This window comes from Cryptomeria japonica, chromosome 7 (assembly GCF_030272615.1).
Source record: "Cryptomeria japonica chromosome 7, Sugi_1.0, whole genome shotgun sequence".
NCBI lineage: Eukaryota > Viridiplantae > Streptophyta > Pinopsida > Cupressales > Cupressaceae > Cryptomeria > Cryptomeria japonica.
This window is the reverse complement of record NC_081411.1, coordinates 396,566,651-396,710,829: the sequence shown is the minus strand read 5'-3', so window position 1 is coordinate 396,710,829 and position 144,179 is coordinate 396,566,651. Positions and strand designations below refer to the sequence as shown.

At 38.3% G+C, this 144,179-nt stretch overlaps 2 protein-coding genes across 2 annotated transcripts; both read right to left on the bottom strand.

Moving 5' to 3' along the window:
• Positions 1-13,217: 13,217 nt before the first annotated feature.
• Positions 13,218-13,646, bottom strand: LOC131033984 (uncharacterized). Its single transcript, XM_057965306.2, has one exon. The coding sequence runs from the start codon at positions 13,644-13,646 to the stop codon at positions 13,218-13,220; it is 429 nt and encodes a 142-aa protein (XP_057821289.2).
• Positions 13,647-68,134: 54,488 nt separating this feature from the next.
• On the bottom strand, positions 68,135-117,586 carry LOC131033992 (probable splicing factor 3A subunit 1). Its single transcript, XM_057965316.2, has 2 exons — positions 114,944-117,586; positions 68,135-68,699 (listed from the first exon to the last, which is right to left on the bottom strand). The coding sequence occupies exons 1-2, from the start codon at positions 117,119-117,121 to the stop codon at positions 68,430-68,432; spliced, it is 2,448 nt and encodes an 815-aa protein (XP_057821299.2). The 5' UTR covers positions 117,122-117,586; the 3' UTR covers positions 68,135-68,429.
• Between the last annotated feature and the right edge of the window lie 26,593 nt (positions 117,587-144,179).

Here is a 144,179-nt window from a genome sequence, read left to right as displayed (position 1 = left end):
CCATGTAAAGTTGATCTGATGCTTTTGAAAGAACTCTACAAATTGAGGCTATTCTTCTAGAGTTAGAAGAGATGCCAAATGTATGTGGTGAGGAGTTTCAGGAGTCCCCATGTTGTATTCTTTTGTTTCCTCGATGATAATCATTGATTGTTCCTGTGTACTAGCAGGGAGAATGTCAAACCTTTCATCCATCGGTGCCTTAGAGAGGTTTTCACCATTGGATACGCTCTTTCTTTTTACTTTTGTTGGATCAAACAGTGCCACGGTGTGGTTTTCACTAGAAGATCCATGTTTTATTGTTATATTTTTGCAGCTGAAAGGTTTGGCATCTGCCCCGAAGTATGTTGTGCTATTAAGTTCAATGGCGAATCCGGCTTTGTGATCCCCGCTTGGTATGTTATCTCGTAGTTCCAAAAAGTCAATGAGTGCCTCATCATTTTGGAAAAGGTCAAGACATGGGGGATTAGGTTGGTTCCATTCAATGAGTTTAGGATGGATAATGGGCATTATCTCATCGATTAGGTTAAGTTCATTAGATGTGTCAGTGAGGGTTAAGACATTATGGTGAAGGTCGTTGATGGTACTCTCCCTATCAGAATCAGGCATAGGATGTGACGTAGGGTCTGTTGAAGAAGTTTCCAGCTCAGGAACCTAAGAGGTCTTTATCTGTGCTTCTCCATAAATAGGGATGTCTTTGCAAGGTGGAGGTAGTGATGTGTCTTCCTCATCTAAAGTATTAAGCTAGATGGAATCAAATTCCCATTCATGTGAATCGATCTCTGAGTCACTTTCTAGTATTCGATTACTATACCATACTGGAATGTCCTTTGAGTTAAACACTGCGGGTGTGACCGGTTGATGTACCATTGTAGATAAAATAATCAGTGTTGTAGGAAGGATGATGGGGATCAACAAATCTGATACAAGGAATATCGATAGTGTTGACTTTGTTGCTTCTGCTGGAACTGCTGATGTTGTAGATACTGTTATGGGTTCTGATATAGTTGTTGCTGCTAATGGTGCTATTGATGTTATTGCCACTGCTGATGGTGTTGCTAGTTCAATTAACGGGAGGATGTGTTTCGTAGGTGGTTGTGCTAGGATTTGTAGCCTCATTGGGGTAGTTGCGATGGTGTTTGATGCTACTTTTATAATCAAAGGTGACCTCTTTGCAATAGGATGATATAGTGGTTTACTGGGTTTTCCTTTGAATCTGAGCTTAGGAAGGATCTCCTTTTGAAATCCTAAGCCTATATTATCCTTGGGCTTTAATTCTGGCTGCAGTGGTTCATTTCTTCCTTCTTTGCAAGGTCCCAAAGCACTCTGACCATCGTAACCCATTCTTTGCATAATGAGGAGGCCTTTGCCATACTGATCTGTGGGAAGCTTAGCTTGCAGCATATCGGTGGTGATGGGATCTTTATAGATCCATTCTGCTAAGTCCTCATCGCTAGTTTCTTCTTCTTGACTCTTCCCCTGGATGAAAGGCATCAAAGGACATGCTGGCTTGATCAGTGGTTGTTGAAGTAACCGCTGAGGTTTTCCATGTGTTCTAGGAGAAGTGGGAATTTGTCCCACACAAAAGAGTTGACTCAAATTGTATTCCCTAGGACCTTCCTCTGCTATTTTCATCTTAAGATTTTCTTGCTTGGGTATAGTGGTGTTTGAACTGGCAAGAGAGGCTAGACTTATGTACGATGTGGAGGAGATGGCTTCTTTATTGTTAGGAACGGTAATCTCTAGTTGATGACTGATATTATGATAATATGAAAAGGGATCTGCATCGCCCAGGATTGTGATCTCTACACCATTATGCAGGAACTTGATACATTGATGTAAGGTGGATGGAATGGCTTGCATGGCATGTATCCAAGGTCTTCCTAACAATAGATTGTATGGTAGAGGAAGGTCCAAAACTTGACAGATGATGTGCTTCATCATAGGGCCCACTCGGATTGGTAGTACCATAGCTCCTTTGGATGAACTCTCTGCATCATCATAGGCTTTGATTGTGATCTTCTTGCGGGGATCCACTAATTCTATTGCATATCCCAAAGCTGTGACCAACTGTAGTGTACAAATATTCAGGTCGGCTCCATTATCAATCAAGACTCGCTTGATCCTATGCTGGTTGATAAATCCTTCAATGTGTAGTAAAGCGTTATGAGGTTACTGGAATGAAGAGTTGTCACTTTCAAAAAAAGTGAGACAAGGTGATGACTTTAGATTTCCAACCATGGTTTGGAATTGATCTGTATTTAGGTTTGCAGGGACTGACGCCTCTTGGAGAGTGTGATCCAAGATGGTTTTATGAGATGGAGATAGGCACAATAGCTCTAAGATAGATATTAGTGCAAGCATTTTGTTTAACTATTCCACAAGATTATACTGCTTTGGGATAGATGGGGTGCCTTGTGGAGTTGCTTTTATGGTAATCTTGTTGTGATGTGTAACAACATTGCAAGTGGAGCTGGGATTTTTGATGGTTATAGTTGCAATTTGTTCACTGGCATTGTATAGGTGATTCACAGTATAATTATACACGGCTTGCGTATAATTGGTGGTATCTGTGTTTCTCCCTGAAGTAGAAGGACCCCTTTGATCTTGTGATGGAAGTGGATTTTTAAACATAAGATGATCATTGTTCGTTGTCTTCGGGTCATGTCCTTCGATTTTGATTTCACCTCAGTCAATAAGATCTTAAATACGATCTTTCAATCTGTGACAATTGCTTGTCTTATGTCCTCTCCCTTGATGGAAATCACAATGTTCAGTATCCCTCCACCATGAAGGTTTGACTTGAGGTTCATAGTTTGATGTTTTGGGTACGGTTACTAGATTTTGAGAAACCAATTGTCGTAATACTATTTCAATGGGTTCCCCCAAGGGAGTGTATGTTCACTTTGGTTTTTGTTGATGCAGTCTAGGTTCATCGTGAGATGTGATGTGGCCTTGATTTGGAGGAGCAACTATGTTAGTCTGAGCTGGGGGATTCTATCCTGCAAATTGAACTACAGGTTGTGCACTTTTGATAGTTCTTGCATCCACAACCCCATCATTGACAACATTTTTGTTTTTGTTCTAGAAGCTTGGTTTGTCACTATTGAAGCGTGGGTGAGGACCATACTTTGGCTCATTGTAGATTTTGATAAGTCCTTTCTTGATGAGAGCCCGCTCACATTTTAAGCCTTTCGTGATCATGTCATTGAAAGAGTCTATGTCTTTGACATCCAGGTGAAACTCCATTTCTTCATTTAAGTTGGAAATAAATATTTCCAATATTTCTTGTTCAGGCAACTGAAGAGAACGTCTGCCAGACATTTGATGCCATCGTTGTAGAAAGACTAAGAATAGTTCACCTGGTTTTTGTTTAGTGTTACACAGATCAGCCATGATGATATCACGTTTAATGTTGTGTGAGTAATGCGCCAAGAACTTCTGAACTAGCTCTTCAAAGATCCTAATGCCACCTGGTAATCGGGAAAACCACGATGTGGTTGTTCCTCCCAAGCTTTGGGAAAAAAATTGCATTAGGTATGTGTCCTCGTATGCCACTTCGAGGCAAGCTAAATGGAATTCTTTGACATGATCACGAGGATCTCCTTTTCCTTGATACTTTTCAAACTTGGGTGTTTCAAACCCTCATGGAAAAGGTGGCATATAAAGATTCCTATCAAAGGGATGGGGACAAATGTCATTGAGTGAAAATTGATTAGTATTCACACCACTACAAAGTTTTTGGGCGATATTTTCAACTTGTTGCCACAACATCTCTATGTCATTTGGAGGAGGAGGTGGTGGTGGATTACTTTGAGGAATGTTATATATGATGTGATCTTGACCTCTTTCTTCCTCATTGTGACTCTGACGTTCTGATGCTTGTCTTAGTTGTGCAAGATCAAAGTCAAAGGGGATTTTGGCTCCTTCTTGAGCAAGCTTTAAAAAGTGAGCATCCGCATTGCTCTTGAGTATTTCATCAAAAAGTCTGTTAAAGAGAGGGTTGTGTTGAGCCCTTTCTATTATTGCAGGAGAAGGAGTGCTCGGGTTTTCATCATTCGCATTTCCTCTAAGTGCTTCTTGAAATTCATTGATATTTTCCTCCTCTTCTTCTTCAATTTCTATTTCTTGTTGCCTTGACTATGATAGGGTATGAGCCATTTTGTTTATAAGTTTTTGTTGGAGTTGGGTGAAAATGATGTTGAGTTGTTGATGAAATGAAAGATTGATGTTAGGTGAATTGTTTTGCATGTGGATCTCTAGCACTTAAAGGTGGATGTGACCAAAATTCTTTCTTTGAATTTGCTTGTTGTGTTTTGATAAGTTTTGATGTGATAAGGTGTAGAGAAATCTAAGATTTGTTACAGACTTAACTACCTAGTAATGAGAGGATTCACTCATAAACTAGTTTTAACCTGCGTAGATATGTCTCTTAGGATGAGCTTATCCTAGATGTAGAAAAAATCTAAAAGGTGATTTGTTGTGTTTGATTTCAAGCAATATCCAAAAGAGAATTTAGGACAAGAACCTCTTAATTTTTTGAGAGTTGAAATGAAGTGATGACGTGAACGTGAGAAATGGATGAAATGTTTAACTTCAATAAAAGCTTTGTGTCACAAATGGAACAAATTATACCTCTTCTCTTTTGGGCGTTGGTGGTATTTCTTGAGCTACTTTGTATGTGATACAAATGTCTGGGAAGAAGTTGGGATTGATCTTACCTCCTTGGTTTTTGTGATAACTCAAAGCTCTATATTGCATAAAAGCTCTGTGGTTTAATGACTCTGGATCAAATTCGTTTGATTTGCCTTGAAGGTATAGACGCATGTGCCATAGAAAAGCTCTATGAGAGACAAAGATTTGTCTATTTAGATAGAAGAATTTCCTCCTTTTAATCAAATCCTTTGAGCTCAATGGTCTTCTTTTCAAGTTGATGTTTTGATGAAGATTCTTCTTTCTCAAGATGTGAAGAATGGTCATATAGTTTGATACTTTTTTCTTTGTTTTTGATCTGTTGGTTGTTTTGAAAAAATGTTTGGTTGGATGAATACTTGTTCTGATTTTTGGATTTTATGATGTTTCTTTGACAAGAAAACAAAGCAAGCACACAAACACAAGAATGTTGCCTTAAAGGAAAAAAATGAGTATGGGTCTATATCAACCCAATCCTTGTACTTTTTATGACCCTTCCCTTTAAGTGTATTTTAGGTGTTTTCTTTCCAAAACCTGAAGTCGGCTCAATTTGCACTTGGTCTTGACTAAAACAAAAACACTTCAAACACTTTGTATCCCTAAGGTCAAATGGCCAGTTGCGATAAATTCAGCCCACATCTTGATATTTCTTCGACTTTGGTACTACATACCTTATAAATCCCGTCGTGGCAGGTAAGGATGTGATATACTAAGTCTTGCACGAGCATAACAAATAGATGATCCCTATGATGGGGGAGTCACCACTTTCATCAAGCCACAAGTGACTTTTCAAAAAGCTATGTTTCTACTCAAGGAAATATGTATGGTGAGTATCTTGGGAGAAAAACCATCTATGCTCTTGCACTGAATTATATCACAAATATCCTCAATCAATAGAACGGGTGGGCTACTACTTAAAGGTGTTTAGTAATTTTTGATATCTTTGGACATAAGTTCATTCTGCAGTGACTCACTTAAGAGCTTTGTAACTTGTAGTGGGGCCCATTTATCCTTTTAGCAAGTTACACTGTAGGAACAGCTATACCCAAGGCTACAGCTTTCGCTCTCACCTGATTTTTATAGCGGCTCAAAGGATTTACCGCGCGAGGTCGTTCCCAAGAGTGATGTGTCTCTTGGCAGGACTCTCTTAAAAAGATAAAAATTTGAGTGTTACTAACACTTTTCTCTTGCACCTAGGACCACGAAAGCCAAGGGAGAGGATAGTGTGTGCTAGAAGTAGGACTATTCGACCAACTCTTTTGCACAAGTGTGCCAAACACGAAATTCACTTGTTCATTTTTAACTTGTCATTGCAATGTGATCTAACTATTTGGAGATTTTGCTACAACAATCAAGGTGTTCTTTTTAACTTTCAAAGGCAAAATGTGTTGTAAACTAGGAACTTTGAAATCCTGGTCAACTGAATTGAAAAACACGTTTTTGCTTGAAGTAAAATCACTTGCAAAATGAGACAAGTGCATTGTGAATTTTTATTTACACCAAAATGGAAGTGTTGATTGTGAATTTTTAGTTTGATGCAAGAAATAAATTTGCCTTGTTGATTTTAAGCACCAAAAGAAAAATTAAGCCTAACTTGCAAGAAACAAAGTTTGTTTTTTTTTTGTGAATTTTAGAGCACCAAAAACAAGTGATCCTAGCTTGCAAAAAATGAAAAATTGCCTTTGTTCATTTTTAGAGCACCAAAAACAAAATTTTGCTTTTTAAAGGAGTTAGTTTAGACCTACACAAGAAACAAATAGTTAGTAAAATCCAAACCTAGGGGGGCTTCCACAAGCCTAAGAAAAAATCACTTTTTCGGTTACAAGGTCTTTTTTACAACAGTCTATTACAATAGCGCTAGTCTATGTGAAAACAGAAGCGCTATTTAACAAAAATGAGTTAATACAGAGACAAAAGCGCTAAAAGAAAAAATTTGACAGCACATGCAAAAGCACCAGAACAAGCACAAAAGTGCTATTTAAGCTACAAAAGCGCTAAATAAAGGTCAATAGCGCCAAACTTGAGACAATAGCGCAATTGTAAAAACAATAGCGCTACAATGCGATCAAAAGCGCTAAAGCGCGACTTGTGTGTCAAGTTCAACATTCAAACATGGTAGTTGGTTTTTAAAAAAATTGTTTTGGGTGCTTGGATTCACGTCAGGTTCACCAAATGATGCTCTGCAAAAGAGGGTTAGAAAATCTGTTCGAAGACAACACACACACAAGAGCAAAAAATGTTAGTGTTAGCAACAAAAGATTATTCTAAACAGGCATATCAAAAGAGATAAACAAAAGCATGAGACAATATTTAACTAGGAAAGTAAATATGATGACCCATCTCCAAATGCCTCCTAACATGCTCTTAGCTCTTTCTCCTTTGTTCCTCTCCTCTCCAGGTTCCAAACTAATGTAGCTCTCAACAGCTTTTTGCACTATGGATGCTTATGGAGGTTTGAGATTGAAGTATTTGCTCTAAATGTGAATAAAAAGCTAATACTAGATGCTATGATCCTAAAATGATTTATTTTAAACCAAAGTGACAAGATATTAGTGATTTATGCTAAATGCTCTCTAAAATTCTCTATAACTTAGATGCATACAAGTTTTCAGGATCTGGATTATGAAGAAATGGGCTCTATTTATAGGAAAAATGGAGCAATGGATGGTTGAGATTAAGTAATCTCAACAAGGGTCAGGATTGAATGGTTTGAGATCCATGTGAAGGCTTTCAACCCAATCCCAGGATGACAAGTGTCAATGTGAGATAAGTTGAGAGGAGAGGGAATAAGCATTAAATGCTTGACATGACCTGAGGGTTAACTTGGGGGTTAAGGTCAAGGTTAGGTTGAATGAATAAAGCTTTTATTCAATGAATAAACTTTTATGCAAAAGCAAAAGGGATAACCATGGTCAAAGCAATAAATGCTTGAGACACATGATTGCAAGTTGAAATAACCATAAATGGTTATGTAAGAGCCATAAATGGTCATGTAAGAGCCATTAGTGGTCTTGGAAGACTTTGGAGGTTAAATTGTTGAACACACAAAGCATTTAATGCTTTTCAAAGACTTTGAAGTCTTTCAGAAGTGACTCCAAATTGCTTAGGAATGTGACAATAATTAGGGGATGGATTAGGCTAATTAGGAAGGGGTAAGAAGAATCTAGAAGGGTTTTTAGGAATGCAAGTGGATTTGGTGGGTGAGGGAAAATATGATTTTTATTTAAAATAAATTAATTTATTTCAATAAAAGTGTGCAAGTTGCATTTGTAGGAAAATGCAAGTGGGGGGGATAAATGATTTAAATAAATGTTTGATTTAATTTATTTAAAAGAGGAAAGAGGATTAAATGAAATAAATATGATTTATTCATTTAATTGATTGTGAATTTGGTTGAATGAATTAATTAAAATAAATTGAATAATTTATTTAATTAATAGGAAAATGTTTGAAGATGAATTAATTAATTTAATTAATTGATGGCTTAGTGGATTTTTAATCAAATAAATACCAAATATTAATTAAAATGGACAGATTTATGTGACTACACAATGTATTTTGTAAATGCATAATGGTTCACAACATCTACCTCATATTTTGGTTTCTTGGTTTCCTTTTCGACCATCACATTGCTTTAATGGTTTAAGGGTATTCAATTTCACCAACATATTTTGAGGGTTGAAAGGGTTCAATGGTTTCAAACCCTTTCAATGTAACTAGTTGAGGGTTTATTTTTCATTCTTCCTATAATTTTATACATTGTTCATGTTTAATGGTTTCCACATCCACAATATATCTACACGCGTCGTTTAAATTGGATTGTTCATTTAGGTTTTTCTTGTTCCCATCCTTGCATTTAAACATAAACCCCACCATGTAGAAGGCAATCAAGGTTTCAAATGAAAATTATTTTGTAAATGTATAATGGTTTACAATTTCACCCTCGTATTCATACATTCTTCGTTTCTATTTTGAGAATCACATTGCATTTGTAAATGTGTAATGGTTTTCAATTTCGCCTACATTGTTTGGTTTAAAGGGTTCAATAGTTTCAAACCATTTCAATGTAACTTGTTTAGATTCACTGTATTTACTTATTTATTTCTTTACTAAATAGGTGCCATGTTCCTTTATGTATTGTTAAGTCAATGAATGGCCAATTTCCTTTAATGTCTTGAAAAATGATATATATAATACTTGGTTTCATTGTTGAACTTGTTCCTTTCTTTAATACTTGTGAACTTCCATAGTTGTCATATTTCTTTATAAATAGTTGCCATGTTCCTTTATAAATAGTTCCATGTTTTTTAATACTTGTGAACTTCCATACTTAAATAGTTGTCATGTATTGTGAAGGGTCCAATTCATATTTATTTTCATTGATGAACTTCTTTGTAAATAGAGTTGTAAATAGTTTCCCACACATGTCAAATGGAAAACCTTCAAATGAAAGTAAACTGTGAAATTGAATACATTAACTATGAAATAGAAACCCCTAAACATTAACAATGACATTGAAACCCTTTAACACATTTCAGTATGCCATTCCTTGCATTGGTTTAAGGGTAAAAAGTACACCCTTCCTTGTAGTGGCATTAACTACGGATCCTTTCTCCTTAACTATCACTCCTCCATATATATATATATATAGCGAAATTGATCCTATAATGCACCATGAGCCTAGTTTCAACAAACTTGAATGAATGGAATAAAGGAGAGTAAGCAAGAAAACACTAAGTGACAAGTTTCAATCCACTTCAGGTGCACCACTTTTGGAGCAAACTTCAGGTGCACCCCTTGTGGAGTGAACTTCATGTGCTCAAGTCTCAGAGCGAAATTCCTCCTAAGACCTCATGTTGAGCATGGTATGACGCATTGGAGTTGAAAAAGTGAGTGTGAGTGAGCAAAGAAGAGTTAAAGTGTTAACTTGAAAGTAACTTCAAGTGCTCCTCTTTTGGAGCGAATTTCACTTCAAGTGCTTTTTGATAGGAGTGAACCTTCCTTCCATGATATATATATACATACATATTTATATGTATGTATATATATACATATATATGTATCTATATATGTATGTATAAATTTATGTATATGTATTTATATGTATTTATATATATACATATATATGTATGTAAATGTATGTATATGTATATGAATGAGATTGAGTCCCTTAAACTATGAAACTGAAACCCTTCAACCCAAGTTTGACATATCATGCATATATGTATGTACATGTATGTATGCACATGTCTATATGTACATGTATGTTTATACATAGCTTACAACTGAAAATGAAACCCTTCAATATGTGTACATTTTTATATGTATGTATCTACATGTATGTATATATATATATATATAGATATGTACATGTATACACATTTATGTGTACATGTGTATACATATATGTATATACATGTATTTCCATATATGTATGTACATGTATTTCACTATATGTATGTACATATAGAGATGTACATGTGTGTATCTACATGTCTGAATGTACATATTTATATGTGCATAGGGTGGAGGAATCATAACGTGCACACCCTAACTTTGGGGGAACACGTGGTAGGCCACGTGGACCCGGAGACCAACTTTGACCGTTGGCCATGTGGACCACTAAGTTGGCTACCCCAAATCAAAATTTTGTATGTGTACATATATCAAGAGGGCAGGACTTGAAAAAATCAAAATACATTAAGAGGCGGGTGGAAGAACTAGAAAGGTCCACAAACTAATCTCTCAGAAAGTCCTTGTGCGCTATCCAATCCATTCACATGTAATGTGATGATTGGGTAAAGATGTCAACAATTGGAACAAGAACCCATAGATCTTGCACAAATTGAACAAGTACCCAGGCAAATTGAACAATAAAGTACAATTTGCACAATCAACCATGTGTTCCATGCACAAAATCTCCTTCATCTTCTCATTGCAATGGTCGAAGTCCTAAACTATAAGAACATGTCATCATTTGAAACCTTTGTACTCTTGAATTATGTCACACCGAAATATTCAAATTGAATGGTATGTGCATCACCATTCACAAGTATTAAGGTCTTCAAATGGTTGTGTGTTCTCATTGCAGTTGATCATGGACATCAATTCTTGTAAGATAAAAACCATGTGTTCGAGGCAGGCATATTGAATGTTGTTGTGGTCAAAACATGGGAAGAGATAGGTGCATGTAAGGTGAGGTGACACGTAGTTAATGCCAATGCAAGGAAATTTTGAAGGTGGTAGCGAAAACTTTGGATGGAGGAGTTGGTGGATGGGGTGGGCATGTACACGAATTCCACATTGCAACCCCATTCAAAACTGACGGAAAAATTAAAATGTTAATGGTGTGGGCCTAGCTACATTCCAGTCGACACACCAAAGTGGCATAATTTTGATCACTCCAATGAATGGGTATAGCACACATGGCATTATGTCAAGTCAGCATGCAAGAATTTGATTTGGGGTACCCAACTCAATTGTGTGAAAATGATAACTGCAAAGCAATGAAAGCTTGAACCCTTCTAATTGATGAAAACCAAAGCATGTTGTTGTTGAAACCTTTTCTTAATCATCCCATTACATGTTTTGAATCACAACAACATATAAAACATATGAAATGCACATAATTGGAAACAAATAAATAGGCATTTGTTGACAAATTGATCAATCATCCTATTACTTGTAAATCAAAAATCTATATTAAAAGATAGCAGAATCCATGTCGAATCAATGTCTTAATTACATATATTTGTAGTTCCTATGTGTAACTATAAATCAGAAAGCCAAAAAATAGTATCAGATATGTCTTTTTAGAAGTAAATTGAAATAACGAGGCAAATAAGTTATTGGCCCTACAATTGATGCCCTTGATGTTGCAATAGGTACCGTGTTCTTGTCAACTTCTAATGCTTCACTAGAACTCGGTTCAGTTAGCATTGGGATGCAATATCTGGGGTTGGCACCATATGGTGGCACCCCTGTAATATAGTTTGAAGGAGCAGAAAAGGGAGGGGATGGGGAAGTAGGTAGACAATTTAACCTTGTTGGAAAGTTTAGCAAGATTGTGTTCATCAGATCCTGCATTATGGGATGTTGTTCAGGAAAAGGCATGGATGGACTGGATTCACTTTTTAATATCCTCTTTCTTGCCAAAATAGACCTCTTCTCCTTGATTGCCCTTTCCTCAAGCTTGTGTTCCATCCTTTCCTTCTCGCGTTGTTGTCTTTCATCCTTTTCCTTCTTCTCTAGTTCTTTCAGCCTCTCCTTTTCCTTACTCAGAATTGCCTTCTCCTTTCTCTCTTGTGCCTTCTTTTCCTTCCGCAATAAAATTATTTCCTTGTTTGCTTTGGTCTGCTCTTTCTTTTTTTTGTCTCTAAGGCCTCTATCTTCTTCATCTCCTGCACCATGAAAGCTTCTATGTACTCATTAGAAGTCAACAACTACCCTTCTCGGCTCAAGTGGATGTCATTACCAGCCCCCCTACCATGTTTCTTGTTCACAATGTGAACTGGAAGCTTTAAGAATCGTGTAAGTGAGTTCTCCTGTTAGGAGGAAGGCATCTCTCTTACTTGTGACAGCAAGATTTCATCTTCCACATTACTAGCTTTTGATGTTTCTTGTGTCAAACCTGCATCATTTATGTTGTCAGATTGACCAGAAACTGCATAGTAGTGCAACACTTCTAGCATGACACATGTTGGTGTTGAAGGGAAGGTGAATGTTCCATGTTCTTCTTGCCCTTGCAATTCAACACCTAGATCCATTTCCCCTTCTACCACCGATGATGGTACAATTCGCTCGGATGCAAGGCCAAGACTATCATCCACACTGTCAATTGTAGCTGCACCAATGTTTTTGGTTGGCTGTTCACTGTCCACTTGTACATTTGAATCTGATTGATGGATAAGAGCAATGTTTTCTACAACCACTTCTGGTGACACATGAACACCTGAAAGGCTGAGCATGTTATGCACTACAGATGCATCTTTGCCATCATTAATCTTGAATGTGTTGTTGGGTTGCATGTCATCCATGAGCGCATCGGTATTGAGGGGCCATAAATCGGTCCTTCTGAATCGTGCTACAATGTTAGAAATAGTCAATGCCTTGGCCAGAGACTTGCTGCCTATTTTTGCTAGTTCTGCCCTCCTGATTTCTACATTTGGGAACCTTGGTATCCACACAGCTCTTTTTTATTTGAAGCACATCTTGAATGGAAAGAACACACTCACATCAAGTGGATACAGCTTGTGAGAGGTGTGAGTCAGAAATGTGAGCAAATCTATAACTAGCATCCTTTCCTCCTATATGGTTGGCAATGCAACATGGTTGTCATGGTCATCAAATATCAGCAAGTGCCTATTGGTGGGTGATACACCCCCTGGAACAGAGCGCTTGAAGTGGTGCAACCAATTAAGGAATAATTCCTTGGTCATCTAGGCATGTCATAGTGCTATCATGAAAGCACTCGGCTCGCATTTTGAGATGTAATTTTGTAACTGCCTCTTGCCTTTGAACAAATAGAATCATAGAATGCTTTGCTCGGAAGCATTAATGCAACAAATAATGGTAATCCATTCATGACTCTTCAGAAGTATATAAGATGATTTTTGGCTTCCTTTCCTCTCAAGCACCCTCATAGCCCCATTTATGCCATCCATAACACCAGTTTCATCATAGTTCCATATATCAGTAGGGCCATATGGATTAGCGGCATAGGCTTTTGACAAAGTTTCATAGAAAGTAGACACAACTATTGGTCTCAGACTTGGTGCCCTATCTTTGTCGAGGCCTTCAACTATTTGTGAGCTGAGCTCTAGATGTCGGGACTTGAAACCAAACCAGCATGACTTCCCAAGCATGCCATCCTTGAAAGGGGTTGGTCTACTCTCACAAATATGAGAGACGGCTTCCTTCAAGTTGATGATCTCAAGGCCATGACCAATTGCAGCCATCTCTTGGCACCTCTAAACAATCCCTTCTTCTTCTTCAGTGGTGAGGATTGTTGGTGGACCTTTCTTGGACATGGTTGTGAGACCACCCAACCATTTCAACAGTGTTGTAGTTGGGATGCCCCATTTCTTTGATGCATCTCGTACGAACATCTCATTATCCTCAACATCGTGGAGTGCACCTTCCATGTCATTTGTCAACCACAGCTTTTGTTGCATAGTAACTCTTACTGAATTTGAAGGTGGAGTACGATCCTCCACCATGGGTGGGATAGGTTGTTGATTGGGATCCTCTACTATTGGGGGTATAGGGTCTGGATTATTCTCAACATGAGGTGGGGCTTCTACTTCTACAGGGAGCATGACTCCTCTTTTATGTGAATGCACCCTCATGCATATTTATCTCTTCTTTATACGATGAGGAGCCATCTTGTCTACCTTCCATGTCTACACACAACAACAAGAACATGTATGTTAGTTGTCCAAACATTTAAATTATGTGGATTAATAGCAACTATACACTATTATGATTGATATGTTTAAATTTAAATGTCACAAGACAACTGGTATATTGTTTGAAATTTGGTACTATGAGATGGAACCAACTAACCATGTGATGTTGTAGATCGATGTTTGATGATCAATACTAACAGTGATGCTTGTTATGGAAGGAAGGTGCATTTTCAGATTGAATGACAACATAGTGCAAGATGTCAGTAATGCTTGAATAGTAGGACTATGGTTCCATTTTACGAAACATAACATTTTGTCTAAAGTTAGGCCTGCAACTATTTATTTGTTTAGTGTATTGAACACTTGTATAGTAGGATTTTAAAATGGTTACTGTTGTAAACCCAAAATACTTATTTTGGTATGAATTCATGGTCGACACCTTCGAGGTCTGGTAGATGTGGTGGTGTAGCTACAATGGGTTCTTTTCAAAGAATTACTTGATTGTATAGTTGGGAAGGGGTATTAGGCTTACAATTTGGTTGAGTGTATACTTTGGTAAAAATTCATGATGGGATTTGTTCATTGACTATTGTACGAAGAAGTTGTTGCCATGACTGGTTTTCAAAGCATTGTCAAACTTCAAGACCATAGTTTTCTAAGAAAAATCTATTTATATAGTTGGTTTGCCATGATTCAAGCCTGAGCTTGAATAATTTTGAATAGAAACAAGATCTTGTGGGGAAGACAAGATCATCATAGGGGTATGGACAGATAAAGAGTTGGTGAACATGATGAGCATGCTTCGCAATCAACTCTTGTTGTGCTCGAACGCATGGAAATGGGATGTGAACAAGTCATTCTTTGGCTGGAATAGCTGAATGGGACGTGCGGAAATATTTGCAGAGATATCTGAGGATTTTGTAATCTGCATCATTTGGAGGCGGGGTTGCAATAAGACCTTGAATTGATAGTGTGTAATGGACCTTCAAATAGTTTTTCCTATCATTTTCATAGATTTTTACAATCTGATAGTGTTGATCTGTGTTTGACATTTCCACGCTTTGATGTGTCCATGTGCATTGTCTGGAATGTATCATTTTGATTTCTCCATAGTCATCGACATCATGTTTTAGATTAAAAAAATATATCATGTGAACCCAAAACATTATTTTACAGTACAACAATGAGTGGTCATTCACAAACATGGATATGACAGTAAGCATGAGGGTGACGATGAAAGGATAAAGAGGATTAAATATTTTGAGTAACTCAAAAAGAAATGCACATCTGTATAAACATATATAATCAGAAACAAAATGAAATATATCATATGAAATTATGAATTTATATACATATATGTATATACAGATATGCACGTTTGTGTGTGTGTGTGTGTATATATATATATATATATATATATATATATATATATATGTACATGATTTTATATGCAATTGTATTTCATCATTTTAAACATATTCATTTTCACATATGTATATACAAAATAAAATGACTTTCGGTTCACTATTTGTTTCATTGTATGAATTGACCTGAAGGGTCTCATTGTAAACCACTTCAAGGGATTCAATTGAAGAGTTACAGTGTATATACATTTAGGTGTGTTTTGAATCATGGTTTTATGCACGTTTTCATTTCATTGTTACAAATGTAGGTGTGTTTTAAATCATGATTTTATGCATGGTTTTGAATTGAAGAGTTTCAATGTATATACATGTAGGTGTATATATAATACTTGGTTTCATTGTTGAACTTGTTCCTTTCTTTAATACTTGTTTGGATTACAAGATTGATTCAGTGTTTGATTAAATGTTTCAAATTCCTTGGTGAATGCTTGAATAATTAGTGTTAGACGGATCATGAATTTAAGATTTAAGGCACTATACAAGTTTATGTGAATCTATATATACATATATAGATGTGTAAATAAGGCATACATTTATGTAAATAAACATATATGTATAAATACATATAATACACATATATGTAAATATACATTTACCCCATATATATATATATATATATATATATATATATATATATGTATGTATGTATGTATGTATGTATGTATGTATGTATGTATGTACAATTAAATGTAAAGAGAAGTATGTACATATGTATGCACATACATGTATGTAAATAAGTTGCTATACGTACACATATTCATATATGTATATTCATACATGTGAGTATATGTGTGTGTACACAAACATATATGTGTGTGTGTGTATTCATACATGTGAGCATATATATAAATATGTATATATATAGATATATATATATATACATATATATATACATATATAGATACATATAGATATATATATACATATATACATATATACATATTGTAGACACTCAAAATTGTCATGTCTAATTAAATAAATATTTTATTTATTTAATTATCTAAGCCTAATTCTTCTATTAATTAAATAAATTTTTATTTATTTAATTAATTCATTTATCCTCTTCTAGCCTTATTTCTCATTTAAATAAATACATTTATTTATTTAAATTATCCCTTTCCTAAATTAAATAAATATTTTATTTATTTAATTGTCCTACTTCTTCTATTAATTAAATAAATCTTTATTTATTTAATTAATTCATTATCTTTTTTCTACACATGACACATGTCATTCATCTCTTATTTCCTACACTACCTACCTCTTTCATTATTTTACTATTTCTTTTAACTACCCTCTAATCCTAGCCGACCTCTCTTTTTACACCTCTCAATCTTAACCCTCCATTTCTTATTGTGTCTTCTATTTAAGGAGATGCTTTCTTCATTGTCAAACCCTAATGACTAATGACTGATTTTGGAGTACTTGGCTACACTACAATTCCACTTGCAACCACATTCCGTTCTTTGTTGAGCTCTTGTGCATATAAAAATCTGAGAGCAAGCATATCAAACAAGATCAATGGAGATAGGAAGAATGGAGATCAAAACCCTATTGGACATGTGATGGTATAATCTTTATGATTTTGAGTTATTTTGCATTGTCTTAGGTTATCTTCATATGTTATGGTGGATCTTTGTTCATTGTTAGGCTAGGGTTTAGTGGTTGAATCTATTTTAGTCTTTCAATATTGTTATTATTGTTATCCATTTTCACCATATACATTTTGGCACGCCCGGTGGGACCCTTGTCCCTTTGCATTTAACATTTTGTTGCAGATTTTGCATTTTTGAAGTTGCAGATCGGACGATTTCGACGACATTTTAGGTTTTTTTCCACGTCTGCGAGTGTTCGGATCGCGTTTTTGTGTTTCAGAAGCGTCTATGATATCGTGAATCGCGCCTGTGTTTTTGCCAGATTTTTATTTTTGCAGGTTTCTGAAATCGCGTCTGAGAATTTTAATCGCGTCTGTGACTGATCTTATCGCGTCTGCGTTCGGGAGTCGCGTCTGTGAACTTTGATCGCGTCTGTGAACTACAGAACCGCGTCTGTGTAGTTCAGACGCGTCTGTGTCTGGTATAAAGGCGTCTGTGCTTTCTGTTTTGCAAATTTTTCAAGTTTCTTTGATTCGGGTTTTCGGATTTTGTACTTAGGGTTTCAGATCTGGTTTATTTTCGGCTAACCTTTGCAAATCTAGCTAACCTAGTTTGTGCAGCTTGCTTTGGAGGCAAATACGTTTTTGTTGAAGGCCCCTTTTCACAAAGTCTTTTTGGGTTTTCTAAAAATTTACCTAACTTGTGTGCTTGCAGGAAGGGGTTATCATTTGAAACAACCCAAACTACTAACAATTTTTTTGCAGGGCCTTAGCTAGGGTTTTATAATTTTTATTGTGTGCCTTGTTTCATAGCTTAGCAAACACTTCAATTGGTGCACTAAAATTGAATCATTGTCTTTTGTGTCTTGAGCAATAGGCTCTTTTTGTTTAATCTTTAGAGGGCCTGTCTTCCCGTGTGGTCATTAGGACTACTAGTGAGAAGAGAACGACCCAAGTGGTAGCGAGGAAAACCCACCTCTTCCGAACCACTATAATCAAATGTATTCATGGTGAAAACTATGAATAACGTGTGCTGATTAGTTCATACCGACACTATGTCTCCCCATAAACCCGTTTGATCAAATTTATTTGATCATTTGTAGGGCATAACCCCTACCGGCTGGGAGCCTTCTGTATTTACAGAGCTGAAAGTGCCGCATGTATGGCCACACGAGCGGATGCCCTTACTAGCACCTCTTTGTTTTAGATGCCCAAATCCTTCTAGTTGTTGAGGCAGGAGGTCGGACCTCTGGTAGCGGCCCACACACATACGGTTCTTAGTAGAGATACAAAGTTCGCCATGGGGAGTTTTCATGGGGACTGATGCTTGGTTGACCCAAGAAGTGAGTGCCGAGGGTGGAGCCAGTGAGGTCAAGCATCTAAGTATCCGCTCTAAATAGCGTAGCCTCGGGGGTAAAACCCTATGTGGGATCAACAACTATTGTCTTGGCCAGCCCTAAGATTTGCGCTTGTCTTATGCTAAACACTCAAACATTCAAGACAAAACAGCAAAACATTGTGTCTTTTGTGTCTTCAAGTGTATGCAAAAACTTTTTACATCAAACAACACACTTTTTGGAGTCTAAACAGTCTGCAAACATTGAGTCATCAACATTGTGTCCTCTTGTCACGAAAAACAGTCGAAAAATCAGATTTGGTCACAGCAAAACAAATTCACAGATAGGAAAAATTGCACTAAGGTTACAGAAACACGTCTGTGTCTGTTCAAACCACGTCTGCGTCGGATAAACGCGTCTGTGAAGTACAGAATAGCGTCTGTGTTTTTGTCCGCGTCTGCGTAAAACAGAGTAGCGTCTGTGTCTTAAAACCGCGTCTGTGAAGTATACAGAGGCGTCTGTGTCAGGATTTGAAAATTTTAACAGTCAAGCAAACAAAGAAAATTAGTTTCGGCATACTTGAGCTTCCTAGGTTGTCTCTTCAGGTTTAATCTAGCATTCAGCCTGTTCTAAGGTCTTACACAGTCCATCATTGCTTCATACCTCATTTTACATTCATACTTGTCTAAACTTGAGTCAAAAGGTCACTTGCTTGTCCTCATCATACGTGGTCAACACACTACATACTACTACACTTTGCTAAGTGGTCCCTCATCAAGGTTTCTTACCTTTGGGTCTCATTTGGTCTTATTTAGAGTCGAGGTCAGCTTACCTCATCAAGAGAAACTATCCTCTCTTTGAAAGTCACACCTGCTCTACTACTTACATACTTGGTCTTACACTTTGGACATTGCAAGTACACCTCAAGATTCATTTACACTCCATACAACTCTTGGTCTTCCATACTCTTGTCATTTTTGTCTAGTTTCTCACATATTGGTCTAACACCTAGTTCATGGTTGAAACCCGCCTTCAAAAATCTAAGAGAATAGCTAAAGAAGCTCAAGAATCCGTAAACATGAGTTCTTATGAGTATGACAATGATGTATTCTACAATCCTGAGCACACTACATTACCAGACATGAATGTTTATAGACACAATCCAAATGTGGAAAGCGCAAATACTATAAACAATGCTACACACAATGACACCGTGGACAATTCTTCAATACTATCAGCAGACATACAAGAATCTATAATGGACCCACAATTCAATAGATTGGTTGAAGAGATAATGAGGAGAGATCGTCAATATTTTCTAAACATGATGGCACAAAGTGGAGCCAAAATACCGCATGATTTTGACTTATCTCAACTTATGGAAAGTAGACCTTCACAACAAACTCAACATAACATGGATCAAAGGAGACCAAATAGTGGAGGACCAAATAATATGATGCCGGAGTCACCATCAGTTTTGCTTCAAAAACCAGCAATCCCACATACACAAGCTCAAATATATGATACTTACACTCAAAGACCATCATGGAGGCCTTATGCTCAAACACATGCTCAAGATATGGGTCAATTAAGACAAGTGGATACACAAGGACATCCTCAAAATTTTGACACAAGGAGACCTCATGTCAAAATTGGGGGCAACACAATGGAAAATGAAAGGCCTATTGAGTATGGTTTATATACGCAAAACAGATATGGGGTCCCTCAACAAGAAATTATACCAAGTGCTCCATATATGTCGCAACAATATAGACCTCCATATGGACATGTCTACGATCAGTATCATCCATATATGCAACAAGTTCCTCATCAAATGGGTGTTTCAAACATGGGATATACTACAAGAAATCCATCTCCTCCCAAAAATAATTTGGAGCAACAAATTAGAGATCTACAAAAGAAAGTGGAAGACATGGGCACATCAAAACCCACATATACTATGAGAGATATATGCCCCTATCCCTTCGATAAGAGCATTCCAATGCCTCCGTTTCCTCCGCACTTTTTAACACCAAAATTTGACAAATATAGAGGGAGAGGAGACCCCAAGGCACATATAAGACAATTCTTCACAGCTTGCATTGAGGTAGCCGCAGAAGAAACATACTTAATGAGGTTGTTCCCACAGAGCTTAGGAGATCAAGCGATGGAATGGTTTTCTCATATAAGACAATTCTTCACAGCTTGCATTGAGGTAGCCACAGAAGAAACATACTTAATGAGGTTGTTCCCACAGAGCTTAGGAGATCAAGCGATGGAATGGTTTTCTCAATTACCTCCCGGTATTAAGTCATGGGGCGACTTGGCAAAGGCATTCATTCAACATTTCTCTTACAACATTGAAACAGATGTCTCAGTTACTACCTTGTGCAATACGAAACAAAAGGAAGGAGAATCTTTCGCAACATTTTTACAGAGATGGAGAAACTTAGCTAGCAGATGCTCTTGTGAGATCCCGCAAAAACAAATGGTGGAGATGTTCACACAAAACGTTAATAAAGCTATTGGCTATGATCTTAGAAAAGCTTGTTTGTCTACATTCAAGGATGTCATTGAAAGGGGCCTAGCAACAGAAAAGGTCTTAATTGAACAAGGAGTTATCAAGCTATTCAAAGAAAACAAAGAGGACTTCAAAGGAAAGGACAAACCAAAATTTTGGAACAAGAACAAAAATACAGTTAATGATGGTGTTGTTGATGCCAACACAGTGAGACCAAAGTTCGTCTTTTCTGGTTCAAATTCTACCAACAATCAAGTGAACAATCAAACGGCTGCTAAACCACGAAGGAAGTATACTCCATTGGGAGAACCACTTGAATCAGTATTCAAAAAGCTTGTAGCAAACAAAGTGATCACGGTCCCAGATTTTCCTCCATATGAACCAAAGGTAAAACCGAATTGGTGGAATGATGATGAATTTTGCGAATTTCATAAGAGCAAGGGTCATAAGACAAGTAATTGCCATCGATTAAAAAACATTGTACAAGATCTCATTGACAGAGGAGATATTGAGATTGAGGGACATTCATCTAACCAAGAGCATGAGGTGTTTAAGGAACCATTCCCAAAACATGACAAGGGAAAAGGCAAAGTCACAGATGATCAAGCCAATTACACTAGAGCATCTTACAATTATGATTCCACTATTAATCACATCTCAATGGACAATCATATTTCTACCATTACTATCAAAAACAAAAATCCTGAGAATCCTTCTCAAAGACCCAAAATTGTCCTAAAAGGTGTGGGATCTTCGTCCGCATCTACCTCTGAATGTCATGTTACAACCCGTCGAGGTAAGATCACATTGCCAGGTGCCTCTACTAAGAATACCAATCTTTCATCAACCAAACCTGAGTACGACCTTGTAGAACAACTAGGGAAGACACCTGAGCTCATCTCTATTCTTGAGCTCTTACGTATATCTCCTGCACATAAAGCTATCCTTGACAAAACCTTGAGAGATACTGCCGTCCCTACTGATCTAAACGTGGACCAGTTTCAAGCCATGGTGGGATACTTATCTGTTCCACACTCCCTCACATTCACAGAAGCCGATGATGCCTCCATAAGTCAACCACATAATGCACCTCTACATATTGAAGCCTTCATACATAAACATCGAATAAAGCGAGTCCTGATAGATGGAGGAGCAGGTCTTAATATTTGTACATTGAGCACCATCAGACAATTGGGATATTCTGACAAGGATGTGAATTCTACAAACCAAATCACCATTAAGGCTTATGATGATGAAGAGCGCTCGTCCAAGGGTACAGTCACCTTACCACTAAGAATAGGGCCAGTCACAAAGGATGTGGTTTGTCAAGTCCTAGATCTAGATCTCACGTATAACATATTGCTAGGACGTCCGTGGATTCATGAAATGAGGGCAGTCCCGTCAACATACCATCAATGCATAAAGTTCCCTCACAATGGAGTCGAGGTAACGGTCAATGGTGATCCAAATCCATTCATATATTGTAATAACTTGAGATCACATACTGAGACTATCATTCCCAGCAATCGTGAGGCTACTCCTTCTTCAGCATATATTGATCCTGAGTCATTAAAGCCCTCGACATCCAAACAAGGTGAACTTAGAGCCAAGTTTCAAGACAAAGGCATGGGAGAATACACTCTGAATCAAACAATGTTCTTACGACAAGTCATGAACTCCCCCAAGGAATATGGGAGGCCACATCCTAATAAGCAAATCTCCCTCATGCTACTCAAATGGGATCCTACCGTCTTTCAAAAATGGGGCGAACTAGAGGAAGAAAATTTATATAAAATGCTATATAAGGACGCTGAAGAGGATACACATGATCAAATTATAATACCCTGTGAAGACTATGGCAAAGGTTTCAAAATTCTGCAAAGATTCAGGTATGATGGAAAAAGTCCTCTCGGACTACGCAAAGAAGGTGTCATGGAGCCTTTACAACCTGAGCTAACTACAAGAAGGGAACGCTCCAAGGGGCTTGGTTTTCTAAATCCCAAGATTCACAATAAAAGAACTAAACAGATATGGCAAGTCAAAGTGGCTGAAGTTCAACAAGAAGATGACTATTCTACAGATTCCAACGAATGGGAATGGGGTTCAGACAAATCCTCCAGCGACTATGAGCTCAACGAGACATTTAGAGAGCCAGAGGAACCTACAGAGGAGGAGGAGTTTTACAAGAAATTCAGAGTTGGTCAAGAACCGACCCATAAGGATCCCGCAGAGTCGTCGTTTCAAGGCCCTAGGTCAAGATCACATAGGATGAGGACACCTGTCCCTGAGGGTGCTACTAGTGATGATAATTTGGACTCACTCACGATCAAAACTGATGAGGAGAGTGCCATTGACGACCTCGATGACTATCTGGACATACCTGAATATAACCACATCTTCACTATTAGCCTTGCGAACTCTGAAAACACTAAAGACCTTCCCCTCGTTCACCCCCAACTCATTGACTGGGATCAGGATGGACCAGCACAGCTTGATACATTTCAAAATGATGAAGCTATTGTCGATTATCTTGGCATTCACGATGATCTTCCTCTTGGAGACCATAAAGCAGGATACGCCATAGAGCTTAATAACATGGCATACTTTGGTGAGGGTGTCGGGCCTTCTAGTCGCAAAAATGTGAAAATAAAAACAAAACAAGGGTATTATGGCGAAAACCACACTGTGGCGCTATCTGACTCTAAAAAAGTAAAAAGAAAGGACGTATCTGAGGGTGAAAACCTCTCTGAGGTGTCCGAAGATGGAAGGCTTGACATTCTCCCAGCATCATACGAGGAAAAATCATCCATGTTGGTAGAGGAGACTATAAAGACAAACATTGGTACAGCAGAGGTTCCACACAACATATTTTTGGCTCAATCATTGACAGAGGCTGAGAAAGCAAGATTCATAAGCTTCTTTAAGGAATGACAAATCAACTTCGCATGGTCTTATGCTGATATGCCTGGACTAGACCCGGATTTAGTAATGCATCATTTAACAGTCAAACCGGGGGCAAAACCAGTAAAATAGAAATTGAGGAAAATGCATCCACAAGTGGCATTATTAGTCAAGGCAGAGCTGGAGAAATTACTGGATGTCGGATTCATACACCCAATTGATTATCCCGAATGGATTTCCAACTTAGTACCTGTTAGCAAACCAGATCGCAGCATCCGAATATGTACAGACTTCAGAGATATCAACAAGGCTTGTCCAAAGGACGATTTCCCATTACCAAACATTGATTTGATCGTTGATCTCACAGCAGGTCATGAAATGTTATCTTTAATGGACAGATTTTCTGGATATAATCAAATCAGGATAGCACCCGAAGATCAACATAAAACATCATTTACTTGTCCATGGGGAACCTTCTGCTGGAATGTCATGCCCTTTGGGCTGAAAAATGCAGGTGCCACGTATCAACGAGCTATGACTACTATCTTCCATGATCTCATGCACATAACCGTGGAAGATTATGTTGACGATCTTTTGGTTAAATCAATAGACAGAAATACACACTTGGACATACTTTCAGTCGCTTTTGATCGGTTGGAAAAGTACAAGGTAAGACTAAATCCTAAGAAATGTGTCTTTGGAGTAACCTCCGGGAAGCTCCTAGGATTCATTGTGTCTAAAAGAGGAATAGAGGCTGATCCAGCAAAGGTCAAAGCTATTTTGGACATGCCGCCACCCAAGAATATCAGTCAACTTTGGTCTTTACAAGGGAGACTCCAGTCCATACGAAGATTCATAGCACAACTTGCAGATAAGTGCAATCCTTTCCAGCACCTGCTACACAAAAACATCAAGTTCAAATGGGATGAGAACTGTCAACAGGCTTTTCAGGCACTTAAAGACTATCTTTTGAACCCGCCAGTTTTGATGCCACCAATTCCAGATCAACCATTGCTACTTTACATATCAGCTACTCCAACAGCACTGGGGGCACTCCTAGCACAGCAAATACCTGACGGCAAGGAAAAAGCGGTCTACTATATCAGTCGCACATTGGTGGGATATGAGCTGAACTATACACCAATTGAGCGTGCATGTCTCGCTGTGGTCTTCGCTTCACAAAAATTACGACATTATATGCTCACTCACAAGACTAGGTTGATCGCCAGAATTGATCCACTAAAATATCTTCTCAACAAAGCTACACTTACTGGGCGGCTAGCCAAGTGGGTAATGATTTTGAGTGAATTCGACATTGAATACGTGGACAGAAAAGCCATAAAAGGACAAGCCATCGCAGATCAACTGGCAGATGCTCCCATGATAGATGATGTTCCTCTACAGTCAGAATTTCCAGATGAGTCCATTCTAACAATATCGCCTGCAAAGCCATGGCAACTGTACTTTGATGGCTCATACACACAGCACGGGGCAGGAGTGGGTATACTCTTTATAACTCCCCAAGGTGATTCTATACCAAAGTCATACTGCTTATCATTTCCTTGCACCAACAATATAGCGGAATACGAGGCATTAACAACTGGGCTAAGAATTGCAGTTCAGTGGAAGATCCAAGAGCTTCGTGTTTTTGGAGATTCTCAACTGGTCATCCGTCAAGTAACTGATGATTATCAAACAAAAGATGAAAAGCTAATGCCTTACAAACAACTGGTAGATGATCTAAAACAGCACTTTGCAAAGATAGAGTTTGAGCAGATACCAAGAGAACAGAATTGTGCTGCTGATGCCATGGCTACAATTGCTTCGCTCATTGATCTACCGCAAAATGAGACCTGCTATGAGTTCCTGGTAGACAACCTACTGATTCCGTCATATGAGATCACTCCTACGGAAATGATATGTGTTGTTGGTCCTGAATCCCAGTTATATGGTTCCATATTCACATACCTTCGCGACAATATCTTACCTCTCGATCTATCGAACAACCAACGTCGCACTTTCATTCGCCAATCCTCCCGATACGTCATCCTAGCTGATATCCTATACCAACGAGGTCTAGATGGCACCCTCCTTATATGTTTAGAGAGTGATGAAGCTCAGATTGCGTTACGAGAAGTGCACGAAGGGATATGTGGTCCACATACTAGTGGTCCTACCTTGGCCAAGAAACTCATCAGGACTGGATACTACTGGCCTACTATGGAAAAATATGCATATCAGTTTGTCAAAAAGTGTAAGCAGTGTCAAATTCATGGAGACCTCATACATGCACCAGCACAGGAACTACAGCCACTTGCATCTCCTTGGCCCTTTTGTCAGTGGGGACTCGATCCCATAGGCAAGATTCACCCTCCTTCTTCCAATGGACATAAATTCATTATCACAGCCACAGAGTATTTCACAAAGTGGATTGAAGCCGTGCCTCTCACACAAGTTACTGGGAAACAAATTGCTACTTTCATTCTGAACTACATCATTTGCCGATACGGGATCCCTACTTCCATTATTACCGATAACGGGCGTCCTTTCAAGAATCAGGATGTTCGTGAACTCTGTGAGCGCTTCCATATCTCTCATCATTTCTCCACACCATATTACCCCCAAGGTAATGGCCAAGCTAAGGCGTCTAATAAAACAATTCTCAAAATCCTTAAAAAGACAGTCGACGATGCTGGCCGTAACTGGCATGTCCAACTCAATCCCGCACTTTGGGCCTATCGTACCAGTGTCCGCACACCTACAGGAGCTACACCCTACTCACTTGTCTACGGCGCTGAAGACATCTTGCCTATTGAGGTCGAGCTACCCTCTTTACGGGTCTCCTTGAGAAACATAATCAACGATGAAGACTACAGGGTCTCTCGCTTACAAGAACTAGAACTGTTGGAGGAACGAAGGCACACTGCTTTTAATCATCTCAAGGCTTACCAACAAAGAATGAGTCGCAGTTACAATCACAAGGTCAAGCCTCGCACATTTGAGGTAGGTGACTTAGTCCTCAGAGAGAACCCCAAGAATCAGCAAGACAGAGATAAGAAGGGCAAATTTGAACCCAATTGGCTTGGTCCTTACATCATCACAGCAGTATATGGATCTGGGGCATATCAGCTCTCAACTACAGAAGGTGAACCCTTGGAGGATCCTATCAACAGCATGCATCTTCGCAGGTTCTACACATAAGCTCTTCGGAACATCCTAATTCAAAAATACAAAAAAAATTATAAAACAAAAAAATCGTTACATGGTGAAAACCTGGCAAACAGGCGCCTTGTGACAACAAAAAAATTGAAAAATCAAAAAAGTAAAGAGAAATAATTTCGTCCAACGGTGAAAACCACTTCAGTGGCGCCCTGGGCAAGTACCATGGTGAAAACTGGGTCACCAGCGCCATGCATAGAGACATTGCTCCTCCCTCCTTCAGGATTCTCTTTCATCCTTTCACTTCGCACACACTCACAACCTATTCACGCACAATAAACTTACCCATTCCCATCATGGCTTGTTATTGATCTACCTAAGATTGGTTAGCCATCCATAACCCCTCCCTTTTCACTCCCTTTCCATCCATAATAAATCAGATCCTATCTGTGACTACGACCAATTCCTATGTCTAGTGATGGGTGTGGAACTGAGAATATCACATGTTTCGAGGAGTACAGTTTCTTCCAGTTTCCTTCAAGTCTATCCGCGCACAATCCGCAATAAAGCAGCATCTGCATCAAAGATCCGCAATAAAGTTCCATCTTCTCCACAATAAAGTATCAGTTTCATGGATTCAGTTAGTTTCAAATGAGACACAGCAGCAACAATGAGCTTCAACAAAATCAAATCTTTCAACAGACTCAGACAACATATGGTTCAGTGCTATCTATCCTTTTTGTGAAAGTGAACATTGTGACCATAATCAAATAAGACTTATACAAGTGACAAGAGACACTAAACTTGAGGACTACAGTGGATGTTGGTGTCGAGTCTTGGTTTTCTTTTGATTTTATCTTTTTGGTGACATGTCTTTTAGCTTTTCCAGGATGTCTTTGACTAGAGATTCTATCTCCAGGATGTCTTTGACTAGAAAGGCGAGGATGGGGTATCGTCACCTATTTGCATTTGCTGTCTGTGGATTGTCTTTTAGTAATGCTATGACTTGTCCAAGGATATGAGGACACTGTGAGTCTAGTATGAACTGGGGCATTCCTTGTTTGTGACTGTCTTATCTCCATGCAAACAGGTACAATGACTTTCTGGGCCGAACAAATGCCTCGATTGTCATAACCTATTCAGCCATAATAAGCTCAATGATGATAATGCACAAGAAGCTCTTTCACGTTCATATCTTCTGTCTTCCATCCCCCTTTCTTGATTGACTTCATTGTCCTTCTCGAGTCCACGTAGCCCGCTATCACATGACTGAGTATAATGACACCAAAAACATTTGCATTTCATATAGTTACACCTGCATTATCACATATAAGCATTTCATACATACATATAGATATCACAATTGCATCACATCCTGCATACAACACATGTTAGCACATCTCACATTTTCATTATGTAAATAATCATTTGCATTATCATATTCATTTGCATTACATACATTCACATTTGCATCATGCATCTCATATGCAACATAAAAGAACAAAAATATATTGCATTGCATCATATAAGCATCCATATCATAAAACATGCATCACATAAGAACATTTCATCACATAAGGTACACATGCATATAGCTGCCGCAAAATGAATCATCTCATATATAATCAAAATGTGTCATGATACAATGATGTCAAAAGAATCATATGGCTACAAAAGAATCACCCGCAGGTGTCTACAATATAACAATGGTACATATACTGATACAATGGGGAGCCCTCTAAGGCTATGATGAACTCCCTCCCTCGGAGCCGCCTGGCCTCGACGGAGTCTGAGCTGTAGATGGTCCCGCCCCAGGATCCCCCTGTCTCTCTGGTGGTGGTGGAGGCCCCATGACCCCACCGCTGGATGCCTGTCTCCTGCGACTCCCTCCCGTAGCCGTCGCTGTGCGCGACGATCTATGGAAGCTCCTAGCCCGCTGATCTGCTGGCACGGCTGCATAGTATAGATCCCTCCAGTAGGCGATCTCCTCTCCGGCTCGCAAGACATATGCGTAGCCTACCCCTGCATCCTCTGCTGCCCGCCTCCCTGCCCTCAGAGCTGTCTCGGCCTCTGTGTATCTCTGGATGGCCTGATCCCTCTCCCGCTCTGTGTCTCTGACCCTGATCCTGAGGTGATCTCTCTCCCACACCAAATCCTCAATCTCATCTGCCTGGCCCTGGCAGATCTCTCGTAGCCTCAACACCTCATCCTCCTCAGAATCTCTGCTCTCAGCCTCTGCCTGTGGCTCCTCCCCTGCAGGTGCCTGTCCCTGTGCCTCTGCCTGCATCTGTCCCTGTTCCTGTCTAGGTACCTGTGGCTGTGCCTGTCTCTGTCCCTCTGCCTGCACCTGTCTAGGTCCCTGTGCTCTAGGACCCTGTGTTGCTGGCACCTGTAGGGGCAGTCCACCCCGACCCCTCACCACCGGAGCTACTCTCTCCTGTCCTCCCTCCCTCCGAGGTGCCACCCGCCTCTCTCCCACCACTCCCCTCCACCTCCACCGGCCCCCACCTCCATCCCCTCCACCATCATCATCATCTCCTCCACCCTCTCCCTCCAGTGGCTCTGCCGGATCTGTCAACCTGAGAAACGGATGCTCTGCCCAATACGCAGAGTACTCTGCGTCCATCCCTGCATCATCTACCTCTGGCCACATGTCCCAAGGCATCGGCATCATCTCTGCTAGCTGTGTCACCGCCTGATCATATGATAATAGCGGCCCAAACTGCACCTGATCTCTGACCGTACGGGCATACATGCCCGAGCCCCGTGGCATCCGCTGGATCCGCCCAAACTGCCTACATACCCTGTCAACAAGCTGCCTCTCCAGAATATAGGGTGTCTGCCCCATCAGATACCTGCTCCTAAAAACATATGGTAGCTCCAATGCGTCGTCATCCCACTCCTCGCACCCCAAGTACGGCCTCCAGATGACCATGTCTATGTCATCTATGACGCGCCTCCAATGCTCCAATCTACCAATCCGAGGCTGGGAAGTAATCATGTCGTACAAGTGCACGAAGCTCCATCCCTATCCTCTGCCTTTGAAATGAATGGGTCGTGTGATGGGAAGGTGCTCATAAGCCCACACCTGCAACAGAGTCACGCCGCAGCCCAAACCCACTGATCCGTGGTACACAAACTGATGCAGCTCATAATATAAATGTGTCAGGACACATGGCCCCCATGCATACCTAGTGTGCTCTGTCATCAGCGTCTCCAATGCCCCTCCCCAACCCACTGCCAATCCTCGTGTAGCCCTGTCTGGACACAAATACCCACTGATGGCTCCCCCAATAACTGTCGGCAATGCTAAACCTGTGGCAGTCATGGTATCCCAGGCTACATGACCTGCTCGCATCTCCAAACCGGGATCCTGAAACAGCCGTCTCAATGCCTCCCTGTCACCGTCACGGTCATAGGGAATCAACTCTCCATCAATAGGGATATGCAGTATCCTGTAGACATCCTCTAATGTAATTGTCATCTCACCCATCGGCAGGTGAAACGTGCACGTCTCCGAGTGCCATCTCTCAGCTAACGCAGTCAGCAACCCCATGTTTGCCCGAAACTCAGGCACATAGAGCACATGTGTGAGACCCATCTCCTCAATAGAAATCATGTCCTGAATCGACAACTTTGGTCGCAATCTCTGAGTCGACGGGAATCTCTCCCGTGACTCTAACATCGGCAAATACTCCTGCAGTCACACAATCAATCTTGTCAGTTATCGTGGCATTCACTGTTTATCACAAAATGCTACTTGCTACCTAAATGCATCTGGTTATCTATCCTAGTGACACTCACTGTTCATCACAAAGTGTTGCTATCTACCCTAGTAGTGCTCCCTGTTCATCACAAAGTACTACGTGTGTGACATTCCCTGTTCATCACAAAGTGTTACTCACATTCGCACTCCCTGTTCATCACAAAGTGTTGCCTATCTTGGTGCTCCCTGTTCATCACAAAGTGCCTTGGTCTATCCTACTCTTCCTAGAGGACCTGCTTGAGTGTATCCTCTCAGCAGCTTATCCAATTGACAGCGTATGTTCCTCACAGAACTGCCGATTTGACCTAAAAGACTAAAACTATGCATTTAAACACACAAACGCACTTTTAACACACAAACGCACTTTTAACACACAAACGCGCTTATAGACTGCATAAACGCGCTTCTAAAACACAGACGCGTTTTATGAACACAAACGTGCCTATGCCATGCACAAATGCGACCAGGGAACACAGACGTCCCTACATGACATAAACGCTCATACAAAGCACAGACGCTTCTACATTTCACAAACGCGTCCGCATTCAGCACAAACGCGGTTCCAGGCACAGACGCGCCTGGACCCGACACAGACGCGCCTGTTGGACACAGACGTGCCTGGAACTGACACAGACGCGGTTGCGCATTTTTGCATATTTCAACTATCCTATTCCTAGCGCATTTATTGCTACTAAACATGCATTTATGACAAAACTCGAAATGCGTGAAAGTACAAGGAGGTTTGGTGGTACTTACTGGCTCTCCTGCCTCTGCTGGCCTCTAGAATCGACGAACGCGGTCGAATCTATGAATGAATGCCATCGCTGCTGACTGCTGCTGCTCTTTTCTCGCTCTGCACTGTGATCTTCTAAGGGTGTGGATGACAATGAGGATGTCTTTTGCCCGTGGCCTATCTTATAGCCTACCCTAGCCCTCGTCTTCATTTCCCGGGTCAGTATTCTTCATCCTGTGACTTTGTCACTTTATTCGCTCAATCCATTCTAGCCTTTCTTTCTTATCGAGAGATTGTCTGCAATCTTTTCAGACATTTTTCATCCAATCTCTCGAGGGGGCATATAATTCCCATCTTGGGGCAACTTTGTATCAGTTCATCTTATTTTCTTTGAAACAACGCGACAAGCCGCATTGTCTCAAAGAGGGGCAAAATGTAGACACTCAAAATTGTCATGTCTAATTAAATAAATATTTTATTTATTTAATTATCTAAGCCTAATTCTTCTATTAATTAAATAAATTTTTATTTATTTAATTAAATCATTTATCCTCTTCTAGCCTTATTTCTCATTTAAATAAATACATTTATTTATTTAAATTATCCCTTTCCTAAATTAAATAAATATTTTATTTATTTAATTGTCCTACTTCTTCTATTAATTAAATAAATCTTTATTTATTTAATTAATTCATTATCTTTTTTCTACACATGACACATGTCATTCATCTCTTATTTCCTACACTACCTACCTCTTTCATTATTTTACTATTTCTTTTAACTACCCTCTAATCCTAGCCGACCTCTCTTTTTACACCTCTCAATCTTAACCCTCCATTTCTTATTGTGTCTTCTATTTAAGGAGATGCTTTCTTCATTGTCAAACCCTAATGACTAATGACTGATTTTGGAGTACTTGGCTACACTACAATTCCACTTGCAACCACATTCCGTTCTTTGTTGAGCTCTTGTGCATATAAAAATCTGAGAGCAGGCATATCAAACAAGATCAATGGAGATAGGAAGAATGGAGATCAAAACCCTATTGGACATGCGATGGTATAATCTTTATGATTTTGAGTTATTTTGCATTGTCTTAGGTTATCTTCATATGTTATGGTGGATCTTTGTTCATTGTTACGCTAGGGTTTAGTGGTTGAATCCATTTTAGTCTTTCAATATTGTTATTATTGTTATCCATTTTCACCATATACACATATATATACATATATACATACATACACACACACACACATATATATATAAACATGTGTGTGTGTTTATTTAGTATATGCATATAATATGTATACACCCAATATTGATATGGGGTAGCCAACTGAGCTGTCTACCTGGCCAGCAGTCAAATGTAGTATCCACGTGGATCCTGAAGGTAGGGTGTGCACGTACTGGCTCCTCTCCCCTACATGAATGGAAAGTAGTGTGTTCGCATGGGTATTAATTGTGTACACATGGGAATTGCAAAGGTACACTATTAATTAGTTCATTAACGACAAGATCGAGTGAGGGAATAATAATCCAATAAATGATAAATATTACAAAGTACTTTGTAGATTACAATGTGTATGACAATTAATATGCCATGCGATAATGGGATGAGGTGGTGTTTGGAAAAATTAAATGGTAAGTGTGCATTGAGTTTGAAGAGATACGATATAATTTGGACGCCACCATATGAGTGAAAGCAGTAAAGTTGCCATTAAATAATTGTGTCAGTAGAGTTTAAAAGAGTGAAGAAGGCATTTCGTGGATAGTTTTGGCAGGTTTCTTCTTCTATGTAGTGGACGGGTGGTTGTTGGGAAGTTGCAAAAAAAATGAAAGCTACATTCACCCTTTACACAATGAAGCAGCAGTTGGCTTTTGTCAGCAACATATCCGAGAAAAGGTTGAAATCCATATTGAAGTACAATGATGAGGAATTTGTGATTGCTTTGAAGATGTTTCTTGTGGATTGCTTTGTGAAAACATGGCACGTGTATTGCACAAATGTGGATATCGTTATCATGGTGGTTGCATGGGCGCTGGAGATTGGGAACAGCTCAGACAAGATAGACTGGTTGATGAAGGCATGCATGGGGGAGGAATGGCTTTATGGCCTCTAGGGTTTTCTCCACATGGAAATCCCAAGTATTGGTTTCGATCTTCAGAATGGGGCCAACGACAGTAGATTTAGTACCATCTTCCCCTTTATTAGATGGAAATTTGGGGAGAACCGGCACGCAGGGAGGGAAGAAGCGGCCCTAGGGTCGATATTATTGGAGTTCTTTTTGCTTGAGGAAGAGTCAGAGGGAGGTACAAGTGTGGAGGGAGGTGCAGGTGTGGAGAGAGGTGAAGAGCATAGCCCACCCTATCCAAAAAATAGTATGCGAGACTCCTGGGTGAAGAAGAATTGAAGGTTTTATCGATGATTTTTTGGTAAGCTTTGTAATAGTTTTTGTTTTAAAACTAAATGTAACAGTTCATACAAAATCAATATAGGCAATGGACAAAATGACACAGTAAAGGATTGTGAACATATAAAGGACTGTGAATATGTAGGGTAACAAGAATAATACCTCTGTCTTTTTGTTCAAGCTCCTCTACTCAGTGTGCTTGTTTGGTCCTCTTCGATGCTTGCCATGTCTTTCTCTTGCTTCAATGCGTGTTGTGTCTTTGTCTATGACTACAATGAGATGAGACCTTGTGTTTTTTATACAAACATTTTTTAGTTTCCCTCTTTTAATGTATTTTTTCGAATTTGAAATTTGAATGTCTATTGAATTTGTAGAGGCAATTCATTTAAGCCTGATTTGATTGATTTTCTGTGGAATATGGTGGCCTTAAACGATTTTTTCTATGGTTGCAGGTGGGAGTAGTTGTGACATGACCAATAAGTGCATAATGAAGAGACCACAAGGTTATTGATTGAGCTAGACAGATGGGATGGAGGGTTGGTGATTGTGGCAAGGTTGTCACGTTTCATGGCACACATGTGGACATAAATGTTTCTTTAGGTTCTATTCGATGGGTCAGTTTTGGGTCCATGTGTGCATCGATGGCAATATGAACTTATTATTTATATTCATAATTTTGGTGTCTGAGTCTGTAAACCTAACATATTTTCCTTTTTAATGGTTTTATAAAGACACTTATTTTTTGTTATTTGGGGCCACTTTTTGGCACAGTGGCTTGTGGACGTGGCCAGACTCGACATGTTTTTTGTTGTCATATGTTTTTGATTGATTGCATGTTACACACAATGAATATATATTTAAATATAATGGATACAGTTTGTTACTAGTAATTGTTATGTTTGTATGTGGAAGTTTATTGATTCAATTATGTGTATATTTTCTGGTTGGGATGCGCATGTTTTGGTAGGTTAGGCGGTCAACTATGGGGCCCAGACAATGCACGAATTATATCACATTCTGGACCTCACGCACATTTTGACTTCTCTCCCCTAATGGGTGGAGAATCAAAAAAAAATTGAAACCTATGTATGGACCCAACATGGCTTCATAAACTACTTCATATCATAGCCAACAAGCACAAAGTGGCAAGGGTTTCGAAACCTATGACTTTTACCAAAAGGTTCTCAATTTGGATTTGATCCCCATTTTCCTCTTGCCTTATCCAAGGTGAACCTCAATAATAAGAAGATCGACATAAAGTAGTTATCTAACAGAGTTGTTGTCAACCCAAATGAAATTAATGTTGTATTAGAAGTACGAAGGTGAATTAAATGCACCTCGAAAGTATAATTTATGCAATTTAAGGGTGTAATTGACATCCAAAATTAAAGAACGATCGAGACTCAAATACTAGTGTGATTAGCAAGGAAGGAGATTCTCAACAATAGTCATTCAAAGATTGCAATACTTGAAATCCTCTACAATAATAAAAAATTCAAATTTCTCAAGCTAAAAATTAAGTTATTGGTATCCAATTAGTGTTTAATCAACTAAACATCTATTAAGACTTCCTAATTTTGCAAAGTTTGTTTCTATAACTCATCTATCTGAGATAAAATGAGAATTTAATTGGGGTATGAGAATTTCGTTGATTGTTGCAGAGAAGACAAATGAGCTTAACTGAAACTATCATCAGGCATTAGCAGATGCTATTTTTGTAGTTCATGTAATCCAGATTGTAGCCTGATCATTATTGTAAGGTAGTGAACCTTCCCTGAGCGTTGGAGCCTTATGGATCATTATATCTTGAGAAGTGTGCCTGAATCCTTGTGTGTTCCCCATTGTAATATTTACACATACTATTGCAGAGTATCATCTTATTGTGGGTGGGTTCCCACCGTGGTTTTTCCCTTAACTAGGTTTTCCACGTTAAAAATCTTGGTGTTATGTGTGTTGTTGTTATTGTCTTTGTCTTTATTCTTGTTGCAGTTGATCAAATATGAGATTCTACTTAATTGGTTTAATTCGGTGAAAACTGATTCACCCCCCCCCCCCCTCTCAGGTTTCCTTCATTATTGTTTTATTGTTGCCAACAATAGCTCCCACACACACACACACACACATAGAAATACATACATACATACACACATATGTGTGCACATATTTTTATATAGAGGTATATATATGTATATATATGTATGTGCACATGTGTGTGTGCGTGTGTGTGCATGCATGCATGCTTTTAATCAGAAAGCAATAAAGGTACTATAACTTTCACATGCCCATGTAACAAGTGCAAAAAATTGTAACTTCCATAAAAAAACAATTTAAATTACAAACTTCAAATTCATAAACATCATATAGTGAATCATTTTTGTGGGCAGGTGCTCACCGTGGTTTTTCCCCGTTTGGGTTTTCCATGTATAAAATCCTGGTGTTGATGTGTTCATTTTGTGTTTCTATTTAAGTGTTTATGTGTTGCATTAATTTTTGGTTTAGACTGATTCACCCCCCCCCCCTCTCAGTCATATCTTGGGTTCAACACTTATATCTCCTATTTTGGGGATTGAGCTTGAAAGGTGCTCAATACACCATATCGAAGGATAAATTTGCTTATGCACACATACACCACTCTCTAATAATTCAGACACCACATCAACACCCAAATTTCATGATTCTAATACCTATTTATACAATTCATCAACCTTGACTAAAAGGTCGGCCAAACCCTCACCCCTTAATTACAAAATTACATCACACGATACATAAATATACCACTAGACCAATATAATGCCATAGATGACATAGCATGTACCTAAATAAAATCCTCGATCTTGCATCACCACCGAAAATATCGCCAAGAACAACCGCAACACGCTATACCAGCAAAAATACTGCATAACACGAAGAATATCACCGAATCAACAAAATCACCAATATTGCACACAAGGATCAATGCGGACCACCAAAACAAATAGGACATGATCAAGAAACACAAACAAGCATGTTAGAACCATCTGCAATAGTTGCACCAACACCACTTATTCAAATTTTCATCGATCAACACGTTAACCCTCAAGAACACTTAATAGCAGCAATTCAAACTATAAAGAACTTGCGGAGCACCAAATCATGAACCACCTAAAATGTAGATACACATGAACATCCAAAATATTCTCCCAAATCAGCAACCAAAGATATGATCATACCGGAGCACATCAGATCAAATACCAAAATCTGCTAACTACTAAGCACAAAAGAACGGTCTTCATACCGGAATCCACAACTCAACCAAATCACCACATAGCATCATGGAATCAATAAAGAATAAGATATTGCTATAGTTTTTCCAAAAAAAATTCCCTTTTATAAGTAATTCATTGAGATCATGCAAAAACCAACTTCTTTCCCAAAAAGAAAGCTCCACCAGCCCATCAACATCAGTATAAGCACATAGCAGGTACTCATCATTTTTTAGATACCACAAACCATAGTCAACAGTCCCTTTCAAGTATCTAAAAATCCTCTTCACATCAGTAACATGAGTCTCTTTAGGATCAGCTTGAAATCACAAAGACAAACAGCATGCATCATGTCTGATCTAGTATGAGTTTAGTACAACAATCCACCAACCATAGATCTATACAAAGTTTGATTAACTTTCTAAGATTCATCATTCTTAGACAACTTGCACCCAGTCACCATAGGAGTTCCAACAGGTTTAGAATAAGTTAACCCAAACTTCTTCAGTAATCCCTTCACATACTTGGATTGAGAAATGAAAATACCTTTACCGGTTTGAGTAATCTACAATCCTAGTAAGAATTTCATTTCACCTATCATAGACATCTCAAATTCTTTTTGCATATCATCAGCAAACTTCGTACTCAAATCATCATCTCCTCCAAAAATGATATCATCAACAAAGACTTAAACAATCAAAATGTTATCAATATCAACCTTAAAGTATAAATTACTATCAGCGGAACCTTTACAAAATCCCAAATTCAACAAATACTTATCTAATATGTCATACCAAGTTCTAGGGGCTTGTTTAAGTCCATACAGTGATTTCTTCAATTTGCATACCATATCTCCTTCATCTGATAAATAAAATCCATTTGGTTTCTCAATGTAGACTTGCTCTTCAAGATCACCGTTCAAAAAGGCTGACTTAACATCCATCTGATACACCTTGAAATTCTTGTAAGCAGCATATGCAAGCAAAAATATCACAACTTCAATTATAGCTACAGGAGCAAAGGTCTCCTCATAATCAATTCCATCCATTTGAGAGCACCCTTTACATACCAGTCTTGCTTTGTTTCTGACAACTTCACCGGCTTCATTCAGTTTATTCTGGAACACCCATTTAGTACCAATTACATTTTTGTCTTTAGGTCTTGGAACAAGTTCTCAAGTGTTATTCTTTTCAATCTGATTCAACTCTTCTTCCATTGCTTTTATCCAATTCTCATCTTTGCATGCTTCTACAACATCTTTAGGCTCAATCTTTGAAATCAAACATATCTCTTCAGCAGCAATCTTTCTCCTAGTCATCACACCTTTATTCTTATCACCAATAATTTGATTTTTGAATGATTCAAACTTACATACCTTGGAGTCTTCTAATTATTTTGGTTCTCGGGTCCTTTCACTCCTTCATCGATAGCAACAATATCCGGATTACTTGTCTCCATCAAATCATTCTACTTTAGGATCTCATTCTACACAGGCTTTGAAACAACATCCTCATCATCAAAATCATAATCGCATGCTCTGATCTACTTTCTAAGACATTCATCCACTTTCACATTTGCACTTTCTACTATCTTTCTCAATCTCTTGTTGTAACATCAGTAGGACTTACTCTTAGTAGAATATCCCAAGAAGATTCTTTCATCACATCTTGCATCAAACTTCCCTATATCCTCATCTCTTTTGATATAACATTTGCTTCCAAAAACTTTGAAATGTCTAACTGTAGGAACATGATCAAACCATAACTCATAAGGAGTCTTACTGGAATCACCTTTTATATGCACTCGGTTGAATATGTAAACAGAAGTGCTAATATTTTCTCTCCAAAAGGTTTGTGCAACATTCCCTTCTATCAACAGAGACTTGGCAGCATCTAAAATGGTTATGTTCTTCCTTTCAACAACTCAATTTTGTAAAGGGGTTCTAGGAGAAGATAATTGTCTTCTAATTCCATTCCTCTCATAGGATATATCAAACTCTCCTGATGTAAATTATCCTCCTTTGTCAGATCTTAGGCACTTCAGCTTCAATCATGTCTCAGTCTCCACTCTAGCTTTGAATATCTTGAATTTCTCCAGTGCTTCTGATTTCTCCCTCAGAACAGTAACCCACGTCATCCTAGAATAATCATCAATCAGCAACATGAAATATATGTCACCCTGCATGCTTCTTACTCTAGTAGGACCACATAAGTCAGTATGCACTATATCTAACAATCCATTAGATGAATACAACTTACTCTTAAATGAAGTTCTTCTTTGCTTTCCCAATTGACATTCCTTACATACTGGATTTGCAGCCTTCAAAATCTTAGGCAAATCTCTAATAGCTTGAGTAGAACTTATCCTTATCATGCAGTCAAAATTAACATGACACATTCTCCTATGCCACAACCAACTTTCATCAATCTGAGCAATCAAACAACTTATCTCACCAGCATTCAAATGAAAGATATTGCACTTAGTCTTAGTTCCTGATGCAATCTCTACACCAAAGGCATTTAAGATCTTGCATTACCATTCTTGAATTGCAAATCATATCCTCATCAACCATCTGTCCAACACTCAAAATATTATGCTTCAAACCTTCAACATACAAGACATCATCAATATTATGCTTAACATTAAAAGATATAGAACCTCTACCACGGATCACACAAGCTTTATCATATCCAAATCTCACTATACTGCCATCATATCTTTCCATACTCACAAATTTACTTTGATCACCTATCATATAATATGAACAACCATTATCTATCACTCATTTATCCTTCTCTTCAATCTTAGCAGCCAAAGCTTTCTCAACAACAATGCAGCTTGTAGGATTCATTGGTACTGGATCATCTTCCTTGATAGCAATAAAGACAAAATCATCTTTTAAATTATCATTCTTTGATTCTTCATTTGTCACACTTTCATTAGAAGCATAATAACATCTCTTCTAATTTCTGAACTTTTGATAGGGCTTATAGGCTTATAATTATTATCATGCTTCTCATATCTATCATACTTATTAGATCTATCATGCCTTTCAAATTTATCATTCTTATCATATCTAGACATTCTTTCAGGGCATCTAGAATCAAAATATCCTATCTTATTACAAGAGAAACATTTCAAAGGTAACTTTCCATCATACTTATTGGCTCCCTTAGGCAATCTTCGAGCAATAAGGGATTCAACCTCATCCAATTCTCTTTCTTTCTTTTCCATTTCTCTGTTCTCTCTTTCATATATGGATACCCAACATGAACTTTCTCCTGAATCATAAATCTTCTTCCCAGATAAAGAGGCTCTAAACGCAGTCTCAGATTTTCCATGTGATTCTCCAAATTCACTCAACTCAAATGTAGCAAGATTTCCAACCAACATGTCTCTAGTCACTATAGTCACACTCTGGATTTCATCAATATCAACTACTTTATGTTTGTAAACAAGAGGCAATGATCTCAACACTTTTGCAACAATCTCATCTTCTTCAAGAGTTTCACTGACACATCTGATGTTCATGACAATCTCATTCACCTTATCCATAAAGGATGTGATATTTTCATCTTCTCCCATCTTTAATTCTTCATACTTTCCTTTCAAACTTTGCAACTTAGCTACTTTGACTTGAGAATCTCCTTCATACAAGGTTTCCAACTTCTTCCAGATCTCATGTGCAGTATTCAAACCCATCACATTAGTCACCTCTGAATCAGTCAAGGCACTCAGCAATGCTTCCTTATCTCTTATATCATGTTCAGCATCCTTGATCTCCGCAGCAGTAACCGGTCCATTTTGAGGAACATCGTAGGCATTCTTCGTAGTCTTCCAATACTCATCTCCAAGACACTTCAAATGTACTTCCATCCGGTCCTTCCAAACAATATAATTGCTTCCATCAAATCTTGGACTTTCCTTATTGAACACATAAGTTGTCATCCCGGATCTCCTCATGTGGTCAAGCTTCTTCTGGAGGATCTAGCTCTGATACCAATTGTTGCTAACAATAATGATCAAAAACTAAGAGGGGGGGGTGAATCAGTTTTCACCAGATTAAACCAATTAAGCACAATCTCATATTTGATCAACTGCAGTAAGAATAAAGATGAAGAAACTAATAGCAACACACATAACACCAAGATTTTTTACGTGGAAAACCCAATTAAGGGAAAAACCACGATGGGAACCTACTCACAATAAGATGATACTATGCAGTAGCATGTGTAAATATTATAGTGGAGAATGCACATGCATTCAGACACACTGCTCAAGATATAATGACCCAACAGGATCCAACTCTCAAGGAAGGTTCACTACCTTACAATAATGATCGGACTACAATCCAAATTACATGAACTACAAAAATAGCATTTGCTAATGCCTAATGACAATTCTGGTTAAGCTCATTTGTCTGCTCTGCAACAATCACTGTTCAATACACCATACCGAAGGATAAATTCTCTTATGTGCATATACACCACTCTTTAATAATGCAAACACCACATCGACATCCAAATTACATGAGTATAACACCTATTTATATAATTCATCAACCTTGACTACAAGGTTGGCCAAACCCTCAACCCTTAATTAAAAAATTACATCACGCGATACATAAATATACCACCAGAACAATATAATGTCATAAATGACATAGCATGGACCTAAATCAAATCCTCGAACACGCATCACCACCAAAAATCTCACCAAGAACAACCACAACATGCTACACCAAAAATATCGCATAACACAAAAAATATCAACGGATCAACAAAATCACCAATACCGTGCACAAGGATCAATGTGGACCACCAAAACAAACAAGACATGATCAGGAAACACCAACAAGCACATTAGAACCATCTGCAATAGCTGCACCAACATCACATTCAAATCTTCATCGATCAACACGTTAACCCTCACGAACACTTAATAGCAACAAATTGGGCTCGAAAGATAACTTGCAAAGAACCAAATCACAAACCATTTGAAATGTAGATACACATGAACATCCAAAACATTCTCCCAAATCCACAACCAAAGATATGATCATATTGGAACACATCAGATCAAATACCAGAATCTGCCAACTACTAAACACAGAAGAATGGTCTTCATATCGGAATCCACAACTCGACCAAATCACCACATAGCATCATGGAATCAATAGAGAATAAGATATCTCTAGTTGATTTATCATCCCAAATAGATAAACCAACCAGATCAACTTAATGCAATCACCAAAACACCAAACACAGGAATATGTTGACATCAATGACAACAAAATATCCTAGCAGTAGCAATATCCAACAGCTATACCATTAAAAAATTTAGAGGGACATTACCCTATAATCTGTCCAATCGTTAGTTACAAGTTTGTCCTTTAATCCAGTATATAGAGTCGATTTGGGAATCAATTTAGAATGACAAATCTCTTAACCCATAGCAAATAAAAAGGGATTTATTCTTATTAAGTCTTGCAATAAGAGGAAAGGATAGAAGAGAACCCACAAGGACAATCAAATGGATGGGACCTTTAACTGGTTTGATGCTTTGGAGGATATGGTACTAGAAGAGGGGGTTCTTGTTGTGATTCCCTTTGGTGTCAATCCCTTGGGTGATCCCGTGTCTGAAGAAAGAGAGACCATCAATTAGAACTTCTCTTAGGTAGATGTGCAAAATACTCAAATGGATACAAATGTTCCCTCCTAGGTTCCTAATGTGTCTAAACATATTGGGACTTTTAGTTTTGAAGGATGTTGCAGCTCTGGTTGATTCAACTCCTCCCTAGGTGATGGGGGTTTTGGATCTAAGAAAAGTAGTTGGATTCTACATGTTTTGGGTCTGCAACAAAAGCCACTTAAAAAGGTACCTTTGGAGAAACCTTCCAAGCTAAGATGCAAGAAAGATCAAGAGAAGGTGAAACTAATTAGTGAGAGATTGGTGGAATCTAGGTTAGTGAAGACCATTGACTCCCACTTCTCTCAATCTTATAAATGATTGTTATTTCACAGAATGTGAGAGGCATGAATAGCATCCCTGACAAAAGGATATTCGAGAGATGATTGGTATTCATTTGTTTGATATTCTCTTTATTCAAGAAACTAAATTAATAGTGGAGGGTATGTTAGATAGATCTCCTAGAATCTAGACTTGTGGCTTGTGTCAGTGTGTAGGATCCCAAGGTAGTTATAGAGGTGTAGCTTGGTTTTGGGATCCCAAGAAGGTGGTCCCACTTTGGCGGATTTCAAGTCACTCTTCTATTTTTTTGGTAGCTACTAGTTTGGATTCTAGTGAAACCAATATTTTCACCAATATTTATGCTCCTGATGATTTTCTTAGCAAATCTCAACTATGGTCTCATATTAGCTTTGTTAAGTTTCTTGTACCCTTTCTTCCCTCTATCTTGGAAAGTGATTTTAATGTGGTCTCAAGCCAGAGTGAAAAAAGGGGTGGCATTGACAAGCTTGATCCTCCCACTAGTCTTTTGAGGAATAACACTGAGCTTTTGAACCTTATTGATGTGAAGTTGAATAATGATGTCTTCACTTGGAACAGCAGAAGAATTGGGGAAATTGTTATTTCGATAGATTCCTTGTCTCCTATTTTTGGTTAGTGGATAGGTGGAATTTAAATTCCAACTTATGTGGCTTCAGGATATTTCTCTTTAGGACATAGTGCTTGAATAGTGGTTGGAAGGGAGGCCCACTCATGGTGCAGCCATATACTCCCTTGTGAAAACATTACAGTTCATGAAATATAAGCTTAAAAAGTGGAATAGGTCATGCTTTGGTAATCTTCACTACAATAAATTGACTACCCAAAGCCCGATTGGATTCTATCACTTGCCAAAGTTGGGATCATAATATAAAAATGGATTTGAGTAGAGAGGAGGTTACAACTTCTAAGGAGCTAGAGGAGTGGGAGCTTTGAAAGGACTAGAACTTTTGGAAGCAAAAATCTCATTTTGAGTGGTTGCGGGATGGAGGCAAGAATAATTCTTTCTTCCACAACTTTGTCAAGGCTAGAAGAGGTGAAAATCTTATTTCTTCCCTCATATTCTCAAGAGAAATTCAACTTTCCTCCTTGGGGAAGATCTCTGAGGAGGCTTCTCAATTTTTTTCTACTCTATTTACTAGAGACTCTCTCCCTGCAAGAGAAGAGCGGAAATTGATTTTGAACTAAACCCATTTATTAGTCCCTTTGGAGATGAATGAGGCCTTGTTTTGGCCCATCTCAGTGCAGGAATTAGAGGAGATGGTTTTACATATGAAAGAAAGAAAAGGCTCCATGTCCTAATGGTTTTCCTATTGAATTCTTCCAAGAATTTTGAAAAATTCTTAAGTTGGATCATTTGGAGGTACTGTAGGAATCGCAAAGGAATAAGAAAATGTTGAGAGCTTTGGATTCTACTTTCTTGTCTCTAATTCCAAAAAGGGAGGGTGCTACCTCTTTGAATCATTTTAAACCCATTGCTCTTTGCAATGTAACTTATAAAATTATTACTAAATTAACTCTAGAAAGGCTTAGACCTCGGCTTAAGTTCTTGATTTCTAATGAACAAGGTGGGTTTGCCATGGGTAGAAAAATACTTGATAGAATTTTAATTGCTAGTAAGGCTATTCATTCTATGGAAAATTCCAAGGATAAGGCCATATTCAAAAAGCTTGATATGGAAAAAGCCTACAATAGGGTCAAGTGGTCTTTTTTGCAAAGAGTTATTCTTGCTTTTAAGTTTGGTAGGGATTGGATTGATTGGATCCTGATGTTGGCATTCTACACTCAATGAGAATGTTTGATGTTGTCATTGATGGAAACCAACCAAAAACAGGTTGAACAGGTTCATCGGCAACACAGACATCATCTACCGACACTAGCAAGCACAACAGGGTCTTTCACCGACATCAAGATTACACTGGCAATGAAGTATACCGACACTCAAGCCGACATGAGACAAAGTTTTGTTTATATGATTTATATTATAAATGTAATTGATTATTTGTAAGTTGACATGATCTATTGTAAAGACTCATATATGTATGAGATCTAATAAGTCATTTTTGAATAGAAGGTAATAGCATGGAATAGAAGAATATTATGTAGAAGATAGCGAAAGGATTTTGTGATAAGGTAGATAGGTTATGTAAGTGAATATCATTCACCGAAAAGGTTTTTGGTTAAGGTTTATGACAGAGCTTAAACCAGTACTGAATCAAGCATTGCAGATGCTATTTTGAGCAGTACACTGTATTGGATTTAATTATCCATTTTGTAGTCAGTGATACTTTTCTATTTGAGCAATGAGCTCTAGGTTGTTGGCCTTCCTGCATGTGCAGGCCCTTGTTGTAAGTAATATTTATTCATATTGGCCAATGAGTAAATATTATAGGTCACAAATCCCATTGACGTTTTTCCCACACCGGGCTTCCTCGCCAAAATATCTTGTGTTATGGTGTGCACTTATGCTATCTCTATTATTTCTCGTTGTTACACTATTTCTTGTTTACCAGTACATTAATTTAAGTTGCAAAGTTATAAACAAGTTCAAATATTCCATTAACCAATTAGACATTGATTCACCCCTCCCCCCCCTCTCAGTGTCTTTGGGACTGTCATTGCATCTAACAATTGGTATCAAAGCTTAGTCCTCTATTTTCAAAAGCCTAATAGCTTGAGGAAGATTCTGAAACCGGTATCGATGGAGAGTTTGAGAAAACAGTTGGAAGGAGCTCTTAAAGATTTTGATGCAGAAAAATTGAAGAATATCAAACTTGAAGATGATCTGAGGACTACAAAGGAATTCATTAAAGAACTATAGGAGAACCTAGTTATATCACAAAACAAGAGGAAGGAACTTCACAAACAAATGCAGAAACATGATGATGAAAAAGAAACTCTTAGTGATATTGCAAAGAATTTGAGACAAGAGAATAGTAATATGAGGAATGAAATGCAAGATTTAACCATGAGGCTATGTAAGGATATTGAAGACAGAAAGAAGAATGAAGAAGACTTGACTAGGAGACTTAATGATGGAGCAAATGAAAATCTAAGACTTTGTCACGAGAATGATATGCTAAAGACATATCTGATTCACATGCAACATGATAAAGAGGAGCTTAGGAGACAAATTGGCATTCTGGAAAATGAGTTGATCACTGCAAATGAACACAAAGACAAAATCAAGAAAAGTTTAGAAAGACTTGATGACATGCTGAAAAGACAAAAACCTGATGGAGATATAATTGAACTTGGATTTGAACATGGAGAAAGTTTCAGGACTGCAAATAATCAAGATCACAGTAAACCGGTAAGACAACCTAATGCTTATAAATTTAATGGGAAATATTTTAATTGCAACAAATTTGGTCATAGAGAAAATCAGTGCAAATTTAGAAATAATCAGAATACAAACTTACCCACTAGTCAATGTTCCAAATGCAATAAAGTTGGTCACAATTCAAAAAATTGCAGAATGAATGTGAAATGCTATGTTTGAGGTAGATTTGGACATTTATCTAATCAATGCAGAACACAAAGCGGTCAAGGATATGGAAAATCCATTCAGAGGAATAATGTAACTTGTTATGCATGTAACAAGATTGGGCATATTGCAAAATTTTGTAGAAGCAAGACTATACCGGTGAACAATAAAGGATCTAATGAGAAGGGAAAAGAAAAGGTAAATGAAATAAAGCAAGAATTTTTAAAACAATGGATTAGGAAGAGAGATCAGAGAGTTGATGAATTTGTCTCTGCACCGGTAGAACAGAGTAACCCTCCATCGGTAGGAGATTCTTCATCTAACTAAGGAATAATCCTTAGGGGGTATGGCAGTAAGTTTAAAATCATGCATTCTACCCTCGGTTGATGGTAAGAAGACACATTTCTTCTTTATCGGTAGATGTGTTAAGATTTCACTTAACCGGCAAGCATTTAATGTGGTTTTTGAAGAATTTTTTGGTTATAAAGCATCGGAAAACCCTCATTTCAATCCACCAAGCATCCAAGCATTCGTAGAGTGTGAAATTGAGCAAAGGCATCCTAAGGTGAAGCACCAAGGTATTTTCAGGCATTCAAGATTTCAACCAAGAGGTATTTGTATTTTGAAATGGCATCTATATCTTCTACACCTGAGTTTATTGGAAACCCTGAAATTGCCAAGCAAGATGATTCTATCGGAGCTTTTTCAAAAATTCTAAAGGGAGTCGCTTTTGCTGAAGACTCGAGGATTTACATTCAATGCAACATATAAAATTTAGGGACTGATGATTTGAAGAACATGTACAATGATGTTATTACTGATGAACAAGGTTTGGTTAAACCGGAGCATAAGATTGTAGGAGACTTAGGATTTGTTGAAATTTTGAACATACCTGAATTTCTGAAGGAGGTAGTTCATCTTGTTTCTTGAGCAGAGTTCATGGAGAGTTTATGTGGCTAGACTATGTTTTTAAAATCTCAAAGGAAGCAATCAAGGCAGTTACTAGTTTAACCTCAACTAGTAGTAGGCCCGACAAAACAAAAAAGATACCTAACAAGGGTGTTATGGACCTAACTGGAGCCACATCCGACAACAGATCTCGTAGGGTTAATGACATTACTGATGCAAATGTGAGATATGTGAGCATGGTACTTGGCTATAGAGTAACTCATACAAAAAGATTAAACTCTGTTTCCAGCTTATGTATTCATAGTGCATATGAGATGGTTAAGAACAATGCTAGGATTGATATCTATGAATCGCTTAAGGATGAAATGATAGATAACTTGAAAAATATTAAGGGTGACAAGAAGGGGACATTCCAGTTTGGCAGCCTACTAGTGTGTTTGATGCTTTACTTCACCAAAGAGATACCCGGCATTGGTCATAAGGACTTTGGATATGACATCCTGGTAGGCAAACAAATCATGGAAGCTATCACCGGTATGGGCTCTAACAGTGGTAACATTATAGCAGACTACTTTAAAAACTTCCAAACTAAGATGAAGGGTAGAGAAAGGATACCATAGAGCATTATAGACAAGTATGATAAGAAAATTAGTTTTGTAATCAAACGTGATGAAACATGGATGGAAGATGTTACTCCTAGAACTACTTGGATAACAGAAATGGGTTATGAAGTTGATCTAAATATTCTTGAAGCATATGCTAAAACACTTCTTGATGCACCTAAGGAACCATCTGAAGAAATTTTTGGTAATATTGAGCCCATTGAGAGTGATGTTTCGATGCAGAAGCAGATAAAAAGAAGAGAGAAATTTATCAAAGATGCATCCAAGATGGCTAAGAAGGTTAAGGAAAATGTAATGAACTTGAGTGGTATATCTGCTAGTGAATTGGAAGGATTGGAACCGGTAGCTCATATTTCACCGGTTGTCACTTCTTTGGATACAGATAGTGGAAAAGCAGTTGAGTTCAAGAGAGTAGAGAGGAAGAAGCGAAAACCCTCACCGGTACCTTCTTCTCCTAAAAGGTAAAGGACATTAAGCATATTTTTATAACACTGCAACTCTGAATACTGAAAACCAATCTCCATACTGGAATCCTCAACTTGATCAAATCATCACATTAAGGAAGAAGAAGCAGGCTGTAAGGGATCCTAAGAAGAAACTAACGCCAAAGAAGAAACAAACCCAAAAGAAGAAACAACCTAAGACATTGGATACCCTTACACCGAAGGAACTAGTAAATGAGATAACACAAGAAACTAATCTCAGTAATGTGAGCAAATTGTATCATTCATTCAAAGATTCTGACAAGGACACAATAGAGGCTAGTATTATTTTGCATTTAGACATCTATAAGAAGGTTTTGATTGAAGTTGTAGATGATTTGCCAAATTACTTGTATCTAAGATTAGAAGCTAAAAGAATGTCAATGATAGAATTAGATAAAAAGTTAAAAGTTGAAGCATTGTTGGCAGTGCACCCTGTAATTCTAAAGAGGAAATTGATGAACTGATTTCTAAAGCAAACCGGTTAGTTTTTGTGAGTGGACACTGGCAGGTTAGCCTAATGGTTGGGAGAGTAAAAGAAATTATTGATGAAACTGCAGACAAATGGGACATATTTTTTGTTCAAAAAGAAAAGAAAGAGGAAAGGGAGAGACATAAAATGGATAAATATTTTGCTAAGGTATACCAAAAGGACAAAGGTAAGAGCAAAATTGGTAGTATACCTGTTATAAAGATCACAGATAACATTCCTCCACCAACATAGGAGACTCCGCCAATAACTTCTGATACATCAGTACATACAGACAATCAACCGGATAAGGCAGCTAAAGAAGTAACACATGATGACACTAACCCGGATTCTGAAATTATTTTCACTATGAATGTTTTGATTAAGTAAAAGTAGGTATTTGAAAGGTACCCGAACCTTTTACAAGCCAAGAAAACAGAAATGCTAAAAAAAGTGCCTGATCACTTCAAAAAGACAAAATGAACCCATCGGAAGGGAACAGCTTAATACATCATTACATTAAAAACTCAGAATAGACAGCAAAAGGAAAGCACAAAGACAGCAAAGAGATAGAACCAAGGATAGCAACTGGAATTAAATACTATTCAGAATTTCCTCAGCGTGAACAATCATTTGTTTCATGTTGTTCGCTAAGGTCTTCATATCCTCCAACTCACGATCATCGATGTCGACCTTATTCTTTGTGTTGGCTCTGGTCCTCCTTTCATGACCCTTCTTGTTCACCTGCTCTTTATCACCATCCTTCTCTGCATTATTCTCGAACCTGTTGATAAAGATGTTCATGTTTTCCACCGAAGATTTGAGGATTTGGAAATTTTGATCAGCAATCTGCTTGACGTTGTGCTCCAGCCTGTCAATTCACTATGAATGTTGATACTAAAGATTTTCACTATGAATGTTGATACTCAAGATTTTAACATTATCGTGGATAAAGAGACTGCAAAGGTTAAGGCAGTCGATGTTAAGAACAGTGAGATCTCTGAGTCACCGACACACATTGTTGACTCTCAGAACACTGAGATATTGGCAGAGGCTAAGGTAACTAACACAGATAAACCGGCAGTTTCAGAGGTACTTACACAAACTGAAAAAACAAAATAAGCAGAGGTAAAAACACAGACAGAGAAACCAGCGGAAAATGTAAATAAAGAGGAAGCAATTGATGGAAACAAGGAAGAAATAGTTAAGGCAATTGGGCAAGTATTTGTTGAAAGGAAATCTATTGCAAAACCAAGCACATCTACTGGATAATTCAGACTCACTAATGTAACAGATGTTCTATTGGATTTAATTAAGAGGATAACAGATTGTAATGCCTTAGCATTTAAGGCTATTGATGACACATTACCTATTTTGAAGATGATTTCACCAACCTGTAAGATAGATCACATTGAGGATTCTTTAGGTTAATTGGATGCATTGTCCAAATTTATTGTTGAAAATGTTCTAACCATAGATAAGGTGAATGAGGAAACTATAAAGGAAAGAGTAGATAAAGAGAAAGGTGAATTCTTTGAGAAAACTATCAAAGACTGTACTGAGCACATGGATTCACTATTACCGGTACTTAACTCAACAATTTTGGAATATAAGGAGTTGTATAAAGAAGCTAACAAGCCTCACCACCTAACTGAATATATTGATGAGGAAATTAAGAAGACACAGAAGGAGATAGATGACATTGCAGATAATATGATAGGTTCTTTGGGACTTATCTCAGTTTTTGAATAGGAAATGGCAGTTTATGAGGAAAAGTTAGAGAAACTTGAGAAAGAGAAAGCACGGATAAGGTTAAAATCTCGGGAACTGAAAAGAAAACTTGGTCCAAGATTGAACAATCTTATTACTCAGCGGGTTGAGCTATCAAAGACAACAATTCAAGGAGAATGGTCACCGGAGCAATAGATGCACTATCTGACCGGCATGATCTAGCAAATAGAAACCATTCTTTCTGACAGTAACAAATTCATCCAGAGCTTGAATCTAATTCTAGCGGACATTTTTCAACTTGTAAGCAACCGGTTACAGGAAATGAGGTAGCTTTTTTATTTTCTTTGATTCTTTTTGACATCCTTTTCCATTGATGTCAAAGGGGGAGTAGTATGGAGAAAATTAAATGCACAAAGGAGATCACTTGCTCAGGGGGAGCACACTTTTTTGGGATCAGATTTTGGATTTCATTTTTGGATAACAATTTTGGATTTTTTCTCATGATTGTTGCCATCAATGCCAAAGGGGGATATTGTTGGCATTCTACACTCAATGAGAATGGTTGATGTTGTCATTAATGACAACCAACCGGTAACAGGTTGAACAGGTTCACCGGCAACACAGACATCATCTACCGGCACCGGCAGGCACAACAAGGTCTTTCACCGGCATCCAAATTACACTGGCAATGAAGTATACCGGCACTCAGGCCGAAATGAGATAAAGTTTTGTTTATATGATTTATATTGTAAATGTAATTAATTATTTGTAAGCCGACATGATATATTGTAAAGACTCATATATGTATGAGATCTAATAAGTCATTTTTGAATAGAAGGTAATAGCATGGAATAGAAGAATATTATGTAGAAGATAGCGAAAGGATTTTGTGATAAGGTAGATAGGTTATGTAAGTGAATATCATTCACCGGAAAGGTTTTTGGTTAAGGTTTATGACAAAGCTTAAACCAATACTGAATCAAACATTGCAGATGCTATTTTGAGCAGTACATTGTATTGGATTTAATTATCCATTTTGTAGTCAGTGAGACTTTTCTATTTGAGCAGTGAGCTCTAGGTTGTTGGTCTTCCTACATGTGCAGGCCTCTGTTGTAAGTAATATTTATTCATATTGGCCAGTGAGTAAATATTGTGGGTCACAAATCCCACCGAGGTTTTTCCCACACCGGGTTTCCTCGCCAAAATATCTTATGTTATGGTGTGCACTTATGTTGTCTCTGTTATTTCTCTTTGTTGCAATATTTCTTGTTTACCAATACATTAATTTAAGTTGCAAAGTTATAAACAAGTTCAAATATTCTATTAACCAGTTAGACACTGATTCACCCCCCCCCTCGCCCCCCCCCCCCCGCCCCCCTCTCAGTGTCTTTGGGATTGTCATTGCATCTAACACCTGAGTTGTATTGTAGTGTCCACCCTTGACTTGACTTGTTTTGACTAGAGTTGACTTTAAATTTATGCATGATAGGCATTATTGGGCGTAGGCTATTTCAAATGATTTATATGATGTTGATACTATAATTATTGATTGCGTGATTTATTGGATAATATATATATACTTATTATGTGATTCATTATCGAAAGATTATATTGATCATGTGATTTGATGAGCATAAGTGTTGATGGATTTTACATGCCTTACTATAATCATGAATTATACTAATCATGCACTTGATGATATTTTGATGTACTGACCATATTCAATGATTATCTATGATGAGTTGATCTTACGGTGTGTTTGATTGTTGTATGACTGTCTTTGGGATAGAGACAATGTCACATCACTCATTGCAAGCGGGGTGTGTTGTTGCGATTCTCTAACCCTTTCCTGTTATAATGTATGTATATGTGTGTGTGTGTGTGTGTCATATTGTTGCTTTGTGGATGCAGAATTTGCAAGTACCAGACACCGACTCCACCTGGCTCCACAGGTCTGAGCGTGTCCTTAAATCTCAATGGTATGTGGTTCGGAGTTGACATAAGTTCCCCTCACATACCTAGGTCTAAGTTATTCACTGTGAGTCATTAGCGTCTTGGCGCAAGTCGCCATGTCAGTTAGTAAGTTTGGTTTCTTCTATGTTGTGAGTATGTTAGTATTGGTTGGTTAATTCTATTATGTCGAGATTGCCTATTTGATTATTGATGCGAGATTAAATAGTTAATAATGTTTATTTTAATTATTTTGATTAATAGCGATTTGATTATTTGGTTATCTAATGTTTAATTTAATTTATTGGATCCTTGCCTTTTGGGTATTTAATTACTTGATATTTAATGTTTATTTATTTTAATGATGATTTGATATTTATTGTTTAGCTTATGTTGTGGTTTTATATTTAATTGTGATTTGGCCATTTATTGGTATTTAATTGTTTATTTATTTATTTAATCGCCTATGGTTTAATATTTATTTGGTATTCAATGTTTATCTGGTTCTCTAATTCATTTATGAGCCTTTGGTTTATTTAATTTAATTTCCCCATTTGATTTATTTAATTGTGGCTCATGTTTTAGTTATTAGTTTAACTTTTATATTAAGTGGGTTGTATTAATACACTAAAATAAAATAATAAAACATTCCCACCTAATTGTAAAAAGCATGTTTTATATTTACTTTACCTACCCTTCACTCTCATTGGCTAAATTCAAAATGGGTGAATAAATTATATTATATGATGGGTTGGTAAAATATATTCCAAAATAGAATATTTTGATTGGTCGAGATTGAGGCTAGGGTTTTTGGTTATCGTTTGGCTTTTTATTTTATTTTCCGTGAAGTTTTTGGGGTTGGCTTCTTCTTTTGCAAAAATATTCTCTGCAAGAGTTTCCTTTGGGTTTTAGCTTGGATTGTTGCTGGAGTTTCTTGGTTTGGCTTTTGGAATTGGTTGGAGCTCTACCTCAACTCTCATCCTTCACTCAGGGTGCAGGTTGGGTTCCTTGTCTTTTGTTTATTTTCAGCTTTAAAATTTCTCTGTGTATGCTCTGTGTCTGAAAATGTCTTCCGGGAGGTGGGGATGAAATATTTGGTTTATTGTAGTTTTTAGAATTATATATGGTGGAGAAAACTTTATATTATATGGGTGTTTGTATAGTTGTATTGGAGGAATATTTGGTCTCCTGTATGTTGTTTTTCACGGCATTGAAAAGTCTGGATTCATGGCTGCTTGTAGTGAGATCTTGTATCATTGTCTGGATCATGTGATTGGTATTTTGTTTGGTGTAGTATTGGTTGTATCTGTTGTTGGTAGAGTTACCTGTGAATTTCAGACTCAAAAGAAGTCTTGGTGGGTGAGTTCTGGGTCTCCCAGTTGTGGATATGTTTTGGAATTTCTCCCTCTATATTTTATTAAACTTTATTCTATTTATTTCTTCTTAATTGTTGGTTTTGGGCGACTCTATGTATATGTTTTTGAAGCCTTATTTTTCAAGTTTAAATTTTAATTTGTGTCGAAAGTTCTATGTTTTTTGCATCTCTTTTATGCAAAAGCATTGACTCTACATATGCGTTGTCTTTTGTTGCATTTGCGATGTCCTTTCTTGCATTTGTGTTGTCTGTTGTTGCATTTGTGTTATCTTTTGTGCAAAAGCGTTGTCCTTAACTGTACAAGCACTAAACTATTAACGCAGGCGCTAACCTGCAATGCATAAGCACTAAACTTAAGTGCAAAAGCATTGTTCTGCATCACAAAAGCGTTGTTCTGCCTGTCTTTGGTGTTTTCACTATTTTTCCAGTCAGATTTGGATTCTCGAGTTTGGTTTCATTCCATAGGCTTTTGGGGGTTTTTGTAGACGTTTTCCAACTACTGTTATTTATCAGTTTGATGTGATTTTATGTTTTCTATGCTACAACATTATTGACTTGTTTATTGTTGAAGATTTGAGTCTTTTCTTATATTGAGATGTTGCAATGGAAAAATGGTATTGTTGTGGAGACAGCAAGATGTTATTGTTGTGGAGACAGCAAGATAGTATTGTTGTGGAGACAGCAAGATGATATTGTTGTGAAGACAACAGAATTTGATATTTTTTATTGATGAAATATCTCTTATTTGATATAGATTTCCACATCGAGACTCATTTTACATTATAATGGATTTTAGCCCTTTGCGCTCTTTAGCTATGGTTTTTCTTTGCATGTTTTTATGTGTTGTTGGGCTGCATGATGAAGTTATGGATCTTTTCTTGGAATTTTAATTGGAGCCTCTTGTGATTTATTGTTGGGCCATGTTAGGAGGAGTGGGATTCCTTGTGATGACCGGGGTCACGAGAGATAGGCTTGCATGAGGTTCCTTGTAAGGATGCATGAAGTTTAGACCACCATGGCACATTGGAGTTCTCTATGATTTGTAAACAAGTGATAACATTTATAATGAATTAATTGGGATGGGTAATTAGAACTCATTTAAACAAGATAATTAATAGTTTGAGCCTCATGGCTTATTCCTAGGGAGGATGTTTTAGGATAAGCATGAGAAGGCCATGAAGACGGTAAGTCAAATCTCCCTTGATTCTCTCATGGGTAGAAATGGCTCCACATGTCTATCGGGGTTATGTCGTGAAGAGTTGTGTTTGGCAATATTATGGGGGAGGATAGCATGTGATGACACTCCACTCCTACATGTGTCCTTTGCTTGAGATGTATTGATGCCTTGTTGGTTTGTACGCCACTGGGAGTTTTCTATATGTGCTATCTTGTGACTGGTTCTTGCTTGAGTGTCCTTGTATTGTTTAGTCTCTTTAGTTTTAAGTGTTAGCCTAGATGTAGAGTATGTGTTGGGACCTTGTGTCATCTCCTAGCACAGGGGGTGGTTCCTTTGGTTCCACATGGTCAGGTGGTTAGTGCTTTTAAACCATTAGGATGTTCCTATCTTTGGATTCTTTTTGCGTGAATGAGGATGCTTCTTCAGATAGTACATGGATAATAATGGCAGCAATAATGTACATGATGATGTGATTTATTTAATGAAACTATTATGTAATGGTTGTAAAAGAAATCATGCTTATGAGAAATGATTATGTTGGTCTAGTTATAATGATAGCTTTTGGTTATGGTATGTGATTGTAATGTTGAACCTTGAGTTGTACTGTAATGCATTTATATTAAATGAAATGGATGCATGAGATGTGGATAAGTATTATGGTTGGGAATTAAATGATGCATTTTGTATTCTTGATGAGCCATGATAAAAGGAAATGGTGTAAATATTATGATAATGGTAATAGCCTAGAAATGATGTCTTTAACTAATACTTTAAGTAGAAGAAATGTTATGCCTCGGTAGGATGTATGAGTATGATTAATATTGGAAGATATCTTAGGACATGTTTATGTTTGGTGATTACAGATTTTGAAATTATAGTATCACATTTCATAGACAGTGATCTAATGGTAGGATTGAAATCTTATAATGCTTGGGATGTAGTTGAGTGTTCCTTATGAAAATATTGTATGGAGGTTCTTAATGAATGAATTACTAATCTTATTAATGGAAATTACTAGTAAGTGTATGAGTAGACGGTAAAATGAATGCTTATCTTTTAGGAAAGGATTAGAATATATCATGTGTTATGGTTTAAGATTATATCTCCATTTGGTAGATGCTATTAGTTGTTATGGAATTAGGATATTGTATATTAGTTTGTGTGGAGATGAATTCGTGTAGTTAGTTAATTTGTAATAAGATGATTGTTGGTTAATTGATATAGTGTAAGAGATTTTAGGAGTATTAAATGAGCTATGGGTTAAATGTTTAGGAAGACTTTGTGATTATTGCCTTATGTACTTTAGGAATCATGATGAAGTAATAAGCACGCTAGGAGTATAGAATCATAAATGATTATGTGGAAGTTAATCGTAAATGGAAAAGGTGTTAATGCAATGTAAAGGGTTAATCTTGGTATGTGAATGGTGATGTTAATAGTCAAAGCTTGGTTAATGGTAATAGGAACATTTGGACTTGGTGTATAAAATGAACCTAAGAGAAAAAGGGAAATAGCTATGCTTTGAAAGATAGAATCTCATATTAAATGAAAGATTAAGTAGGTTGCATATCATGAGTGTTAGGTATTTCTATGATGCACCCATGTGTGTATAATGATTAAGATTGTGAGGTATTGATCTGGAAGAAAGTAAATGCTTATTGCTTATGTAGGTAGATTAAGTAATGGGGTTGAGATACCCAAGGGAGTTAGTAGAAATGATTTACCGTATTCCTCTTGCGTAATTGTTTGAATAGTTTGAGTGAATTATTATATGTTCATAACACTTAAATGTTGTTGTGTACTCGTTGCGTTGCTTAAGTGATGTTATGTGTTGTATTGTTTAAAAAAAAATTAAATTAGTGTGTATTTAGCTACATTTCTCTGGGGTATTTTGGCAAGCATTACATGTATCACTTCTACCTCCTTTGTTGTCCTTATAAATGGTAATCCCCTTGAGTTATTCGGAGCTTGTTGTGGTATTCAACAAGGGAATCCACTCTCCCCTTGTTTTTTTTATTATTATGATTAAAGGCTTGGGAAGATTTATCAAGTCTTGTGTCAAGCAAGGTTTGATTCAAGGATGGAACAATAGTTTATTGGCATTGTGTTGTCATTGATGTCAACCAGTATAGGATGGAAACGGGTATGGGAGATTGGTGAGTAGTGTTGTCATTGATGCATACAAGAAATTGTGTCAATAGTCATTGGAGTCACCGGTACACAAGTTAGTGTTGACTTGTGTTGAAGACATGGATTAGAGACCAATATGGTATAGAAATCGGTAAGTGATTTGTTGGCAGTGCATTATTGCCAATCGACAAGTGAGCAAGCAGGGTGAACTAGCAAGAGGATCTGCAGGGTGAACTAATGCATAAGTGCCAACTGGTATGATGGTTGGATGTGAAACAGCAGGACTCCCACTAGATAAAGATGCAGTCACCAAATGAAGAGATGACTGGCGGTGAGTGTGCTCAACCGGATCATATGTGCCTGTTTGATGATATGCCTGCTCAAACAAGGAAACCATATTGGTGCAATGTCGGATGTAGATGAAAAGGATCCACTCCCATCGGTAAGTGGAGCTTATCTCCTATTATGCATGGAATGCATCATAGTCCTCTGAGATAAGATAGAAGAGTAAAGGACAGGTGATTGAAGGCTCACACCAAATGAACTGGTGAAACACTAAGTTGTCTTAGGTGCATGAGATCAGAGATATGCACTGGATCAGCTGGGTAGACATGGTGAGTTGTCGGTACAGAGAAGGAAGGATATGTTTGTCACTTTGACAAACTAGTTAATAGGAGAACCGGTCAAATGATGAAGAAGGGAAGGTTGAGCAGTTGTAGATAGAGAGTGCAATCAGATTGAACATGGAGTTTGTTGATGGTTGGCTAGTGTGTTGACCAGTTTGAGTGTTCCACCGGAAGAGAAGCAAAGTGCAAGGTTGAAGGCAGACGGTTAGGGTATAACCGCCAGGGTTTGTGAACAGGTAAATGAACCCTGGTTGTGTGCTACTGGTCGGTGACCAAGTCGAACCGACATAGTGAGCCAAGGTGGATTCCGACAAAGGGGCCACATGGAATTGAAGTGGCATGCATGCACAAGTCAGTGTGGTGTGTCGGTGAGGTCGTTGGCAGTGGGTCCAACATTAAATGGCAACTACGAAGCTCGAGGAAAGATGGCAGAAGATTGTGGCTCGAGATCAAGGAAACAGTAGGGATCCAGGATAGACTGATCTTGCAGATCGAAGTGGGTGAAGGAAACTGCATCATGCACGTGATTGACAAAAAACAAAACCGAAAAATCATGCTACAGAAGGAAAAAGATAGAAGACGTGAATCGCAAGGTAAACAGAACGGCAATGTTCATTGATGGGTTTCATATCATCAATCAAGGACATGAGAATATGATTGGCGGTGAGTGTGCTCAACCGGATCATATGTGTCTGTTTGATGATATGCCTGCTCAAACAGGGAAACCATATTGGTGCAATGTCGGATGTAGATGAAAAGGATCCACTCCCATCGGTAAGTGGAGCTTATCTCCTATTATGCATGGAATGCATCATAGTCCTCTGAGATAAGATAGAAGAGTAAAGGACAGGTGATTGAAGGCTCACACCAAATGAACTGGTGAAACACTAAGTTGCTTTAGGTGCATGAGATCAGAGATATGCACTCGATCAACTGGGTAGACATGGTGAGTTGTCGGTACAGAGAAGGAAGGATATGTTTGTCACTTTGACAAACTAGTTGATAGGAGAACCGGTCAAATGATGAAGAAGGGAAGGTTGAGCAGTTGTAGATAGAGAGTGCAATCAGATTGAACATGGAGTTTGTTGATGGTTGGCTAGTGTGTTGACTAGTTTGAGTGTTCCACTGGAAGAGAAGCAAAGTGCAAGGTTGAAGGCAGACGGTTAGGGTATAACTGCCAGGGTTTGTGAACAGGTAAATGAACCCCGGTTGTGTGCTACTGGTCGGTGACCAAGTCGAACCGACATAGTGAGCCAAGGTGGATTCCGACAAAGGGGCCACATGGAATTGAAGTGGCATGCATGCACAAGTCACTGTGGTGTGTCGGTGAGGTCGTTGGCAGTGGGTCCAACATTAAATGGCAACTACGAAGCTCGAGGAAAGATGGCAGAAGATTGTGGCTCGAGATCAAGGAAACAGTAGGGATCCAGGACAGACTGATCTTGCAGATCGAAGTGGGTGAAGGAAACTGCATCATGCACGTGATTGACAAAAAACAAAACCGAAAATCATGCTACAGAAGGAAAAAGATAGAACACGTGAATCGCAAGGTAAACAGAACGGCAATGTTCATTGATGGGTTTCATATCATAAATCAAGGACATGAGAATATGATTGGATATGTTATGTCACGATGATCAGAGATGAGATTTGATGCAGATTCAGTGCATGGCAGAAACCCTAGGGCGCCAAGGTTCAAACTCACATTTAGGCGGGAATGTCTGGCTATAAGAATGTGAACCAAATATGGAGATGTGTTGCTGCTGCATGAAAGAGTCAAAACCAGAGAGCTAACAAGTCAAGTGATCAATGACAATCACAGAAGAGACTGAGTGTGTGAGAGAGAACCGATTAGAAGAGTTCAACCAGCGAGGGTGAGGAACCGATAGACTGTCATTAAGTTTGATAGAGGAGTGCATCGGTGGTGATTGAATCAACAGAGAAGAGCCAAAGAAGATTGCAGAAAAGAGAAGAGCAGAGTGAGAATTAGTGAAGAACCGGTAAGCTGAGAACCTAGAGTGACCAAATAGCAAACAACTGACAGAGTGAAGAAGACCAGTGGTGGCTAGCAGCAGTGTGATAGAGAGAAATGAGAACTGGCAAAGAGCAGTGTACTGGCAAAGAAGAACCAGAGGTTGAACCGACAAGGTTGCAGCGGAGAATGAGTTGCAACAAGAGATAAGGTTGCGGCAGAGAGGTGAGCAGATAACCGGTAGTGAATTGGATAGAGGAGAACCGGTGGAGAGACTTGCATGAGAGTTACAAAGTTCTTTTGTAACAAGGATATTACTTTTGTATCTGATATATGATTTTATAATCACTGAGTTAGAGCTTGGTGCAGGGGTTGGTGCTCTTTGGGTTGGTGCCCTAAAGTAGGAATGGCACTCCTTGGGTTGGTGCCCAAAATGTTGTAACCGAGGTTTTCATTGTGAGGTTGGATTGGAGTAGTAGACTCCAACAGCATTTCTCACCGAGGTTTTTCCCATCTTGGGTTTTCCAAGTACATCTGATGTTATGAGATGTCCCTTTTATATGTGGTTGCATTTGTGTCATCCTCCCATCTAACTGGTATGCCTTCTTTATGTTAGATCTATTAACCAATATACACACATAGGATTGAAAAGGGAAAAGTTTGGAAACCGCTGATTCACCCCCCCTCTCAGTGGCATCTTGTGTTCAACATAGTTTGCCTCCTCATTCCCACCTTCAGTTTGTTGATGATACAACCCTAATGGGCAATGGCCAACATCAATGAAACAGCGAGGTTTTGAAGAGTTGTGGATATTTAATTGACTACCTTTAGACAAATGATTAATGAGAACAAATTGTCATTTTTTTTCTTCAACACTCCTCGTCCAATTCAAAGAAAGATCACTCGGATTCTTAGATTTCAAATTGGCTCCCTTCATCTTGTTTACCTTGGAATTCCCCTTGATGTTGAATCTCAATCCAAAGATTTTTGTCGAGATGTTATTGATAAGTTTCGTAAGAGGGTGAGCCACTAGACTTGTAGATGGCATGAAATCAGTGGTCCAGGCTCTTTTGATCTACATGTGCTTTGTTCACGTTGCCCCTTCGAGCTTTGTTAAGGAGCTTGATGCCCTTGCTCCTTAGTTTTTATGGGCAGGCAATCTTCTCTATTAAAAATGGAGTCTTGTTAAGTGGGAGTCAATTTGCAGGCCAAAGTAAGAGGGAGGCCTAGGGCTTAGGACTATTGGGCCAATTGGTCAAGCTTTAGCTAGCTTTAGTTGTCAAGCTTTATTAGAGATGGTGTACCTGCCAAGACTAGGAGTGGGCCAAAATTCTTACTGTTAAGTACCTTCAAGGGGTGGATAGCACAGATGTTCTCATTGCAGCCTATTGGAGAAGGGTTCTATGATTTGAAATAATCTTAAAAGAGCTAAGCTTATTAAAGAGGGTATTTTTCATATTTGCAATAAAGGATTTGATGCCCTCTTCTAGTATGATTCTTAGGATGGCCACCCTCTTATCACATTTATTTCCCCATCTTTAGCCTCTACAAAAGCTTGCAAGAAGTTGGATGGCAAAAAGTGAAAGACTTCAAATCTACTTATAATTTGGAACCTGTGGAGGTGGTTCATTGGAAGGATCTGAGGGAGTGGCCACTAAGGGATACTGAGGAGGCTCATCAAGAGCTAGCTAAGATTATATTTGGTAGATTGTGTAACTCCCTAAAAGGGAGAGATATTATTGCTTGGAGTCCTAAACCGAGGGCAAATTCTCTATGGCCTAGAGTTACTCGGAGTTGGATAGGCAATTGTATGGGAGGATTGGAGTTTCTTGGTGGAAACAAGTGTGGAACAATTTTTCTTGGCCCAAACGTAATTTTTTCTTATGGCTAGTGGCCCAAAATAAATGTCTTAGCTAGGAGAATCTTTAAAAGAGAGGTTTCCAGGGTGCTTCTAAATGTGTTATTTACAATAACAATGAGGAATATGCTTCACATCTCTTATTCCAATGTCCCTTCTTTAGTGAGATTTGGCATAGGTGATGAGGTGCTTGAAATCATGGTTTTGTTCATGCTACTTCTATGGTTGAATTCTGGGAAAGTTTGGGTAGGCCTCCAACTAAGACCTTTTTCCTCTTAGTGGATTGGGCTATTGGCCCTACTTTCATTGTTTGGCATCTTTGGTTGGAAGGAATTGAAGGATTTTCCAAAATACAAAAATGGTAGCGATACAAGTTTGGCGAAAGATCAACAATAGGCTCCAAGAGACTATTTCAGCAAAATGTGATCTTTTGATTTTAGTGGATCATAGTGGTTTGTCTATTATAAGGAACCTAAATATAATGGATGGAAGCCTCAGTTCCTCTATTAATAAAAACCTCAACAGATCGAAAGGAAGGATTCATTGAGAAGGAAGGTGGCTCCCTCCCCCTCAGGGAGTTCTTAAGGTGAATAATGACGACTCATCCAGGGGAAATCTTGCACATGCAAGGATTGGTGCCATTGGCAAGAATAGTGTTGGGGATTTTATTTTCTTCTTTTCCATCTATAAAGGGCAGTTCACTAATAATCTCATGGAAGCCCTTGCTATCTTGTATGCAATTGAAAGAGGGCATTCCCTTGGCTGGAAAAGGATTATTTGTGAATTTGATTCACACGTTGTGGTGGATATGTTGAATGAGCAATGTTTGGATGGGGCAAACCAGCAAGTGGCTCTAGTGACTAGGAAGATTTTGAGTGTGAGTTGCTCTCTGAAATTTGTTTCCATTTGCCATATTCCTAGAGAGTGGAATAGAGTGGTTGATTGCTTAGCTAAGTGGGCTTTTTAGTATTTTGAGGGGTGGAATGTTGTTGATTGGGAAGCTTCGTCTCCAAAATCTTCTCTAACTCTAGAGAAGTTACTGACGAAGGACAAGAATGTGTAGGTGATCTCTTCTTTGATCCTTTTCTTGGTTTTCCTTTCTACTAAGTTTTGGTTGATCCTTTATGGGCATGTGGCTTTGTGCTTTGTAATAATTCTCTATTAAATAAATTTTTACTCCCTTTTTTTTCAAAAAAGATCTCTCCTGTTTTTTCTCTAGTGATGGCATGTTTCCAAAAAAGGTCCCTTGTAACTAGGAAATTGATTGACATTGTGATAAAGTTGATTCCTAAAACTAAACAATGCTACAATAACATATAAATAGAAAAAAAAAAAGAATTTATGGTTTATAATTAAACTATTATAAAAAATTCTAGAGTTTGCTACTATAAGACAAAAAAATTACAAAAACACCAAAGCTTTATTCACCAAAAAAATAAAAACACCTAGGGTTTGTTTTGTGGTGCACTAAAATAAAATAGAAAAAGCAAAAAGGAAATACAAAAAATTTTTATTTAAAAAATTTAAGAAAAAAAAACCTTTTGAAATACAAGCTTACCTTGTAAATCTTGCTTGAAACCAATGGTGAGCTCTTTTCACTACTTTGTAGACTCCTCTAGATGATCAAAAGTAGCTACAAACTTGCCCAAATGCGATTCAACTATTGATTTTTACTCAATCTCCTTGTCAACTTCCCTTCAATGCAATCCATTTTGGCTCAAAACTCTCTTTTTACTTCTCCTTTTCCTTGAAAATGAAATGAAGTTGCTTTTAGAGTGGAGGAGATGAATATAAGACAATGTCTTGAGGGAATTGCTTTGTTTTCTTCTTTTTTCCTAATTTATACTTACCCAACCACAACAACGAGTCTGGCAAGTACCCAGTTACCAAGTCTCCTAGACGAGTTAAGGTTGCCCACCTCACAACTCACCAAGTTTAGGTGAGTAGTATTTGAAATGGACCTTGATCAATTCCACAAGAGGACTCATTCTTTATAGTACCAACCTTAACAATAACATTCCTCAAAGCCCCACTTGCATTTAGGTATCTTTGACACTTTGTACAACAATGTTGCTCCTAACTGATTTAGTTTTTGAAATTGCAAATTTTGATGTCCATGCTTTCAAACCAATGGAAGGGACCTTGTTAGACAGCATCCAGGATGCCTTATCTTCATTTCCCTAATCATATTTCTATTAAATTTTCATTTGACTCCAATGATCCAATACAAGAAGCTATCAAGCTTCTACAAGGATTGTCCTACCAATAGTTCGTAGACTCGAACTTAAAGAGTACTCGGCAAGCCCAAAAAATTTGACTCAACAAAAACTCAACAATTCAAAAAATACTAAAATTTCGTTAAAAAACACATATTTTTGCAAAATTCAATTACAAAGCATATCAGATGAACCTAAAGACCATGAAACATTGTTTTCTATTAAATTTGACTCTTGAATACATATAGATTACAAAATCACATCATTATGGATAGACGAATAGTGGATACAAATAAAATAGCTTGGTGGCCTAGAGGAGAGGACCCAGTGTTTGAATGTGTTCCAATTGTTGTGATAGTAGTTGTTGATTTAATACTCATACTTGTTGATGTCATGTCCGATTTTTTTTACAACATTGCACCAATAGTGACTATAAAGTTGTTATTGCTATGATGACTACCCATAATTGAATGATATGTACCCTTAGTTGTAAAAAACAACCAATCATGTGATGCCACATCAGCTACACCAATATGGGGGTATCTTTTGCACGACTATTGGTCTCACCTTTTTTTTGGGTTGTTTTGGACATCTTAGCAAAAAGCATGCTGATGTGGCATCATATTTGATGATGTGGCCCTGAAACCTTAGTTATAAGCTAGGGAATTGTCAGGTAAGCTGCCGTAAAAAATTGGGAGTGATTTGAAATTTCCACGTAAGATTTTGAAAACTGCAAAGATAAGGTGTACAACTGCTGAAAACCTCTCCCCTAGAAGATTTAACCTCCACTAAAATTTATATAGAGAGTTTTTCTTTCTATTTAAATCAAGAATATATTAGAAATTTGTATGATACTATTACAGTAATAATAATAATAATAATTGGGTGTTAAGTAGATCGTTGAGTGTATACATAACTTCTGCAATTTCTCAGATGCATAATAAAAGACATTGCCAACATGGAGAGTAAACCTGCGAGTTACTCATGCGAGTTGAAAACTCACAAGTGCTCGGCCACTTGACGAGTACTCACCGAGTTTACAATCTATGGTCGACCCCTACCAAACATCTTGAATGTGTTTGCCTTTGACATTTTTTCCCCTCCTCTGCAGGTGAACCACCACACAAATTTATGAAGCCAATTCAGCAACCAGAAGTTTACTGAGAAAATGAAAATTTGAAGCAAAAAGAACAAGATTGAGGTAAAATGAGGCAACATGGGGAAAACAACGCTGAAAAAGGCACTGCTCATCTGGCATGTGGCCCATAAAAAGAGCTTAAAAAAATTTACCAAACAAAAATTTCAACAAATTTCTGCAGCCACAATAACCTGTGACTGAGGTATAGAGATCATTACCACTAGTATAGATGTATTTATAAATCTATCTTAAAAAATGCCCAGAAACTATAACTTTCAGTTTTTTTGTTTTTTTTTTTCAAGAATTATTTAAGTTTATTTACATAGTTTAATTTATTTTTATGGTAAGAGTTATTTTTATTTACAATTATTTTATTTTACTTAAGAACTATTTAAGAATTATTTCATTTTTATTTACATTGGAGTTATTTTATTTTTTATTTTTACTTGAGTTATTTTACGATTTTAGTTTTAGTTTTTTAATATATAACAGCTGTGTTTTAGCTTTTATTTACAATTTTACAGTCATGACATGACACTTTGTGCCTTGCTGCCATTGTACATCACCTCTCCAAGTAATTATGCCATCGGCTGCAACAATTTGAGCATCAATGGACACTGGCAAGCAGAGCCATCATGGAAAGAAGAAAATCGTGATTAAGGTTGCAACCAAGTGCCAACGGGAAAAACAGATGGTGGCACCAGATGATCAGATATGACAGCTGTTCTGCATTTGTATTCCTTCAAGATTTGTTTATTTCTTCCCACATTAGAAAAACTGCTAAAGACCCAGAAAAATTTTCTTGTCATTGTACAAATACCAATAATCAAACAGAGAAATATACAATTTAATAAATTTTATATTTATTATTTACTTAAAAACCTTAAGGGGAATTATTATTCACAGGCACAAAGTCTTGAGCAGAATAAAACCTCCAAGTGAACTCTATAGTCCACTGCTGAAGGCGGAACTAAAAATGAAGTTAAGCTATTTAAGCATTGAACACCTGAAAAGAAAAAAATTATTGCCATAGTTGATAATCAAGTATTCTCAAAATTTGTTTCTGTTGGCAAAAGTGCATATATCATATTTGCAAAATTAAAGAGGTAATTTCCTATTAACAAAACAAATAGGTTTCAAGTTCAACTGTCATGGAATGAATATTCATCAGTCTATGGAAGATCTTGTAAAGAAAGATGCAAAGACATATCTTTCATCTCTGCACCTCCATCATGACTGCTAAACCAAATGCATTCCCACCCTGCATGTTTGAGCTGAAGCACAATTATATAAAAAGTTATTACTGTGAAGGCATTAACAGTAGTCTCAAACAACTACCATAGTTGAACAAGCGCAAAGAGAACAATGAAAGCTTAAGTTGAATTAACTCATAAACATGAAATTTCAAAGTAAATAGATCTGTAACCTTTACTTTTTACCTGTTCTTGTCCAGTGCCATGTAGACATAAACAATCGTCTATTGGTGCTATTGGTCCACATTAATTGAAGCAAATACATGTAGTTTTCCGAATTACTTATTGTCTTCATACGACCATGGCAAAAAGTGTCTTGAGAACCTCACACAAAATCCAAATGAAACGAAGAAACACAAACAGTTAAAGCCAACTACCCAGAAATCAAGTATTCTTGTTTGATAAGAGAAACTCCCATAGCAACACAATTTTTTTGACGATACTGAAGACATTAAGGTGAAAGGCTATCTACCTTATACAGTATTGCAGATATCAGATAACATTCTAGCTTCTTATATATCATAGGAGAGCATGTTGGTTATTAAAAAAAAAAAATATAGTACTAATGACCGATATTTGATACAAGGATTCAGTATTTCACACTGTAGGCTCATAACGTACCCACAACAAGCACGACATAAACAATTCACCCCCAACAAGCAAAAAATAAACCAATGTCATAATGTGTCCAATCTATATACATTTCATACCATAATTGCAAACCCTTATGTGATCTCATGCTCTTGGTCTCACTGAATCTTCAAGCCTTCGCTGTGACAATCTATAGTACAAACTCAATTTGTCTTGGGATTCAACAGACATCCAATATACATATAAAAAGAATAGAACAAATAAATATCAGTAGCTTGTAAAAGCTATGGAAGAAAAATAATGCAATATAAATTGGTTTATAACAAGCAACTATGTTAGATTAAAGCTTTAGGAAATCCATAAGTTCTCCCTCAATTTGACAAATATACACACATATTGGAAAGAAATATTGCCAATGTAGCAGCTGCTATGTACACAAAGAATCAAAAACGTCCATAAACCAAAAATGTTAGAAGAGAATGATCAATCGATTCCAGGAGGCAGTAGCTCCATTGATTCTGCTCTGGACATCCTGCAATGAGTGGAATTAATGGGAAAAAGGTTAGAAGATAATTATCAATCTATTCCAGGAGGCTGTAGTTCCCTTGATTCTGCTCTGGACATCCTGTTCTGGATGTGGTATTTGCCGCCAAATATCTCAAATCATGATGTAATGATCCAAAATCCTATCCCATCAATTGAGCTGGTCTAATAGGCTGTTCTTTGTTCCATTTGATGCTTGCATCATTCAGGCTAGCATACAATGATATATACAACTCCATGAATTTAGCATGAATTAACAATAGTAATCAAAGCAGAAGATCAAAATATCTGGCACACTTACCATGACTAAGTCCAACTGAATGCTAAGCTGAAATATAGTAACGCCAGTGTTTCAGCACGAAAGAACCAATAGTAACTGAAGCAGAAGTTTAAAAATATGACACACTTAACATGAATAACTAAACATATTTGCAGAACTAAATAAAATAACTTTATCGATAACAAAATTTTGTTTTGTATAGTTTGCAATTAAATTTAACAAAAACCTATAAATTTTAGAACAATATGGCAAAAATTAATATATTACACCAAACTTATCAAAAACTTTCAAGAAACTATTGTTCCTAGTGTTTCATAACAGTCACCACTTCTCAGATCACAGAGAATATAGCTACCAATACAACCTCATCCATGAAGAGAGAGAAGCATGCTCATCAAAGTTCCAACATCTTGAAGCCGGATTACGTGCCTATTTTTTTCTACCACCACGATCCCTCAGTGCCAAGGTCAATATTTCTCCAGGCCCAATGTTATAATATGCAAGCGATAAATTGTCTTTGAGAAACCCAGCCCTACCACTGAGCTTTTGTTTGTTTGCAGGCAGGGCAATCTCTACTGCAATCTTATCCTTAAGATTGGCAATAGATTCTGAGAGAGACTGAATTGTAACTTCCAGCATCTGACCACTCAAATTTCCTTCTTCAATATTAGGAACAGAGACAGATATACGCACAGATCCCTGCAACAGTTAAAATATATATATATATATATATATAAGAAACATACATGAAGAATTAGTGTGGGAATAACGACTTGCTAATAACATGGGATTTCATAAAGAAACGTATTTTGCAATATCTAAGTCATAAATCCTCTGGTCTACACGACCAGTCCTCATTAACTCCAGAATATTATGAAAAAAAAAGTGAATACTTTGTCACAGATGCTTTGCCAAATGGCTTCTCGCAAACAGGAGAAGACTTTTGAAAATAAAAAAATCTATCAATTGGTTAACCATTTACTAACTTTTCAGAAACTATATTTCCCAATTGGTAAAAATTCCAACTAATATTACCCAATATTTTACATAAAATTAACTTCAAATTACTACATTTGCCAGGTCTTACACGCATTAATAGTAAATCCTGTTTTCTGAAACATTATATTGTGTAGTACTTAATATAATAATTTCTTATTGAAAAATTCTACATATGGCATAGGCATAGACCATTATGAGAGTTGGAATTATCCATACTTCGATTCGTATGTATATGGGAAATCGAATGCATGTTTATAACTGTGGCTTAGGGAATCTGTTTACTTGCAACCAGTTACTGTGGATATAATGTTGGTAAGTCTTTCCCTGTAATGTCCCCATTTTTACTGTGATCACTCAGTTGCATAGTTTTGCCTGTTAGCCATCTCTGCAGGCAAAGTTCAGTGTTTGGAGATGAATTGGTTAGCCAAAGGGAACCTAGACTTAGTCATTTTATGACTTTGGTGAAAATAATAAAGTAACTTTATAATAGAAAGTTATAAAAGATAACTTTTCTGAAAAAAGAAAAAGTTAACTTAAAAGGTGTTTTAATAACACTTTATGAATAATACCCCATGGCACATATTCCTAAGCATCAAATTATTAAAAAGTGGCCCCACTTTAATGACTAATAGACCCCTCATGTTGTACGTACCCTTGGAGAAATTAAAGATTCCATTGGGATCTCAAAAGATGCTATGAGGGTTCGAATTAGGGCACTTGGGAGACATGACGACTTGTACGTGGAATTCTTTGGCATTTTTGTATTGGAGATTTTTTTATTCTTTGCTCTGCAATTTGCTGCCATAGCGGGTACAGCAGGTTTGGAGTCAAAATTGGAGACGAAATCCTTCAATTTTGGGGAGGTTGGACAAAACCCCAGCCATTTCTATCAAGACAACACTCAGGGAAACCCTCAAATCAGAACTAGAGGGCCATATTCAGAGGTTATATGTGATTAATCTGCAATTTCAGAACTTAATTCTCAGATCTGGGCGATTTATCGTCAATTTCCCGCAAGTTTGTTGCATACGTTGGACAGCCGAACCCTTCCTAGGGCAGCCGTCCATCCCTAGCTGCCTAGGAACCCAAATAAATAAATAAGGAGAAAGGGGAATTAATTAGAAAGGGAGAAAGGGGAATTAATTAAATAAAGTGATTTATTTAATTAAAGGCTAGAAAAGGTTTATATGGAATTTTATTAAATAAATTGAGTAATTTATTTAAATAAATAGATGAAAATGAAGAAATTAATTAAATAGAATTTAATTAATAAGGGGATATGGTTAAAATTAATATTAAATATTTATTTAGGAAGGTGGTCAGATTTATACGTCTACACTCACAACTAAGCCCAAAAGCGCAGAAAAAACAACCAAGTCAATTCAACCTCTTGGCCCACAAGCTGATCAGCTTGGGGTGGGCTACTTGATTGGGGAAAAACCGGTACTGCTGCACCTCCTTAACAGATTTATATGGAGATCATTACAATAATATTTGCATACCAATTACTTTCCTTTATATTATATACTGCTGGTTTTAATTTCTAATTTAGGTTTATTTCTGAATTCTCCAAACCAGACTTGATGATTCCATTTCACTCGATGATTGATCGATTGTTGTTGAATGATTGATATTTGTATGAATAATTGAGTGAGTGAATTCCTTTGATTGTATGATTTGAGGTATTGGTGAGTGATGATTAAGTAATTGCTGATTAGATGATTGATGAGTGATGATGCAATGAATGCTGGATTGATATATTGGTGAATGATGATTGAATGAATACTGATTTAATAGAATGATTTGTTGATTGATTGTTTGCTTGAGTTAATAATAGATGATTGCTTTTGTGGATCCATGACTGATGATTGATATGTGATCTTTGAATGCTTGGAACGATTTCTCCTTTTGATGATTTGAGGTATTGGTGAGTGATGCTTAAGTGATTGTTGATTAGATGATTGATGAGTGATGATGTAATGAATGCCAGTTTGATATATTGGTGAATAATGATTGAATGAATGCTGATTTGATAGAATGATTTGTTGATTGATTGTTTGCTTGATTTGATAATTTATGATTGCTTTTGTGGATCCATGAGTGGTGATTAATAAGTGATCCTTGAATGCTTGGAATGATTTCTCCTTTATAGTTTATTGAAGAAAGGGACACCACCTTTCATAAGAATTTAGTCACCACCCTCCATTGCTGCCTTTTGAGAATAATAAATTATTTCCCAAATTGATCTCCATTGGATGTTTTCCTCAAATGAAACCTTCTTTCCTTTATATCTTCTAATGTGAGGGGAGACGTCACACCTCTTCATCATATCTGCCCTTTGGCAAGAGTCAAAACCTTTTACAATTACCACCCTTTGAAATAGTACAACCCTTCATAATTTCTGCCTTCTGAAAGAGTCACAACCTTTCACAATTAGCACCCTTTGAAGGAGTGCAACCCTTCATAATTTCTGCCCTTTGAAAGAGTCACTTCCTCATTTCCTTTCCACTCCTTTCTTCTTTCATTAATCCTTCCTTGATTCACATGCTCCATTCTTTCCTCCTTCCTCCATATCCATTTTCAAATAAAGTTCTCTTCTCCCTTTTATATCTCTTGTTTGAGAGAGACACAACTTTTCATTTCATGCATTTTGACCATTCATTAAACTTAATTAAATTTTAATTATATTATATTTTAATTTTATTCTTTTATATTTTTAATTTACATTTTATTTTTATTATTTTATATTTTAATTTTATTATTATTATTTATTATTAAATCCTATTTCAAAAAGGAGACATTACATAGCACTACCGTTCAAATTAACCTGAGGAACCCCTCTAGGTCTAGAATTGGAGGACAAAAACCCACAATTCGTTAGAGTGATTAATGACATTTTTGATTAAAATATCCTTTTAACTAGCAGCAGGTTGTGGCATTCTAAAGTGGATATGAGGTAAATTTGGAGGCATTTCAAAGGCATTACATTAAGAAGTAAATCGCTGCAGACTTAGAGATAAATTAGCAGCTGCAGCAGAAGATAAATTCTGACTTTTTTGAGCTATATTATGAACATTATATTTGAATTAGATAATAAACTATTAAACTGCAATTTCTGGGTCATTTTTATATTTATGTTTAATTGTGCAAACTGTTATGGTGGGCTAGTGATTGCTATGCACATATGGGATATTACAATGGTATTAGAGCTAGATCTTGCCAGCCAGTGAGATTTTCTTCCCATGCATGTCAAGTGACAAAGCCAAGTATCAACTAAGGTAACTTACTAAAAATCAGTATCAACATCAATTTCCAAGAACAAAGAAACAGAAAACCTTTTGAAATTTGAGTCAGAAAATGTAAATATGGAAAGAGGAAATAAAACTATGGAAGATTCTAAAGATAGAAAACACCAAATCATTCCAACAATCAAAATAGCGAAGAGAATTCTTTTGAAGCCAATATAGTAACAAGCATAAAAGTCACGCATAGAGAACCATGGGTGGGTAAGTTCTTGTGAAGGAAGCACAAAACCCAATGCGAGATTATATTCATAAAATGTATACAGAATATAGATATCTCTGTCCAAAAATTCAAGAAGTAATGACTCTCGCTAATTACATAACAATGACAAGAAACAGAAATGGACCAAGAAGAATATAGATATCTCTGTCCAAAAATTCAAGAAGTAATGACTCTCGCTAATTACATAACAATGACAAGAAACAGAAATGGACCAAGAAATGAACCTAGATCTTAACCAAGCCAATATGATCATCAAATAGTTTTAGGGAAATTAACACTATCTACATTTGATGGTTCTAAAAATGTATCGCTTGTGTGTGGGAGCAGAAGTTAGACATCCACCTATCTCTGAGACCTATGATGAAGGATGATAACATCAAATTCAACACCTTACACTTCCAAGACACATTACATGAATGGTGGTATCATGGGTTATTTAGGTAAGTTCATAGTTTAATCGACACATCTAATGAATTTTGCAGAAGTTTGAATGAAAGATTTGATAAAAAAGGATCTTGAAGTTGATTTTAAACAAATGGCCCAACTAAAGCAAGAGGGAACAGTGGAGGACGATGTGGAGGAATTCCAAAAATTATCGGTAATGGTGCTTGATGTTACAGAAAAGATTAATTGTCCTCTTTATCCAAGGGTTAAGTAAACCTCTTAGGGGTTTGATTAAGGCATTTGATCCACTGACCCTTCAAGAGACTCTTAAGAGAGCTTAGACTTTAGAAACTTCAGTATCCACGAATAAGTTCAATCAGAAAACCCCTCTTATAGAGCAAAATAAGAAACCTTTCAAATAGGGTTTCCTCAACAAAAGGTATTACCACCAATTAGCAGTTTTGATGAAGTAACAGAAAATGAGCTCCACTGAAACAAATTATGTTTTTCTTGTAGAAAACCATGGGAACCTGGACACCAATTCTTGGGAAAAGGTCAGGTGCATTACATAGTAGTTACTCCTGCTGTGGATTCAGAGGAGGAAGAACCAAAGCTATAAATTGAAGAATGTGAACTTGTATCAGAGATAAAGAAGGAAGGTAAACATCCAAGAGGCACACTTGCAACATTATTAGGTGCTCCTAAATATCATCTTTTCTGTGTTCAGAGAGTTTTGCAAGGACATAAAGTTACAGTTCTAATTGGGAGTGGAGCAACACACAACTTCATTGATGAAGGGTCGGTTGCTAGAAGAGGATTGCAAACAGAAAATTTCAATGGACTCAATATCAAGGCCTTAAATGAGTATGATGCTTTATCCTTATGTGGATTAAGGTCATGTCAGATAGTCGAGTACTATGGGAAAAAGATCTAGACAAGCAAAGTCAACGAATTTTAGAATCACTTAAGTAGAACCTACAAAGAGCACAAAATCAGCATATGTTATACTTAATCAACATCAAAAAAGAACATTTTAAGTAGAAGATATAGTCTTCCAAAGACCACAACAAACTTCCTCAAATGATAAAAGTTCTTAAATGTTCTTTGGAGCTTACATCAAATCGTAGCAATGTCAAACAGAGAATTTGTCGAATACCAAGTTATTTGAAGTAAATGTGTATAAGTTGAATCTAATGCTAGTATATGCATATTCTAAAAGGCAATTGCTTAACTATTGATACATGGTTGATCTGAAATCCCATATATTGGCTAGTGGTATATGTTTGTTTATATTAAAACTGTTTGGTGTTGAGTATGTTTATGGTAGGATTCGATCATATTTGTGCTTGGTTAAGTGTTCTTTCAGAGCTATGACTTCTAGAATGATTAAATGTTCCATTGTCATGAATGCTCTGTATCTAGCAACTTTTTAATTTCCAGAATGAGTTGTGTGTCATGAATGCTATGCTTTTTGGTACTCACCTTCAAAACTATATTTTGATCTCAATTTATTTATGGAGTAAAATTTTTAGATTGAGATGTTTGTCACAGGAAATTATATGGCTGTGTTTGAATTACATGCAGGAGGTTTTTTTGTCATGCCCCCGAACTGAGATGTGGTGAACAGAAAACTAATTGTTGAAATTACCTTACAAGTATGTAAGACTTCACAACTTCAAAATCATAAAACCTGCATTACTCAACAGGTCAAAGGAGTGAAAGGATATTATGGTTCGTTCCTCCTCACAGCAATCTCCACACTTGGTAATCAAATATGGGTTAAGTATAACAAACGTTGTTAAGGGCAGATTTAATACATTGTGAAGGAGAGTTCAAATTATTGAAACAATTCATTAAGGCTATTTAAGCAACGGTTAAGCTAGAAAGAGATGCCACCATTCAAGAAGGGTATAAGAATAAGAGGACGTGGATTGTAGAAGGGCATCGAATGATCTGATTTGGCATTGGATAATACATTAAACACTCAGCAGTTCGATTGAACATTACAGTTTTGGTACGGGTCTCATATTCATAATATAGTCAATGCTGCACCGATATATATAAATCTCTGCACGCTAATAGTTACAATGCACTACTGTTATATTATATCTGATTTATGATTTCCCGCAGTTTACTGATTATACGCAGAAATTAGAATATCTGAATAATACTGGATCCTTCATATATCCAAATGTTCTCAACCATGGTAGAGGTAATAAGGATTACAAGAAGGGTGCGGTGATGGGCAATCTCCTAGGTACGCCACCTCTAGGTGGGGACCAGATAGTTCCATTAGGCCAAAGGGGTACAGAGGGTACTTCCTTTGGGCTTAGGAGAGATGGGCTTCCAGGGCACCCTGTTGTAACCGCATCCCCCTATCATGGTGAATCAACACAAGAAGTCCAATCATAGGGAGAGGGAGATGGTTGGCAAGATGAGAGGGAACGGAAAGTGGACACCTCACTAGGTAAACCACCTCATATGGATGGCATGGGCCACATGAGGCCAAGAGGAATGGTATATCCGCTCTTGTGCCTAGGGTAGTGTTGTGACATTTTCACACATCGCCCCATTGCAAATGGGGACCCCCAGGGTTTTGCGTTTTTTTAGGGTTCTTAGCAGCCAATCTTTGAGAGTTTGGAGAGTCAAGGAAATCATGCTCGGAACAGTGTCTAGACACCATCAAAGTGCTTAAGACGCCCGAAGGACGAAAAACGCAATTGCTTAGGGTCAATTCTGACACCTACTTTTGTGGGATTTTGCTTTTTTTGCTTTTTTGCTTTTTTTATTTTTGGCACTTTGGGACCAATCCGGGAAGCAACTTTTTCGCATGCTTTTTTGCTTTTTGCTTTTTTGCTTTTTCAGCTTTTTTGAAAGTTGACCTACAATTGGGTCACTCTAGTCATGGCATCAGGGTTCCTATCTTCGAAATCAAAAATTTGTGTCTCCAAGTGTGAAAAGCAAGGCAAATCTTCACATGTTCCAAAAAAACTTGAATTGTTGAGCAAGAAAATCATCTAAGTGCTCATGGCATGAAAACTTTCTAAATGAAGATGGCAATGTCTTGGACAAGTTCAAATGGAGATGGCAATGTCTTGGACAAGTTTAAATGGAGATGGCAACGTCTTGCACAAGTTCAAATGGAGATGGCAACGTCTTGAACAAGTCAAAAGTCCACCAAGGAAAAATTAGGAAAATTGGCTATGTGTCGATAACTTGGAGAACAAAATTTCAAAATTTGGTTAAGTGACAAGGAAATTCCCTAAGCAAGAAACAAATCCGCCCAAGGGGAGTTGGTAAAATGTCCAAGCCATGTCAAAGTCCGCCCACCCAAAGGAATGGCTTATGCCATGTAAAGTCCGCCATGCTATAAATTCAAAACGTCCAAACAATGCTCAACTCCGCCAAGGCCAAAATCAAGAAAATGTCCAAGACAATTCCAAGTCTGCCATGAGGAAAAGACAATGTCCAAGGCACAATGAACTCTGCCCAAGAATGTCCAAACAGCCAACAACACCGCCTAACACTTGGTGAGAATGGCTTAAGGAAGATGAAGTCCGCCTAGGCATAAAAGAGAGTGGCTTGCTGATGCTGAAGTCCGCCATGCCATAAAGAGAAAAATGTCCAACCATTGATGAAGTCTGCCATGCCATGTGTGGCAAGTGGCATAATAATCATGAAGTCCGCCCAACTTGAAGCACAATTTGGCCTAGCATAAGAAGATGAAGTCCGCCATGCTATAAATTCAAAACGTCCAAACAATGCTCAACTCCACCAAGGCCAAAATCAAGAAAATGTCCAAGACAATTCCAAGTCTGCCATGAGGAAAAGACAATGTCCAAGGCACAATGAACTCTGCCCAAGAATGTCCAAACAGCCAGCAACTCCACCCAACACTTGGTGAGAATGGCTGAAGGAAGATGAAGTCCACCTAGGCATAAACGAGAGTGGCTTGCTGATGCTGAAGTCCGCCATGCCATAAAGAGAAAAATGTCCAACCATTGATGAAGTCCGCCACGCCATGTGTGGCAAGTGGCATAATAATCATGAAGTCCGCCCAACTTGAAGCACAATTTGGCCTAGCATAAGAAGAAGTCCACCAAGAGAAGTTAGCAAGATGGCTTGCCAATGGTGAAGTCCGCCCAAGGTTGAAGTATAGATGGCATGACAAGGTAGCAAGTCCGCCTTGACACTAAGAACAATTTGGCCTAACATATGGTAAAGTCGGCCCAAGGCATGATTGGAATGTCCAACAGCAGCTAAAGTCCACCATGAAGTGGCATGGAAACTATTAAGTCCACCAATGTTAAATTGCAAATGACACAGAACACTCCAAGTCTGCCTTGACATTTTGAAGGAAGAAATGGCTGGAGAAAGGGACAAGTTCACCAAACATGGCATGAAATACATGAACTCCGCCATGAGCATGATTTGACCAGGTTTGGAAGTCGGAAAATTCTACTCAACGCTAAGAATTATTTTTCAAAATGTGCCCAACACTTAGAAAATTTTCGAATACAAAGAAGAATCAAAAGATTCTATGCCAACACATTCGCCTACATGGATAAAGAGAAGATATTTTGGCTAAGTATGAAGTGGTGCCCAAAAACAAAAATGGAAACTATGTGAAGTGGTGCCATAAGTGAAAATAGAAACTTTCTTTCCAAATTTTTCAAAGAAGATTAAGTTGCCATTTTGGAGGAAATGAAACAGACTAGGTTCGATGAATCCAAAGTAAAATGCGAAGTTGCCAAAATAGTCAAAATTCTCAACCTAATATCAATCTTTACTTGTCATTTTAACTTCATTATTCCTCAAGTTCGAAGATTGAAGAGCTCTCTCTCAAGGTCAAGAAAGGAAGATTTTAGGAGGAAGATTTTAGAGGATTAAATTGAATTTTCTGAGTAAAGGACAGAATTTCTCAAGTATTTCCAGAAGTGAAGGCAGATTTTTGTCAAAGAACCCAGTCAAAAGTATAACTTTAGGTTCAGAATTTGAGTTATTGAGAATTATTGACTAATTTATTTCTTACTTCTGGACCAAATTTTACAAAATTTGCTAAGTGTTGAACCATCTTCTTCCATTTTTCAGTCTTATTTTTCACAGAAATTTAGCTTTTAGAAAGGCTGAAGATGAAATTTGAAGGCAAAAGGTCCAAAATCAAGGTTAAACTTTAAGTTTTCTTGAAAATAATGTTAATTTTCCATGTTTTCTTGCAGGTTGATGACCACTCAAGGAGGACTCTCGAGAAAAGTCCAGATGAAGTTCGCCAACAATGGGTTGCAGCCTGAATCCAAAATCAATTCCAAGTGGAAAAAGATTGGAGACACCAACCTTGGTCACGTAGACTTCAAGGATTTTAAAAGAGGAATGTATGGGCAGGATGGACTCTTACCCACACCGATTGCTCGATGAATGATGAGAAATGGCCTTGTCCAGGCAGCTGGATTCCCACCAGCTATGGAATGCATTGAGCTGATAGTTGAATGTGCTATGCATTATAATGCTCAAGAAAGACAAATCATTGTGCTAGACAAGAGAGTGTTGGCTTATCTTGGAGAATTGGCCATCCAAGAAGCATTCAGGATCACAAGTTACAATCGAACTTCATTCAAAACCAAGGAGGAAACCAAAATAATTTACGAGGACCAGCTTGAGCCTTGCACGACAACTGTTAATAAGTTGTGGCTAGAAAAACCAAGGCCCACCCTCAAAAAGGTGCCAAAGAAGTTGCTTCGCACTAACTTCAAGGAGGACTATGGTGATATTATTTTGTTGTTGAACAAAGTTATGGGTAGCCCTCAAGGTGCACCATTTGAAACTTGGATGTACTACTTTATTGACAAGATCACCTTAGGTGTCAAAATGCTCAACTGGTCTCGGATAATCAGCGACAACCTAGATGTACAACTGAGAAATTTGGAAAGGACAAGGTTCTTTTACATGAGCTCCTACATTATTTACCTACTGGCAAAAAACTACAGATATACAATGCTGATTTGCAAAGGCATAATAGGTAATGGTGAGAACGAATTCAAAGCCTATGACTGTTACCCACAACTGCAGCTTCATGAAAAATCCCATTTCAAACGAGTGAATGATGCATTTTTAATGTACATCACTAGGATAATGCAAGGAGGAACCCATCAGAGGCTCACTCAAGAGGCCAAGAGCTTGATAAGCAAGTATGGATCCCAATTTATCCAATATCCAAGATTCACATATGTAAGAGTCCAGGGATTTACCGGATGTCCTTACCGGCTTCCGATTTATCCCACCAACAAAATGATCTTCCTTGAAGTTCTGAGGCAATTAGAAACATATGAGGGCTTCCAAAGAGCAAAAAAGAAGACTGCCATTTCCTTTCCATTTTTCATTGGAAATATGTTGGAGTCCTTTCCATTGGCACAGGCATCTAGAGGTGCCAAGTTGAAGATGCAATGGTATCCCTTTGTTTTCTACCGATCCAAAGCTAATTTTGACCCTCACAATCACATTGGATTGGTGAACAAGGAGTAGTACAGGCATAGAGTGGATCTCGAGGACTTTTGGGCAAATGTTGCAGATGAATTTGATGTCAAGAAAAGACTATGGTCCAGATTACCTGTAAGTTTGATCAGAACAACCGAGCTTTTCCGTGTACCTAACCAGCTAGAGGATGATGGAGAGTACACTCAGCCACGCTTTGATGAGAATAGGCCTCTTCCTCCTGTGAGATGGTCAGGACCAAAACTTGCGGATTAAGCCACCTTGATGCGGCTAGTAGTCAAGCATTCACAATGGTGGGTTGATCAGCAAGTCCAAGAGATAGAGCGAAAGAATATGACTCCCACTTATAACTTGATGGGCGTAGTAGAATCGTATTATTCGAATGAAGGAGCGTCTCAAAGTGTCAGGCCAATTGAAAGCATTAATTCGAGGAAAAGAAAGGAAGCAATTGAGGGCTCTACAAGGTCAAAAGAGAAGAAATATGAATGAGGAACCTACTCAAAAGAAACAGAGGTCAGAGCCATCCTATTATGCCACATCTAGGAATGTGAACAATGTATTAACTATTGAGGATGAGTCAATAGCTGAAATAAAGATTCCTTCCCCAATCCATATGGGAAATGTGGAATCAATCCAAGAGGAGGATCAAGAGCCCCCATCTCCTACAAACACGGAGATACTTGAGTCAGACAATGAGATGGATGTTTTGGACAAAGGATTCCAAGAGGGGATGATTTTCACTCTTCAAGGATTTCAGGATAATCCGTGTGAAGGAAGCAATCAAGAAGAAGAGGGGATTAAACAACCCACGATTCCTGATTGGTTAAAGGAAAGAATGAAAATAAAAGCGCCAATGGAAGTTCAAGAAGAGGATGACACAGCTGATTTCTTAGCTAGATTAGGGAAGGTTGTTGTAAAGAAGACAGCCAAGAAGTTTTCCACAATTCAAAGGAATGAAACATGTTGTCGTACAATTCAGATTGTTGTGCCGAAAGTGGACAAGGCAAAAGAAGACATTACTCCTCAGGAGTATAAAATCACCACTATCAACTTGGGACCAACCACAAAGGGTCAAGAAGTGGAGGACTTGGACAACTCAGTCATTCCCATCAAGGCGAAACTGGAGAAAGAAATAGGGAAGAAAAGAGAATACAAGAAAGAAATTGAGTAGTTAAAGAGGTATATCCAGCACTTGATCAAGCCCCTTGATCAAGGCGATACAGTGGCTCCTCCACTTTTGAATCTCTCACAAGAGGTATTGGAGATTTCAAAGAAGAAAAGGTGACAACTAAAAAGGCTACAAAATGGATGGCAGGCAATAGTGAAGAAACAACCACATTTGTGGAAAAGTTAATGTTGACATATGGACAGACTTCTTCTTTGCTCTCTAGAATTGCAAACATGGCAGAAACTTGGGACGACCTTTATGATATTTAGATAGAATAATCCCATGCCTTGGAGTGTTAAAAGGAATTCCTAAGCAGGAGTTAATTGATGGAAAGATAATTGCAGCAGGGACCGCGTATGATTTCAACACATGGTATTGGGCATTGGTTGCACGAAGTGAAGTCCTAGAAAAGGTGAAGGCTGATGGTATCAAAGTTGAGGAGCAAATTAGAGAAATTCAAAACAAGATTTTCCTCATAGCTGTTGACATACTTGGAAAAGAGACTATTTGAGAAAATGATATGCAAGTGGAAAATCTAAAGCTCGGGACCCAGGAGAATTTCTTCGCCATCATCGAACCAATCTTGAAACAAAATTTGACTAAGGCATCGAATTTCTTGTCCATCCGGGATGCCTTCCAAAAACAGGGGTTGGAATGGGAGAATGCTTTTGCCATGTATGCAGATGACTTGGATGGAATGGAATTCAAGGTGAATATGCTACCACATGTCACGATGGAAGAGGTCAGCCCGATCGTGTCCAGATTCATTGAACATACTACCACTCAAGAGGATAAAATTGCTCCTTCCTAGAAGATAGCTCCTCGCGACACTTGTCCTCCATGCATTTGCTCTTATTGCTATTATGGGAAACACTAGTTAGGGTTTTGGTGTTTTGATCTAGACCATTGATCTTAGATTGATCTCGATCTTTCATTTGTTTTCCGGAACTCTATATAAACTCCTACTCTCTCATTTTATTGGGTGGAGAGATTTATGAAATTGTTGCTAAGAGCTACTTTGATAATAAAAGTTCATTTGCATTTTGTTTTGAAACCTTATTGTTACCACATGGTTGCATGGTTGCATACTTTCTTCAACATAGAATAGATTTGCTTAGAATAGATTTGTTTACAAAGTCGTTAGATGAATGAAAAATTTGATAGTATAGATTGGTGAAACTATTGCTCATACTTTTTTTGAACAAATGATTTTTGTTCATTGTGTAAAGTTAGCCTGAGCTTATATTGTGGGTGCTTTAACTTCTACTTTGAATAAATATTGTTCAACTGATGGTATTATTCATAGTATAAAAATCTTTAGCACAATCCTTGAAGATTGCACTTACTTTGTGTAGTTGTCCTTAGTGTAGCGAAGCAAAGTGTTGTTATTTTCACCTAATCTTTGCCATCTCTCGAGTTCTTAGTAGTATAGAACTTCTAAACCTTTCTCCTTTTTATCCTTTTTTTTGAAGTCCAAAATTGAAAATCCAAAAAAAAAGATAGCATTTATTGTCAAATTCGTCTAAGTCCTAACTTGTGAATGATATAAGTTGAGCGTAAGTCCCCCTTGTATTTCGGCAAACATCACCAAGAAAGCTATCCAACATAAAGTCGCTTGTTCCCATATATAAACCTTGGAGTCGCCGTGTGATCTTCGCGCAATCTTAGCACACGTAGTGATTTTGTTCAAGAGAGGGTATAGTGTCCTTGGATATTCTATTCTAATGTTCGGTGAATGATCAAAACACACACCAACAGGTAGAGGATCCAAGACACACCATCGAAGTCACTTTCTCCCATGCTCTCCTATGGTTGAGCCTTCCAAATATATTTAGATGCTTTATGATTGAATTGATAATTCTACCATGAACTTAATGATGCTTAATTTAGATAATCTGCTTATTGAAATTATTGTTGTAAATGGTTTCTAATCTGTTTGCAGGGTTTCAATCAGGTGAAACTAACCCCGCTTATTTATTATGAAAATTGAGAATTAGGGCAAATTTAGGGCAATCCCAATTAGTAGACATTAAATTTTTACTCAGTTTCCTAAAATAGACTCCTATTTGTAGTTTTCAGATTCAGAATTTAACTTGAAGTTTGAGAAATAGAACTGTGCAATTGAATTCAGTCATCTCTTCTCTTAGTAAACAATGCCCAGATTAGATGCCATGCCATTTTTGGCTTTACTGTTTATTTATTTATTATTATTTTATTTTTATTTTTATTTTATAGATAATAGGGGTGTTTAAGAACAAATTTTAGGAGTTTTTGGGTCAATCCATCTAAGAAGGGGATATGACAGGCAACAAAGTCATAAACAACAAAGAGGAAAGACATGCCATCAAGTATCAACACAACTAAATTTTCATTTACATAATAATAAAATATTGCAATCCATATGATGGACATACTTAATAATCATTTGAGAACTCCAATAGCCCATATGCAATAGAAGGAAGACCACTACAAATCATTTGTAATGCATTAGAAGCTAACACACTTACATCTAACACTTATTACAATCACACCAGCTCATGATGTGAAAGAAAATGCATAGTTGCGACTATAAATTCCCCCCAATCATTACAAACTTCCATGGAGACATACCAAAACTTGAAGATGTGCATTTGCAGCCCCTTCCTACTCTTTGCCAAATGCATTCTTTCATTTGTAGCTCATATATTTAATGTTTAATGCCCTAGAATCCATTTGTTGACCTTTCATGCCAAGAAAGTTGACTCAAAGACCAACCCTTTGAATGAACAATAAGCTGGTATTTATATTTTTTCATCCAACTCTATGTGGGGACTTCAGGAGGGCATGGAACCCGTAGATGTGGCATGCGGGAGATGAGCAAGTCCTTGGTACTTCCAAAATACTTCAACAACTAGCCTTAATGATAGTATGGTCACCCACACAACATAGCAAATTTGATCTTCCTATAAAATCGAATGCAAGAACTCGAGGAATGGTATATTTCAAATGGAAAATGTTTTGGATGCCTATAAGAATCAAATCCGATTATTGACAGTGCTTTGAAAGTATTTGGGCTGAGTGAAAACAAGCCCTGAGGGTTTCTAACGATTGTGAAATCACGACATTTTGAGTACCTAGTGAGGGTCCAAGTCCAAAAGGGATCTATGGATCCTTCATTGAAGTGTATGGGATAGTCAAGGGATAGAGGTCAAAAAGAACTTGTATATCAGGACCAAAAAAGAAAGGTTGAGGGTCAAGTCCCAAGAGGGACCATGGAACTAGGACGAGAAATGGTCAGGATCAAGACCAAGAAAGGGACACAAACCAAAAATAGGAGCAGTGCAAGGATCGAGACCGAAAGATAATTTGGAACCAAGAACAAGTCTAAAGTTTCCCGAAACTACCAAAAGTTCGAGGTTGGGGAAGGGTTATGCAAGTAGAGAAAGGGGAAGGGAGGGTCAACGAGATTGGGACGCTAGAAGGGATGTAAAGTTTGGGGACCAATACATTACAAGGACCGAGAACTTGGGGAAGTCCCAAGTCGATCCATAAACCCAAGGCCCACAATGAATAAAACGAAGAGCACAGTGCCCAATGGGGACCAAGGATCTAAGGACTTACTCCCTAGGTCCTGTTATGACGTTTTCACACATCGCCCCATCCCAGATGGGGACTCCCTACTTTTTAGGCCCTCTTGGTCTTTTGGTTTTTTGTTGTTGGGTCTTTTCGCAGCAGTCTCATCAGTTTCCTCAGTTTGTGAGTGTTTGGGGGTCATTTTGATTAAGTATGCTTTTCGTTTGAGCAAATTTGGCTAAGTCTAGGGCTCGTTTTGTCAATTTAAGGGTTTTTGCCTTTAGTCCTAGATTTTAGGGGTTTTTTTTAGGGTTTCGGAAAAACTGAACTTAAAACTGGAATCGAGACCCTTCAAGGAACCTCCTAGTAAAATTTGAGCCAAAACAAAGCAAATTTCTATTTTTAGAAAGTTCCTATTTTTTAGGGATTTTACCGAATCTCGGAATGTCTTCATTTTGCCAAAAAATAAAACTTGCTATTTTTAGTAATTACTATTTTTAGTAAGTGCTTTCCTGACCTATTTTGACCAAACCCTAACATTCTAAAACACTTACTATTTGGGAAAATCTATTTTTGGCAGGTACTTCACAAGAAAACACTGAAAACTGAAGACACTGAAGACTGAACGTTCCTGAAGATCATTTCTAAATCAGGAAGAGTCAGAAGGCAGACAAGTTGGATCAAAAAAAAAATGGTTAAGTATGGAACTCTATTCCAGAAGTGGAAAGCATGCAAAATCATCGAAGTCTAGAAATTCACATCAATCCACAAATGTCATCCTGATCCGGAGATGGCCTGAAATTTGACTGTCTGAAAATTTAAAAGATCTTCTGAAACCTAGAATTTGCATTATAAATCCTAGAGATCTAAAACCACTCTCAAACATCCTGCCAATATATATGAAATATAACTTAAAGTATAAGAAAGGAAAAAGACATATTGAAATGTACTTATAATTTAAGTTATATTTCATATATACTTAAATGTTATATTTCATATATATATATATATATATATTCTGAATTGGTAGAAAACATCAAATTCCTCCACAAGCATGGAAATCCACCCAGGCAAGGATGAGGGCACCAAAGTCAAGAAGTCATGGAAGATAGTAAAATGTATGAATTCCTTGGACAACTCAAAATCCCGCCCAGGAAAGTCAAAGGGTGCCAAAGCATGGTCAATAAGGAGAATGGAAAAAATTGTGAATTCCTTGACCTTAGTCAAATTCCGCCCTACTCCTCAAGAGGGCGCTAAATAGGAGAGATCATGGAAAGAAGGACAAATAGAGAATTCCATGACAAGGTCAAAAATCCGCCCAAGAAGGTCATAGGGCGCCAATTCCAAGGGATGATGGATAATTCAAACAAAGCATGAATTCCTCCTTCAGTGTGAAATTCCGCCCATGTACATGAAAGGGTGCCAAAATGCCTAGGCTTTGGAAAATGTGTAAAGGATGAATTCCTTCATCAAGCAGTTCAGCGCTCAAGTTCAAAGATAGGAAAGGAAGGTTTAAATGATGATGAAATTTCTACTCCAAGATTATTCCATGCTCAAAAAATATTGGAAGACTCCCATGACCAAGGATGAAATAATGAATTCCACCATGCAAAATGAATTCCATGCTCAAGCCGAAAAACAAAGAAAATTTGTCTAAGACATGAAAATCCAAGGGTCAAGGAGGAATGAAAAGTAGAAATCCCCTTGAGAAAATTTTTGAAATTTCCATTTTTAGAGATCAAATTTCATCAGAATTTCAAGTGTTTTGCAGATTTGGACTCATGAGATAATTCTCTCTCTTGGACCCGAGTCCTAAATTTTAGGAAAGTTCCTAAAAAAATAGGAGATGTGAAAATTGGTCGAAAAGCTCCCTACGAACATGATGAATTCAAAGAGCACAAAAAATTCCTTCCTCGAGGAACAAATTTCCAGAATTTCTTCTCCTGTTCCAAAATGTGCCCAAGGTTGGAAGCAAGACATAAAAATCAAGGTTTAGGAAGAAAGGTTCAACAACAAAAAATTCCTTCCTTAGGGAAGAATTGCGCCCAAGAAGAAGAAATTCCTTCCTTCACGAGAAAGTAAAAAAAAATTGACTAAGTGATGGAAATTCATTCCTTCACGACAGAATTCTTGGAAAAGGTGATGATTTGGCTAAGTGATGGAAATTTCTTTCTTCATGACAGAATTCCAAGAAAGCTAAAAATTGACAAGTGTTGGAAATTTCTTCCTTCAGGACATAGTTCTTGGAAATAATGAAAATTGGCTAAGGCATGAAGAATTTCCTTCCTCAAGGGTAAGGAACGAATTTCTTTCCAAAGGAGAATTCCTTCACAACATGAATTCCACACCAAGATGAATTGAAGGTAAAAAAACCAATTTTTAAGGCAAGGAAGAAATTAAGGATGAATTGAACAAGAAATTCCCCCCCCCCCCCCCCCCCAGAAAAGTTTTGAAAAATACATTTCCAAGCATCAAAAATAATCCAAATTTCAAAATGATGATAGATTTGGAGTCGCGAGGGAATTTTCTCTCTCCTGGACCATGGAACCCTAAATTGAAAATTTTCCTAAAAAGTAGGAAATGTGCAAAATTGATGAAAAATCTTCTCCAAGGCAAAGGAAAATTCAAAATCTTACGAAAAATCTTCCCAGATAAAGTTTTCTCTCTCCAAGGGTTTCTCACCAGGTGGCAACCGGGTCAACGCATGATGAATTAATGGAGCATCTTTTGCATGCAGCCATCGCAAGTGGAGGTGATGGGCATTTATGGCATGATGGGGCAGTTTTGCATGGAGGAATCTTTATTGCACAATGGATGATCTTTTGCATGAGGGTGCATTCATTGCATAGTGGGCACTTTTTGAATGTAATGGTTAATTAATGCTTTATGGGTGCCATTTTTGGCAGGATTGTAATTAATTGTATATGGGCTTAATATGCATTTATTGTTAATTCCCACCTTGTTGCATCATGTGTGGGGAATCTTTCAGGGAAAACCCTAATTAGGGTTTTGCATTTAGCTAAGGCATGAAGCCTATATAAAGGGGTGACCCCCTCATTTGTAAAGGGAGGGAGCTTTGTATAAAATTGTTGCGATAAGTTTTTGAGAAAATAACAATGAAACATTGTTCTCTGCTGGTGTCCACTTAAGTTATTTTTTCAAAACTTGCATGGTTTCACCTTCCTCACTTAGAGTAGAATTTTATTTTCTCAGTTGTTAGATAAAGTGCTTTGATTTCAATGGAGAATGTAATGGTGTCTGATGAATTTCCATGGTTCATACTTTTTGCATCTTGTTGATTGTAAGTTGCAATGTAAAGTTAGCCTGAGCCACTAAACTTGTGCTAAGTTTGGTTGTGAATAGTCGTTTGGATTGAGTCGTGTTGGGTATTCAAATGCACCTTCTCAATATGAAAATCCTTCATCATCCTCAGAAGATTGCACCGGTTCTTGCGGAGTTGTAGTTAATCTTGGCAAAGCAAAGCTTGGTTTATTTGGAATTTGTCCACCAAAGCACCATCTATTGATATCTTCGCCCTTAGGAGTAGATTTAGATTCTCTAGTCCTATCCCCTTTATTTTCAATTCATTTTGGTTCGTTTGAAGCAAAAGCACCGCAAAATTGCCATATCCGATGATGGAGTTCCAGCCATAGCAAAGAAGTGAAAGAATGATGCAAACGTAAGGCCCCTTGGATTACCAGCAATCACATCAACCAAGTCACGTTCGTAGCATAAAGGAACCTTGGAGTCGATTGTTTGAACTTACTGCAATCTTAGCATACAATCGTACTTTGATCAAGAGAGAGTGAAGTGACCGCTAGGCAACTTTATTTTGTGTTAGACGTTGTCATATAAAAACACGTCAACAGGTCCTAAGCCCATCAACAAACCCATGACCCTCAAGAAGCACGACAAAAGACTATGTAGGGTAATGTCGAGATTTCAAGCAAACATGGAACCTTGGGATAATAATGCTTAGGTTATAGGTCCACCCACAACCTGCAAAAAAAACACAAGGCCCCACCAAACACAAACAGCTTAGGACTTTTGAATAGATGACTAGTACTCTCAACGCGTGGGAAACAAGGATATCCCAAGGTAATATAGGAGCAAACATTCACCAAACTTGCAAGGACTTACGATTTTAATGAATTTTTCGGCCTACAAATTTGGGCACCAACACACTTCACTTAGATATTTTGAGTTAATCCTCAAAGTTTCCTCCCTAGAATGCTTGCCATGCCATTTGTGATGGTAGGCACAATACCTAAAGCTTGAAAGGATGGTAAAGTGTAAAAACTTAACTCCTCTTCTTTATCTTGTTCCCTTTACTTTTTAGAAAGCAAAAAATGAAACAAGTAAATATTGATTAGTACTTAGCAATTGGTACGATCTTAATGAAAAGAAGGTAACATACAAAAGTTGCCACTCTTGGGTATTAAGGTTATTATTGATGCATATTTAAATGTTTTTGAACAATATGTGCACATTATGAGCTATCACAAAGTTTACAGCATGGACTTGACAAGTCTCTTCAAAATTTTGTTGCACTTCCCTAAACATTTGGTAGTCTGTTGTCATATCCTGACCAAAACTTAAACTATTTTGGATTTACTATGAAACAATTAATATAGATGGCTCTAAGGAGTGGATTGGAATGAGGGGGTATTCCTTCGGTTTTGATCTATAGTTTGGATAAATCATTATAAAAAACAAAAACTGCAAAAATGCTTAACAATTTTCATGTATCCTTGCAAGAAATGGGACTTAGTGCACTCTTCATTGAAACAATAATTTCTGGATATTGAACTACCTTTCAAAAGGCTAAGATTTGGTGCCTAGACTTCCTAGGTACAAATGAATGACTTTGCAACCTAACTAAGCATAAGTGATGAGAAAAAACAGTTGTTTCTTTAATGCTTGAATACTTTTACTTGCATTTTAACTAAACAACTTTATTAATATTATTGATTAGTCACCATCCTCAAACTCATGATTGTACCATTGAGACTCTCCTCTATACTAATTTATCATGCCATTTTATCAAGGAAACCTGAGGAGGCATCCCCGGCCTATTTAGGTGTGTCCCAGTTTCCGGGATGTTCTGAGGATGGGGAATGCCTTGGGAATGTCCCCAAGCTGCCGCAAAAAAATTTTAAAAAAGCAAAAAACGTTCTCAAAACTCGAAGACGCAACAGGAGGAAAAAGGGGAAGGTCAGCCATCCCCACCAAAAAGTATCATTTAAAAAAAACATTATTTTATTCTTTCATTGTGGAACCCCACGCCCCAGGTCAACCTACATGAGGAAAAACAGCTTCATTTCAATACAAATGCATTTTTATTTCTGCAAAAATATTGAACAGGGTTTTAAGGAAAAACGTTTTTTTAACAGGGATTGAAGGAGCATCTGGAAAAGAGGTTGAATCTAGGGCATCATTGGTAGTGAGACAATATTTTCTTCAAAGAGGTAAGTCATTCTAGTATTTTTAGTTTTTTGCAAAAAAATTCAAAGCTTAAAGTCAGAAATGTCTTTTTCATTTAAAGTTACATTATATCTCAAAAAAAAAAACATGAGCAGCAGTGAGAATGACAGTAGTGACAATGAAGTGCAAGAAACTAAAATATATATAAGAGTTTCGGCCTCATCAGAGTGTGTTAGTATTGGGGATGGGGATGAACAACCACCAAATCCATTTGAGTGACCTTTCGTTGCCTTGAAACCTTATGCAAAGGGCCCTTTTAACCCAAAAAAACCTCTTCTCCAATCTATGACAGCTCTAGCTACCAAAAATTAAAATTCAGAGACGTTACTTTTGCAACACAGAGTTTAGAGGGAGCTACACAAGGGTAGGGTCTCATTTCTTGGGTGTTACAAGCCATCGAGTTAGGGTTTGTAAAGACATAAAGGAGGATGAGAAAGTAGAGGTTCATAGATTGCACATGGAAGTGGAAATGAGACCTAAGGGTGTGACAATGCCAATAGATTCTTCAAGACAATCATCACAGAGGTCCTAAACCCCCAGTCACTGCAGTTTTAAACCTAGTCGCAAATTTATATAGCTGAGTATGAATTATTAAAACAAATGCAAGGGGCCGACCAGGATAAAGGTAATTAATATTTGGGGTGATCAATTATAAGGAGGGCCGACTCAAATCAAGATGAATAAAATTAGAGGGCAAATAAGGTGGCACAAATAGGGAGGGCAGGTACAAGCTTCCTCACTAGGTACACCACCTCATGAAGGATGGGTGGCGGTAGGCCACAAGGCCAAGAGGGGTGGTATATTTGCTCTTGGGCTTAGCGTGAGAATCGCTAGGCACCCTATCATGTCTCCTTATCAGAGCTCTGTTATGGTTGAACACTAATAATAAATTATAGATATCATATGATTAAGATGGTTGTGCATATATGTTCTCTAACCCTAGTAGTAACAATTGATATCGTGTATTGTATTTTTGATAATTGTCTAACATGATTGCAGGGTTTCAACTAGGTTCCACTATGCTTTATATTTTTTGGGTAAAGATTATATCTCTAACTATATTATGTTCCTTGTTTTATTGAATTTGTGACTCTAGGGCAAAATCTAGGGTAATTTCCAAAAGGGGACTTTAAAGGTCCCTCATTTGTCCCCCCTGGAGATCATAAACTATGCACTACCCTCCTAGGCAAAGAATATTTTAACGTTAATTTGTTAATGGAGAGTATGAGGCAAACTTGGATCAACACGGGTTCTATTGTGATGGATGGGTAGACCAATATTAGACATCAGCCACTCATCAATATCATAATCACATGCCCACCTATCTCTTATTTTCTTCAAGAATTGTTCAAGGAAGCGTAAGGATGTAGGCTTTCAGTTTAGCAATTTGAGAGAGGCCATAGAGGAGGTTGGGGCCTCAAATGTTGTATGGGTGGTCAATGATTGAGCATGTGTGTTTGAATTGTCTGGTATGACGATGGAGGGTGCTTACAAACACATCATTTGAACCCCAAGTATTCATGCATTGAACAATGCACTGAAAGACATAGGGAAAATAGATTGAGTGAAGCAAGTGGTAGCAAAAGCTAGAGATATTCAAATGTTCATTTGCAACCACCACATCTCACTCTCTTCAAAACATTTTCAAAGAAGGAATTCCTCAAACCTATGGAGACAAGATATGGCAATTACTTCATCTTGTTAGAGAGGATGCTTGAGGTGCATGAGCCTCTACAATTGATATTGGTGAATTCAAAGTGAAGTAGATGGCCTAATTCAAGGTCTACAAAAGAAAAAGCTAGGATCTTTGAAGATGATTGGTAGTCCACTGTGAGGTAAGAAATTGTTGATCTTATTAAATATTAAATTCTTTGTTTTCATATTAGATTTCCGATGTTCATATTTTAATTTTATTGTTCAATGGTTCAACTTTCAAAGTTTCTAACTTGTCAATAATTCTTTTAAAAATTCTGCTTGCATTTTACTGATATGTTTGCTCTTTCATCTCAAGTTCTCACCTATTGTAGATGTCATTAGATATGATGATATGAACTCTCCTAGTCTTGGAGAGATATATGAGGCATTTGACTATATGATTGGAAAGATAATAAAAAACAATTTTGGCTAAGGATCCTACTTTGGAATAATATGAGCAATATATTAAGCCGATTGTGATGCAGAGGTGGAACACAATGAACATCCCACTTCATATGGTAGCCTTTGCTCTAAAACCCAAATGGTATGTGTTAATATTCTTTTGAACTTGTGCACAAGCGACATTTTGGTTAAGTGTTTAGCATTACCCTTTTGCTCTTCAACCCGCTCTCCTGTTCGTTCGCGCGTGCCACGTGGTGTGACGGTGTTGCGTTAAGCGGCTCGCCTTTCTTGCCTTGCGTTGAGAAAGCGCAAAGTTGGCGTATGGCGCAAGTTTTTTTTTGGTGTACGTTCTCCCAGCCCCGCCATTCTCTGTGTGCTGGCAGTGACACTTGGCGTCTCTGTGTTCCATGTCCTGGTCCCCATTTTGCATTCGACTTTGGGTCTCCTCCAAGTTGTCGCATGTCCCTTCGATGATTCATGAACCAGAATGTTGTTGGCATCGCGATTTCCTTGTTTTGGCAGGTGTAGAAGTCGCCATGATGCAGTTAGAATAACGACACCGAAAGGTTGTTTTCGCCTTTTTTGATTGCATGCATCTCTATGTACGCCACGCATGGATTTTCCTGACAAAGGGCGGTTGCTAGGCTATTTATTGGCTTTCCCTCTGTTGTTTTAGAGGTTCAGACTTTTGAGAAAAATTATTAGACTTTGGCTCTATGAAGAAGTCTTTATGTTAATTATGTTTTGAGGATGATAAAGATATCAAACTATGCCTATGGCCTTTATGGTTATTTTGTTTGAAGCTTAATAGATTAACTTCTGTGCTATATTCAAATTCAATAACTTCTATGATATGTGTTGTGAGACTCTACAGAAGAAACTATGTTATATAACTTGTTATCTATCAGATGAATGGTGTATGTCATATTATGTTAAACAAGCCTCGTTTAATTATCTTTTCAAATTGTATTGGGCATGTAGATTGTTGAATGGGCCTTAAAACTGCAATTACTAGGGTTTTTTGTGCTCCAATGTCTTAAAAATATTCTAGCGCATTGCCTAATTAGTGTAGCTTTTACATCTTTCTTTCTCCCTTTTCTCCCCCCATTGTATGAAGAACCGGTTTCTCAAACCCGGAGGTTATTCAGTAAACTTCGCGCAAAGGTCCCCCGTCACTGAAATTTCCATAAGGCTGTTAGCATTTAATGCAAAATTAGTAGTCAACAGTTCTTTTTCTAGCACACCTGGTGGGACCTAATTTGAGCAAGCCTAATCAAGTTTATGAGCTAATGATCTGTTACCAGGAGTCAAACAGCTTTAAATCCCAGATTGCTTCTACCATCCCTGGTAAACGTCTAGTCGTTCGCAACTACTTCTTCTCAGAATTCCCTTGTTATCCCTACGGTACATGTCCCCGTAGTAATGGCTTAAGTTCCTCCTAGAAATTTCGTGACTTGGAATAGTGGTAGTCCCCTCATTCCTCCCATTCCACCCGCAATATGGGGCCCAATTCCTACCTCTGCGCTAAAAGTTGTCCCTAAATTCACCGGAGAAGATTCCAAGACGTTGGGGGAACACCTACAAGATGTGGCTGATGTTTGCACAGTCCATAATGTTACAGAGCAAAATGTAGCTCTGAGATTGCTTGCAGCTTCATTTAAAGGAAGAGTTTTAGATTGGTATAGAACTCTCGCTCTTAATTCAATAGCTGATTGGGATGAACTTGGCGATCGCTTCTTCGAGAGGTTTTCAGACAAGGCGGATAGATCATCTCTGATGCGGCAACTGATTACTATCAAAAGGGCTCCTCATGAAGCGGTGACAGACTTCAATATGAGGTTTCAAAGAACCTAGCAAAGGATACCGTTGTCCGCTCGTCCTCCCACGGATATGGCGTTTGTCTTTTATTTGAAAGCTTTCAATTCGGATATATCGGTGATGATCCAATCTCTCGAATGCATATGACTTGGCAGTCCGAGCAGAGAACAATCTAATTGATGCTGGAAAGCTTGCGCCACGACCGCTCATGTCGGTCTTCCCTGAAATATTGAATCAAGTTCCTGAGCCTGTCACGCCTAGCACATCTACACCCCAATCCATGTACATGTACCCCAGATCCCAACAAGTTAGTACATCCTCCTCTTCAACTCTAGCTGCAGAAGTCAATGATATCAACAAATCTTTTTCCAATGAGATCATTAACTTGAAAAGATCCCAAATCCCCTCTGCTAGACCTCCTTTCCAGCGAAATTTCCAAGGGAATAGACCCCCATATCAGCAAAACCAATATGCGAATAACTGAACTTCCTCGAGTCAGACAAATGGCCAAATAGTTCCAATGCCTAATCCGCTGCAAACCGACTATCCTAGTACCAATAAAGAATTGACTGTAGGACAGAACAATCTAGCAGACAACACCAATTCTTGGTGTTTCCCATGTAACAATGCTCACGCCCTAAGAAACTGTCTGAGAGGCAATTTGTAACAAAAAATCGCAGATTAGCGAAGTCAAGGTGCTACCATGGATGCGGAGGTTTATGTTTCCCCTGGCATGGACAATGCAGCCCTCATTGCTCAGATGCAAGGCATGTCAATGGAGCAAGAAACTGAGATAGCCCCAGATCATGCTTTATTCTCTTGGATGGAAGATGAGGATGTCGTACTCAAAAATGCCGCAATCACATCGAGTTCGGGAGCTCCCCAAGTGCAGTCAGATTACAACCTTCGGTCGAAAAGACAGTTCATGGGAGAGCCTGTAGGCGCACAAGGGAAGTTCAGTTCAGCTCAGAAAAGGCTCCTGAACAACCTACGGTTGCTACCGCATATCAGAGGAAGGAGTTTATCCCCTATAAGCCACGAGAAGCAAAAGCATCCATGTCGTCAGTATTAGACATGGTGGAGCAGCTAAAGAAAGCCCCGGCTAATGTCTCTTTATGAGATATCCTTAGCATCCCAGAGCAAAAGAATCGATTAAAAGAAGCTCTGGTAGAGGTGGAAAGACCTGCCAACAAGAATGTTGCCAGTTCTTCGTGGGCTAATGAGGAAAGATTTGCGATCCCCGCAACACAACCACGCCTGCGAGCTGTGTTAACGAATGAGGCAGAACCACCCAGATCCCAAGTGGAGGGTAAGCCTAAACCAAATCTGTTCTATTTGACCCTCATTGTAGGAGACAAGCTTTTGCATAATTCCATGATAGACTCTGGCGCTAGCACCACCATCATGCCAAAGCAAATTGTCAAGGTTTTGAACATCAAATACGAGCCTCTAAGTAGGGACATTATGCAACTAGATAGAAACAAAGTTCAGACCGTGGGTCTTATTAAAAGTCTCCCGCTGACACTGTTCGCATGTCCTAGCATCACCATATCCCAGGAAGTAGTAGTTATTGATATCCCCCCTGTTTTTCGGCCTTTGCCTCTCCCACGATTTCACTGCTAAGATAGGAGGTTACCTATCCCTAGATTGATCCCATCTCATCCTCTGGACCCAACATGGTGCTAAACTCAAAATTCTTTCAAAGCCCCTACATACCGAGCATGTAGTTGATCAAGCTATGATCAACTTTGAGCCCACCCATACCTCCATCTCTAATCAGGAGAGGAGAAATGTAGAGCTTCTAGAGGATGAAGAGGTGACAAGCAATATTACGCCAGAAAAAGAAGTTTTCCTTAACGAGTTCATAAATTTTGATCCATATTCCAATTACCATGCTACGGATCTCGGTACCTATTGTATTTTTTATGAGGATCAGATTATTCCAAAATTGACTAAAGAGCCACTAACCAAGGAGGGGTTGTCTTCCACGCTCTGGACCTTGCACTTTGATGGTGCCAAATGCAAAATAGGTTCAAGCGCTGGAGTTTGCCTTACGTCTCCTTCCAGCGAACAAGTCCTGCAGTCTTTCCACGTGCAGTTTGCTTGCTCAAACAATGAAGCGGAGTATGAGGGACTAATTCAAGGCCTGAACTTAGCAGAGTGGATGGGGATTAAACAGTTGAAAGTCTTAGGGAATTCTGAGCTAATAGTGCACCAAGTCCGAGGGATCTCAAGTGCCAAACACGTCTGCATGAGGTCATATCGCCACAGGACATGGGATTTGATTAAAAGCTTTGGTGCTTTCAACATCCAGAGGATTCCTTGTAAGGAAAATGCAACCGCTGATCGGATGGCCACTATTGGGTCGCAATTCGACCCTGTTGCAGATTTGCTTACCAACCCTCAAGCAGTCCACGTGGTCATTCGACCAGCTATTCCAGACAATGATATTGTTGTGACATATTCATACATCTCCCCATTGCAAATGGGGACCCCTACTTTTTGCTTTCTAGGGTTTGCTTTTTAGGTCTTTTGGGTTCTTGTCTATTGACCTTTTGCATTTGAAGGGGTCGCCAGGGGGCTCATTAGGGTAGCAGGCTCTGCTTGAGTCGAGTGGATCTCCTCAAGAGGTCAAGTCAATTGAATGGTTAGGGGTAATTTAGATCATTCCTAGGGTGTTTTTTGTGTACTATCTGGTCGCACTTCAAGTTTCTAAATCAAACCTTGGTTGAATGCATAATGTCCTCCTAGGTCCCATTTCTTAAATCAAGGGCAGAGCGAATTCGCCTTGAGAAGTCTGGAATGTCATCCTGATCCTCAAATGTCCTAAAATTTGGCTAAGTCTGGAAAATTGAAGAATCCTCCAAAAACTAGATTTTGCATTATAATAACTCCTGGAGGTCCGAAAGCACTCTCAAACATCCTGACAGTATATATGGAATATAACTTAATGTATAAGAAAGAAGAAAGATATAATAAATGTCACTTATACTTAAATGTTATATATTCCATATATGAATCCTAACGGAGAGGCTAAAATGTCAAATTTCGCTCTTGACCCTTCCAAAGGGTCCAGAGCGGAATTTCACAAAGGACCTAAATTCTTCACCTAAATCATTGAATGGTTGAGCAAATTTGCAAGGATATGGATGGAAATGGATCTAGGATCAAGTCTACGACAGAGTCAAGTCAATTTGAAGGTAAATTGAGCCTAGAATAGGAATTTCGCTCCTGACCCTTCCAAAGGGTCCAGAGCGAATTCCTCTATAAGACACTCTACATTGCCCAAAGCCATGAGCTAATCCATGTCCCAAGTATTATTGAAGGCAATTCTCTTGTTTAAATGAAGAAATGTGGGAAATGGAGTCAGAAATCAACCCAAAATGCAAATTTCGCTCCTGACCCTTCCAAAGGGTCCAGAGCGAAATTCTTGTAAGACCCTATTTCTTCACAAAATCTTGAACTAGATGCCAACTTGAGGAGCAAATTCACTTGATCATGATGGAAGGAGGCCTAAGAAGTTATATCCAAGCCAAAGAAGGGAGGAAAAAGGTGAGAAATGAGCCCAAGTAAGAATTTCGCTCTTGACCCTTCCAAAGGGTCCAGAGCGAAATTCACATAACCTTCATTTTCTTCCTTGTCATGGCCAAGTTTTAGACTTCTAAGGCATGGTCGGAGTGACCTACAGGTGTTCTAGCCTTTGAAGGAAGGTTTGAGGTGATGAAATGGTGAAAATCAACCTAGAATGGAAATTTCGCTCCTGACCCTTCCAAAGGGTCCAGAGCAAAATTCTCCATAAACCTCATTTTCTTCCTTATTTAGACTAAAAGCCTTGTTCCTTGGACATAGTGGGGGTAAATGGACATGTTCTTGCCTTAGGAAGTGAATGAAAGCATTGAAAAGTGAGGATTTTGTCCAAGATTGGAAATTTCGCTCCTGACCCTTCCAAAGGGTCCAGAGCGAAATTCTCCATAAACCTCATTTTCTTCCTTGTTTGGACCAACATCTTAGTTCCTTGGGCATATTTGGAAGTGGATTGACATGTTTTTTGCCTTAGGAAGTGATAAGAAGTGAAGGAGTGAAGGATTTTGTCCTAAATCATGAATTTTGCTTTGGAGGAGGTCAAATCCTTGGTTTTACGGCGTGGATGGAAGTGAAGTGATGTGTCCTTGCCTTTTGAGGTAGTTTGGAGTTGAAAAAATGAAGAAATGAGCTCAAGACAAGAATTTCGCTCCTGACCCTTCCAAAGGGTCCAAAGCGAAATTCCCAAAATCTCCTTTTTCTCCCAATTTTGTGTCAAGCCAAGTGTGGATCAGGGTGAATTGAGTTTTGAGATACCCCTAGGCATGCCTTTGAATAGCTTGTGACCACCAAATGTGAAGAAATTGAGCTAAAACTTGAATTTCGCTCCTGACCCTTCCAAAGGGTCCAGAGCGAAATTCTCTATAGGTCCTGTCCTTGGCCATGGTTTTTAGCGAAATTCTCCTTTCAGGCCTTTTTGAGGTCAAACAAGTGTTGTCTTCATGAAAAAGGGATCCAAAAGGGAGAGTCGAAGGAAAGTAAGGTATGAAGAATGAAACTAGGTGAAGGAAAACAAGCAAATCAAGAATTTCGCTCCTAACCCTTCCAAAGGTTCCAAAGCGAAATTCCCAAAATCACCTAGTTTGCCCATGATTGAGATTAAGAGAAGGATTCCCAGGCCTTGGTGGAGAGAGGGCTAGCATGTGCTTGTCTTGGGAGGCATTTTGGAGTCGAGAAATGATAGAATTTGAGCCTAAGGAAGAAATTCGCTCCTGACCCTTCCAAAGGGTGCAGAGCGAAATCCTTAAAACCTCCATTTTGCTCCAATTTTGCATCAAACCTAGTGTTGATTGAGATTAAAGGGATCCTTAGACATGCATTTGAGCAAGTTGTGGTCACAAAATGTGAAGATTTTGTCCTAAAATGTGAATTTCGCTCCTGACCCTTCCAAAGGGTCCAGAGTGAAATTCTTTATAGGTCCTGTCCTTGGCCAAGGTCCAAAGCGAAATCCTCTTTTTTGGTCTTTTTGGAGGTAAAATCAATGATGTCTTTAGGAGAAAGCGATTCAAAGGTCAAGAGAAGTTCAAGGCAAGGAGATGAGGTCTAAATTGAGCAAAATACCAAATTTCACTCCTAACCCTTCCAAAGGGTCCAGAGCGAGATTCTTATAGGGCCTGTCCTTGGGGAGGATCTTGAGCGAATTTCATTCTAATGCCTTTTTGTTGAAGATTTAAGGTAGAAAATGCTATGTGAGATAAATATATCATGTGTACTTAATCATCTTTTGGTTTGTTTTGCGGGTGGAAGAAAATCAGGCTAGGACAAGGACGACCTATTCTAAGCCCATCACCATCAAGGACGTCCCAGATGCATAAAGGAGGACTCAAGGTGTTTTGAAGCGTTGGAAGACTTCAAGTGTTCCAGGAGTTGCAAGCTAGCCTCAAGACCTCATCCTACCACATGAAGAAACCACATGATGATAGAGAAAAATGACACTTCAAGGCGAGGTATGCTACCAGAGAAAGAACACTTGACAATGAGGAAGCCTCATCAAGCATATGGGAGTCAAGGAGGTACATCATTCATCGCGTCAAAAGACAGAAAAGAGATCAACCAAGACACAGACGTCAGACAAGGTGGCATCCCAGTCATTTTTCCTCCAGTTGGATTGGTCCACCTCAGCATGTCCAGATTCAATGTACCTGACTCATCGACGACGGCACAAACTTCGGTGTACCTACCCCTGCTTCCTATTGGTCCTCACTCCTAGAATGTAATTTTCTCATTGGCTAAGGAAGTTCGTTATAACAAACCCTAATTAGGGTTTCTATCCTTTAATCCTAGCCATTGATTCTAAGTCAATCAAAGCCATCAATTTGTAAAGGGCTCTCTATATAAAGCCTTGGCTCCTCATTTGTAAGGGTGAATAGTCAGAGAATAGTTAGGAGTTAGCAAAAGAGAGATAGTCAATAATTAGTAGCTCAATAGTAGATAGCATTTTAGAGTAGAGTAGAAAGAGAAGGCAAAGATTGTTGCCCAAGAGATTGTTGCAAAAGACATGTAAACTTCATTGAAGGAATGGTGAATTCTATGTGTCGATTCTACAATTTGCATGGTCTCTATACTTCTCAAATTCAATTTCATGTTATTAGATGAATGGAAGAAATTTGTATGATCAATGGTGAAATTTGTATATCCATACTACTAGCAGTTTGTTGATTGCAAACTTGCCTTGCGTAGTCAACTGGAATCATTCAACTTAAGCTTAACTTCAATTATCGCTTCTTCATTGATATGCATCAACCTGACGGTGTCTATGCTTGTAGCGGTGATCTGAACATCATAAAGCTTTCCTTAGAAGATCGCACTAACCTTGTGGAGATGATCCTAGCATGTGAAATCAAGACTTGGTTAAAGTTTCATCAAAGGTCATCCATTGCTCCTACATTCTTAGTGTTAGAATTAGATCCTTCTCCAACCCTTTTCCTTTTCCCTTTTTTAAAAATCAAGGATCAGTAAAGACCCATGTTCCAATGATATCCCAAGCAAAATCACATCATACCGCAAGAGCTTATCCACACGTAGAGAACCTACAATCAGAACCTTGGAGCTACTCCGATTGATCCTTCTGCGAGATCTTCAGCATTCGGGGAAGCTTTATTCAAGAGAGGATAAGGTACCTTTAGGTATTTTATTTTGTGTTTGGTCGTGTACAAAAGGCACATCAACAGATACCCACTAGCAAGTATTTGAAAGTGATGAACAAATTGCTTTTTTCATCCAAAACTCCGGAGAGTTTGCTGATCAAATGCAACCTAAAGTAAAGGAGGCTTAGGGGATCAAATCATTCAACTGAAATCCAATAAACTCCCAAATGGACTAATCACACTGGAAAATTTATTTGATCATGATGATGCTAAAAACGACAAACGAAAATTCACAGCTGATCTACACTGAAATGTCAGTGGGAAATGGGAGAACGCTCAAGGTTGGAAAGGAGGTTTCCCCAAAAGACAAAGAAAGGTTGGCTCGCTATTGTGATGAATACCTTGGCGTGATTGCATGGTCATATGAAGATTTGAAAGGTTACAACTCCAGCATCATCCAGCATACCATTGAGCTTGCTGATGGTGCTAAGCCAATCCGACAGAAACAATGGCCTATCGGGGGGCCACTATTCAACGCAAACCACTATCATTAAGATTACCCGTGCTTGGTATTTCTGGCCCTTTATGTTTAAAGATGCACATGGTCTGGTAAGGAAATGCAAGGAATGCCAATATTACAGTGGCAGACGCAAGCATGCAGCATTGCCGCTTAGACCAATAATGGTCGAAGAGCCCTTCACTCAGTGGGGTCTGGATTTCATAGGGATGGTTAATCCGCCAAGTTCTGTTGGACACAAGTGGATCCTCACTGCTACTGACTACTTCACCAGATGGTCCGAAGTTGTACCCCTAAAAAATGCAACAGAAACAGAAATCTTGGCATTTTTGGAGGAGCTAGCATGTCGGTATGGCCCGCCGCAAACCATAATATCAAATAATGCGTGAACATTCACAGGTTCCCGAGTTACTCAATTTGCTCTCAGCCAAGGTATCTACCTAAAAACTTCCTCAAACTATTATCCACAAGGAAACGGCCTAGTTGGGTCCACTAACAAGAACCTGATAAGACTCATCAAAAGGATTGGGTCCAAATACAAAAGGGAGTGGCATTGTCACTTGAGAAGCACATTATGGGCAGACCGAATCACACCTAAGCAAGTTCTCAAGAACTCTCTATACAAGCTGGTTTATGGCAAAGACGCCTTATTCCCCATATCAATGGAGATCCCCGCCTTGCAACTCCTCAAGTCCATTGAGGTGGCCGAAAATGAGCCCATGGAAGTAAGCTTGGCGGAACTTATGGAATTAGAAGAGGCAAGGGAAGCAGCGTTTGAATCACTTCAAAACCACCAACAAACTGTCAAGAGGTGGTTTGACAGCAAGAAGAGTTCAAACCCAAGATTCAAGCAGGGAGATCTTGTCTTAAAGTATAATGAGAGAGCAGCTAGGCCAGGTCAACATGCAAAGTTTGATGGCTTATGGGAGGGACCTTTCCGCATAACCAATTGCAAGGGGTTTAACGCATTTGACCTCGAAAACATGCAAGGAGAGTCTCTCGAAATCCTGGTTAACGGGTTTCATCTTATACCTTTCTACTAAAGCATTTGTGTTCCCATGTAAATAATGTATTTTTAGTGTGCCTTTATTTATTTAATTATGATTCTTCACGCATTGTAAGAAACAAAAAGTAACCATAAGATGCGCTATGAACAAGCAAAAGAGATTCATTATAGTATATAGTAGCATCTTTTTACAATGCATTGAAAAGGCTCGTAGCCTATGGGTTTTTCAAATCAAGGTGGCAGGTTCTTGAGGTAGGATGTGCAATTCTTCAATCATCTTCTTCGTCCTCTTCCTCTTCCTCTTCCACAAGGAAATCAGAGTCGTCATCCTCATCATCTTCTTCCTCCATCCATTTGTGGCCTGAGTTGTTGTCTGACTCCTGGAATACTGATACAAGCACCAGATGCGGAACAATATGTAGCGTCAGGATCCGCGAGAAGATATAGTCACGGAACTCAGTGTACCAAGTTGTGCCAGCCGGAGCAGGCACTATCTGATGGAGTCGGAGGAGAAACTCAGCAGCACTCCACACGAAAGCGATGAGCAGACAACGACATAGTCTTTAAACCGCCTATAAGCGGGCGCCAGTTCACATCCCCTCCGAAGGCTATGAAGCATTGCAGGTCCGAGGCCAAGGGCAGACCTCTGAAAGGAACAAAATATTCCACAACGTCCTCGAGACCACCCAAGTACTCTAATGGGAAGAGTGTTTGAGTCAGCTCCATCACCAGATAATCATTCGTCACAGCGTCCAGCAATGAAGCCACAAAGCGGGAGCAGATGTCCCTGTTGACACGGTATCTATCTACATCGTCAATAAAATACTCCCCTAGCACCCATTTAATAGCAGCAATAATCAAAAGGCTTTTTCGTTGCATCATACTCTGCAACCTCCAGTCTGAAATGTTGCCTAAGAAAGCGACTTGCGCTTTGCTGCTGGTAAGCCTAACAAGAGTATCCATAACTCTAGAACTTTGTCGTTAAGCCAGCTACTGTGCAGAAGAATGTTTGAAAAGACATTTATAGCTATTTCCAGCCCTGAGAAATAAATAAAAAATCAAGAGTCGGCGCCCTCAATCTTCGATGTAGCTGTCCTTTCTCATTACTCGTGCAAGTGAATGTAGTTGGGCCTGAGAGTTGCGTATGTCCTGTACAGAGCCTTGAAAGGAGTAGCAGTGTACTCAAACACCTTGCCCAAGCCCAATAAACCGCAGGACTATTTTGGCTCGTGTAAGCTTTGCTGGCCACGAATGTTCTCCTTAATGAGGAGATTTGTCCTAACAAGCATATCATTCCAAGTGGATCAGAATGACGGCGTAATGGGCTGATATCTTTTAAAAAACACAAATGGCGACGCTTCTTCACATTTTAGCATTAATGTCGCCTGGAGAATGAGGTGGCATACGTTCGACAGACACTTATCATAAATGCACCCTTTTCGCACACAAATCTAGGAATGCGATACATTTAAGGAAGAAAGCCTCAAAAGTGCATGCAATATTTTCATTTTGCATCTCAAGGCCCAAAACCCTCCAGAAGTATCAGAAAGCTTGTCTGTAGAGAAATGGAGATGGAAGCAGGGACTTCTAATCCTTCCCAAGGCGAAATGTGGGTGGATGTGTACGAAGAAATTTCATATGCATCCCACGCTATGCCCCCAAAGCCAGAGTACCCCAAGACTAAGCCCAAATCAAAGACGCACACCTGTGACCCCATGGCGGTGATCGACTCATTTGAAGAGGTCATTGAGTCTGACCTGCACAAGCAGCCAAAAGCCCTCAGGGAGGCCACGTGCGCAAGAATGTCAAATCGTAGGAATGAGCTGCAATCTATGGCATTCAAATTCTGGAATAGCAGCATTCCTCAATTCTTGGTCCCCATGGTTCCACATTGTCCAAAGTTTGTTGCAGCATGCGCAAACAGATTTGTGCCAAACTCCCTTTCAATACAGGGCTCTTCTTTGCAGGTTATTATAACCCCACAAGCTATTCGAGACACATGCTGTGTTGTCCCAAAATTGACATCACAGAGATTTTTGACAAAAATGCTATGGAAGATTATTGGTACTCCAGGCAAGACATCATTCCCTTTTGTCAAGCCGCGCTGAATCAAAGCTTTGTGGTTGAGCCTCCAAAGCTCCCTATGCCCTGTAGTGACTTAAGGCAAGATGACCTTAAGGACATCGCCTCTACAATTGTGTTCCTGTGCAGTCATGACAATGACCGGGAGATCACCGCTCCCATGATGGGGTTTCTTTTCAAATGTCACTGAAAGAACCCTCGCCCTTGAAATATTCCGACAGCTGGTGGAGGTTGAGAAGGCTATAGGATCAAGGAAACATGATACATCCATACCTGAGAGACCACAAGGCTATTGGCCCCATCATTCTCGAACGAAGGAGTATCGCTGAGAAGGTCTTGACCTCCAAGCTGGTGCAACTCGGCTTGGTAGTAATTGATGATGTATGGAGTTATGACCCGGACGGGTGTCTGTCTAGAAAATACAAAAAAAATGCCATTAAGCATGTGCCACGGAGCTCATGGGAGGGCCGCACCAATCCGCCAATGAATGACCCGAGCCTTTATGTGGGTCCTAGTGATTTTCCTGTAACTGAGCGCCCCCATGGTTGAGTTTCTACACTCCCGCGCAAAGGTACAACCCGGCTAAGCCTTTTCCCCGGAACATGCTGAAGGCCATGAAAGATGATTTTTGGCCTAGAAAGAAGAGGGAGCATTTCTGGATCTACCGTCAAGAAACTCAACAACCCAGGGCTAATGTGGGGAACGCTCCTTTGGACAAGCGTTTTGAGGATGAATGGCAAAGGCACGGTGATGATGAGGAAGAGACAAGTGACGAATCCCCACGTGACAACTCATCCCCCGAGGAGGCTCAACGACAAGAAGTGGAGGTTATAAATGTGGAAGAGAAAAGTACCGAGGCTAACATTTCAATTCCTTTCACTAGCCCAGCTCGGAAGCCCCGTTCCCAATCTTAAAAAAGACCAGTTGAAAAACAGATCCCCGACCCCCCATCCAAAAAAAAACAATACGTGGGTTCTACAAAGAAGGATTCGTCTTCTCAAGTCCCTGTGGTTCCTTCAACCTCTCAGCAAACGGCGACTTCCATGGTTCGGGTGCACCCTACTCTTCCCTTCATCTCTTCTCAATCTTCGGTTTCCTTAGCGCCCCAAGTTGCACCTATGTCTGCTCAAGTCCCTCCTGCTCTTACATTAGCACCCGCCAAAACATCGGTTGAACCCCAGGTTGCATCATTGCAGGCCGCTTTTTCACTCCCTACCCCTGATGTTGTTTTCCTTGCAACGTTCTTGCCGCAAATTTTCGCTACAACCCTTGTTTCACATAGGCTTGGTTTCAGACAGTCCACTCCTCCCCTCAATGTCAGTGCAGCATCCGCTGATCCAGCTTTTTCAAGAGCCCCTCCCTTTGTACCGTTATTCTCCCCAACCACGCTGGAGCAACCCATTCAAACCAGCTTTGGTGGTCCCATTTCCTCTTTTCCCTATGTTGTCCCTCCCGGTTCAGCGTTTACGGGTCAAGCTATTTCAGCCCCGGATACTTATCATCAACAAGTCACCTACTCTAAGACTGCCCATCTTAACCGGGCTCACAAGAGGAAGGAGAAGGATGGACTGAGGCCAACCCGGCCACATGTGCAGACACATTTCAGTGAGGAGAATGATAGTCTCTTCTTTGCAATTGTGTTACAAAAGGTCAATAAGCCAGAGGCCCAAATGAAGCCAGATGATTACTCCCTGCATGTTGTAGGGGTTGATCTCACGAACACTACTGCAATGGATAAGGTGGAAATCATGGAAGAAAGTTTGAAGGCTGTGTCTTCGGATTTCATCAAGAAAAGTCGTCGTCTGGACAAGATGCAAGCAGAGCTCAGTGGCCTCAAAGAATCCTTGGACCGTCAGAGAAAGGAGGACAAAGCTAGAAGTGCGGAAATCAACCGTTTGCAAGGCCTATTAACTCAAGCCAATTCTAAAAAAGGGAAGTTGCAAGCCGCCCTGAATAACGTGAGTTCCCAGTTGAAGGGGCCAAAGGCGACAAGGAATGTAGCACTGAAGGAATTGCAAGAGAAAGAACAAGAGGTGCAGCAGCTGAAAGCAGCTTCCAAAGATGCTACCCAGATTCAAGCTCAATTGCAGGAAGAGGTTCGCCTAAAAGAAGAATACGCTCAATATTTGAGCAATGTGCAGGTCACTCTTTATGAGGAAAGAGAGAAGTTTGAAACAACCACGCGCGAAATGCAGAGTAGCATGGAGAACACTAAGAAGGAACTCCAGAATGCAAGGGGATTATTACAACAAGAGCAAGATCGCATAGCGCGGCTTCAGGAAGCTTTTCAGGATAGAGGCACCTAGATCCTCGCTTTGGAGCGTCAAGCCACTCGTGAACAGGATAAAAATAAAGATCTACAAAACGAGATAAGAGCGAAGGACGATGAAATCGCACGCTATTCTCAGCTTCCCCCCCCCTTTGGAAGTTCCTCAAAATCTCTCCCTGGTTGTGGAAGAATTATATGTTTCTCATTGGGAGAAGATTAAGCAGTATTGCCCTTCGCTGTAGCCCGTGCTGAGGTTCTGTTGTGACGTTTTCACACATCGCCCCATTGCAAATGGGGACCCCCTCTTTTTGCTCATTTTTGCTCGCCTTTCGCTTTGCTTTTTAGGGTTTTGGTAGTTTGTCAGTTGTCTGGATTAGGGTCAAGCCTTAGGGTTTCCGTTATTGTGTTTTCAGGCCAGAGTCCAGTCAGTCTTGAGAGCTTTTTGAGCTTCCTCTCATAGGATGCAATTTTGAATGAAGTGAATTCGCCAGAGACTAAGTGAGTTGGTCTAGTTTCGGTCGGAATTTTGAATGCAGAGTCCAAATTTGTCTAAATGTGAATGATGAGATTTTTTATTTTTGTCCGATTGAGTAATTTTGACCAAATTTTGAAAATTTTGATAATTGATCCCGGGCATTAGAAATGACTTGTTTTTGCCTTGTGAAGTGACTAAATTCGTAAAATCTTGATATTTTGACCTGTGGGAGCAAAATCGCTCCTGTCCCTCAGTGAAGGACCGGAGCTCGTTTCTCAAAATTTTACTGTCTCTGCAGGATCAAGACAAATCTCGAATTGGAAGTGATAAAGGGAGGGATGATCTTTCCGTTGAATATAATTTGAAGAATTTCGCAAACACGGAAATGTGCCAGGAGTAAAAATCGCTCCTGTCCCTCAGTGAAGGACCGAAGCTTAAAATCCAACATTGCCTTGTCCTTGCAGGATTTGAACAATTTGATGATTTGAGGAGAACCAAGGAGATACACTTCATCAGTTGAATATAATTTGAAAGCGCAAACATGAGGAAAATAGACCAAAGAAGCAAATTCGCTCCTGTCCCTCAGCCAGGGACCAAGGCGAAATATTGGTTATATTGCCTTCCATCCAAGTTCAAACCACTCCAAGTCAGGATACAAACGTTTTGAAGCATCTTGACGAAGAACAAAGTTACAAGGACCGCCAAAGTTGAAGGATTTGCACTAAATGTTCAAGATCGCTCCTGTCCCTCAGTAAGGGACCAGAGCGAAATTTCTATGGAGGCCTAAGTTTTGAATGATAATCACATTTTAAGCGTCCAAGATGGATCAAAGGACCTCATTCTACACTGTGAGGGAGATCGTAAGTTGATGAGAACAAGGATAAGCCCAGGATACCAAAGTTCGCTCCTGTCCCTCAGTCAGGGACCAGGGCGATTTTCACAAAAACACTCATTTCCTTTAAAGATCATGTCGAAGCAAGATTACACAAGGTTAAAGATATCGTTTGGAAGGCAATGAACAAGAAGCAAAGGTTGAAAAATAGCAAAGTTGAGCTAGAACACAAGGTTTGCTCCTGTCCCACACCAAGGGACCAGGGCGAAAACCATTTAAACATCCAATATGCCTTGTTAACGATAAGTAGAATAAGCACGGAACGAAGGGATAATGTCCTCACTTGCCACATGATGAAGATTGGAGATTGAAGCAACAAAGGTCAAGGAGAAAACATTAAGTTCGCTCCTGTCCCTCACCAAGGGACCAGGGCGATATCCACCTTAGAGGGCACTCATTCACACAATCAAGACGATCAAGCTCGAGGTTTTTGACAAATATGCCAGTTTCAACGTGAAGATGGAGGTTTTGAACATAAAAAGCAAGAGAATCAAGATCAAGGTGATAACTCGCTCCTGTCCTCAGTCAGGGACCAGAGCGATAGGTTTGTATCTTTCCACCTTTTCAAAATTTTGGCGCTAAAACATTCTTTGGATTTTATTTTAAATGCTAAAGATCAATAAATTTGAAAATTCAATTAAATAGCATTTAAAATTTTAGCATGAACATTTATTAATTAATTTTTGCCTTTTAAAAAATCGGATTTATTAAAAAATATAGGCATTAAATTAATTAATTTAAAAGTGGAGCGCTTGGAGTTTATTTGTTTTTACAAAGGTCGGTCTTGGTTTTTATTTAGAAATTGTTTTAAATTACCTTATTTTGGCAAAGTCGGCCTAGAAATAAATGAGAGGAGAGCGCCTATAAAGGAAGGTGAAAATTTTCATTTTCACATCATCATTCAAACTTCATTCGCATGCGATTTGGAGAATACAAAGGAGAAGTGCGAATTTCATCAAGAAGATATAGGGTGCGAACTTCATCAAAGTGGTGCGAAACATCTTCAAAGGGGAGTGCGAGTTTGAGTTGTGCGAAATTGCTAAGGCTACATCAAAGACGTTGAAGACCCTCCCCCAAAGGTGGCGAAGTTGCTAGCTTGAGAGAGATCACGTTGAAGTCACCAAATTTCGATTTTTTTTACCTAGGCGAATTCCTTTGTTTTGCATTTTAGAGTTAAGCTCTCAAGTAAGGTATGACAAGATCCCTTGTTTTAATTTCGAATTTTGATCGTCATAGCCTTAAATTTTGAATTTTTGAAATTTTGAATTTCAATAAGCTCAATCGTTTTTTAGGAAATGATAATTCAAGGACTTATCATGAAGTTTCCTAAAATTAATTTAATCTATGCTATTCATTGCAAAATCATGTTACTAATTTTGAAATGTTGTGTAGGCATCAAATGGAGATCTCATCAAGGAAAATCAAGCCAGATCAAGGACGATCAAGCAAGGACAGGGGCGACCTCATCCAGTCTAGCATCGGCAAGGACGACCTTCTTTGGACTAACGTCATCAAGGGCAACCTCTTCCAATCCAGCGTTCCAAGGCGAGGTACATCATCATCCTGCAAATCAAGGACACAAGAAGTCAAAGCAAAGGGTTCGTTGAAGAAGCAGATAGTTCCAGAAGAATTAATTAAGGCTAACTTCTCAACGTTACCAAATTGAGTATCAACCAAGTGTCAAATGAGGTGGCATCCTAGTCATCACCTCTCCAGTCAGTGGGGTCCACCTCAGCATGTCCAGATTCAATGTACCTAACTCATGGGAGGTGACACATACTCCGATGTACCTACCCCAGCTATCCATTGGTGGAATTTTCTAGAGAGGACATGTGCCCAAGCAATACAATTTTATCATTGGTCAAGCATTAAATGTTATGTAATGGTTGTAACAAACCCTAATTAGGGTTTTCATTGTTGAATCTTGGCCATTGATCTCGAATTGATCTAAGCCATCGAATTGTATTGTGGGCACTATATAAGCCCTGGCATTTCATTTGTAAAGGCAGTTAGAGAATTAGAAAATAGTTGGAAGCAGTTAGTAGATAGAGAGTAGATAGAAGTTGATAGAATAGCAATTAGAGTAGAGTAGAGAGAGAAGGCAAAGATTGTTGCCAAGATGTTGTTGTAAAAGACTTGTTACTTCATTGAAGAAATGGTGAAATTTATGGGTCGATTCGACAATTTGCATGGTCTTTATACTTCTCATATTTGATTTCATGTTATTAGATGAGTGGAAGAAATATGCTTGATTGATGGTGAAATTCGCATATCCATACTACTAGCAGTTTGTTGATTGCAGACTTGCCTTGTGTAGTCAACTGGAATCGTTCAGCTTAAGCTTAACTTCAATTGTCGCTTCTTCATTGATATGCATCAACCTGATGGTGTCTATGCCTGCAGTGATGATTTGAACATCATAAAGCTTCCCTTCGAAGATCGCACTAGCCTTGTGGAGATGGTCCTGCGATGTCAAAACAAGACCTAGTTAGAGTTTCATCAAAGATCAATCATTGCTCCTACATTCTTAGTATTAGGATTAAATCTTCTCTTCGCCCTCATCCTTTTTCCATTTTTTCAAATCTAAGCTAGTAAGAGCCTGTGTTCCAGCAAAGCAGATCAGAAGTTCAATCATCAAATGTAAGTCCCCTTGTGATTCCAGCAAATCACATCATACCACTGGAGCTTATCCACACGTAGAGACCCTACATACAGGAACCTTGAAGTCATCCCGATTGATCCTTTTCGCGACATCTTCAGCATTCGGAGGCTTTATTCAAGAGAGGATAAGGTACCCTTGGGTATTTTATTCTGTGTTAGGCAGTGTACAAAATACACGTCAACAGGTTCCTAGGTGAGGCATAGTCTCTTTGTGTTGAAGCGAGCGTTCTAATTGACAGAGTTACGCTTTTAATTGGTCCTAAGCTCCCCATAGCCCAGAGGTTGATTCAATGGTTGTATGCCGCTTCTGATGAGGATTTGATAGCAAAAGGAGTTGCAGATCGTAAGCAGTTGATCAGAAGTGCCAATCTTTTCATCAATCATCACAAAGCACGCACACAAGCATCGGCAGCACTTAATTCCTTGGCCAGCCTTTGCCTTTTCCTGTTGATGATGTTGTTTTGAGGATTGAACAAATTATGAGCCAAATCGAGCAGCTGCAGCAAGATCAGACTTTCCGACAACGCCTCAGTAGTCCTATTTCCGCAGAGGAAGTCGAACAGCTTTTACACCCCCTGGCTCAACTCTATGCGCTCCTAAAGATGGTCCATGAGGAACCAGTGATCTTGCCATTTGATGAAGTCATCTGTTTGGACCAGAGTTGCCAAATCATGGAAGCTCGGGTATTGCCCTCTGAAAATGATTGGATTCCATTGCAGCGGGTCTTTGATCTGCTTTTCCCAATTCAAGCTTAAAGTCTGGTCTCTGAACCAGCAATTTTGGGTCCTAGCATTCCGCAAGCAGAATTCCCCATTTAGTCGCCAAGAAATGTTAATATTCTTTCGAATTTGAGCGCAAGTGACATTTTGGTTAAGTGTTTAGCATTCCCCTTTTGCTCTTTGGCCCACTCTCCCGTTCGTTCGCGCGTGCCACGTGGTGTCACGGTGTTTGCGTTAAGCGGCTCGCCTTTCTCGCCTTGCATTGAGAAAGCGCAGAGCTATCGCGTGGCGCAAGTTTTTCCTCGGTGTACGTTCTCCTGGCCCCACCATTCTCTGTGTGCTGGTAGTGACACTTGGCGTCTCCGCATTCCATGTCCTAGTCCCCATTTTGCGTTCCACTTTGGGTCTCCTCCGAGTTGTCATGTGTCCCTTCGATGATTCATGAACCAGAATGCTATTGGCATCGCGATTTTCTTGTTTTGGCAGGTGCAGAAGTCGTCATGATGCAGTTAGCATAATGACACCGAAAGGCCATTTTCGCCTTTTTTGATTGCATGCGTCTCTATGTACGCCACGCAAGGATTTTCCTGACAGAGGGCAGTTGCTGGGCTATTTATTAGCTTTCCCTCTGTTGTTTTAGAGGTTCAGACTTTTGAGAAAAATTATTAGACTTTGGCTCTGTGAAGAAGCCTTTATGTTAATTATGTTATGTAGATGATAAAGATATCAGACTATGCCTATGGCCTTTATGGTTATTTTGTTTGAAGCTTAATAGATTAACTTTTGTGCTATATTCAAATTCAGTAACTTCTATGATATGTGTTGTGAGACTCTATAGATTAAACTATGTTATATGACTTGTTATTTGTCAGATGAATGGTGTATGTCATATTATGTTAAATGAGCCTTGTTTAATTATCTTTTCAAATTGTATTGGGCACATAGATTGTTGAATGGGCCTTAAAACTACAATTACTTGGGTTTTTTGTGCTGCAAGGGCACATAGATTGTTGAATGGGCCTTAAAACTACAATTACTTGGGTTTTTTGTGCTGCAAATGTCTTAAAAATATTCTAGCGCATCGCCTAATTAGTGTAGCTTTTACGTATTTCTTTCTCCCTTTTCTCCCCCCATTTAATGAAGAGTCGGCTTCTCAAACCCAAAGGTTATTCAGTGAACTTCGCACAAAGATCCCCCATCACTGAATTTCCCATAAGGCTGTTAGCGTTTAATGCAAAATTAGTAGCCAACAGTAAACACCAACCTTGAAAGACTACTTCTTGGTGATCACAAAGAGGTGAAAGAAAGGCCTATCAAAAGATGATTTAGTTGAGGAGTCTACAATACTTTGTTGCAAATGTTGTCATTGATGTCAAGAAAAATTCATTGTCTAAGTTCATTGTCATTGATGTCAAGATGATTTGAGAATGACAAGATCTAGTGGTGGTATTGAAATGTAGTTAGATGTTTGTAGTTGAAATTTGAGAGTAAATGGAAAGCAATGGTAGGCAATATAAAGACCACAGGACTGTATGGGCACTGTTTGAGTATGCAGACTCAATGGATTAATGGTGGCTTGTTGTTACTTTGAAGAAATATTAGACATAAGACATGTGAACAAGATATTAGCATCCTGGCCAAATATTTCCACAGTATGATTTAAATTAAGTAACAAATCTTGGCTGACTTATTACAAGACAATGACAGCGATGGAATTTCAATCAATTAAATTTGGATTCTTTACAAGGCTGACTTCTTATGAAGGAAATAAATTCTATTATAGTGATCGACCCCTCTCCATATGTTGGTGCCTTTAGTAAGGTTTGAAATAAATTAAATCTAATAAAGACTCCCAACCCTTTAATGAAGTTGCATCCTTTGAAGGAGCGCTTCTTTTGGGCAGAGTCGCCCCTTTATGAGAACGCATCCCCTCATGATAGGAGATGTATGGGTATATAATGAAGATAAGGACAGAGTTAAAGAAGTTAGTTTTGAAATGAGAATTTAATTGACTAAGAGCAGATCTACAGCAGATTTAGCTCAGAATTTTTGTGGTGGAATAAAGGATTATCATTAGAACACGAGTAAGAAATTAATAAGAGAAATCATTCCATGTAAGAGCAGAATTATCTTGAGTATAACAGCAGATACATGGATAATATATAAGCAGATTTGACAAGGGGTATATTTACAGATTTGAGAAGAAAAATCTATGGAAATAATTGCATCAAATTTGCTAAGGCAGGCATGGATAGAATATATATATATATAAAGATCACTCAAGGGCAATAAAGAGTGGAGCAACGAAGAAGATCATAAAGCATATATGAGAGATCTATGAGGGATATATATGTCAAGAGATAAGGTGAATATAAGGAAAGAATATGCAGGCATACAAGTATATTATTATTATGGTTAATGAGAAAAGGAGAATCATAGAGTGAATATATGAAGGAGATTGTAACATCCATCATCCATTGAAGAAGCAACATAGAAGGTGGAACTTTGATTTGGAAAATGGTGCTTCCTAAAGGAGAGATTGGTGTCTCTCACTAAGTTGGTGCTTAGCAGTGGGGCTTGGTGCCTACAAATTGTGGGGATTGGTGTCGCCAATAGATTGGTACCTACAAATCTTATAAAAGAGTTTTATAAAAGCAATATTTTGCCATGATTTTATCCTGAAAGGGTTTCCACACAAATCTCATATTCCTCTTGTGTGCATAATTGCTAGATCTTGTGTGGTTGCTTTTGTTCTTGCTGTTTAAGTTTTGAAATAGTTAAAGTTTGTATTATATTGATTCGCCCCCCCTCTCAAAATAATCGTGTGCTCGTCATATTTTGCAAGCAATGGCTTGCCTTAACAAATCTGTGATCCAACATTCAATAAACCACAGACAAAAATGGATAAAGCCACATTAGCTCAAACTAACTGTATTGGATGGTGGATATGGCAAGGGAAGGATACACCACAATCGAAGATTCTTGTCATTTGCCTCCTTTTACAAATTGCTAGTTGCTCTACTACAGAGAGGAGTTAGTCCATATATAGCTTCTCCACTCTATCAAGAGGTATAGACTTACCTGTAGACGAGTGAGGAAGCTAGTGGCCATGTATAGTGTTCTCCAACTTCAAAATCGTCTAACTCCACAGTATAAACAGACTTAAGGCTTATGGTGGGATGTTGATCCCAAAGATGCCACCTAGGTTGATGAGGAGGCAGCACAGGAGGGATTAGTTGGGATTCCATTAAATGAGGCAGACCCTCACAGTGGCAGTGACTAAGAGGAGGACTCTGATTTTGATGCAGTGTTGGGAGATACAAATTAGGGGTAGCAATGTATTTTCTTTTTTTGTATTTTCATATTGTGATTGAAAGCAAAACTTGCAACCTTTGGGCATTTTGTTGTAACTTGTATACCATTTTTAATATCATATGCATATTACTATATTAGCAATGAGTTGTGAAAGCAATTTGAATTAAGTTTTGACATTTGCTAATTTATTTGATTCTCATGTGAACTCTCAATTCAACACAAATGTTATGTATTAAGGATCTATTATGTATATGTGAATGATTTATCAATGTCATCATATGAATATCTTGTAGTTATCTTGCCCCTATAGTCCTACCTTAACATGATTCCCACCTCTCCTACTATAGCCTATAATTAACCTAGAAACTTGTGATCACGTGCATACATACATACACACACATGCGTACATATGTGCATACACACACGCATACATTTACATGATCCCATACATACAGGAATACATACATAAGTACATGCAAAAGTTATACATTTGAATGATCCCCACCTCTCCAACTATTATGATTAACATAGAAACTTGTTACCATACCTTTACATGGTTCTCACCTGTCTAACTAATCCAATTAACATATGAACTTATCATATAATTAAAAATATATATAGTGTACCTTTACATGATTCCCATCTCTCCAACTATTGTAGCTATATATGTGTTACTGTGTATATATACATATATACCACATATATACATATACATATATAGGTTTGCACAAATATTATCGAGCCATCAATTCTGACAAAGGTATGGGACATTTACAGTGTCAAGCATAAGAAATATAAAAGAGACACAGAAGTTAAAACATACCGGATGTTGTGCCAAGAATTGATCTTCTGGAATGAGTTGCAGTTCATCTATCTTTTGCCTCTTGGGCTCGGGCTCTTCAGGCAGTGGAGGTGGAGCCTCTTCAGGTGGTGGTGGGGGAGGCATTCCCTGAGGTGGAGGTGGTGGTGGCATCATGGGCATCGATGGTGGAGGGACTGGTGGTGGAGGGCCAAATGGTCTAGGAGGCGGCATAGGTGGATATTGAGAACCTGGAGGAGGTGGTGTAATCATTGAAGTTGGCATCAACCCTGGGGGTGGAAGTGGAGGAGGTGGCCTGTTCATGAGCTGATGCGGAGCAGGAGGTAGACCAGCAGGAGGTGGAGGTGGTCGGAGAGGAGGAGGTGGTAGAACAGAAGGCCTTGGGGGAGGTGGCATCACAGAAGCGGATGTGGCTGGGGCAGAATATTGAACTGTGCTTGGAGGTCGAGGAATATTCAATGCCAGCCCAGGAGGAGGAGGAAGGGGCCGAATAGGCAGCAAACCTGTTTTCGGAGGAGGTGCCGGACCAGGAAGATCCCTTCCCTCATTATTGCTTAAATCCATCTGTTCATCTCCAGCATTCTGTGTCATGGCTTGGTTCGCAGTACGGCCAATGCTTCCAGTATGCCCATCCCAAATGACTTGCTTTGGTTCCTCTTTCTTCTTTTCTATCTCAGCCTTAACTGCATTAGAAACTTCCTCCTCTGTAGTACCAAAAATATCTGGCCGTGTCCGAGCAAGTCCAACAATGTTTCTTGAAATCTCATCATCTGGTGCAAGAGTTGTCTCCCGAAGCTTGGCCATCATTCTCTCCTTCTGTTCCTTATATTTGGGATCTATCAATGAAATCCGCATGTGCTCAGCCATCTCATTGATGGGAACCAGTTCTCCCGTAATTGGTGAAACCACAAACTTAGTTGGATCCTTTTCAACCAACACTCTCTCTTCGGGCCTCTTCCAGTTCTTAACAATTCTCATAGGCGGGTCCATTTCCTCCTGAGGCAGTGCAGCAGATGTTTGTGGGTGGCCTTCCTCTTGCATGTTACTGTCATTTTGTTCAGCATCATTCGCCGTCTTCAAGCTCTCTTCCACCAAATGCACCTCCTCCTCATCCATTTCCATTTCCACTTCCTTTCCAGATTCTGCAATCTCTTCCTCATCTTCCATAGCAGCCAACGCCTTGCTCCTCCTTATGACTTCTTCCAGAGTCATCGGCTGTGGCAATTCCTCATCCTCATCATCCGCAAACTCAATTGCCTCGACCACCACAAAGTCATGCCAATCAATCATGGCCATCTGCATTCTCTCCTGCTCAATTTCATCCTCTGCCTTCTGCCTTGCCTGTTCCTGTGACCGCTCCCATTCAAGCCGATGCAAGCACCGCTCCAAAATCGTAGTCATACTCGCCCCATCCTTCCTCAGCTTCTCCACCAAACCCTTAGCAGGCATCAAAACCCTAGAATATGAATCCGTGAGGGAGGTAAAAAACGTAAACATGCTGTGCGTAGGCTTGAGGAAGTGAAACTGAGGATTATTTACTTCACGGCTCGTCAGTCCATGTAAAAAGGTTTTACCATTCCTTGCCACAAACTGTGCAGTAAGCTTAATAATATCCAGTTCTTCACCGGTAATGCCCTCGGGAAGTCTTACGGTATACTGCTCTGCCTCGGGAGGCAATAAGGGTTTGGCCACCGGTCTAGCCGGTAAATCTGCTAACTTTGCTTCAGCAGCAGCTGGTGCAGTTGCACCCGCCTCGGCCGCCCCACCGGCCGGTGCCGCTTGTGATTGCACCGGGTTTAGAACCTGGGACCTGAATTCTGAAACTCGGTGTTGATAATATGCATGGTAAGGGTCGCTAGGGTTTAAAAAATTGAACTTTGAGTTGTTTTTCTCGTTTGCAAGAATTCTCTTTTCGAACTCGGGGCCATTGCGGGCAACAAACTGCGCGGTTTTGTCGACAATGTTGCGGATGTCCGGGGGCGGGTGGATTATTCCGATAGTTTTCGTATGTGTGGCAACAGATTCAGACCCTGATATGCTTAAATTGCTTAGGTTCTGAATTTCTTTGTTTTCTACCGCATTGATGTCGTTATCAGCGGAGAGCTGGGAGGGTGGTAAAGGGCCAGAAATGCCCTCCGGCGGAGGTGCCGGTAAGGTTAAAATTTCTGAAATGCCCGGCATATTTGAAACCCTAGATTATCTTCGCAAAAGACAGGAAGAGCATACCTTAACCAGACAGTTTGATGAAGTTGAAAATCGGGTGCTCCTGCCACTGCTCCTTCTTGTTCTTCCCTGCTTACCCGCACTGTGAGCACCCTCTTTATGTTGCTAATTTTTTCTTGGCCCGGAAACCACTCTTAGGATGAACTAACTGGTTCCATCAAAGGTGTTGCCCTCTGTGGAAAGGGGTGAGCTGATAATTCAAATCAATCGCTGATACCGCTTAATAGAGGATGCAAGACGATCGAAACAATCTTATTCGTGTCAAAGCTTTTCCAGGGAAATTTGATAGTTGTTCTGGAAAATCAGAAGGCCTCCATACTACCATGTGAGCACAACCAGACCGCAGTATTACCCGCCAATCAGCAGGACAGTAGATTCTGCAATCTTTTGCTAGGAAGAGGAGAATTACCTAATACCACAGTGAAAGGTTAAATTTTTAAAAAGAAATGACATTAATTTTTGTAAATAAAATATTATAAAACATGCATGATAATGTGGATATATGAAGAGAGAAAGCTAACAAAAATATGGACATGAATATGTCTCATGTAAATATTCAAATTAACTATATTAACTTTCTAACAAAGTACAATTAATTATTAACTTTTGACTTTTACTTTTAAACTTTCGCATAACATAAAAATTAATAAAATGAAATAATAATCTTATGTTAATAACTTATATTTTATGAATTCTTATCATTCTTTTCAATGTTAGTTGCATTGCATTGGACTTCAATGTTATCAATGGTGAAAGAAAATTCTAAGACAGTTGATGGTGAGAGATCCAATAGATCTAATGTGGAAGCTGGCATTACTTGGTAATAACGTAAGAAGTGATGGAAATCTATGAGTCTTTATGTCAAAAACTTAATCAAAATCAAAAACAACATATGTAAGATGGTTAATGGGGAGCTTAGTCTCGATTGTTGATTCATGGTAGTGCTTGAGAAGACCAACAATGACAACATCTCTAAGTTGGGTATAGTGTAACGACAATGCAAATCTCTTATTAGACCTACAATAGTTCACTTCTTGGTTCCATGGTGTTATTTGGTGAAGGGCGTGGCATTTGGAATCGCTTAATGTAATCCACATCCCTTATTGATGATTTAGGTATGCATTGTATGATTTTTTTTAAGTCATTGATTCTTTGTCAGAATTGTAACAACAAGTTCTAATCCTACATAAATGAATATTCATCAAACATTAAGGTACCATGTTGTTATATATTAGCTAGGTGGTTTATTTATGAAATTAGGAAACTTTGAGAGTGTATTTCAATTGTTATTTTCATGTATCAACTCTATATCAACATTTTATGCATTCTCAATATTTGTAACACCAATGATATTATTGCTTGGTTTTATATTGAGTTTTATATATTGTATATATAACAAAAAAAAATGAGGGTGGTTATTACACTTCTTTGGCAAAATTGGTTCTCAACCCTCATATTATATAGGCAACCTCTACTCTCCTTGTAGGTCTTTGTGGTTCCTCCTAACATTACCCATTTCTCAAGATATATCATCATCACTAATGTTGAACACTTCTCCCTATATATGATCAACCTTTTCTCCTACTCTCTTGGTTCATGGCCATATAAAGTCATTAATTATAAACTCTTCTTGTATCAAGAGTTTTTTCCATCCACGTGGCTCTCAGTGTTATGAAAATCAACCTTCCATTTTCAACGCTTCAATTCCCAAATTTATCTTTAGCTTTTTTAATCCAAAATGGAATAGAGTGAACAAATTTACTTGTGCTTCTCTCCAAAAATGAAATATAATTGTTTCTATGTATGAGTATGTGAATACTACAACTTCTCACAAATAACAAGTTATATCATGCCTTTCCACCAAATATCAATTGTAGACACTCAAAATTGGTCATCACTCCTACGTCGTTGACCCAATTACTAACATGTCTTCTATGTCGCATTTGATCTTCATCATATGTTGATATTGTGTCATTCCTCTAGTTTCAATTCATTTCAAATCCAACCCTAATCGGTCTTGTTCATTCGCATTTGGTCCTAAATCATTATGATTGGCATTTTATCATTTTCAAACCATTCTAATTGGTCTCATCTTGACAATTAGACTCAATTCCCTCTTTGTTGATAATTAATCAGTCATTAATTATCAACCTCTTTATCAATCAATTTCAATCAATCATCTGTGACACATTATCTGCCTTTCATGGCACTTTATCAATCGATCTTATCAGTCTCTTATCAAAATCATTATCAAGCTTAGGAGTTTTTCAATCTTTGTCCTATTTTGTTGTCAACCTCAGTCAATTGTCATTAATTTTTATCAATTATTAGCCAATCGATCATCACTATTATGACCTAATTCAACAATCGGGTTGATATCTTAAATTATTCAAATCATTTCCCCTAGGTTGATTAATTGAATAATTAATCAATCCCCTTTCTTACTAACATGTCCTCCCTTTTGAATTAATAAATGAATATTTATTTATTCTTTCACTTTTTTTATATAATTAATATTTTTATATTAATTGGCTAGTTTGAGTTATGAGTGGAATTAATAATTTTAAATTATTAATTCCACCTCATTCTTATTTAAATGGAATATTTTGAGTACAAATGGAAGTTTCCATTTTCTTTTTTATTTAATGTCTTTTTCTCTTCACTTCTAATGGTAATTTCCCTTTTAACTCATTCTTGCACGAAATCTCAACCGTTGGATTGAGTTGATCTTGTCCGTTCAATGTGATCTCAAAATCTATAAATTGGGTTCTTGTTTCCTCGTTTTGACATCTTAGCAGTTTACATTTACGCTATCATTTTGTCAAATCCATATACTTTTAAATCTTCCAGTATTCTCGCCTATCACGCTTTTTCCCTTGCTTCATATGAGTTCCATAATGGATTGAGCCAACATACCAACATAATTAGAGGAGAAAGAAGGAGCAACAAGGCCTTCGTAAAAGGAGCTTGGATGGTTTGATTGTTCAATTTATTCATTTCATTTATGCTTTTTTAATGACCTTGTTGTGAATGTGTTTGATTTTACATGTTTTTGTGTAATTTTCTTGCTACGTTTTCTGGTGAACCCAACATGAACAAGATCTTACTGATATATGTTTTTGAGTGTTTGCGGGTTGTTTAAAGAAATATCTTTTGCAGTCACGTTTTGATCTTTCTATTATAGTTGTTTCATTATCATTTTTGTTCAAAATCACTATCATCTCTCTGTCATCCTGCCCCTCTTTCATTTTGCATTCATTATCTCTGCACCTAGCATTATCCATCCTGCATCATATCATTCCAGACCTTGGTTGCCTGCAAGACTGTTACATAAATTTGTTGAGTAAGCCCTGCAAATCATAACATTTTCTTCTAAAAACATTTTTTGTTTGCATATCTGCTAGAGAATTTCGATGCATTAGTATCTTGTAATCATAACATCATTTGAGCCAATTTCCCCATTGACTCAGCCTTTTTGCCGCGTTTGACAGCCCCACACAAGCTTCTATTCACTCAACTCACAGTCCTTGCCAATACGTCCCAAGTCTGCCTAAAAACGTCTCTAAATAGTGCAAATACATTCTAGATCTGTTTAATGCATTGAAAAGTCTATTCATACACTTCAAATTTGCTCCAAAAACATTGTCAAGCTAATACAAATTATGATAAATGCATTGCATGTTCATTGACAGCTTCAAATACATTTTTTCCCGACAAAAAAAAAAGGTCATTCCACCATGCATGAACTGAATTAAAAGAAAAAAATTTCCTACTATAAGCTTGGGGGAGTTGTTCTAAAAAGCCTACATGAGGGTTAAAATTAGAATTTTCTTATAGATTAGTTTGTTTTTTTTAAGAAAAAGCTTTTAGATTAGTATTTTTATTTTTTATTAAAATAGTTTCTTAATTAGTTTTTGTTTAAATAGTTTTAAATTAGTTTAAGTTTTAGTTTTTTAAAATTAGTTTTATGTTAACTTTTTTTTTTTTAATTAGTTTTATATAGAATTTTATTTTAATTAGATTTAGATTTTAGATTAGAATTTAATTTAGATTTAAGATTAAATATTTTAATTTAATTTAGATTTAAGATTAAATATTTTAATTTAATTAGAATAGTTTTTTTCATTTATTTATTTTTTTGTTTTAATAATTATTATTTTTTTAATTTAACTTTAGATTAATTTTAGTTAGTTAAAATTTTAGTTTAAAATTTTTCTTTCATTAGCTTCAATTAGACTAATTTAACTTAAAATAGCTAGCTAATGAATTAGATAGATTTGTTTTTCCATATATTTTTCTATTATTTAGGTTAAAAAGTTTGTTTTAGCTTAGATTTTTCTATTATTAGTTTTATTTTATTTTTAGGCTATAGGGTTTGTTTTGTTTATTGGTCTTGTTTCAAGTCTCGAGAACTATCCTTGAACACTCATCTCATGCAAGTTCCCTCGTGAGGCATCTATTTTCGCTGGTCAAAGGTCATATCTTGAAACTATTGGCAATTGACACTCATCCGGTAGTCACCTTCTGAGGTAAATTGCATTTGGGGTTGTCATTGATGGCAACTCATCTTCAGGTGTTGGTATTTCTCATCTGGAAACATTGCTTTATCATTTTCTCTTGATTGGGCCAACCGGTATACACCCTATTGTTTATTCTTGTTAATCGATTAGCCTTGGTACCGGTAACTTATATTTAGGACCCGGTAACTTATATTTAGGACCCGGTAAATTATATTTAGGACCCGGTTACGACATTATGGGACCCAGTAAAATCATTTGTGGAATTGGAGGTAGCGTATAGGGTGACATCAATTATGATCATCGAGATAATGCATAATATACTTTGTGATCTAGAAGCTGACATGTTTATTTTCATCTTGAGGCCGACATGATGAACAAGCTATAAGGGTATATAAGGGAGATCACTTAGCGATGGATTTCATCATAATGGTGATGCAATTTGAGATGTGAAAAAGTCAGAGATTGATAGTGTGCGAATTGGTGTGCGAGTGTTAGCTTCTGTGCACAGTTACACATGTGCATTCCTAACCGGTAGCAGAACAAAGTATCAGTAACACCGATTCAGTCGAGTTTCTCAGAGCTTAAATCGAAACTTATCCAGCATGGTCAGATGCACTATTTAAGTTCATTTATGTTAGAAATCGTTATGTAATGTTGTGTAAGTCAGTGAGACTTCCATTTGAGCAGTGAGCTATAGGCGGTGAGCCTGTATGCATGTTCATACCCCTTATGTAATATTTGTATACCTTGATCAAGTATATAGATATTGTGGGTATCAGCCCCATCGTGGTTTTCCCCCGCGTAAAAATATTGGTGTTATGGTATTGATTTGTGTGTTGATTTATTTATGCACTTTAATTTCATATTATGTCATCTGGTTGATCAGTAATAAGTTCAAAAATTCATTTACCGGTAGAACACTAATTCACCCCCTCTCTCAATGTTCTTGGATTCCAAAAATTGGTATCAGAGCCTAGTTCCTCGAAAGAAGTTTAACAACTTGAGGAAGATCCAGAACTTGGAATCAATGGAAACCAGTTTGCAGCAACAACTTCAACTTGCTCTTGAGGATCTTGATGATGAGAAGGAGAAAAACAATAATCTGAAGAATGAACTAAGGCAAGCTATAGAGTACATCATTTCATTACAAGGAAAGCTATTAGCTGCTCAAGCTAAGAGGAAGGAACTTTGTGATCAACTGCAAAATCAGAGTAGTGATGAAGAAGATGCTTTGAAAGATCAATGTCAGAAACTCACTCAGGAAAATACTACCTTGAAGAATGAAATGCAAGCCCTAATTATGAGAATGTGCAAGGAGATTGAAGATAGAAAGAAGAATGACGAAAACCTAACTCAAGCATTGAAGGAGAGATCAGATGAATGCAATAGACTGACACATGAGAATGATATGCTAATACTTGAACTAATTCAGTCCCAAAATAATGAATAGGAACTTGAAAGACAGATCATAATCATGAGAGATGATTTGGCCACTACAAATGAATACAAAGACAAGTTCAAAGCCAGCTCTGCAAGACTTGATAAATTGTTGAAAAGCCAGAGAGATGTTAATGACAAGAAAGGTCTTGGATATGAAGTAGGAGAAAGCTTTGGTACTGCACAACAAGATCAATCATCTGGTCAAAAGCATAATCATAACAACAACCGAAACCATAAATCACCGGTAAGACATCCTAATGCTCACAAATTCAATGGTACGTGTTTTGTTTGCAATAAATATGGTCATGTAGCAAGTCAGTGCAGAAATAGGAATAATCAAAACAATGCATCATTCATCAGTCTTAGAAATGTCAAATGTCGTGCTTGCAGTAGATTTGGACATATGGCTAACCAATGCAGATCAAAAGGAAATCAAGGAAATCAAGGATACAACAAAGCAATTTAGAAGAACAATGTTGTATGTTATGCATGCAACAAGATTGGACATATTGCTAAATATTGCAGGAGTAAGAATCCACCTATAGCTGATGGAAATTAAGATGAGAAAGGAAAGGCAAAGGTTGAATACATCAGAAAATAGCATGAGAGAAGATGGGTTTGGAAACCAAAGACACAACCAACAGGTCAACCAGTAGAATCAACAGGTCCTGCACCGGAAGCGGGAACTTCAACCAGTAACTAAGGCACTTTGCCTTAGGGTAGGCAAATCATTGAAAATCTTGCAAACTCCCCAGATTAGGTCTGTAGCTAGAGAATTCTGATTGTGGATGGATACTCAAGTGAATTCAACTGTATACCGAAACCTATATGCAGATTATGTGATCCAATCAGATTCTCTGATAGCATTTATGACAATGGATAATTAGGTTTAATGGCGATAAAAGGGTAAAAATTAAATCATTTCTTCACACAATGATCAAGTATTCTGAAGAGCGATCCAAAAGCATTCAAGAGTCTTGAAGTGATTTGTGTGAGCATCTACATTCGAAGGGCATTTCATCATCTGACAAGTTATTAAGGTATTTACCGTTTGCCGAACCCTAGAAATTTATCATGGCATAATCATCAAATGTTGATACTCCTTTGGTAGTGGAAATCAAGAACTGCCCTCGTCCGAAATTTAAGAAACATCCTTTCAAATCACTTTTGGATGATCTTTTGGGAGCATTTTCCAGTGTTTTCCATGGTGTTCTTCACACATAAGACATTAGGGAATATATTCATTGTAATATCGAGGAGATAGGGAATTATGAAATGTCCTGCATGTTCACTAATCATCTAATCATTGATAATCAACTAAAACTAGAATATGAACATCTAAGGAGGAAGGGTTTTACCCGATTCATGGATTTTCTAACTTTTGATGAAGATGAATGGGTACAGTACATTCTTAGTCGTATTCATGGGGAATTCTTGTGGTTGGACTGACCGTACAAAATTACAGAAGAAGTGATCAAGAACATCACATGCCTTCACAAGGTCAGAGGTTTGTCAGAGCTTTGATCAATATCAAACACAGATCTTTGCAAACTCACCAGCGCCACATATGATGATAGATCTATGAGAGTTGATGATATTAGGGATATTGATGTGAAATTTACAGCAATGGTGATTGGATATAAATTTTACCAGTCAAATCGGCTGAACTCAGTTTCTGGTACTGCCATTCACATTGCATATCAAATGGTGAAAGAAGATGCACATTATAATTTATGCAGTGTTATGCTGAAGGAGTTGATGACCAAACTCTAGAAGATTAATCAAGGCAAGAAGAATACTTTTTGGTATGGTTCTTTCATTATATGTTTGACCTTTTACTTTCTGAATATGGTACCAGGCTATGGGAAGATTCAATGGCCATTTGATAGACCGGTTGCAACACAAATTGCTCAAATACTAGACTGGAAAGGCACGATAAATAGCAGAAGACTAACCTATGGGCCTTTTTCAAAACCTTCAAGAAGAAATGAAAAATAGAACTTAATAATTCGAAAAGAAATTGTTGAAAAATATAAGGATACTATTTGTTTTATGGTCAACAAGGATGAATGCATGACGGAGGCAGTCCAACATAGGACAGTTTGGATTATGTCGATGGGATATGAAGTAGACGAGGCCACATTGGATGCATATGCACAACATTTACTGAAAGCTCCAGTTGATGAGAAAGAAGAGAAATTTGGTACAACTCAGGAAAGGGTCTGAAAGTTCATCAAGAACAAGTTGCACTCGCCATCAGAAGGAAAATGATAAGAGTTGCAATTGAGAAATTAATCACTAAAGGCCATGACAGGGCTGAAGTAGAACAAAAAGTCAAAATCCTTGAAGCCCAGAGGAAGGAAGAACAAAAATAGAAGAGGAAGGAGGAGAGAGAGGCTAAGAAGGCAACTCAGGCTACTCCCAATGTGGTCTCGATTACTACAGAGCCATTCAAACAACCAAAAGGACCATCCGGCGAGCATGTTAGCTCCAAGCCGAAGGATTCAGTGAAGAGGAAATAGAAACCGAGAAGGAAATATATGACTGTATCTTCAAAGAAGACAGAATCAGAAGAGGAAATTCGGCAAGCTCTGAAGAAGAAAGGTGTATTTGCTAGGGTTGTTAGAGAGAAGAAGGTAGATCTGAAGAAGGAACCAGTAATGGAGTCACCCAAGAGGACTCCTAAGATTACTATTATTCATAAAAGAAATCCTAAGGTAGATGAGCAGTCTAAATCAAAAGCTAAAAGGAGAACCAATAAGTAGAAAAAGTTAGATGCTCAGGAAATCATTGATCAAATTATTAATGATGGAAATTTGGATTACATTTATGCATTTTATGATGATTTTGATGATAAGGATAAGAAGGAGTTAGAAGAAGAAATTGTTTTATATCTTGATTCTTTTAGTAGGACATTGATTGTATTGGAGGATATTTTGCCTAAGGAGTTGTATGATAGATTATAGGTTAGAAAATTACATGAACAAAATTTGGACCGGTAGATGAAAGAAACAGAATTAGTTAATCTTTGTCCATCACTAACTCTGACAGAGGTTGCTGATCTGCTAAATAAGACAGGCTTAACTGAATTCAAACCCAAACACCGGATAAATAATTTAATGCTTGAAAAGTATGAAGAAATCTGGAAGGAGACTATTGATATGTGGGTAAGAATTCTTTTGAGTCTTAGTTACGAGCTTAGTCCAAGTTTTGTACAATCTCGGAACATTCAATTTCCAGCTGATAAGGAACCGGTAAAGAAAGATGAACAAAATGTGGATACTAATCCATCGGTTAGTACTCCACCAGCTACTAATGAGTCCAATTTTGAAGTTGAGGATACACAAAATCCTCTAGAATGTAATGTATAAAATGTTGAGGCAGAGGTTGAGAAAGATAAAGGTACAAAGGATAACATTTTAGAAGAGGCACCAAAACAGAGTGAAGCACCAAGTGGGGAAGCCACCGATGCACATGAGGTAAAGACTTCGGAGGATAGGGAACTGAGAGAAAAAGACAAAAAGATAAAGAAAGATTTCCCTTCTAATTTGGCAATTGACACTTCATTATCAAAAGCTAAAGGGAAATTGCTGCAATTTTCTATCAAGTTTGACAAACCCTATCATTTAATGTCACCGGTAGAGAAAGTTTTGGCTACTGCAGCACTTCAAGCTCAGGCGACTCAGGAATTGGCATAGGAGGAATCTAAGGACAGGGAGTTGATAGAGAATACTTTTGATGTTTTGAACTGGTTTGTACTGGAATTTCAGGCTAAGGAGAGCTCAGGCTCTTCTGGCAAACTATAGGAAATCATTGAATACATCCCTAAGCAGTATGATTCTTTGGTGAAGATTTCAGCACTTGATGCTAAGGATAAATTTGTTGAGGTCAGGAAGCAGACATTTTTGGAGATGATTGCATTAGAAAAGGCTAAACTTCAAACTTGTATATAGTCTATTGATGCAGCATTAGCGGAAGGAGGTAAAGTGTATAAGACTTGTCTAATTTTTTTAAAGCTTACTACACCCATAGACAAGCAGATTTTGGATTGCAAAGATCATTTGCTCTAGATTTCTAATTCTTATAATCCGACGCAAATTTAACTAGTTCTTTAGAAGGTCTAGTTTTGGCAGTTATGGATCAGATTTTAAGGTTGGAAAAGGAAAGGGACGGTGTAATAAGGAGAGCAATAGAGCTCCAAAACTTTATAGGTCCTTGGTTAGATAACTTGCTATGCCACAAAATATAGTGTATAGCTAATATGCAGTAGGAAGATCTGAATGAATCCCAGGCCATTGAGTATTATGCCAGTCTCTTGAACGGGTTGAACTCCATTCTAGATTCTCTTAAGTAGGGATGGGATACTTATTTTTAATTTTTGAAGACTTTGTATGCAAATATTTTGAAACATGTATAGGAACCGGTATCTGTATATATGTGTACAACAATTTTGGTGGGCACCTTGCTTTGTCATTGATGTTAAAGGGGGAGGAGTATAGTGAAAAATGAATGTATATCACAAAGGAAGAGTACCAGATGTATATAGCTTCATGGTTGTATAGGATAGGGAGAGCACTCGGAGGTAATATCATTTTTCACATGAGTGTTGCCATCAATTTCAAAGGGGGAGATTGTTGGCAATTGACACTCATCTGGTAGTCACCTTCTGAGGTAAATTGCATATTGGGTTGTCATTGATGGCAACTCAACTTCAAGTGTTGGTATTTCTCATATGGAATCATTGCTTTTATCATTTTCTCTTGATTGGGCCAACCGGTATACACCCTATAGTTTATTCTTGTTAACCGATTGTAACTTATATTTAGGACCCGATTAAGACATTATGGGACCCGATAAAATCATTTGTGGAATTGGAGGTAGCGTATGGGCCGACATCAATTATGATCATCGAGATAATGCATAATATACTTTGTGATCCAAAAGCTGACATGTTTATTTTCATCTTGAGGCCGACAAGATGAACAAGCTTCAAGGGTATATAAGGGAGATCACTTAGTGATGGATTTCATCATAATGGTGATGCAATTTGAGATGTGAAAAAAGTCAAAGATTGATAGTATGCGAATTGGTGTGCAAGTGTTAGCTTTTGTGTGCAGTTACACATGTGCATTCCTAACCGATAGCAAAACAGAGTATCAGTAACATCAGTTCAGTAGGGTTTCTCAGAGCTTAAACCAGAACTTATCCAGTATGGTCAGATGCACTATTTAAGTTCATTTATGTTTGAAATCATTATGTAATGTTGTGTAAGTCAATGAGACTTCCATTTGAGCAGTGAGCTCTAGGCGGTGAGCCTGTATGCATGTGCATACCCCTTATGTAATATTTGTATACCTTGATCAAGTATATAGATATTGTGGGTATCAGCCCCACCATGGTTTTTCCCTGTACAGGTTTTTCCACGTAAAAATATTGGTGTTATGGTATTGCTTTGTGTGTTGATTTGTTTATGTACTTTAATTTCATATTTTGTCATCCGATTGATCAGTAATAAGTTCAAAAATTCATTTACCAGTAGAACATTGATTCACCCCCCCTCTCAGTGTTCTTGGATTCCAACAGAAACTACTAATACAATCCGATGCAGGACGTTGTCAAAGACATAACATTTGAAACACAGTATCTTCATTTGTAGTAGTTAGCAAACATTTGGATCTGGGCACTAAAAATAACTTTTGTTTTCTTGTGTTTTCTTTGCTTGGCCATACTTATGCATGTGAGTGGTCCCACAGTTTTGACACACACTATCATCTCCCCTTTTTGGGGTGCACAAGAAAAGTGTCAAAACGACGCTCATTTTTTCATTTCATAGGTAGAGGGACTATCCCCCTGAGAGCCCATAAGATCGATGAGGGGAGAACAACCCAGAGCGGTAATGGGCTAAGGAAAAGTCACTTCTCAGCCGCTATATAAAATACGTGGGACGAAAGTCTTCACGACAGGTGCTAATTGCCTAACTGCACCGACCTCCCCAGTACCTGCATTCTATAGGAAGGAGGCATCCCGAGGGAGAGAGAATACATGGACGCTCGAAAGAGAGTCTCGAACTAAAAATCCATTATTGTAGTTTGCCAAAAATATTCTATTTGTTGAATCAGGCGTTGTGATACTCGCATGCCGAAGATACCCCTCATGTGCCCTTCAATTAGAGATAGTAAATTTCTTGGGAGGTGATGACCTAAGAAATTCAAAGCTTGGTATGCCCGAAGAAGTGAGTGTCATGGAGGGGAGCCAGTGCTACCAAGCTTCTAACTATCTAGCTGAGTGTGGTATTTTGGGCTAGGGGATTCAACAAATATTGTCCTTTCAGCCTTAGGATTGTGATTGAATGTTTTTATTTCATGCAAAAGTCAAACATACATTTTGTATTTTGTGCTTGTTAAAAGTGAATCACAAATCAATGTCATAAACATTGGCAAAAACAACTTCCCAAAAGAAGTCATAATCAACTGTGGTTATCAAAAGCAAACAAGTGTCCAAACCAAGTTCAAACCAAGAGTTGAAAATGAAGAAGTTGAGAAATACAACTTCAGAGATCCCAAGAACACCTGCAAGCAAAATACCTGTCACAAGAGAAGAATGGAGGCAAAAAGCAATAATGGCTCTGAAGAAAAAGATTATCATTCAAAGAGGGAATAAATGAAAAAGTACAATACAATCCTTATAAAAGAAAAATAGAAACCCTAAAGGTGTGCAACCCTAAAGAAATAAAGTGTATTTAATAATTAGAATAATTATTAAATACCTACAATATTATTAAATACCTAAGCGTAGCTTAAGCGTAGAGTATAATAGATTAATAATTAAATAAATAATTATTAGCTAATACATGATAACTCTAACACCCCCCCTTAAGATGAACTTAGGGAGTACCTAAAAAACTAAATGCATGAAGCAAAAAATGCAACTACAGATGAAGGCAAATTTGGGTCCCAACAACAAGGCTTGATGAGGTACCCGAGTACAAAAGATCTTTGTAAAGCGAAGAGATACAAAAAACCTCATGGGAAAAAACTCTACTCCAAAAAGAGATGAAATACAAGTGAAGGACTAAAGAAGCCTCCAAACAAGAATGCTCCAAATGATAGGAACAAAAGAAGAGCAGAAGAATCAATGAAACATGAAGAACCTGCAAACACTGTCGAAGAATAATTTTCAATTTGAAGAACCTCCACTGCAATAGAAGATGATTAGGTAGAGAAGACTGTAATCTGCATGAGTGCCCTCAAATAACACTACTCGAATCAGATGGCAAACAAAGGAAAACAACTGAACTCGAAGATACAAATGGAAAAAACACCAAAGTCTGAAGAGATGATCAATCAAAGATGGAAGGTTGCCTCCAAAAATAGGAATGAAAGAGTGTCCATATGGGAAATGATCCATCTCACCGAAATGCATAGGTAACCAACCACTACATCCGCCTAGTACATAGGAACAAATACTTAATACATAGCTCACTCCAACGAACCAAGGAAGCATTAGAACCAACAACCACCATGAGAAACCCCCCCATAATGCTGACAAGGGAGAGGTGACAAGTACACTGAAACTAAATGCCAAGAAAAATTGCATGACGAAGAACCAGGAACATTCAGAGTGTAGCAGAAAGTACAAACACATATAAAGGCTAGTGTCGTGGAAGGAACACTCACTTTACACACATCATGAGGCTAATGTCATGGAAGGAAAACTCATGTGAAAAAGGTAGATGGAAAACAAGGAAAACATCAAACCCCCCATGGCACTTTATAATGGAGTGTAAGTACATTAAGGCACAAGATGTGCAAGATCCCAAGCATGCAAGGCATAGTGGCACTTTATCTCAATGTGTTTGCACAAAAGAAGATGCTTACTAAATGATGTATACAATGCTCAAAAAAGACAAAAAGCTGGAAATACATAAAAAACAACCAACAAAAAGTCATTCCACCCAAATGAGAAGTTTCCAGGAGCTCAAATGTCCAAGTAATTCACCAGAGTGTGAAAACACAAAAAGTTGAATAAAATATACCTGGAGTAAAATCTGGAAAAAGTACATGGATGGCTGTGAAGAGCTCTGAATCACCATCCCAACGCCATTGAAATTGCGAAAAACGGAGAAACTGGCAAAAAGTTATGAGCTTGGGACTGAAAACAACACCTCTGACTTCAAATGGCTATAGAATGTACCAGTAGAAAAACAGGTGATAAAACCCACAAATATGGAAGGTAGACAAAACTAGCTTTCCAACAATATCTCGTTTGCCCAAAAATGATGTCATGTGCCCGAGATATGGCCAAAAGAAAAGAAAAAAACCCTTTTTTAGGGCACACAGAGGGTCTCAGGGGCCATGCAAAGGTGTCCTTACTGTTGACATCATACTAATGTCAGTAGAATATTCCCAAAATATTCCCTACTTGCTAGAAAAAAAAGATCGCCTAAAAAATGCGTCGAAAAAAAAATTCTGGTGCCCGAAAAAATCCCCTTGCTGCATGAAAAAAATCACTCGCTGGAAAAAGACCAGTCGCTAGAAAAGGGCCCTAGCCGGAAAAAAATCTAGTGGGTGGGGGCCTGGGCGGCGATGGTAGGACGGCAGTGGTCGGCAGGCAGGGGCATGGGCGACGGCGGCAGCAGTAGTGGTCGCAGGGCGGGAACCGGGCGACAGTAGCGATGGTCGACGGGTGGAGCACGGTGGTTGACGACAGCAGTAGTGGCCACAGGGCGAGAGTCGGGCAACAACAATGGTGGCCGATGGGCGGAGCAGGGCGAGAGTAGGGCAGAGCATGAGGACTGACGACAACAGGGCGAAGCATGACGACAGCAGGGCGACCACCAGCGGTGGAAGCAACAGGCGGAGCACAAAGCCAAGGGCACGAGGTACAGGTGGGGCCAATTCCATGGCCTGCTGCAGTTCGTACGAACCTGCAGAGGTCGTTGGCCCCCTATGTGCTTCTCTTTTTCTGTTTAATTTTTTTTTTCACAATGGTGAGTTGCATTTGGCCTGGGTATGTTGTAAAACTGCCCCTAAATTTTATTTTATTTTACTAGAAATTTGTGCCTAGAAAAGGGCAAAAACCAAAAAAAAAAAATTATATGAAAATGGGGGTTTTGGGGTGTTTTGAGCTCAACAGTGATGTCAGTTTGAGCCCAAAATGCCCAGAAACAAAAAATAAAAAATAAAAAAAATCCCCATATGCAAATTAAAAAAACTCTAAAAAAACATGAAACCCTCCTCAAAAAAATCTTCTAAAAAATCAGGAACAAGAAGCAATAGATGTAGGCTCTGATACCATGAAGAAGTTGAGAAATACAACTTCAGAGATCCCAAGAACACCTGCAAGCAAAACACCTATCACAAGATAAGAATGGAGGCAAAAAGCAATAATGGCTCTCAAGAAAAAGATTATCATTCAGAAAGGGAATAAATGAAAAGTACAATACAACCCTTATAAAAGGAAAATAGCAACCCTAAAGAAACCCTAAAGGGATACCTACAATATTATTAAATACCTAAGTTTAGCTTAAGCGTATAGTATAATAGACTAATAATTAAATAAATAATTATTAGCTAATACATGATAACTCTAATGAAATTTTTTGTCCAAGTATTCATCAAACATTTGAATATGGCTTGTCAAAACATTGGATACCCTTGTTTCAAAATTTGTGTCATTTAGGGTTAGGTTTACATAGTTCAAACTTAGGTCTTAGGACATATTGTCATTATCCTTCATTTTAGTCCATTTCATTGCAAGCATCCTCATTTCATCATCATCCCAAAATTAGGTTTTCGCTTAGGTCATATCATTTACATCTCGCAAATCATTACCTTGCATATGTCTTTCTTGCATTAGGTTATATCATTGCATAGTCTAAAACCTAGGTCTTGTCTTAGGTTGGCATTGTCATATATTTGCATTCATAACCTTAGTTCACATTATTAGGTCATATCATATCATAACATTAGGTCATATCATAAACCCTAGATCATATCATTGCATCATAATCATAACTTTGGTCCATTTCATATCCTTAGGTCATTTTATATCTCTGGGTCTTAGCACATCTTGAGGTCATTTTCATATCATATCTTGGGTTTGTACCCTAGGTCCTTGTCATTAATCATTGCCTTCTTGCATATAGTCTTCAAAATTAGGTTTGCCAAACTTCAAAAATCAAAACTTTAAACCCTAAGTCATTGTTGGGGAGTCTTGAACTTGTCCAACATTTGTCCTCTTATCAATATCCTTTTGTCAAACCTAGCTTAGTATCCAAGCGTATAGGTGAGACATTGTCAATTTGTCCTTTGTCCTTTCGAGGTCTAGACTTCATTTCAATTTCCCAAGGGTCACGTCTTTAGGGTTGCATTTTAAAGGTTTGTCCAAACCTCAAAAACAACAAAAACATAAGTTGCATTACCATTTCTTAAGACTGCATATCATTTCTAAAAAATTCTTAAAATAACAAAAACATAGGTTGCACTTTTACCCTAAGTTCCATTATCATTTGCTAAGGTTTCATTTGGTTACATCTAATTGTCATTCCCAAAATTCAAAAAGACCAAAAAATATTTAGTTGCATTGTCAATCATCTAGGTTGCCTTAGTTACATACATTGCATAGTGACATGTCAGTTGAAACAAGGTATAAGTCCAAGAAATCACACGAATCAATGTATCAAGCCATGTCCTTTCCAATGGATAACACACAAAACACACAAATGCAACAGTATCAGACTCAATCACTCGATCCAAATGTGGGTTCGTCAAGCAATGCACCACCGCAATATGAGACTATACAATTGGGACCACCTCCATATTATGAACCCATATTTGTGCCAATGAAACTAGGATTTGGAAGTGTTCCACCAACACTGTCAGGGAGTGCACCATTTGATTTCAATCAATTAAACCAACAATAGGACACACAACCTCCAATGTCATATGAGGAACAAAACCTTATACAAGGATTTGGGTCAAACCAGGACCTTCAACAAGAAATGGATCCAAATAACCCATCAGATTCCTCATCAGATTCTGATGATTCAAATGATATCGAAATGTTTGTTACCAATCCAAAAATGGAAAAGAAAATGAATAAGTTTTTCAACAAAGTGTCTAGATTGTTCTTGACAAGTATAGAAGCATGCTTGAAGATGCTACAACCTTGAATGATCAAACTACTATACAAACGCAACATGAATTTGGTAATCTTTTGAGTTTTGAACCTCATCCAGATGAAACAAATGCACAACAGGAAGTACCAACCACAACACTTGAGAAGAGTGTCTCTAAATCCTTAGGTGTGAGTGTTCAACTGATATCAACCTTTGACATAATTAATAATCTGTTATACGACACTACATCATTTTCACAAGATCAAATGGTGATGGCGAAATCATTGACAAACACAACGTATCCAAAGACATCACAAGTTCTTCAAAGTGGATCGCAATCACAAATGCAAGAGCATTTTATGACTGGAATGCCAAACATTACTGATTTCCAAACCAATCCAATGATATAAAAAAGTTCTTATGTGCACTCAAGTTCAGTACATGCGACAAAATACACATTTAAAAATGACACAAAGTTTATCGACAAGACCTTTAATTATGGCAACAAAAAGAACAAATAGTGGCACCCAACAACAACAAATATTGCAATAATTGAAAAATGCACAACAAGCACCATCAAATATGCAAACAGGTAATGCACAATGCCAGTATTATACTCAACAACAAACAATAGTGCCTTCTGCGCCACTACAAGTAAATACAAACATGCAACAACAACTATCATTTGGACAAAATTCACAACAAGTAAATGCAAGTGCCATTCCACATGTAAAAGTGAAACAACTTAAAGCACATAAGCAAAGCGGTTTACATCAGGACAACAACAAATGGCACAAAATCAACAACTCCTGATTCAAAGTCAGCAACATCAATATCAACAATAGTATGTGCCTCAATATGCACAACAAGGGCAAGCAAGCTATTATATGCCCCAACAACAACAACAACAACAGGAAAATGCGCATTACCAACCACAAATGTAATTTCAATAACCCAAAGTGCAGTATCAACCACAGATGCAGATGACAATTCCATCTCAATGGGCACAACAAAATACTCAGTACCAAAGCATGGCAGTGCCTCAACAACACAAGCAATATAAAAATGTGTATATGCCAGAAACACCAAAGACGGTGATTTATGAACATCAACAACCATTTGGAAGTACTGTATATCAAAAACAAGGACATCCAGGGATGAATGATGACCCTCAAAAGCCTTCACAATCATATGCGTTGGTGCAACAAATTGAAAAGATGCAACGATAAATAGAGGCATTACAAACCAAAAGTACAAAGAAGTTATACACAGAGCAAGACTTATGTCCTAATCCATTTGATAAAAGTTTGTATATGCCTCCCTTTCCTAAGAACTTTGAAGAACCAAAATTTGAGAAATACAAGGGAAAGGGTAATCCAAAAGATCATACCTGAGATTTTTACGCAACGTGCACCGAGGTGACTTATGATGAGACAGTTTTGATGCGTCTTTTCCCACACAATCTCACAAAACAAGCTATGGATTGGTATGCACATTTGTCCGGGAATATAAAATCTTGGAATGAATTGGTCGAGAAATTTATTTGTCATTTTGCATTCAACATCAACAATGAGATAACCATGTCAGATTTATGCAACACAAAGCAAAAGCCAGGAGAACCATTAATGACTTTCTTACAAAGATGGTGAGGCCTAGTTAGTCGATGTTCACTTGACATCCCAGAGGAACAAAAAGTCAATTTATTTATTCAAAACTTGATACCAGAGATGATGTATGAGCTTAAATTAAAAGGACCTAGTACTATTGCAAAGCTCGTTAAAAAAGGAATGGACATTGAGGATGCTCTTATTGCTAAGGGGGTTATTAAAGTGAATAAAGACAACAACAATCCGACCAACTCGGGTGATAGGAATGAGTTTTCGTCCAAAAACAAGACTGTCACTAATGATGGTGTAGTTGATGCAAGAACTGTAAGCACTATTTAACCTAAGTTTGTTATAAGAGGACCAAGTGCTTTGAATGCTCTGACTTTCAACAGACTTAACAAACTCAGAATCAAACAAGTAACGTTATCCAACAACCACAAAATCAACAACATAATCAACAACAACAAGGTCAACAACGTAGACCTTTCAGATCAAGAGACGGGCCTCCCCATCAATTTACACCATTGGGAGAGCCTATTGAATTGATTATGAAATAATTGATTAGGCTAATTTCTTTAAGTTGTTGGATATCAAAGAGGAGACACTAGTAAAAACACATTGGTGGAATGCTAATGCATATTGTGAATATCGTCATTCTAAGGGACATAAAATTGCATCATGTTTTCAACTAAAACACCTTATTCAAGATTTGCTTGATCAGGGTGTGATTAAGGTAGATTCATCAACTGGAACTTCTAACACCGATCATACAATTTTAAAGACTCCCTTACTTGATCATGACAAGGGAAAAGCCTCCTCTTCAAATTCAAATAAAAAAGGCAATCTGAATTATACCAGCACAAGTCACAACAATGTCATTAATTGCTTTCATGCATCAAATGAGCGTGTGTCAACCATAAGAGTAAAAGAACAAGATTGCTCGTGTGTAGTGACCACTCATCAGTCCAAAAAAGTCTTAAAAGCAACACCTTCTAGTCCTCCTAAACTAACCTCAACAAGCCAATACAATCTCCTTGACCATTTTGGAAAAACCCCTGTGCAGATTTCAATCCTTGAGTTGTTAAAAATGTCTCCCATGCATCGCGTTGTCTTAGACAAAGCCCTGACCAAGTCAACGGTACCTACTGATATTGATATTGTCAAATTTAAAGCTAGGATAAGACACCTGGTGACTTCCCAACATGTTGCCTTTTCAGACAAAGATATACCTTGCGACAAAACCCATCATAATGATCCCCTCCATCTTGAAGTGTTCATCCATAATTGCAAAATCAGACGAGTTTTGATAGACGATGGAGCATGCCTGAATATATGCACCATGAGAGTCATAATTGGTCTTAATTACTCTAAAAATGACATAGATCCTCCAAGGAAGATAACAATAAAAGCCTATGATGATGTTGAATGCCCATCTAAAGGACTGATTGTTTTTCTTATCAGAGTAGGTCCATCAACAAAGAACACTTTGCTACAAGTGCTAGATTTGGATCTCCCCTACAATATGATTCTAGGTTGTTCATGGATTCATGCAATGAAAGCAATTCCTTTGACCTATCACCAATGTCTGAAATATTCATACAATGAAATCGAGATAACAATTCCTGGAGATCCTAATCCATTTCAATTTTGTGCTAACCTGAAGGATACTCTGCAACAGCAAGCACCAGTAAATAAAGAGGCATCCTCGCCTAATTATGTGGATCCCAATACATTGTTAGAATTTGTCAAAGGTGAGATGAAAATACAAGATCAAGGTTGCAGAGAGTATTCAATGTCCCAAACATTCCTTATTGGCAAGCTGCCTATGTCATCAAAATCACATGGAAAACCACATTTGTTGCAAAAGGAATCCAAAACAGTCATCCAATATCAACCTCCCACCGTATTTACAAAGTGGGGTGAACTGAACAAATAAAATTTGGATGATGACATATCAGGGTGGCTCTATAAAGATGAAGCAGATACAACAGAGACTCCACCTATCAAATTGCTAGTAGAACAATATGGCAAAGGATTTACCATAATGCAGAAGAAGGGATATGATGGATGCAGTGGTTTGGGACCTAACAAAAAAGGAATATTAGAGCCTATCATCCCTGAGATGTGACATAAAACTTTGGGTTTAGGCTTTGTACCATTGCGAATCAGAACCTCATCTACCAAAGTGACTATGTGTGAAAAAGGGCATGATTTTGATGATGAAATGATACCTGAGGACACCCATCCTAAAACCGACTCTAATGAATGGGAGTGGGACTCTTATTCCTCCACCTCCTATGCCCTTGATAATATCTTCATTGACCCTGACGATTTGCCTATGGAAGACAAACATGAAATTCCTCCTCCCTCCAAAACATGCCCTAAAGCTTGGATATAATCATTTTGGAATCCTAGCACTAAATATGACACAAGTAGCTCAGATAGCGATACCAATGACATTCATATCTTTACTATCTCGATCCAAACCTTTACTGAAACCGATGATGACATGCCCCTTGTATACCCACAACTTATCCAATGCGACCAACAAGGACCACTTCAATTAGATTGCTTTGAAAAAGATGAGGCAATAACTGAATTCCTCTTAGAGAAGGCATACCACAAGGTGGTCACAAGTTCGAATTTGCTATTGATTTAGATTCCACAATATATTTTGGGGAGTCAACTCCATCTTCCAATTGCAAAATTGAAAAAGAAAATAAAAAAGAAAAAAATCAAAAGAACAGGTCTCCAGGTGAAAACCACAAGGTGCCCTCTTACCATAAAAAAGTAAAAACAAAGGACGTACCTGCGGGTGAAAACCTCTCTGAGGTGCCCAAAGGTGGAAGATTGGACATAACCCCGTTAGGTAAGGACAAATCAATATTGCTTGTGGAAATGATCAAAGAGATAAATTTGGGTACACTTGACAACCCTAAGGTCATTCATTTCACTGCTTCGTTGTCATAACAAGAAAGAATAGATTTTGTCAACTTTTTCCTTGAGAAGTAGATCACTTTTGCATGGTCTTACGCAGACTTGCCCGACCTTGATCTAGAACTAGTCCTTCATCATCTGCCACTGAAACCAGGTGCCAAGCTCGTCAAACAAAAACTGAGAAAAATGCATCTGCAAGTGGTCCTACTAGTCAAAGTTGAACTCAAGAAATTGTTGGATGCGAGCTTTATAAGATCAATTTATTACGTAGAGTGGATCTCCAACTTAGTGCTAGTTAGCAAAGCAACTGGGGGCATCATAATTTGCACTGATTTTAGAGACTTAAACAAAGCATGCCCTAAAGATGACTTTCCTCTGCCAAATATTGATAGCATAGTAGACATGACAATTGGATATGAGATGTTGTCACTAATGGATGACTTTTCTAGGTACAATAAGATCTGAATAGCTGCCAAAGACCAGCATAAGACTGCCTTTACATGTGCTTGGGGAACATATTGTTGGAATGTGATGCCATTTGGCATAAAAAATGTAAGAGAAACATATCAAAAAGCCATGACAACAATTTTTCATGACTAAATGCACACTTTGATGGAAGATTATTTTGATGACCTCCTATACAAATCAATAACAAGAGATAGTCATCTGGCTATTTTAGGCCCAATCTTTGACCGGATGGAGGAATACAATCTCATACTAAATCCAAAAATATGTGTGTTTGGTGTTACATCTGGCAAATTATTAGGCTACATTATTTCTCGAAGAGGTATTGAAGTCGACCCTGCAAAGGTCAAAGCAATCCTAGATATGCCTACTCCTACCAATCTTCATCAACCAAGAAGCCTTCAGGGCAAGTTACAATCATTCTGGCGATTCATAGCTCAATTGCTAGACAAGTGTCACCCCCTCCAATATCTGCTGCACAAAGGGCTAGTTTTCAAATGGAAAGGTTAGTGTCAATGGGAATTCCAAGCTTTAAAAGATTATCTTCTATCACCACCTGTTTTAATGCCTCCCATAGATGGAAAGCCCTTCATTTGTATATCTCTGCAACAGATACAACATTAGGAGCTCTTTTTGCCCAACAAGATGAACAAGGCAAAGAGTGGGCTATTTATTATATTAGTCGAACATTAATGGGCTATGAATTAAACTATTATACCATTGAGCGAGCATGCTTGGCAGTTGTATTTGTAGCTCAAAATCTTTGACATTTTATGCTAAATCATAAGATCTTGTTGGTAGCCAAGATTGATCAATTGAAAGATTTTCTTAGCAAAGCAACTTTGATAGGACGATTAGCAAAATGAGCCCTGATTTTAAGCGAGTTTGATATTGAATACACTTAAAGAAATGCAATAAAAGGACAAGTCATAGTTGATCAACTTAGAGATGCACCTATCCAAGATGATCATCCAATGTTGATTGATTTTCCAGATGAATCAATCTTTGTTGTCACATCTTCTAATGAATGACAATGATATTTTGATGGATCCCACACCAAATTTGGCTCAGGGGCATGTATTTTATTTGTAACCCCTCAAGGTGATGCTATTCCAAAATCCTACAAAATAACTTTTGATTGCACCAATAATATCGCAGAATATGAGGCTTTGGTTACTAGACTCAAAATAGCAATTCAGTGGCATATTACACATCTTCAGGTCTATGGAGATTCTCAGTTAGTCATCCACCAAGTAAACAATGACTATGAAACAAAAGATGAAAAGTTTCTCCCTTATAAGCACATGGTAGAACATTTCAAGACAAAATTCACTATTATCCAATTTAATCAAGTCCCCCGCCTTCAGAACAAATTAGCAGATGCTATGGCGACTATTACCTCTATGTTGGATATGCCTTAGAATATGGACAAATGCAAATTTTTGGTGGAGCAGTTGTTGGTCCCATCTTTTGAAGTTCCAACATCAGATCTAGTGTGTGTCCTCATTGGTCCTAACTCCCCGTGGTACAAAGAAATCTATGAATACCTAAAATCCCAAACCATACCTCCAAACCTTTCTACCAACCAACACTGAGCCTTTCTTAGACAAGCTACCAAATATGCCATCATCTGTGATACCCTCTATCATCGTTCCTTTGACCGTACCCTCCTCAGGTTTCTAGATTTTGACAAAGCACAAATGGCTTTACACAAAGTTCACGATGGTATATGTGGGGGCCATTTCAATGGTCTTAGCCTGGCTAAAAAGTTGGTCTGAGCCAGATATTATTGGTCGACAATGGAAAAAGAGGCCCATGAATTTGCTAAGAAGTATTACAAATGCCAGATGCATGGAGATCACATTCACGCACCAACACAAGAACTTCAGCCTATCATATTTCCATGGTCCTTTTCTCAATGGGGGGCTTGATCTCATTGGAAATATCCACCTCACATCAACAAACGAACATAAGCTTATCATAACGGCCACAAAATACTTTACAAAATGGATTGAGGCTATACCCATGACCTATATCACTGGCACACAAATTTCCAAGTTCATCTTGAACTATATCATATGTTGATATGGAGTTCCTCTTACTATAGTCACTGATAATGGTCTTCCATTCAAAAACAAAGATGTCTGAGAACTTTGTGAGAAGTTCCACATTCAACATCGCTTTTCAACCCCATATTATCCATAGAGTAATGGCCCAGCTGAGGCATCAAATAAAACAATCATCAAAATACTCAAAAAGGTTGTCAATGATGCTGGCCGAGATTGACATGTATAGTTGAATCCAACTTTATGGTCTTATCGTACTTCTATCCAGACCCCTACTGGCGCAACACCTTACTCTCTGGTGTATGGTGTGGAAGCTATCTTACCTTTGGAGGTCATGATTTCATCCCTGCGAGTCTCCTTACAACACCTGATAGATGATGAAGCATATAGAGTTTCTAGGCCATATCAACTTGAAATGCTAGATGAAAGATGTCAAACAACTTTGACACATTTGCAAGCATATCAAAACCGTCTCTGTCACACCTATAACAAGAAAGTCAAAGGGTGACACTTCGAAGTGGGAGACTTGGTCCTGAAAGGCAACCCTAAGAATTCACAATCTACTAAGATTATCAATGGAAAATTTGAACCTAATTGGGTTGGCCATTTCATCATAACTGCAACATATGGTTCAGGTGCTTATTAGCTTGCAAACCCGGAGGGAGAACCACTATCGGATCCTGTGTTTTGTTGGAATCCAAGAACACTGAGAGGTGGGGGAATCAGTGTTCTGTCGGTATGATTAATTTTAACCTTATTAACACAACAGCTTAGCAACCGGTATGCATAAAAGCAAATAACAATAAGTAATAATGCAACCACAAAGGTGAACACCATAACACCACATATTTATACATGGAAAACCTCAAGGAGGAAAAACCACGGTGGGATTGGAGACCCACAATAACTATCCACTGATAAAATGAATAAATATTACAGATAAGGAGCCTGCACATGCAGGAAAGCCAACAGCCTAGAGCGCACTGCTCATCACAAAAGGAGTCTCACTGACTACATAAATCTTTGGACTACAATCCTGAAAGAAGATTGAACTACAAGAATATCATCTCCTATGCCTGAGTACAATTCTGGTTAAGCTCAATGTCGGAGCTCTTAAACCTCTTCCACAAACCCAATTCAATCACCTATGATCGACCAAAACCTCTACATATGATTACAACTTTATTCGCACACAGATAATCCCATGACCCACGACCACGATCTACAAAGAGATCTTACATCATATTTATACAAACCTTAGACCTAAACAATTAGGTCAAACACCTAAAAGATAATACAATAAATTCAATATATAAACCCGCAAACCAATGATAATCCAAGTCGGCCTAAGACTGAAACAACAGTAACCAAATAAAAAATTCTACCGGTAACGCATCGGGAGCATCCACCAACACGTTACATAAACCGGTCCATAACCCAGGACATAATAGCACCGGACCTAAAATAGGTCGCCATAAGCCAAATGCAACACCACCAATCAACTGGAACATGAACATGATAACCATCAGCATCCCAAAAACCTTGTAGAAGCCACACCAACACCACTTATCAAATCCATCAAAAGATCTTCAACGACTCTCTGCTGGTAAACCCTTACCGATAACCAAAAGGCTTACTAGAACATATGATAGCTTCCGGATCATCAAATCTTGAACCAACTGAATGTGACACGCATCTAAATGACATGAATGACCGAACCAAACCAATTCCACTAATCAGAATAAACCGGAGATAAATCTCCTGATCATCATCAAATTCCAACCACTCTACCGTAATCCGGTAGACAACCAAATAAGCTAGTGTTGACATCAATTACAAACATCAATGCAACACATAATCAGTTTCTCCAAATTGCCAACAATCTCCCCCTTTGGCATTGATGGCAACACTAGATGTGAAAACATCCAAGTGCCAAGAAATGCCAAACAAGTCTCCCCCTATAGAAGACATCCAACAAATGATATAACAATGAAGTTCTGAACCAAAAGACCAAACTCCCCCTTTGACTGATATCTCTGTTAAGCTCTATTTTTCACATGTATATATGTCCCCCTTTGACATCAATGCCAGAAATTTGACATAAACATCAAAGAAAAACCATAAAACCTCTGAACCACGCAACTAACTACTCCCCCTGAGTAGTAGCACCATCTCATCAATTCAGAATGAATAATAGTTATGATAATGCATATCGGATTGATGCCAATCAACATCACTTAAGTCTCTACCGGAGGGGCAGAGACCCCCAATCTGTCTCTAAAATACTCAAATGATTCCTTGGGCAAAGGTTTAGTGAAGATATCTGCAATATGCTCTTTAGTGTTCACATAAACCAACCTGACTTCATTTGCTTCCACCTTTTCCTTCAAAAAGTTATACTTGATTGATATGTGCTTTGTCTTTGAATGAAATACCAGATTCTTTGATATGTCAATAGCAACAGAGTTATCATAGTGAATAACTATCAATTCATTACAATCTACCCTTATATCTTTCAACATTTGCTTCATCCATAGAACTTGTGTACAGTTAGTAGCAGCAACAACATACTTAGCTTCAGCAATAGATAAAGAAGTACATGATTGTTTCTTGCTTATCCATGAAACAAGTTTCTTTCCAAGAAAGAAAACTCCATCGGATGCCTTTCCGGTCAACTATATCTCCAGCCCAATTTGTACCATAAACCATATTCAGTTGTTCCTTGTAAATATCTCAAAATCCTTTCTACCGGAGCAAAAGATTCATCATAATCAATTCCTTCCTTCCGAGAATATCCTTTACAGACCAATCTAGCCTTGTTCCACAATATTGTCCATCTCCATTCAATTTATTCCTAAGAAC

What these genes read in the sequence shown, in the direction of transcription:
- LOC131033984 (XM_057965306.2), bottom strand. Translation starts at nt 13,646, where the DNA reads ATGGCTGCAATTGGTCATGGCCTTGAGATCATCAACTTGAAGGAAGCC.
- LOC131033992 (XM_057965316.2), bottom strand. Translation starts at nt 117,121, where the DNA reads ATGCCGGGCATTTCAGAAATTTTAACCTTACCGGCACCTCCGCCGGAG. An exon ending in AATTCTTGGCACAACATCCG is followed by an intron (nt 68,700 to 114,943) that starts GTATGTTTTAAC and finishes TAACTGTTGCAG; the next exon opens with GGATCTGTGCGTATATCTGT.